Source organism: Talpa occidentalis, unplaced genomic scaffold (genome assembly GCF_014898055.3).
Source record: "Talpa occidentalis isolate TD23 unplaced genomic scaffold, MPIMG_talOcc4v2.1, whole genome shotgun sequence".
In the NCBI taxonomy this organism is placed as follows: domain Eukaryota; kingdom Metazoa; phylum Chordata; class Mammalia; order Eulipotyphla; family Talpidae; genus Talpa; species Talpa occidentalis.
Genome location: NW_026555331.1, coordinates 50,409,486 through 50,553,280, shown reverse-complemented (window position 1 = coordinate 50,553,280; position 143,795 = coordinate 50,409,486). Strand labels below are relative to the sequence as shown.

The 143,795-nt window shown below is 40.1% G+C and overlaps 2 protein-coding genes and 2 pseudogenes across 5 annotated transcripts; all 4 read right to left on the bottom strand.

Moving 5' to 3' along the window:
* Positions 1-15,714: 15,714 nt before the first annotated feature.
* LOC119249663 (ADP-sugar pyrophosphatase-like) lies at positions 15,715-16,644 on the bottom strand (annotated as a pseudogene).
* Positions 16,645-34,115: 17,471 nt separating this feature from the next.
* LOC119249653 (bis(5'-nucleosyl)-tetraphosphatase [asymmetrical]-like) lies at positions 34,116-101,583 on the bottom strand (annotated as a pseudogene).
* A 626-nt stretch (positions 101,584-102,209) lies between these two features.
* CUNH8orf89 (chromosome unknown C8orf89 homolog) lies at positions 102,210-135,375 on the bottom strand. 4 transcript variants are annotated; one of them, XR_008550635.1, is made up of 7 exons: positions 135,169-135,375; positions 119,754-119,917; positions 117,836-117,983; positions 115,162-115,254; positions 103,203-103,353; positions 102,681-102,764; positions 102,210-102,415 (listed from the first exon to the last, which is right to left on the bottom strand). XR_008550635.1 is itself a non-coding variant. In XM_054692182.1 (6 exons), exons 2-5 carry the CDS (start codon positions 119,896-119,898, stop codon positions 103,224-103,226), a joined length of 516 nt encoding a protein of 171 aa, XP_054548157.1. In that variant the 5' UTR covers positions 119,899-119,917; positions 135,169-135,375; the 3' UTR covers positions 102,210-102,415; positions 103,203-103,223. The 4 variants fall into 4 exon arrangements, 3 of the variants coding, with proteins under 3 accessions (XP_054548157.1, XP_054548158.1, XP_054548156.1); XM_054692182.1 differs by lacking the exon at positions 102,681-102,764; XM_054692181.1 differs by lacking the exons at positions 102,210-102,415; positions 102,681-102,764; positions 103,203-103,353 and adding exons at positions 109,927-111,710; positions 113,600-113,657 and having other exon boundaries at positions 115,161-115,254; positions 135,169-135,374.
* Positions 135,376-139,893: 4,518 nt separating this feature from the next.
* On the bottom strand, positions 139,894-143,249 carry RPL7 (ribosomal protein L7). The gene is made up of 7 exons (XM_037505332.2): positions 143,194-143,249; positions 142,287-142,434; positions 141,914-142,080; positions 141,250-141,387; positions 141,022-141,131; positions 140,504-140,713; positions 139,894-140,197 (listed from the first exon to the last, which is right to left on the bottom strand). Exons 1-6 carry the CDS (start codon positions 143,205-143,207, stop codon positions 140,505-140,507), a joined length of 786 nt encoding a protein of 261 aa, XP_037361229.1. The 5' UTR covers positions 143,208-143,249; the 3' UTR covers positions 139,894-140,197; position 140,504.
* Between the last annotated feature and the right edge of the window lie 546 nt (positions 143,250-143,795).

The window sequence follows — 143,795 nt, the reverse complement described above, 5'->3', positions numbered from 1 at the left end:
AGCCCTCTCCTGGCTGCGACCCCGCGAGCGCCCTCCCGGCCCGCGGCCCAGAAGAGTCCTGGCTCCCCAGCAGCCCGGCCTGGGTGGCCACATTCCCTGGCCTCCTAAGGTCTGGGCGCGCGTTAGCTAGTGGGCATTTTTTTCTAGAAAGCCGGGCGACGAATAGCACTTGCTGCGCAGCAAATAATCTCAGCAGCACAATGAGAGGGATCACCCTGACTTCCCTCCCGCCAGGAAAGCCCAGTCTGCCTTTTTTTTTTCCGGGGCAGGCCCCCCAACCTCCAAAACACACCCAACACCAAACCACCACCACGCCCCCAATACACACACACCTGCCTCCCACTCCCCCCCCCTCCCCCCAGCGAGGAGGCAAGAAGAAAGAAGTATCTTTCTGCAGCGTTTTACAAGGGACGTTTCTGCTCCAGGAACATGCCATTTTGCTACAGTGAAGAGGCATTTGATGAATGTGAAGGAAAGGATCAATAAAATATAAATGATTTTCTGCTTTCTATTAAGATTTCCCAAAAGAAGTGTTGCTTAGTGATATTTTAGATATAACTTCCACTTCAATTAAGTGCTGCCTATCCGTTATGTATTTCTTTCTCCCTTTCTCTCCAAATATATTTTCTGCACCTTACTCTATTTATTAACCAAAAATTATCCGGGAAGTCTAATTACATTTTATGTTCTTACGTTGTACTTTTAACTATTACGGGTTTTGTGAGAAATTTGGATTTTCAAGTTTTCTCATAAAAATACTTCTCGCGGCTTTTCTTTACTCTTTAGAGAAAACTAACAAGTTAAAAAAAAAAACTTAACAAAAGTAGTAAAACAATAAAATAATCAAGCAAAAAGAAAACCAAAAAGTTGTGAAATGCAAAGATTTCATACTTTATAAGAATTGCATCTTACAAACTCTAAGTTTGACAAATGAAGACCGCAATCCTTTTCTCATTGTCCAAGGAAAAAACATTTAAAAACAAAGAAAAATTCTTTCTTTGTGGTTATTCATACAAATAAATTTCAGGATTGGAATTTTTTTCCTCTTTAGGTAAGCCTCTCGTTTGTAATTTCACTTAATAATATATACTTTATTTTTTATATCTTTAGTTCTTGGTAATGGTATGAAATAACTTTGTCAGCAAATTATACCCTCTGCCCTTTACCTGTGTTGTAGGTTTTATTAGCAATTTTGTACCAACTCATTCATGCAACTTACCTCCATTTATTCCCCAAGACTGTCTGCTTTATAAAATCCCTCTAGCTAGTGATTTATTCTGTAATGCCACATGAATCTGGAATTGTTCCCCCCAAAATGTAAAGGAAAATGACCCACTAGCAATTGCATTTATAGGAATTAAAAAAAAAATAAAGTGATACAGAAAGTGGAATAAGATAGCTTCCAGCTTAAGTGAATTAAAAATATGCCAAATGCCTGCTCAAATACCATTCCTCCCACTCCTCTTTTCCTTATACTCAAACAAAATAAAAAATCAAAACCAAAGTTGGTAGTCCTCAGGAGGTTTGGGTCTAGTTATTTGTGATCTCTGACAAGTGTCACCTCAGCACAGAATACAGAACCCTCTTGAGATTGCTCTGAGATGCTTACAGAAATGAGGTGATGGGGTAAATGAAGCACAAAGGGGGCACTAAATATCTACTGGTGTCCTAGTATCATCAAACTCTCCTGTCACAATGTAAGTCTAAAATCAAGTAACAAACACCCTGAGCTTTAATAGTATGAAAAATAGGGGAAATTACAAAGTTGAAAAAGGAAAAGAAGGGGGAAAGAGGATGCAAATAAATGAATAAATGATTGCTACTTTAATGCCAAACATAAAAGGAAGCTTTTCTTCCGTGACATCGAAAGAAACTCACTATCTCAAGTTAAAACTTGTACTGTCTTGAAAACACCATGGCTGGGCTAGCAGGCCTAGCAGAGGAAGTAGTTCTTGCAGGACCAGTTAAAACTGGGGGGACACTAACATTTCAGGTAATGAAGTTCACATCCTTACTGGAACTCCGTACAGTCAAATATAATAATCGGTCACTTTGTTTTCCATGTCTTATAGGTGTTTGGAGAACAGATATCATCCCCATGCTTATGTGGGTGAATATAGGAAGCAATCAAATGAATCTTAAAAGACACCCTTTCTTCTGAAGTGTTGTCTTTGGCAACTGTCCAAGACAGTAAAATTACAGAGGGGAAGGAGGCCTCTCTGTTCGTCAGATTTCAGAACGCAGTAATTTTAAAGGATATCCATATACATGATCTCATCCAACCTTGCATAACTGTGAAGAAAATACTGACATCCCCATTTTGCTGATGACAGAGATTAGAGATATAGCTAATTAATGGCAATGGGACTAGAACTGAAGTTATTTTTTCCAAGACACCTCAAAGTTCTTCCCATTACTTAAAGCTTGGTGGTGGTAGTGAGATTGTAATGGAAAATAAAGACAAGTAAGATGAAGTATTATGCTAAATAACATACCAGTACATGTGGAAATCAAAATCCAAATAATTTCCCAGAAGCTTTGGCAACACTTTATAAGTAAGGTGGTTCGGGAGTTATTAAAGGCATCCACGATGCTTTAAGGGATGCAGAGGGAAACTCTTGAGGTCAAAAAATAGAACAGCTGATTCTTAGGCAGATTCTGAGATCCTTATTAGAGGCAAGATATTGATGGATATTGATAACACATGTTGTTGACTACCAGACACTTTTAATTGTAAGTCACCATTATTTTATAAAATATTATGACAGCCCATGAGACAAAAAACACTGAATGAAAATATACTTACACATGGCTTGTAGGAAGGTCTTAGTCTACTCAGGTTGCTATAGCAACATATCATGAATCAGGTGACTTATAAATATCAGAAATTTATTTCTCACAGTTCTAGAGGGTGGAAAGACCAAAGTCAAGGTGTCTGCAGATTTGGTGTCTGGTGAGGGCCTCCTTTCTGGTTCATTGTGCTTTCTAACTGTAAACCTCAAATGGCATGTCACCTTTATAAGAGCACGAAGCTCTACCTTCATAACCTAAGAATCTCCAGAAGACCCCTTTTTATGATACCATAATTTTGGGTACTAGAGTTTAATATATGAATGGGGGGGACAGACATACATTCAGTCCAAGAATGGATCTGTTTCAGAGATGTTAAAGTATGAAAAAAATGTACCTCTTAGAATGAATGAAAATTTGAAAGAGAACATTGTCATCACTTTATTTTTTATAATGCAAATTTTGGATAACCCTACGAGTCAGATTATTGCTGATTTTCTCATCTTGTTGAAGTGGAGATGAGGAGGAGCTAAAGGGCCTCCCTAGTATTCAGTGAGCGAAAGCCAAGCCCTCTCTTCAGAGCCAGTGCCACTCATTTGATTAGTCATTCTTTGCCATTCTTTGCCGGTGGGTGAGCTGCTACGTCAGGCTGAAATCTAAAGACGGGTGAAAGATGGTCCCTTCCTAAGGAGGGTGAGGTTCCTGTGGAGATGCTAGACATCTAACAGCCTCTGATGTCTATTGTGATGAGTATTATTGTAAAAGGATGTGTAGGGCCTCCCTGGTGGCACAGTGGTTGAGCGCCGGGTTGCGAAGCTGCCCGCGGCCTCTGCAGGTTCGATCCCCGGCTGCTCCCCGGCCACCAGAGGAGGGTCCCACATGGCCCGCAGACCTCTCCTGCCGCCTGCTGCTCCCCTCAGCAGTGTACCTCGGTCCTTCTGCCTGCTCTGCTCCCCGCTCTGGCTCTGGTGAATTCTCTCACCCTCCTGCGCTTCTGACTGTACCCAGTGCTTGTATAAATAAATAAATAAATCTTAAAAAAAAATTAAAAAAATAAAAAGGGTGTGTAGAGGATATCTGAGATAATGACACTGGAGCTGGGCAGACAACAAGGAGATTAAATTTGGGTTACAAAAGCCAGGACTGAATCACCATTAGTCCTAATACTATCTCCCAAGAATGCACAGCTCTGGCCACCAAAAAAAAGCTGGCAAGACTTTTGGGAAAGTCCTGCCTCAATAGGCTGATATACCTTCATAGGCTGAACCAGCAAAGATGCTGGTTTAAAACTGTTGCATAATGTACCTTGAGATTTAGCAGTCAAAGACGCCATTATCAAGGTCTATGCTGTCTTTGACCTTATCCATTAAATATCTGGTGTGGATACAGAGGTAGCAAAGTAAATTCATTGGTTATGGATAAAATATTCATTCTTCCCTTCTTTTCCTAATAGCCTTCAGATTTTCTTTTCCAGAGGGAGCACCCCTTTCCTTCATTATGTGATTGCGGTTCATATTTTGGGTGGATTAGCCTCTTAACTCTAGGAGTTAGGATTCATTCTGTTATAGGGCAACCCTGATATAAAATAAAACGGGTTGCCTGGCTGTGGGTCCTCACCCACGCACTTAAAAGGAACTTATTAATACTCCACTACAGGCACACACAAAAGGTTAATAAAAGGTTTAATTACAAGGGAAAGGGAATTAAGGAAATGTACAACTCAGAGAGAAAATAGGGAAATAAATTCTTTAATGCGTCCTACCCGATCCGCTGACCTGGAAACCCAAAGGTACTCTCAGACCTGGCCTAACGCTGCGAGCTGGCAGAGGGCCAAAATGAGGGACCCCTCCAAAGCCCACATGTCTGGCTTTATACCACACCTGGCTGCTTAACCCCACCCTCAGGTCCCAGCCACCTTCCCTTTGGTGGTGATGGGATGTGGAGTTCCCAGTGGCTTTTGGCTTTGGTCTGGAGTGGGGGGTGGAGTCTACAAAGCCTGTATGGAATTAGCTTTAGGACATCCTTCTCCCCCTAACAATTCCATGCTGAATTTAGGGACCAGACCAGGCATTTGTCCAATCAGAGCCCAGAATTTTGTTTTAGGATTCAGTTTCACTTTTGCCCTCACTGGATGTGCGTAAGAGATCTTAGACATCAAGCTGGGGAAGGCATAGCTGTCTTCAAAGGGCTTTGGTTGAATGACAGTTGAAGTTACACCTTCCTCTTTCAATCCCCTGCCTCAATCAATACTTGTAATTTACACTAGTTTCAGTTGCGATTTCTACGGCTTAAGACAAAGTCACCCAACAGAGGTATGTGAAAAGCTCAGGTTTTAAAGAGAAAAGTAGATTTAAGCTGTGGTTGTATCATTTACTAGCTGTGTAACATGAAATAAACTATTGAAAACTCTTCAAATTTTAGTTTCCTGATCTGTAAAATTGTGATAAATAAGGAAAGGAATAAATTATGTACATTATGTGTATCTGGTGTATAATTTTCATAATTCTACATATATAAGCATGAGTATTTTCTCTGGACTTAAAGTCATATTTTAGTTATGAGTAGTTAGTTACCTTTTCATAAACTGTTGTGACTGTTATATGGTAATCTGAGATAACTCTCTAACAGGGATTGCAAAGACCTGGCTTCCAGATCTTGCTAATATGCAATCTTAGGTAATTCATTTAGGCTCTTTGGACCTCAATTGTCCCCAGATAATTTGGATAAGCAAAGAAAATCACTAAGAACCCATTTAGCTCAACAATTCTAGTATTCAGCTTAGATAATATTCTAAATCAGGAAAGGGAGGTGACTCATGTTGACCCTATGAGTAGGCCACAGGTAACTCAGCTGAGAAAGTCAATTTGCAGAGTCTAAGGCTTTCCAAGTTGAGGTCAGAAGAGTTAATTTGGATACAGACATTCCTTCCCATTGATTAATTCCACGTTCATCATCAATATTTGTGTGAACATGTATAAATCACAGAGATTATTGAAGAATTGTTTAAAATAACCTGAGGACTCTGGAGATGGAGACATTCTTTTTTCAGCACTGTCTTCATAGTTCACTAACTGTATGATTTTAAGAAACATAATTTCTCACTCTTCAGAATTTCAGCCATTAGAAAGGGCTTTGAAAAGCCCTAGGAAGTCTCCAGCAGACACAGAAGTGATTCAATGGCTTTAGTCTTCTTGCTCAGGTATAAATAAATTATGCCTGTTTTTGTACAGTCTGTGAGCTAAGGAAAAAATTTAAACATTATTTTGTGTACTATGAAAGTTAGATGAATTTCAAATTTCAGTGTCAATAAATAAACCTTCATTGGAACATAACTGTGCCCATGTTTCTTTGTCTGTGGCTGCATTCATGTTACAAGGGCAGAGGCAAGAAAACTGCAAGCAGATTTAACTGTGCAGCATACAAAGCCTAAAATATTTAGTATCTGGCCCTTATAGAAAATTTCTGGCTGACCCCCATCAATATATTCAACTCAAATTCTGTGAACTGATAAATACTAAACACTTTGTAAACTGCATAGCATTAACCCCATATGTAAGGAGTTCATGTAAAATGGAATTCTGAAATTAAAAAGGCAGAGCCAAAAAACTCATGCCTTACAAAAATTGTGTAGGATGGGTAAAACTATGGATAGTGCCAAGTTCAGCCTGTGCTGCTAAGAAATTGTAAGTTAAGCTTAAAAAAATGAAAAGGAGAAAATCATCTGGATGACATTAAAGAATTCTTGTAATTTGCTCCTTTTACGGTAAAATAACCTTCCCTGATCCACAGCAAGGATCTTTATAGCAAATTGTTCTTTTTTTCCAACATGCAAATCTCCTACTAAGTCAGTGAAGGGCACACAATCCTAAGAAGTGCCTGCCACATAAGCCAGGAAGAAATGTGCCCCTTCAAGGGAGAGGAATGCTCTTATTCCATTTAGTTCTAAGAAGTAAGTGGGAAGTGAGGGTACTTGCTGACGTCCCGGGCAGCCCTGTGTGGGTGTGAAGGCAGTCCATGGCTGCTGCATATTATGACTTTGACCTTGATCCTAAACATTTGCTTGAGAGAAAACATGTTCTTTGCACGCAAAGCTGCCAGATACTTCCTTATTTGCAGGGAATCATGGAACTACCATTTATAAAGAACTTATTTGATCCCAGGAACTACGTTAAATAATGTATCATAAATTTTGTTGAAGTTTATGAGGCAAGTTCCTATTTATTTTGACTGTTAGAGAAATTGAAGTTTGAAAATGTTAAATAATTTGCACAAACTAGAAATAGTCAAACCTATTTTGTTCAATTTCGAGAGTCTGCACTCTTATTCTACTCAGAAAACTAACCACATAATTAACAACTCACTTTTTGTTAAGATTTCACAGGGTTTTTATGATAACAGGGCAGAGTTAGACTATTAAGAAATCAAAGACTTTAAGCCATTGACAATATTTTCTATTAATAGTTCCTTAAATCCTTAAACATTTAATTAACAACAGAGAACATTGAATGGGTCTTGAGTGGGTCGGGGAAGAGCGATGTTAGAACTGGGTTCTGGGCCTCCCCGGTGGCGCAGCGGTTGAGCGCTGGGTTGCGAAGCTGCCCGCAGCCTCTGCAGCGCCGGTTCAATCCCCGGCTGCTCCCCGGCCACCGGAGGAGGGTCCCACATGGCGCGCAGACCTCTCCTGCCGCCCGCTGCTCCCCTCAGCAGTGTACTTCGGTCCTTCTGCCTGCTCTGCTCCCCGCTCTGGCTCTGGTGAATTCTCTCACCCTCCCGCGCTTCTGACTGTACCCAGTGCTTGTATAAATAAATAAATAAAAATAAATAAATCTTTAAAAAAAAAAAAAAGAACTGGGTTCTACTTTTGTTTCTGTTACTCCTACTTGTGCTTAAACTCTATTAGTCTCAGTTTTCCTCATCTGTAAAACAGGGCAGTAGGGTCTACCTTGATAACATCACAGGGCTCTGGTGGAAAAGTGCTTTGTAAACATATTGTGATTTCTTGGACTCTGTTGAATTCATCATATATACATTCACATAAATGTATATATATAATTTTAAAATACATATTGAAGTTTTTTTCCACAAATGTCAGATAATAAAATAGTAAGAAATAGAGAAGCATGCCTCAAATATTTTAGTAGATGTAATTACAGCTTTTGTATATACTATTGGCAGAAAAATATAAATTTTAATTAAAATATTTCCTTTTAGTAAGTTTAAAAGGATAAAATACTATCGCAAAGAAAAATCATTTTCTAACTTTGTGTAAGGCATTATGCAAAGCCACTGTCTAGGAGTTTGCATTTTAGTCAAATGTAGCAAAAGTTTACATTCCATGCCCACATGGTTCATACACCTATCTAGATTATGTCTGTCAGAAATATTTCCCACAAGCCTCTGCAGTCCCCTAAAATGCACAGAGGATGTTGGGCACAGTTTAGCAATAGTCTACATTTCCAGCAATTACCACATCCTGACTACTCCCCTTACAGGTATCCCACAAAGTAGAAAAGACCCACTGGGTTCCTCCTTACCCCAGGGGCTGTTCCCATCAAGATCGCCACCTGCTGGCTAGCTCCTAGAACTGATTCAACATCCTCCCCACCATTTTTCCTTAGAACCTCCTTACATCAGCTGTCTTCATCATACCTCTATATTTCACAGCTGACCATTCTGTTCATTTCATCTCAGGGAAACATTCATTTACCTGTGTACACATTCTCTTTTCTCACTAATTTCCTAGGGCTCCCATAATAAAGTCCCAGAAACTATATGACATAAACAAGAAATTTATTATCTCACAGTTTCAGAGGCTAAAAATTCAAGATCAAGATGTCAACATGTTGGTTCCTTCTCAGGACTGTGAGGGAAAAATCCAATCGAGGCCTCTCTCCTTGGCTTGGAGATGACTGTCTTCGTGCTCACATGGTGTTCTTCCTGAATTGTCTAATTTCCTCTTTTCATGGGGACACCAGGCATATTGGAGTAGAGCCCATCCTAGTGACCTCATTTCAATTAATTGCCTCCACAATGACCTTATTTACAAATAAGGACACATTCTGAGGTTCTGGGCATTAAGAATTCAACATATAATTTTCTGGGGGACACATTTCAATCCATGGTAACTTTCTTTCTCCCTCCTTTAAACTTGCTCAGATGCCTCAAGACAATCTTTTATTCTCCTTTTCTCTTCTACTCTTCTTACTACATACCTTGCCAGCCTGTAAATTATCCAATACATAATGACAACACATAAACATTGACTTGCATAGGAAAAAGATGGCCATGTGATTTGAAATGTAACCTGGATTACCTGTGTGTTCAACCCCTATCATTACTCAGAATGCTCTTCAGCAGCCTCTTACTTACTCATTCTCCTCTATCTAATCTGTTTTCTTTTCCTTAAATATTATCATTCACAGTAAATATTTCCTATGTAACATTTTCCTGCTCATTAGCTAATATACAAACAATATTGTGTTCTGTTCTATTTTCTTTTATCAATGAAATTTTAACTTCCATAAAATAAATTGCAATAAAAGTCATTATGAGATGCAATCTTTCATTTTCTCCCTCTCCCTGTTCCCCACTCCCCAGTCATCACTATAATTCTTGTTCTCTAAATATTTATTGAGTAGATTATGTCTTGGCCACTGTGAGAGTATGGGATGACGCACAAGGTCTGCTACAAAGCTATATCAATATAGAGGGGCAGGCAGACATAATTAATACTCCAAATATCATACAGTGGCATTTATAAGATGACCTGGCAGTGCAGAAGATGTAGTGATTAATTGGAAGTTATCAGCCCCTAACCATCTAATAAAGGATAGTATTCTTAGTGAAGGTAAAATTCCCTAGCAGGCTGAATGATGAGAGAAAAAACTGGCCTGTAGAATAGAAGGACATTCTAGTGCATTGTAGGTGTACTGGTGGTAGACAGGAGTTGTGAGTGAGCTATAAGATGAAAGAGTATTTGAACAGTCTTCTATCCAAAAGTTGCCTTTGGCTACTGCTATGGATTAGTTTGAATTCTTTAAAGGTCCACGGATGATAGAGTGATGGATGCCATCTTTGACCTCAGGGACACACACATGGCCCCGTGGAAATGAATGTATTATTTCTGAGCTTGCTTTTAAAATTGTGATTCAAGCCTCTTCATCAATTTACAAGAGTCATTATAATCATCCAACCAATGAATTGTTGACACACCATTTCATCTACCCTACGGATGACCATTATGAGCGGCATTGTGACCAGTCATCCAGAGAGACTTTTAATTTTCTCTTGGTAGTTAGTTTCACATCATTTCCACTGTACCAATTCTCTCAGTTTGTTTGGGACTGAATTATTTCAGCACTTGCCCTATATTCATCAAATAAAACCTGGACGTACTCATAAAGAAGGCTTTAGCAATTTTCTTTTGAAAGAACAGTCTCAGAACCCCAATTTTCACTTTAACCATTCATGTTTTCAAAAGCCAGAAGGAACATGCTTGATTTTTTTGTTTTGTTTTGTTTTGTTTTGTTTTCCGAGGTCAGGATTCGGTCAGGCCTCACACACAGAGTCTCCCCTAATACTCTTCATTTCTCACTTTTACTTCTCATCAATTAATATGAAGTAAATCTATTCATGACCCAATTTCCTCCAATCAAATCTTCCCCCTACCCCTGGAATTGCTTTGTGTCCCCCAAGTAGTAGTGCAGGCGGAAGAAATCTCAGCATGTGAAAGGAGAGAGATCATATCCACCCACATGCATTTACAATGAGGAACTGAGAAGAGTTACAGGATTGACAAGATTATGAAGGGAGTAAGAGAAACGTGGAAATTGCTTGATTATCATTTAAACCCCAAGGTCAGTTCTGGTATACATTTTGCTGATTCCTTTTCCAGAGCAATGGTTTTCCAAACTTTGTGAAATGGAGCTTAAATGCACCACCGAGAAGGGCAGGGAAGGGAGGGGAAGGGTAGGGGAAGGGAAGGAAAGGAGACCATCAGCACAGGGAAAATCTTTTCTTCTAACAGAGTATTTACTCAATAGTAAAAAACACTTTGTTCCTGTTTCAAGTTTAAATTATAGCTACAGTGATATTGAAAGCTTGATGAAAGGATCGTTCAGGTCAACTTCAAAGGCCAGCGGCGATGCAGGAGCTCTTGGCGGAAAGCATGCCACACCTCACCTCCACCTCCATGGACCCGCCCTGGCACCACAGACATGCCCAGCCTGCCCCGTGCTCTCCAGGGAGCTGAACTGATGGAATCAAGATGCGGACACTTCAAACATGCTGCATTTTTGTATTTTCCCTTTTTCCCATTTGCTTATTTCCTTGTGTTCATTTATTCTTTAAAGACCTCTGCCTCCCTCTCTTTTTTATCCAAGAGCCTAGGATTAAAAGTCCTAAGAACCACTTAGAACCACACTGCCTGGTTGTGTACACACAAGGTGTAATTGTGTCACTCACACATTCTTGTTGGGCCAGCAAGTGGTATGAACCCCATGGATTCTAAACCCTAGTCCAGGCTAATTAAGAGTCACCATTGAATCATTTAAGCTTATGGGAATCCTTTTGTTTTATTTTTAAGACTACTTCAAGGATACCTAAAAGACCCTTAATTTTTTTAAATTTTTGTATAGAACTGGGGTGTAGGCCAGAGGTGCAGAGGTGAGAGAATTCACCAGAGACAGAGTAGGGAGTGGAACAGGTGGATCTACTCAAATACACTGCTAAGAGGAGCAATGGGTGAGGCAGGAGAGGTCTGCTGCGCCATGTGTGGGTCAGTTCTCTGGCAGGGGGTCAAATCAAATGCAGGCCCGTCTTGGCAGCAGTACTGAAACTTAAACCCTAGGCCACCAGGGAGGCCCCTTAAGTTTTTTCTTTAGGAAAATGAATTTATTTTGATACCTTGGATATTAAGAAGCCTAAAATGATACCAAACAAGTCAGATTAAACTAACATTATAATAAACCACAATTTAAATTCTGGGCTTCAGAAGCCAACATTTCTTTTACTATTACTAGTAATTAATCATACCATTTTGTTTTTATTGCATACACAGCATTTTTATGTTACCTTAGGAGCAACTTTGCAGAGGAAACAAGGTATGTGTTGTATTATCTCCAGTTTACAAAGATGAGAAATGGAGAGGAAAGGAAGTTAAGTGACCTTTGAAGTAAGGTAGCTGCCAGGCAGAACTGAGGCCAGGTATTTTGGTCCAACTGAGGCCAGGTATTTGGTCCAGAGGTCTTCTCATGCTAACACCACTCAGCTCCTTTCCCAAAGGAGCAAGGAATTTGCCTTGCCACTAGCAGGCAGCAAAGTTAAGACGATACTGGGGAGGAAGCTGAAATTTCTCTGAAATACAGTTTCATTAAATTTTTATTTTTTTATATTTAACAAAAATTTAAATATGTACATGTTGTTTTGATAAAGCAAATCTTAATGTGATAACTCTAGGATTTTTTTTCACAGTCTTAGAAATATAGCAAATCTAAACACTTAAATTTATATGCATCTATTTATTGCAGAACATCATGATAGGGTGGATCATAAAGATTTCAAGAAAAATAAATACCAGGATAAAATATTATGGAAGAAGTGGGATGGAAATACAAGTTCAAGGAGACAAAAGGAACATGGCAAACCTTCCCACGATTAAAGAAGAATTTTTCTATGAATTACAAATATCTTAGTGATTATTTACCCAAAGAATATGCAATAATGCATTCCTATGTTCATAGCAGCATTATCAACAATAGCAATTCATGGAACCAACCTAAGTGCACAATGACAGAAAACTGAATAAAGAAATTATGGAATACTCAGGTAGTATTGTTACAGGGCAGGGAGAGGGGCACCAAAAAAATTGTGTAGACAAAATTAACAGCAGCAAATCCTTTCAGATTCAGACAAAATCTTTTTAATTTTTCTGATCCAGACTTCGCAAAAATTCAAGTTATCTCCAAGAATCCATCAAGGCTACCAGCAGTTACAAGTTACTGTCCAAGGCTACTTTTTCCTTAACACCCAGGCATACTTTGCTAATTTAATCACCACAGTTCCATTCTTGGCTTGCAAAACTCTTCAGGCAGAGGTCAGGAAGTAGTCAAAGCAAAGTCAAAGCAGCTTATCACTGAAGAACGGTTATTGACTTTAGAAATGCTAATGAGACAGTAGAGATCACAAAAAAGGTCCAAAGTCCTAGCAACATGAACCTCAGTGTTTTACAAGAGCCCACCAAGTGGCCTCAGGTGCCATCTTTGATCTGGCCACATGGTGCAACATATTATCATCTTTTGAGTAAAACTGCTACACAGTAAAACTGCTACACATGAATCTTGAGGGAATCTTCCAATTTCCATAAAATCAAATTTCTTAGCAAGTGACTACAAACAAATTACACACAGACACACAGAATCTCCACAAAGCCTAAGCCAGTTTTCCAACAGCAAATCTACATATGAAACAAACACATTAGAGAAACAAAAATCACATTTGCGCTTATGGTAGTCAGTGCCATGGGGAAGCTAAATTTCTCATGGGGCTAACTAACCACGGATGGCTCTGGCCCTAAATCACGTTGGGTACCAAATCTGTTACAGAGCAGGGAGAGGGGCACCCCAGACCCCACAAACCTACCTGCTCTAAATAGGTTCTGCCATCAGCTGCATCAACACAAAACATATGAGACTTTAATGAAAAGGAGCTTTAATACAATTAGTAAACAATACAGGAAAGGCAAAGAATATAGTTTCTAAATCAAACACCCAAAGTTACCCGTACCCTCGTGGGTAAAAGTCCACCCAAATGGGATTGGCCCAGAACAAGGCCCCAAAGCCTGCCATAAGTCTAAAGCACCTTCGAGTGGGGACCCACAGAAAAGGAGCAGAAACAACCAGGCAAGTCTGGAAGGAAAAGAGCAAAATCAAAATCAAGATAAAAGCTGCCATTGTCACCTCCCCATGGGTCTCTCACCCACATCTGTGTCACTCAGTGCACAATCAAAAGGTAAGCGCTGTTTCTTCACATGTCTCTCGGCTCCATGTGCCTCCTCCAGGTCTCCTTCCGGCTCTCCATCCTGCTCACTTCCTTTCCAGTCTCTTCTGCAGCTTCTTCTTCTCCCTGCTCAGCTCCACCCTCCCTTGGGTGGGGCAGGAAACCTGGAACCTCCCCCTTTCCTGGGGACCACCCTGTTACAGTATTAGTGGAATACAACTCAGGCAGTGAAAACCCTGACAGAGTGCCTTTTGGGACAAATTGCATGGATCTTGAGGGAATCATCCATGTGAAATAAGTCAGAAAGCGAAAGATAATGGATGGTTTCACTTACTTGTGGAATACAAGCAACCAAAGAACACATATTTGCAAAGCAGAGCAAAATAATTTTTAGGTGCTATGAAAAATAAACTGGTTATCAGAAGGGGAGGAGGGGGGAGAAGGAAGAAGGGAATAAGTCACTGGCATGGTGGACGGTGAGTAAAGCATATACACACAGGAGGTGTGACAACACACACCCAAAGTTATATAGATAAGTGAATATCAACAAAATGATTATAAACTTTTTAAAAATTTCTATGGTATTTGTAGTTTAGTGAATATATTTACAAGAATAACATAAAAATGTTATTTTAAGTACCAATATTTATACATTACAATACAAAATGCATCCTTTGTGTCAAATTATATTAGTCATAAAAGATTTTAGATGTTGAAATATTTTTTAAAGTGGATAGCAACATTTTCAACATGTCTAATGGGTGGGCATAAGGAAATACTTGGAAAACCATTGCATTAGAGCGTCTGTGACTTCACCTGAGGCTAGGAGGTGCAAGAAAAGGTGCTTGCTTTTTTTTTTTTTTTTTTGTTGTTGTTGTTGTTGTTGTTGTTGTTGGGACCCTCACCGGCGGCTGGGCATCCAACTGGTGCTGCAGAGGCTGCGGGCAGCCTCGCAACCCAGCGCTCAACCACTGCGCCACCAGGGGAGGCCCCCTTTTTTTTTTAAGATTTATTTATTTATACAAGAACTGGGGTACAGGTCAGAGGCACGGGAGGGTGAGAGAATTCACCAGAGATAGTGAGGAGCAGAACAGGTAGACGGACCCGGAGACAATGCTGAGGCGAACAGCAGGCGAGACAGAAAAAGGTGCTTGTCTTAATGAGCTATTTAGTATGAGAGAGAAATGTCCAATGGAACAAGATATAGTTCATCACCTCTTTGGATGTCAGACTTCATTTTAGATTAAACTGGATCCAATATTTTAAAAAAGCTGAAAGTAACCCAAAACTTGTGGGATAGGAAGAATTGACTATTTGTAAAGGCAAAAATTGGATAAAAAATTGAATTATTTTGCTTTTATAACTAGCGAAGGTCTGACTATTTAATAAACCACTTACATACTATGTCTTCCCCAGAGGTGGAAAACAAAACAAAACAAAACAAAACAAAACAGGCCTTTTATTTTCATTAATTCAGCTGAGCAGTGTGAATTGGCTACGGAGAACTACAGTGGTTGCCTGTAAATTAAGTTAGCTGAGAGCCAGTCTGTACATTCTCAGGAAGGGGAGGGGGTATATAGGCTTCTCCTAAGTCTATAGGAACTGTGAGAAGGGATTCCCAGTAGAAAAGACCACGGGTGTTGTTAGGGGATGGGATGTCCTGAAATTTATCTCTTAATGAGTTTGCTGGGAGTTTAAAAAATGCATTCATGTATCAATGGATAAATATACTTATTTCTATAATGAGGTAGGGTGAGTATAAATTTTAGTCCTTTGTTCACTTGAACACAGAGAAAATTGTTCACATAAATGTCACTTTTATTTTATGAAAAGGTTAATTTCAAATGTACCTGAGACTTAGCTGAATACAAAATCTTAGTGGAGGACTAGAAGTCTTATTTACAAAAACATGGCCCCTGTTATTTTGCCTTACAACTTTAGGGAAGATGCTTCAAGCAATGTCACGTTTGCATGTTGCACTTCCAGAGGGTGGGAGTAAATTCTGGCATCCACTGCTAGGTGGTCTTCAGCCACCAGAGCATCAAGTATCAGCACCACGTCATTCTTTGGTAAAGAAATCATTTCTAGGGCCTCCCTGGTGGCGCAAGGGGTTAAGATGCAGCCTATGAAGCTGTCCGCAGCCACTACAGCCTGAGTTCGATCCCCAGCCAGGGAGTTACCCACATGGTGCAGCAGACCTCTCCTGCCTCACCTGCTGCTCCCCTCAGCAGTGTATTTCAGTCATTCTGCCTATTCTGCTCCCTGCTCTGTCTCTGGTGAATCCTCTCTGGCCTGTACCCCAGATCTTGAATGCATAAATAAATAAATCTTTACAAAAAAACAACAACTACTAATTGAAGAAATCATTTCCACAAATTCTCCTTCTCCTGGTCTTGGCTTAGCTCTTGCCTTTCAGCATCATCTCTGTTACTAGTCACCCACAATGTATATAGTAGAGTTTAACAAACCTGGATCCATACACATACCTGGAGAACATTCAGTAATGTCACCTTTATAACCTGTTTCTTCTTCAAGTTCCCAGAAAGCAGCTGCTTCTGGGCTTTATTATCAGGTAGCTGCTGGGAATTCCAGGCAGCGGCCTCCCTTTCATGGTCAGAACCCTCCCACCACAAGGACACATTCGTCGTGCAGAGTTCTTTGCAGCATTGTGACTTTGGACATACCCTCAGCTGTCTGTTCATTCATGGTTGTATGTTTCAGTTTTCCAAGTTCTAGTTTTACCAGTAGGATCCATATAAGTTGTTTTTCCAAGTTTGACTCATGTTCCTTTGAAATTAACTCTTCCAAAATAACAGACTGGGTATTTTGAGAAGAATTCATTGGTTCTTGGACTTCCATTTGCAAACTAGTTCATCTTTGTGAGTGTCAGGCGAGAGTCATTCATGTGCAAGGTGTGGGGGTGTGGAAGTCACTCTTTGGAAGGGGAACAATCGAGGAAGAACAAGTCTGAGACAGCAGTCCCAGGAGATGCTGATGCTACTTCCTGAGGCAGTCACATCCCAAGGTTGCAAGAGGACATGTGCTCAGCCACAAAGTTATTGTTTGTCATCAGCCTACATCTCGAAAAAGCTATCCTCGAATTTTGTTGAGAGCAAATATTTGGCAATGACATGAGTTGCAAAAAGATGTGGTATTTAGTCATTAGAATCACTCATTTGCTCTACACCAACACCAACACAATCTGTCAGATTGTCCTTTATTAGGCACCCCAGGGCTTTTTTGTGTTTTTTGCCCTCTTATTTTTTTAAGATTTATTTATTTATTTATTTATTTATTTATTTATTTATTTATTTATTTATACAAGCACTGGGTACAGTCAGAACCACAGGAGGGTGAGAGAATTCACCAGAGCCAGAGCGGGGAGCAGAGCAGGCAGAAGGACCGAAGTACACTGCTGAGGGGAACAGCGGGCGGCAGGAGAGGTCTGCGCGCCATGAGGGACCCTCCTCCGGTGGCCGGGGAGCAGCCGGGGATCGAAACTGAGCTGCAGAGGCTGCGGGCAGCTTCGCAACCCGGCACTCAACTGCTGCGCCACCGGGGAAGCCCACCCCAGAGCTTTTCATTCAGGACATTGCAGCATGGAAAGATGAGAGACGGTCGATAGCTTTCTTTTGTACAATGGGAGGAGAATTGTGAAAGGACAGGTGGAACACGAGCATCCTTAGGCCTACCTTACTGGGTAAATACACTCTCAAAATTCTCTATGTGGATGTTGATGCTTGATGTCAATGCCCTTCAAGCTGCACACCTTTCAGAAAGACTGTGTACCCCCAGGCAATGTGTTCCAGCTCAAAGGCTGCTGCCCACTTAGCACGTTCCTGTCCGGTTAGTATTTACTTCTTCCCATGATGACTTCCCTGGCATCTGCCTGCTGCCCAGTCTCCTGTGTGCTCTCTTGCATCCACTGTGCCTTTCTGAGCATCAGTTCCATCCCATCCCTCTTTTCTAGCTAAGTATTTCAGAAGTATAAGTTTACTGAAAAACAGACTAAAAAAAAATAGACATTAGTGTCAAGAATGCATGATTAGCTCAGTACTAATAGGTTAAAATTAAATAAAGAGTTGTAGGAACCAGATCCATTCAAGTACCTCAGCAAGGCTCCTTTCCTATACAAGTCTTTTAAAAGGGGGTAAGAAGAAGAAGTAAAGATTTCTACAGTGTTACTATGATAACAAGAATTTATTTTAAAATTTTTTTTAATTTTATACATTTTTTACATCATTTTACATTTTTGCACAATGTATGCATTTTCATCTTGGTTATAATTCCCATATAATTCCCACCCCCGCTTGTTTTGATCCTACTCCCTCCTCCCCTCTTACCCCCCTAGGGTGTCTCTGGTTTATAGTTGCTTGTTGATTTTGATTTTTACTTTGTTATAATTAGTCTTTTTCCTGGTCCCTTATTTAAGTTTTCTAAATTCCTGCTATGAGTGAGACCATCCTGTATTTTTCTTTTTCTTTCTGGCTTATTTCACTGAGCATGATCCCTTCCAGCTCCATCCATGTTGCTGTCAATTGCATGAGTTTATCTTTTTTGATTGCAAGAATTCATTATTAAATGCTTACTGTGGGGCCTCCCTAGTGGTGCATGGGTTAAAGACAGAGCTATCAAGCCATTGCCAGCCACTGCAGCTCGAGTTCCATCCTGGCCATGGAGCAACCCACATGGCTCGGCAGACCTCTCCTGTCTCACCCACTGCTTCTCTCAGCAGTGTATTTCAGTAGATCTGCCTGTTCTGCTCCCCATTCTCTCTGGTGAGTCCTCTCCCTGCCCCCAGCCTCTGGCTTACACCCCAGTTCTTATATGTATAAATAAATAAATCTTTAAAAAATAAATAAATTGGTGCTTACTGTGTGACAACAGTGCGTTGATTAACTGAAATATTCCTCACAGTAAAGATATTTTATAATCAATTTTATGCTCATTTTTAGGTAAGAAAATCAGATATCTGATGGGGGCTGGAGGTTTGATAGTTCAGTGTACGAGTAACTGGTAGAGTTTGAATAAAAATCCACATTGTTCTGATTCCCAAGTCTGTGGTCTTCATTGCTGTGCCTCCTCCAGGCAAATATATGAAAAATGGACATTTACAACTCATGCTAATACTGAGGCAGATCAGAGGGAATGCTTCAGTCACTGCCTCTATTGCTGAGGCCTTCCTGCAGCTACTCTTCACAAGCATTGACTCTCCTTGATCTTTTTTTTTTGCTCTTCCCAATGTCTTCAGAGTTCTAAAGGGCTCCATGGGCACTGCATCATTCCTTCCAGGGTTAAAAATCACAGCACACCTCAGCAGTGGAAAGGATATTCAGTATTTGGACCTTTTCTAATGTCACATTTCATTTCTGGAAACATTTTCCCCAATAAGGTCTATACAGTAATAAATATCAAATGGTAAGACAAGTTATTCAATAATTAACACCTGGAGAGAAGCCAGTCAACTAGCACAAAAGTCAGTCAATGCAATTGCTTTCATTGAACTGGATAAATAATAAAGAAAGGAACATTTCGTCACTGCTACAACATTCGAACTTTGTTGGAGTAATGAAATCTGGACAACCACCAAATAAAGAAAGGAGATGGGAATCAGAAGCAATATGGAGTTGCAACAGGAGCAAGGGCAGCTAAACTGAAATGACATGTGATTTGAAGAACCGACACAGTGAAAAATATGTGACTCTGACACAGGTCTTCCCCAGGCTTTCTATGGTTAAAACCACAACTCTCTCAGCTTTCATAGGTTCTATGTTGGCAGTGAAATGGAGCATTGGATTAATGAACCAATTGTTCTGAAATTAAGTCTATTCCAGTAGGACTGCTTATACCCTTGGGCATGATGAAATGAGTGGGAAATTAGTGGAACGTCCCACCCTCATCAATGCTGTCCTTTTTATTACTACTCAACTATTGTGCTTCAAATTTCCCCCACAAGTTGCCCTCCTGGATTAAAGTGCTACAGGGTTTATCATACTGTGTATCTTGAGAACATGTTGGAAGATTCTAACAGGAATCTAAAAGTCACTCATTTTCTTTTTACCAAAGGGAAATTTAGTAACCTAACTCTGATTTGATTTCCCTCTTTCACCAAGCAAACTCTTTCAGACATATGCATTACTAGGTGGTAAGTCACACCCAGCTGCTCAGAATTAGCCACCTCAGCCCAGGCTGGCAACTCTAAGAGCAGAAGAGGCCATTTATTCCTAGAATTGCTCTACCCTGGCAAAGAAAATGCAGTTTTACTCTAATCACAATTTAAAGTCGAGTTACTATCAGTTTTAATTTGGATTTTTACTTTTCAAGAAAGCATTACCTCAGAATTTTCTTAGCATTATTGAAAAGCAGTAGAAAAGAACATAGACCTTCCATATCATTGAAGTATAAATACAATAAAACATCACTTTCACAATTTTTTCTTGAGGTAAAATTCACATAACATAAAGTTAACAATTTTAACATGGGCTATTTAGCCAACGGGCATCAAATCCAGACTCAATGTACCAAAGCCAGACTCAATACAATTTGGTCTCATTGAGCTGGGCAGATAATGAAGAAAAAGAACATTTAGTTACCAACAGAGTAGTTGAAGCTGTAGTGGGATAATAAAAATGAAATAGCACTGGTAATTAGCACATTAAAATATGACATGACAATTACCTCTATCCAGTTCTAAAACACTCTATAACTCCATAAGACCCTATACCTATCCAGCAGTTATTCCTAATTCTCCCTCCCATTAGCCTCTGGCAACCACTAATCTGTGTTCTGTCTCTATGGATACTTATTCTGGTTATTTCGTATAAATGGAATCAGACATTATGTGACTTTTTGTACCTGACTCTTTACCTGTTGCTTTTAAGCTTCATCCAGGTCCTGGTATGTGTGAGTACTTCGTATATTTTAGTGGCTGAATAATATTCTATAATTTGGATGTAGCAGGTATTTGTACATTCATCTGGATTATTTCTACTTTCTGGTTATCGTGAGTAGCAGTGCTATGAACACAAAGATAAGTGTTTGTTTAAACCCTATGTTCAATTCTTTTGGCGATATACGTCAGAGTGGAATTATGAGGTCATAAGTAGTTCCATCTTTAACTTTCTTTTTTTTAAAGATTTATTTATTTATGTATACAAGAACTAGGGTACAGGCCAGAGGTGCGGGGGATGAGAGGATTCACCAGAGAGAGAATGGGGAACAAAACAGGCAGACTGACTGAAATACACTGCTGAGAGGAGCAGCGGGCGAGACCGGAGACGTCTGCTGCATCATGTGGGTCACCTCCCTGGCCAAGGATTGAACTCGTGCTTCAGTGGCTGCGGATAGCTTCATAGGTTGAGTCTTAACCCCTTGCGCCACCAGGGAGGCCACCCGTCTTTAACTTTCTAAGGAACTGCCAAACTGGTTTCCACAGAGCGCACCATTTTACATTTCTACCATGTCTTAATTTTTTCTTATCTTCTTTGGTGAAATGTCTATTCAAGTCCTTTGCCCATGTTTTAATTAGGTTGTGAGTAATTGGAAGAAGTGATGTTTATTGCTTCACAAAACCATGCATAGTTGGTGTTTTCTAACTTTGGGGGTTAATGAGGGTTGGCATCCTGATCATTCTTGTTTAGTATCTTACCTAATGCTCTTCTCTGATCACAGTCTCAGATATTAAATTAACACAATTGAATCCTTACTACACACTAGAAACGGTTTTAAATGCTTTCACACATATTACCTAATCTTCATGAAAACTGCAGAAAATACATGTCATAGAGGAAAAAACTGAGACACAAAGGCATTAAGTAACCTGCTCCAGATCACACAATTAGAAATTGGTGGAGCTGGGTTTTGAAACCAGTTCAGGTGGGTATTAGCAGAGGTAAAATTATATGAAATTTACCAAGTGCTTAGTTCAATTTTTGTCCTGTTAATTGTCTCTAACAGCTGGTTTTTAGGTCAGTTTATACTCCAGAGTTCTATTAGCTATTAGGACAAGAAAATGAAGTTATGCGGGGAATGAAAATATTCTCAGCAAATAAACTGGGAGTCTTAAATGTGTGTGTATGAATAGAAGAACTGGGGTGTAAGCCAGAGGTGCAGGTGTGAGAGGATTCACCAGAGACAAAGTGGGGAGCACAACAGGTGGATTGACTGAAATACACTGCTCAGGGAGCAGTGGGCAAGACAGGAGAGGTCTGCTGTGCCATATGTGGATCAGCTCCCTGGATTGGATGGGGCTGTGGAGGTAGTAGTGCTGAGCCTTACCCCTAGGCCCCAGGAAGGCCTGAGAGTTTTAAAATTTTATCTATGCAAATAGAAAAGGTGTTGACAAAAAAAAAAAAAAAATGCATGGTGGCAAAATTGAAACATTTAAAAGAAAACAATTAATTTAGACAAATGAATGGAATCAATAATGAGCATTAAAATGTAGCTTTAGGAGTGCTTAGAACAAGAGCTCACTAAAGAGAACCTGTAGATTGTTCCTTTTTTATTAGGAATATTCCTGATGGCCCATCAACACACCATCATCTGTAACCTCAGTAAAATCAGGATACCAACGGGCCTCCGTGGTGGAATAGTGGTTGAGCGCTGGGTTGCGAAGCTGCCCACAGCCTCTGCAGCGCCGGTTCGATCCCCGGCTACTCCCCGGCCACCAGAGGAGGGTCCTACATGGCGCGCAGACCTCTCCTGCCGCCCGCTGCTCCCCTCAGCAGTGTACTTTGGTCCTTCTGCCTGCTCTGCTCCCTGCTCTGGCTCTGGTGAATTCTCTCACCCTCCTGTGGTTCTGACTGTACCCAGTGCTTGTATAAATAAATAAATAAATCTTAAAAAAAAAATCAGGATACCAACTTTAATGCAACCCAGGAAATTTTTTTAAATATAAAAATTCGGTTCTGTCCATAGTTTAACACAGAAGAAAAAGCTGGTTTAATTATACCAAGTGCTTTTGATAACTGGATACCTTAAGCACAGGATGTGCCCAAACTTCTACCTGAAAGCAAGCTAAGTATGCTTTGAATATGTAACGGGTTCAGTGAGGTGCATTAATAAGCCTAAAAAACTTAATAGGTTTTTACATAAGTGAGTCATGAACATGAGACCTACCCTATTCTCCCTAAATCTTTATTTCCCACCCACTCCCAGCCCTTTATTTACTTCCTTGCTCTGTCTTGCCTTTTTCCTTCATTCAAAAATATTTATAACTTTAAAGCAAGAATTGAGGTCTTGAGAAACTGTTACAAACTGGAGAGTTAAATGCCAGGCAAAAAGGAGTTTGAACAGCAAAATTGATTTGGAGCAAAGCAGGGAGCAAGTTGGAAAAGCGAAAAAAAAAAGCAAAAACAGAGCAGACTGCCCAAGGTATAGGTTACAGGTTGTGGTTCATATAAAAAATTAAATGGATTTTTGTGGTTCATAGTTAATTTTTGAAATATCCATAGATCTAGAATAAGCAGATGCTTCACCAAGACAACAGAGACAACCGTAAAATTCACCACAACTGCTGTGCAAAGCAGCCCAAAAGAGAGGCAGAGAGAAGCCTATGTGACCTTGCATTTCATGAAGTTGCTTGTTGCTCCACAAAGCATCTTATCAAAGGACTGCTCTTTCAGAATCAAGTCCCTTGAACAATGGGTAGATACCACATTGGGAAGCTGCCTGGAGGGAAGGGAGATTGCCAGAGAAAGAGAAAAGATGTCCCTGTGGAATAGGGTTTGGAAAGGGTCCTGTGATGAAGAGACGGGGTTGATGGGGCAGGAAGGATGTGGGAGGCTCTTTCAGCTGTGATGGGGGCAGAGAACAGAGACATCCTGAGGGACAAGAAAGAGAGAGAGGTCAAGAGTGTGTCTGTTTGGGAGAAATGGGAAGAGGAGTCTGGTGAGTGAACAGATGAGAATTATAATGTCACTCTGCACAAGTGCAGAGAAGGGACTGAGGAAGACAGAGCATGTGGCTGCGTCAGAAAGCCAGAGATTGTCCTGGCAGCAGCATCTTGACCTCAAAAAACAACAGTACTGTGCTGCTAAAGAGTGTGAGAGAGAGCCTGCAGATTATGTCAGCAAGGTCTGTCCTTTGAAGCAGGTTTTTGTTTTGACTTGGCAGATGTTTGAAGTCTTTAGTGCAACATTGATCTACATGGGTTCGGAAGGCTGCCATTCCCATCTTCACAATTCATTTGTTTGGCTACTAAAGGAACAAAAGTCCAATGTGTAGATGTGTGTGCCTCAATGGTTAGGGAGGGTGTTATTGTCCCCAGGGAACATTTAGCAATGCCTGAAGATGATTTTGGGTTGTAGCAGTCATGGAGTGGGAGGGTGCAATGATTCTGGGATCTAGTGGGTAAAGGACAGGGATGCTGCTAACCACACTACAATGCGCACAACAACCACCACCCCAAAGAGTCATCCAGTCCAAAATGTCAATGGAACCAAGGTTGAGAAATCTTAGTATAGACTAATTCATCATTTCATTTTCATTTTGCCCCACACTTAAGAAACACACACACTACTCAGGAATCAGTGTGAGCCCCAGGGGTCAAGGTCATTTGGAATGTCATTTGGAAGCTGAAGAGTGATTGAATAACAATAACAATAATAGCTATCAATTTTCAGTACTGTGTGTCAGAAAACTAATCCAGGGAACACAGTCAGCACTTCAGGAGACTTAGCCAGGATTTAGAACCTAGTTCTATAGAATCCAGAATTTGATGGGACGTTACAGCATCTACTGTGAAGCCAGAGCCATCCTGATGTAGAATATTTTGCAGTGGAGAAAAAGGGGCATTAAACTCTCTGTTGTTTTGTTCAACCAGCCACATCTTGTTTCAGTCCAGACCCTCACTTCTTTCTTTGTCTGAATGAGGGTGAAACCGAGTGACACTCAACAATATCTATTCTTTGTGTTTGATGAGATAATGAAAACAAAGTGACATTAAATCAGGTGACCTTTGGCCCTTTTCCCTCTACCACACTACATTTTTTTCCATCAAATATCACCTTTTGCTCACTCTTCTTTGTGGGATAGTGGAGGACCTACATTTGTTTTCATGTGTAACAAAATATTCTTTTCCTAACACTTCTGCTCCTTCTCCACACTCTCTCAGCACATATACATTGTTAGCTCAATGCCATGCCCTTGGCAAGCATTTCGTCAATGTTAGCTGTCATTATAGTTATTTCTTCAGTTCAGTGCACATTACAATGTCAGGCTGTACTGTCCACCTGTAACTTCTCTGGGTCTGATATCTCCTGTAAGACAGCGTTTAAGCCTCCTGGCACATGGTTGAGACAATAAATGTTTGCTGAATGACTACTCTGTTGGAAAGCAGGCTTCAAACAGGGTGTTGGTTATTTAGGAAGTTTGACTGGTGCCTTCACTCAGCACTTCTGTTTCTTAAAAGTGCCCACATAATCCTTCAAAGTCATAAGACACAGAAACATAGGGTTTTGGTTACTTCAACATGGCACTGGACCATTAGTGCCAATAAAGATGAAGAAAGTGTGGTATTTGTCAGAACACAACTTGAGATTCACAGTTTTCTTTGCTTTTTTTGTTATTCATTCAAAACAATAACTTAAAAATTGAAAACAAATTTTTAATTTTTGTGTATTATAATTTTAAAGTAAAAGTCACTTTAAAACCCAATTAAAGAGAGGGAGAAGAGTAGAGAAAAAAGGAAGGTATTGTTCTAACTGTACTATCAATTCCATTGTTTATTGTATATGTGGCTAGAAAGTTGGTCTTGGAGTTAATAACAAACAAAATATGTCCTTGAGGGGCCTCCCTGTTGGTGCAAGGGGTTAAGCAGAACACTATGAAGCTATCCACAGCCTATGCAGCATGAGCTCGAACCCCAGTCAGCCAGGAAGCTACTCACATGGTACAGCAGACCTCTCCTATAGGGCCTGCTGCTCCCCTCAGCAGCGTATTTCAGTCAGTCTGCCTGTTCTGTTCCCCACTCTGTCTCTGGTGAATCCTCTCACTCCCTGCACCTCTGAACTTTACCCCAGTTCTTGTATGCACAAATAAATAAATCTTTAAAAAAAAAAGTCCTTGAATCAGTAAGTAGGAATTTTCTGATGTTTTGTATTGATTCATTGAGTGAAAAGGAAGGAAAATATTTTTTTTAGTTTTTGACTCGATAATCACCCTATAAAATCATCTTGGAATGTTAGTGATTCTAAGAGATTGTTTATTCCATTACTTTCACTCTGACCAAGCCCACATCTTTCTCTAAAATATGTTTTATTTTCGAGTTTATAAATCAAGTGTATTGTAGAGATGGAATGTGGCATGAAATGCACTCACAAACAAAAATTCTGCCTCATTCAGCAGTCCTTACAGCAGAAACAAAAGAGTAGCCACTGACTTTTCTCTGATGAGGGTGTAAGTTTTTGAGATGTTTATCATCTATTATAGTAAAAAAAAAAAAAAAGAAGAGGAAGAAGAAGAAAAGGAAATCTACCTTGAAAGAAGATTTAATTTGAACTACTCTGTACCAGAGGAGATAAAAACTAACACTTAATTCTCACTCATTCTAACAATTGAGAGCACAAGTTTTAAATATTTAAAGCCCCATGGAGATATGAATATTTAAAAGGAGAATAAGCAGAAGAAAACAATTCATTAACATGATTTTCTCCATATCTGAAAGAAACTGGATGCCCATGGAGAATCTCTTACCCTCTCTGCACTCTCTCCTGAGAGTTGAAATCATCAACCCACATTTATTCGAGTCCCATCCTGGTCTCACATGCCACGATTTCCTATTTCTCACTCCCCAGTCTACTAACCACCACACTTTTAGAGCCAGGTCCGGTGGGAATCTTTAAGTCTTCTTAATAATGTCACCAACTTCAGGGGAAGTTGAGCTGTTCAAGAAGGACCAGTTCTGCTGCACTTTACTGTTGAGGAGCTGACGTGAGATACATGAAAGGAAAAACCACATTTGTGCTGATGGCATCCTGATGCCTAAAGACTCTGATCCTTACACCCCTACTGGGGAACCCAGCTACTGGGGACCTTCAGCTGCCATGGCCACCCCACCTTCTCACTTTGCACTTTTGGCTCACCACTGCAAATTTGCTTCTGTGTCATCAGATACATGTCTTGAAACACGTAGTGCTTGATTCCTTGGAAAGTTCTTATGCCTATTAGCTTGCTGGTTGTTTGGAAATGATAGGGCCAACAATTATCTCAGAACATCTGGTTTCTAAACATAGTCCTACTATTAAAAACAAAACCAAACCCTATGTGTTTCATTTTGCCTTAATTTACTCATTTGGAAAAATGGGATTTAGTCACTGCCATCTCTTCCTTATTCAGATATTGTGAGGATAAAATGAGACATCTATATAAAAGAGGTCTGAAAAGTTTTTGCTACATATGATAGCAATATAAAGTAGTATTCCACAATGAAATTAATGTTATAACAATCTCCAAGAAATATTTTTAAATGAATGCAATGCCTCTTTAGGTCAAATGCCTGATAAATTATAGCTTTCAGATCCAAGTTAATAGAGCAGTAGGAAAGAATCCTCCTTCTCCCCACGCCTCCCACCCCCTCTTTTCTCCTTGCCTGGAACATCTGGTGGTCCTTTGTAGTTCTGGATGATTTGATTTAGAATTTATTAGTGATAATTGATGTGCTTTCTGGAAATTGTTTGAATAGTTAATCATGTGGTGAGTTACTAGCCAAAAAAGGTTGTTCAAGAGGAACCTGCCAACCTGGGAGGACTAAGATAGGCAAGAACTGAGGCTTTAGGAAGCACCCGCCCCTCCCTGGACTTGGGTGTCAAGGAGTTTGTCCTCAGGGAAGCTTGGTTTTCTTCTAGTGCAGCTTTTAAGAACTCCCCTTTGGCAGAGTGATGAGAATAGGCAACAAAGACTGTTAACGGCCATAGGCACTGTGGACACACAAATGTGTAGAGCAAGGAATTAGCAATCAAGTGATTTTAAATGGGGGGTGAGGGAAGGTGGGATGTGTCTGCATAGGCAACTCTAAGTGAGCAGAGAGGACTGCTCTAGGATAACCCTGAGACAAGTGTTCTTCAACATTTTTGGGATTGTGGATCTTTACAAGAATCTGATGAAAGCTATTGACATGTGTGGCACATGTGTGAATGTGTGTGTGTTGTGTGTGTGCAGTACCACTTGGCATAAAACTAAAAGGCATGTATAGACCTCCGAAATTGCATCCAAGGCCCCAGGTTAGGAAGTCCTGGACACAGGACACACACGATTCTCTTATAAGTAAGAGAAAACAAATTTTTTTTTTACAAATCCCATTTCAATTTTCAGGTTCAATAGGCATCAAAGTACTATGTTAAATTGTTATAAAATTCCCAAAATATGTCGTCTTTACTTCTATACTTATCTTGCTGAGGATCAGTAACACACTTTGGAGGCTGGCTGGGTTCCTAGGTCACTCTGAGTAGCTGGCCCCTTACTAAATCACAACTCTTCTTGCCTACTTACGGACATGCCTTCAGAAATTCTTCCCCCTTCTCTCCTGAATCATTAATTCTTCCCTTGCCATGAGATAACTATGATCAGCATTGAAACTATTAAGAAAACTGTTCAAACTGACTTATGAAAGGAATTTATTCTCACTATGTTCATACAAAAAAACTGTTGAAGTATTTTAAAGGTGATTTTACCTGAAAAATCATTCAACATAACTTTCTAAAAATGAAGGTCAGTTTCTTATATAACAATTATGTGAACATACTTATGAAAAATGTAACAATAATTCCTTAATGACATCAAGTGTTCTAATTTCCCCTAACTATCCTCCAATGTTTATTTATAGTTGTTTTGTTTTAATCCAAATACAGATGATGTCCATACATTGCATTTGTTTGCTTTGTATCTTTAATCTCTTATAATCTTCAACAGTTTCTCCTCCAGCAACATACAAACCATATTTGCCATATCACTGACTTATTGGAAAGATGGGTTAGGTGTGCTGTGGAAGGCCCCACATTCTGGATTGCTCTATTGACTTCCTCATGACGTTGTTTAACCAGTTCTTATATCCCTTGTATTTCCTCTAAATTGGATGTTACATCTAAAGTTTGATTAAATTTGGGTCCAAATTTTTTTGATAAGAATACTTGATAATGAAACAATGTATCATAACACATGACAACGGAATCATAATGTCCTATTTCTTTTAATGAGATAATTCATCCGTGGGTTTAGGTGATGACAACATATCCCTCTTTTGTAAAGATGCACTTCACTTTTATGATCAGCAAAGTATTGGGTTAATACAAACGGCTATCAAATATCAAAGAAGGCCTTCTGCCAGATTGGCTAGAGCTTAAGTTTATGTAACTTCTTTTGTGGACAGTTATTTCTCTTAACTTCCTACTCCAAACACATGTAACATATTTCTGAGCAGATTCCAACCTCCAGCCCTCAGGGACAATGATAGATACAGGACTTCCTGGATAAGCCTGAATAGTTATTGCTTTGGTGTGAATGAAGTTTCTGCAGTGTTCTAAGAACTCTTATCAAGCCCCCAGGTCTCATGTGCAAGAACATAAAATCTAGCAAATTATGCAAAAATTGATAATATTGGATGTTTGCCCTTTTTTTCCACAAAGCATTAATAGTTGTGGAAAATCAAATACTTCTCAAGTTTTCTTTATATTTCTTAGCTAAGATAGTTTCTCCATTTCATCTTTCTCTTTTCTCACCTGTAGAACTTGAGACTATTTTTCTTCCTTTGCTTATAACCAAATCTTATCACAATAGGAAACTATTCATTAAGCTTTATTGCTCCCTCAGGTCTTACAGCTTGACAGATGACTCAAGTTTTGATCCTTTTTACTACATTCTTTGGGCCAACACAATATATATTTTGCTGGTATATGCTCCATTGAAAGAAGTTAGCTTACTCGGAGAGTTGTAAGAACATGAATTTCAGTTTTATGAAATAATACATGACAACAGCAGCACATCAGAGACTGTGCTTTCCAATTGTGTTACTGAACAGAACTGAAGTAAACAGGAATATAAAACTTTTGGAGCTCCTGTTAGGAAAACAAATGACCAGAAAAAAATTTTATTATCAACCTTTTTTATAAATATCCTTTTATATAAAGATTTTGGCATTTCTGAAGTTCTCCAAGTATATAAAATTATAGAATTTGAGAGTTTTGAAGTATCTTAAAGTCATGGACAAACCATCCATCTCATCAATATTCTTCTGTTCCACCCAATCAAGGGTCAAACAACCTCTGCTCCAGACCTCCCCAGAACAGAAGCTCCCTGTTACCTGCAGTGTGCCAGTTTCTGGCCTGAAGAAACACTTTTGTGGTACAGAGAATAAGATTAAAAATGAGGAATAAGAGCTCCTTGAACAAAGCGAGGTGGTTCTGGATGTTAAGAGTCAAAATAAAACACAGCACATCCCATAACATACAACAGGGATTTCCAGTGCACCTCCACTCACCACCCCCCACCCTGCCCCCAACCCCACCAGACCTGGCCACACTGACAGTAGTTAAAGCATATATAATTGGTCTTTGTGTTCTGAAAAACATCATTTGACCATTCAAGTAGAGGCACACTGACCCATATCCTCGGTGGAAAGGTTTCATGATCTAAATATTACAATATTACAATATTACAATATTACAATCTAAATATTACAGTCCTGGAAATTTTGCCCAATTTCTGTTCTCTCATGTCTCGATCTGATCTTGCTCAAAATAAACAACTCAGTATTTTCTGCAACTCCAACCAAGAGGTGGTCCGAATGCCAACATGTCCTAGTCGCCCTACCCCCAGTAGGGGCCTCAAACAAAACAAGGTAACCTGCAGAAGGAGCTGTGCCATGTCCTGCCATTCAGGGACAGGAGCAGCTGGAGGGGTGGTGCTAATCCCTCCAGGACACTCAGCTTCTCTCATTCTTGGGATAATGATTTTTGTCCCAAGGAAATCAGGCGATTTCCGGTCATTGACGAGGGGGATTTTGGTTCCCAATTGTCCCTTAGGAGTTTCAGGGTCTTATTTCTTTCTCTTTTACTTTCCTATCCTTCCTTGTTTTCTATATCCTTCCCCCTCTTTCACTCCAGATCTCTCTCTCTCTCTCTCTCTCTTTCAATCCCCTCCTCCCTACTCTGTCTCTCTCTGTGTCTGTCTGTGTTGGCTTCTGTCTCTCCCCTTTCTCTGTCTCCATTTCTCTTACTCTCCCTGTCTCTTCCTCTCTGTGTGTCTCTCTTTTGCTTTGTCTCTCCTGTGCATAGGAGAGTTTTCTGGATGTTCATAGAGAGACTGAGTTAAACGTGTTGTTCAGTCTGAAAATGACAGAACGTGGCCCTGAAGTCCAGGAAACCTGGATTCTCTTCCTGGCTTTGCCATTAACATCTGTGACAGACAAGATGAGATGAAAGATGTGAATGTGCTTTGAAAAATAATACAGAGTACAATTGTCTATTCTTCTTCCATGGCTGCTCTCAGGAGGCTGAGCCTGCACCACCACAAGCCCAGCCAGTCTCTGCTGTTGTGCCTGGCATTGGGTCAGAGCCTCCGTCGGCATAGTGAGCCAGTTTTGAGTTTAAAAAGGCCCAAGAACAGCAAGAAAACCCGAAGAATGTGTGCAATACCAGACATGCAGTGAAACCTGAGAACACAGCCATTCCAGTGCTCAGTTTAAAATCAAGATCAACGTTGTCATTCTGCAGTCACTCTTCCGTTCAGCTGCATGCCAAGGATTACTGCCATGCTGAGTGATGGGGCCATTGGATCCAAATTTGTGCCATGAAAACCATAGCGCAGACAGATGTTGGGACCTCTAATTACATTCTCGAATAGGCCACTACTGATCTCTCTGATAGGGGCCTATCCCCAAACACACGCTACGGGGAATAAAGGTGACTTTTACACACTTCTGTGTGCATGCTTAGGGTGAAAATGGCTTCATTACACCCACACAAGTCCTCTTTTCACTTCTGGATTTTTTGAGCCAAAGGATACAAGTAAATGGAGTGGGACACTTTAGAAGTCCAATGACTTGCTGCAGTTTAGGACTTTGATAAGAAAAAGCAGAATTGTCGAAGTGGGGTTACCAGTCCAATAGCATCAGCGTCAACTGGGAACTTGCTAGAAATGCAAATTCTCAGGCCTTGTCCAAGACCTACTGAGTCAGGAACTTTGGGGCATGAAGCCCCCAAACTGCATGTTACTAAGGCTCTCAGATTTTCCAGCTTGCCCTAGATATATTCTTTTTCTATCACTACTGTAACAAGTTCCACAAATTGAATGTCTCACAACACAACCTTGTTGTCTTGCAGTTCTAGAGACCAGATGTCTGGCATGGGTCTCTCTGGGGTCTTCAGGGCTGCCTTTTTTTCTGGAAGCCTTAAGGGTGAAATCATACCCCTTGCCTTGTCTTGCTTCTATAGGCTGCCTGCATCCCTGGGCTCATGGCCTCTTTCCTCCACTTTTAAATCCAGAAACAGTGGGTCCAGATCTTCTCACACTGCCACCTCAGGTTCTCAGGTGCTTCTTCCATTTTTAAAGGTTTGTATCATTGGGTTGGGTCCACCGAGACAATCCAGATTCTCCTCTCATTTCCCAGTCTGCAAATTAACAGCCTTCATCGTGTCTATAACCTGAATTTCCTTCACTATGGCAGATAACATAGTCATTGGTTCCTGAGATTAGAATATGCATGTCTTGGTGGGGAGATTATTTTGCTTACCTCAATCAACCACTACCTCCAAAGATCCATGTCTGTCCCACATGCAGACTGCATTAACCCCATCCCAGGTCCCCCAAAGCCTCAACACATTACAGCATCAATTCCAAGCCCCAAATCTCATCTAAATCACATCAACTTAAAACTCCCAGATCCCATCATCTAAGTTATCTGAATAAGGAAAGAGCAAAACTTGAGGTTTGATTCATCCCGAGGCACAACTCCTTTCCATCTGAAGCTCTGTGAAAAGAAAAAAACAAGTTATTTGCTCCTAAAATACAGGAGTAGAATGTGCATGGAAGAACTGTTATAGACAGTCTCATTCCAAAAGGAGAAAAGGAAGGAAAAGGAAATCACTGATCTCAAGCATTTTCAAAAGCCAGGTAGACCAACACCACTTGGTTTCAAGACCTGAGAATAATGCTCCCTGACTCAACACTCTTTCCTTTTTCATAAAAGGTAGCCTGTGTTTGCAGCTAAGTAGCTTTTCAACCTGTGTCCTGGATTTTGGTGGGCCAATCGGCTTCTTCCATTCTGTAATCTCTCCTTGCTTTCCATCAAAAATGGATAAACGGAGCCTGCAGATCAAAAGTTCACTCTACATGTCAGGGAAAAGTCATAACTAAAAATCAAAATGAGATATATTCTGGGTAAGTTATTGAATCTAAGGAATTTTAAAAATTCCAGCACCCAGGAAGGGAAAATACATCAACTTATAAGGGGAAAAATTCAGATAATTCTCAAATCTTTCTAAAACAACATTCAATAGTACAAGATAAAAGTGTCTATAAAGCTCTGAGCCAAAATATCTTTCAAGAATATTATCTTGAATCCAGTCAGACGATCTTTAGAAGTAAATTTATGTTCCTTCCATACAATGGTAAATGATTCAGGCTTAAAAGAATGAGGCAGCTCTCTCTGTTCTGTTAAACAATCTCCATGATATAAAGTTCACTGAAACAATGAATATAGAGTAGCAGTTTTCACTGAATGTCATAACTTTTGAATTCTTTCCATGTCAAGTATTTTATTAGATACATTAAAATATTTTAAAGAAAGTAAATATATTTTATATGAATATTTTTAAAATTAATTTTTTTAACTGGGCAAGGTCTTTTATTTACTTATTTTCTTTTTTTTTTTTTTTTAAATTTTTTTTTTTAATTTTTTTTTTTTTTTTCTATAGAGGCATGTTTTATTTATTTATTTATTTGCTTGCTTGTTTGTTTTGTTTATACATGCACTGGGTACAGTCAGAAGCGCGGGAGGGTGAGAGAATTCACCAGAGCCAGAGCGGGGAGCAGAGCAGGCAGAAGGACCGAAGCACACTGCTGAGGGGAGCAGCGGGCGGCAGGAGAGGTCTGCGCGCCATGTGGGACCCTCCTCCGGTGGCCTGGGAGCAGCCGGGGATCGAACAGGCGCCGCAGAGGCCTCGGGCAGCTTCGCAACCCAGCACTCAACCTTTTCATTCCTCCTTTGCTTTCCTTCTAACCAGCTGAGATTTTTGTTTGCTCTTACCTGTGACTCCTGAGCTGACCTCACTAAATGCTCTTTGCTGTGATGAGCAAAAAGGCCAGCACAACCTTCCCCAGAGCTAAAGGTGGATTCATCACAGATGGCTCCCAAGGGTCCTACTGAGGCAAATGACTCTAAGATGATCAACTCGAGCCCCTGTGGAGCAGAGAAACTGATGTCCTTCCTGAAGCACTGCTTTTGTCTGCTTGAACTGAGCCAACTGGCAGGCCTCGTCCGGCCTCCACCAGCAGTAAGCTTGTCGCTCATGGGAGAAGCGAGTCTCCTCATTGTAGGCCTTCACCTCTGCCCCTCAGGAGGTGACTGTTTTAGGCTTCTCCCCATCCACATAATGGGTTCCTGTCTGAACCCCTCGTTGATGGTAAGCTGGCCTGCGACTAAGCCTGCTTCTTCCTTGTCTCCCGCAAGGTTGTTTCTAAGTCATTTTCTCCTGGTTCCTCATGGCCTTTGGGAGGGATCCAGTGGTGAATGCCATGGGATGGATGCCTGTAACAACAAAAGCTCAGTTGCACTGTTGCCCACTTCGGAATGAGGCATCTTTGGAAGATGATCAAGTCACATGCTCTGAGGGCTGTGGTCTATCTAGGGACCCAAGCAGCAGAAGGCAGGAGGTGGGCTTTGAATCTAAATTAAAATATTTTAAAAAGGAAATACAGTTTATATTTAATAAAATATTTTATTTATTCAAATCTTAAGAGTTCTCATCACAAAAAATTCTGTAACTCTGCAGTGATGAATATTAATGAGACTTACTTACTGTGGTGCTTCTTTTGCAGTGTATACAGACATTCAATCATTATGTTGAGCTAATACACTGAAATCGTTATATTGAATCCAATATAATGTTATATGTCAATTAAATCTCAATAAAACATATTTAAAGGGAATAAATGTAAGGAACAATTTCAACATAAAATAACTCGGGTAATGTTATTTTATGATCCCTTCTTTAAAAAATCTTTTTGATTAAGTCCAAATATCTGGAAGATGAATTAAAAGAAAGAACACAGAAATTGAGAAACTTTAATGGAGGGACTATTGTTGAACTTTGTTCCATTTATATATAGAAATAAGACTTTATTTGGGGGATATTTTGGCTTGTATAATAGAATATAAATGTTATGGACTCTACCTAATGAAGTAAAAAATAATTTAAGTCACAAAATCTGGAGATGGGATGTGAGAACCTGGAAGACATTTTCATAGTAAAATGTTCATTGACATTGTTGAAAAATTTTAAATGTAATTAAAGCTAAAGATTCAAACTTCTAAGTATTAAGAATGCACTCTGGACTACCTTCAGATGAGGCATAATACGCTTGAAGGCATTAAAGCATCTGAGTAGCCACAGTAAACAAACAGAACAAAATTTCTCAAATTAACCAGACACTTTCCCATATGATGTTTCAGGGAACTGACTTCCAAGAATGTAGCTCCAGTCACAACAGGTAAGAGATAAGAAACATCAGGAATCAATGCAGAAAACTGGGACTGTTTGTTCTTAAAAACAAAAACAGAAATGGAGCCAAGTAGTGTTCAAGAATATGAAGGATTATAGTAAATTAAATAGTATTTGGATGGTCTCTATGTGCACTAATAAAATAGCTATACCATCTAATACAGTGTTTATTGGTCGCGCATTAATCATGTACTCAGAACAATGCAAACCCTGTGGTAGATAAAGAAGTAGAAGACAAAATTCACAGTTCAAATATTTTCACTGGGAGATAAAATAAGCCTGGGGAAAACTCTGCATAGAACTGCATAAACCTGTCAATTAAGCATTATAGTTTGTTGTGAAACAGTGATGGGATAGACCATGAGTGGGGTGAGTGTTGGGGGAGTTTAAGGGGAGTGGGAGGTATGAGGGAAGTTCTTTGGAGGGGGAGAGACCTATGCTGGGTTTTAGAGTCTGGAGATATCAGGACACCCAATGAACAGCTGGCAGACCAGGGTATTAGAAGTAAGAAAAGGATAGGGGGGACATCTTGAGAATGAAGATAAGTCCCTATGTGCAGGGAAAGCTAACCAATAAACCAAAGATAAAGGCAGAAATGTTTGGGATGGATAATAGGGAAACTAGATTCAAATTCTTTAAGAGCAAAACCAAGTCTTATTCACCATTTTTTCTCTAAAAACCAATGATGTTCCTTTCACTGAATAGGCACCCAATAAAAACCAGTGGAATAATTAAAATTTTCTTATATTGAGGGCCTGTTAGTTTTTAAAATGACTGCAAAAAGTCATGAGACATGTGATCTAAGATGACAAGTAGCAACAGCCTGGAGTGGTGTCTTCCTCCACAGGCACAGGGAACTGGCATCACTGAAGGAGCAACTCCACTTTGAAGAGAATTGAGGACTTGATGATTGGCATTTCCAGAAGAAGCTGAGACAGAGACCACCAGAAAGGGTAGAAAATCCTAAGAAATGGTTCCCACCAGGAACAGTATTGAGGCACTGGGAGAGGCCCCTGCTGCTTCCTGCCTATTTCCGGGGCTTCTCTCTCTTCCTAGCCCACTGAAGACAGGTGAGTACAGCCTCTTGGAAAGAACACTGACTGATGGGCATAGACTGCTCATGCTAGCCTAGTGTCTTAAAAGCTACCCAGGACCTCCCTGGTGGCACAGGGATTAAAGTCTCAGCACTAGCAAGCTAGCCACAGCCACTGCAGCATGAGTTCCATCCTGGGCCAGGGAGGTGACCCACATGGTACAGCAGACCTCTCCTGTCTCATCCACTGCTCCCCTCAGCAGTGTTTCAGTCAGTCTCCACTCTGTCTCGATGAATCCTCTCAGCCCCCACCTGCCCCCGTGCCTCTGGCCTATACCCCAGATCTTGTATGCATAAATAAATAAAATAAATCTTAAAAAAAAAAAGCTACCCACTCCTCCCCCATCTCTAGGGCTTCTACCTCACTGCCGACAAGCAACTGCTTCAGATTATAAAGACTACTGACTGCTGGACAAGTGTGGAAATGACACACCTGGGGTGGCAGGCAGCCCCCTCAGCCATCCTGACTTGGTAAGCATCTGACAGCTTACTTGCTACGCAATCTGCACTTTTCTGTGGTGACTGCCAGCTCTCAAACCCATAGCCCCTCTAAACACGCTACAGATGCCTGAGTCTCAGGGGAAAGGTACTGACATAAAAACTTACTGAGATCAAGCTATAGATGAAGGTTCAATTGCTGGGAGAACAATGTGTATAGAATCGACTTTGAACTGTATTGACCAGTGATTGCAGATCCCTCCACTGATTCAATGAAGTTGGACTGTAGCAATGAGGGAGGCTAATGGCCTTGACAACTTACTGCAGCAACCTCCACACCTCCCACATCTCCAACCCTCACCCAATAAACTGGGTTCTTGGACCATCACTCCAAGCTGTCTCTTGAACTCCTAAATCAAGATCAACCCCTTAATGATGTAGATGTGACAACTGTCAAATATACATTTGCTAGCTCAGGTTTGGATGACCATGAAGATATTTTCCAATTTGACTATTTGGTTCTATATTAGTCTCCTACTCAAAACCATCCATTATTCCCCATTGCTTAGAAGCCAATTTTTCTCAATTTGTTCTTCAGTAAATATTCAGTGCTTGAGTGACTAAATGAACTGAACAAGATCATAGAATATGTGAAAACCTAGGACTGGCATCTGAAACTTTTGATTTCTACTACAGTACAACATGCAATGAAGTTGGTCCTCCAGGAAAATTATGGGAATGGGGTCATTGCAGAATTGTTTTGAGAGGAAAGAGAGTGGGGGCCTGTGAAACCAGTTAAGAGACTACCGCTTCTGCTTACTACTCAAATAAATCTCTTTAAGTAGTCAATGAAAATGGCCCTGTAATTTGACTAAATACATTTGAGAATTAGGAAGCTAACAAACTCTTCATATTTATGAGAACCACAACAGCCGTGAGAATTGAAAGGGCAGATTGCACCCCACAGTGGAGGCCAAAATAGTGGGACAGGTCAGAGCACAGTGCCAGCCAAGTTCAAATTCCAGTCTAGCTACTATGGGCAAGTTATATAACATTCTTGTGCTTACCATAGGGAACAAACTCCTCAATAGTCAATGTCCTAAACCAGGAGAGTGAATCAAGAAAATGCGGTATATATACACAATGGAATACTACTTAGTGGTCAAAAAATATACACTTACATCATTTGTGGCAACATGGATGAAACTGGAAGGGATTATGCGAAACAAAATAAGCCAGAAGGACAAAGATAAATATCAGATGATGTGACTTATGTGTGGAATTTAGAGAAACCAAGCAGTCAGGCAAATGCAAACTTTAAAGTCAAAGCTTGAAAGCTGACCATAGATGTGAGACATCCAAGAGAGGAGGGGCAAGAAGCAGGGGAGCACATTGGATTGTGGTGAAGGACTATGGGTGCTCTGGTGGTGGGAGAGCTATGGAGGCCACACCTGAGGGGTAAAAATCCTATATTGTCAAAATATTAACAAGGATATAAAACAATGGCACTTCATTCATAAAAATAAATACAATAAAAATTGCAAAGTCAGGTTTAAAACTTAGATCTCTACTCTTCACGTTCAGCTCTCTTCCCACTGTGGGATTAAACCTGTGGGTCTAAAACAAAACATATGTTGAAGCAGATAATCAGATGTTTCAAAGAAGCCGTAGTGTGACTCTTAGAAACAGGGAAGTTTGACAGAGAACCTTCAAATGTCTACAATTGACAGAATAAATTTGATTCGGCAGCATTTGTGATTGTATCACTTATTTAATGATTAGGTTAAAATTAGTTAAGCTTGGGCCTCCCTCGTGGCGCAAGGGGTTAAGCACCACACTATGAAGCAATCTGCAGCCTCTGCAGAACGAGTTCGATCCCCGGCCGGCCAGAGAGAAACCCACATAGTGAGGCAGACCTCTCCTGTCTCACCTGCTGCTCCCCTCAGCAGTGTATTTCAGTCAGTCTGCCAGTTCTGCTTCCCAATCTGTCTCTGGTGGATCCTCTCACCCCCCCCCGCCCTGCATCTCTGGCCTGTGCCCCAGCTCTTATATGCATAAATAAATAAATCTTTAAAAAAAAAACTATTAAAAAATTAGTCAAGCTTTTTCTGTCCTGCAAGATTTAGACTAAATATTTTAATTTGGATTAAGTTGGCTTGGAATGGCAGTTTCTATGGGTCTGTTTATAACTTGCCTCTGAAGAGCCTTTCGGTTTCCTTTACTTGAAAAAACTTCTGATGGGAAAATGGTATATTGCTTGGAGACAGGAGGAACCCTGAGCTGAGATGACACTAATGTGGGCAAAACTGACTAGAGAGAGAGGAGAAGATGGGGAATAGTGAGTCCTTGTCCATCTTGGCAAGTAAAAAAATTTAAAATATGTATGGTCTTGCATAGAAGAGTCATTTCTGTAATTTGAGTAAAGAGGTTTATCAATAAATTAAAATGGAGGGCCTTCCTGGTGGCGCAGCGGTTGAGTGCTGGCCTGCGAAGCTGCCTGCAGCCTCTGCAGCACGAGTTCAATCCCCGGCCGGCCAGGGAGAAACCCACATGGCGAGGCAGACCTCTCCTGTCTCCCCCGCTGCTCCCCTCAGCAGTGTATTTCAGTCAGTCTGCCTGTTCTGTTCCCCACTCTGGCTCTGGTGAATTCTCTCACCCTCCCGCGCTTCTGACTATACCCAGTGCTTGTATAAATAAATAAATAAATCTTAAAAAAAATTAAAATGGAACACCATATATGATTCAACAACTTCACATTTAGATGTAAACCAAGGTAACAAAAACCACTGTCTCAATGAGGTATCTCCACCCCCTTGTCATGGCAGCACTAGGCAAAATAGGCAAGACAGAGAAACAAATTCAATGTCCATTGATGGATGAGTAGATAAAGATGTGGTATATGTTACACAGCCATAAAAACAAAAAAAGGAAATCTTGCCATTTTTGATAACATGGAAGGACCTGGAGGACATTATAGTAAGTGAAGTCAGACAGAGAAAGGCAGGTACCATATGATTTTACTTATGTGTGGATTCTAAAAAAATCAAAATCATAGAAATAGAACAGATGAGTAGTTGCCAGAGGTAATGGGTTGGAGGTGGGTGAAATGGGAGAAGGTGGTCAAAAGTTACTCCGGTTATAAGAAAAGTAAGCCATGGGGGTGTAATTTACAGCATGGGGACTATAGTTAATAATAAAATATTGTATCTCTAAAAGTTTCTAAGAAAGTAGACTTTATAAGTTCTCATTACAAGAAGAAATTTTAATTGTGTGGCATGATAGATGTTAACTTACTGAAGTGACCATTTTTGGAAAATATATATATATCAAACCACTAGGTCATGCACCTTAAACCACAACAATGTTATACGTCAATCATATCTTAATAAAACTGAGAGGAAGACAAAAAAATAAGATCTTGCATATAAAATCATAATGCTTGGTGCCCTGCACAAATTTATGACCAGGATGTCTTTAAGATATACCTGGTAATAAAATAAGTGAGCTTAACATTTTAATAAATAGTCTAGATCAGCTGTCACTCACCTGATGCCATTGTCACTGAACACCTATTTCCAAGGTGTGTTACTCTGAATCTGGGATCAATAGGTTGTAAACAGCCTAAGAGTAGTCAAATGGGAACAATGTTTTCATCAAAGTTCTAAGTCACTGACAGGATATAGGGCAATGTGGGAAAGCTCTTTTGGAAGAAGTAGTATTTTTGCTTCTATAATGATAGGAACAAGATCTTTTCATCCAGAAATCTACCAGATGTTCAGTACAAAAGGTTGGGAAGTGCTGCCCTAATGGCCACCCAGAGAATATTGTAACTGATCCAAATGATCAGTTCTTAGGCATTTCCTCATTTCTGAAATAGGACATAATACCATAAGTGTTGGATGAAGGCAGAACACCTTTCAAAGTGGCAAATCCCTTTGAAAATACGAATCGGAAAAATGAAAATATCACAAATGCTGAGATTACAGGAAACTGTGGAGATCAATAAGGGTGTAAAAAAGACATTGCAGAAGAAAATGCAAGAATCTTCTCGTGAATGTGGATTTTTGTTCTGTTTTGATTTGATTTTGGATCCAAGCTGTATGCCTTACTGGAGAGGAGATGTTCAGCAGGAATTGGGGATAGTAAGTTCAACCAAGGCTGTCCTTGCTTTGTGGTCAACACATATGGTCAAGACAAATACAAATGCCTTCCCGAGAGTCTTTCCTTTGTGACTGCTCTCTCCAGGTGACATGAAACACAGCCTCCCACCCAGCCAAGCACTGCCTGCCTCTAGGGAGCAGCTCCAGGGTGTTCTGTGATGTGTGGGCTGTTGCATCCAGTCTCCAATAGACAGGAACAATGCCAGAGAGAAGGATGGTGTACTGCATCCAGAGAAGCTGCAATCACAAAGTGTGAGGATTCTTTACATGAAATTCTTTTATCCGTGAACACAATTCAAATGGGAGTCCATCAGACTTCTTTAAAGGACTCCTATAATGTCTATTTACCTGATTTTCCTCAAAGTTTATGCTAAAACTTCCTGACTTTCCTAATTGGTGTTTCTTCCATCTGACTGTTCATGTTACCTTTTGAGTTTCTATGCCTCCTTCAGAAGACAGGTGTGAATACTCTATGAATAGGAACTATAGGGGACCTGGAGTAACCCAGGTGTTTTCTCCTGAGAAGCATTAGAAAAAAAGTGTCTAAAAAGGCCCCTAGAGTGGAAATCCAGGTGAGAGCCTCGGTCCACATCACTGCGGTCCGGTCATCTTGACTCTCTGACTCTCTATCTCCTTACTAAGAAATCCTTCTCAAAAGCAAATTGGATCAGGTCATTGATAAGTCAGAAACTGTGGAGGAGCCCAGATTTTGCACTACTTGTAATTTAACTTGTTAGCAAGCACCAGTTTACATACTTACACAGACAAATGACAAGACCTCAGTAGCAGAGACAAGGGTCATTTAATATGAACAGCAAAAGCAGCAGCTAAGCATTATCTTGTTTAGATTACCCATTGTGATGAGGGTCAGATATTACCTGCACAGGCCAAGGGGCTGGATCAGAGAAAAGGGACTCTGAACTTAGGAAAATATGATCTGGTAACTGCCCATCAGTGTCTTCTAAATAGACAGATCACTCATTATCTTGGAATGTAAGCAAATCTCAGGGGAGGGGAAGAAAATGGTTTTATCTTTACAATCTTGAGATGTCTCTAGAGACATAGAGGCACTTCAAAGTTTTACTACCCATGAATGTCTCCTCTTACAAATATTGATTTTTTTGTTCAAACAAAACAAAAACAAACTCTTAGACGATAAAAACAAAATGGTAACTAGAAGGGAAGGGTGCAGAAGTGGGTGGATAAGTCAGGTAAAAGGGGTCAACTTATGGTAGAGGATGGAAACTAGATTTTGGTGGTGATCACAATGTAGCTTATACAGATGTCAAATTATAATGCTGTACACCTGAAACCTATATAATGTTATAAACAAATGTTATTTCAATAAAACAAACATTTTTAATGTCTGTTCAGAAGACCTGGACTATGCAGGAACATGAAGAATTCATATATAAATGTTCCCAGTAGTCACTTGTTTGCTCAAAACCCTCAATGGTTTTCCTCTCTAATTAGGATAACAGCTATCCCTCCCTTGTCATGGCCTCAGAGTTTCTTCTTGATCTGGGTTCTACCTATCTTTCCAACATCACCTCATTTCCACTGATCACACTAGCCTTATTTGTGTCCTTTGCTCATATCAAGTGCATTTGCACCTCAGAATCCTTGATACTACTTCCACGTTAGTATGAAACACTCTTCCCTGGGATCATCCTGGGATTGATCCTGTCCTTATCTAGGATGCAGCTCAAGCATCACCTCCTAAGAGAAGTCTTTCTTCCTCAAGTTTAGATATTCTCCGTTATATGAACATCTCAAAATCTTCACAGATTATTTCTATTTCCTTCCTTACGATCTCATACCTAATCAATCATTTACACTTGCCAGTTTTACCTTCTAAATACTTCTGGGCTCTCGTCCTTCCTCACCACTCTAGTTTGGGTCCTCCTTGTCTCTTGCCCCTCTTGGATCTGTCTGATAATCTCTTCACTGGTTTTTCTGCCTTTGGTCTTGGACTCACAAGTCTCTTCCTTTCTTATTGAATAAATCCAAACTCTCTTGAGTATGGCATGGAGAATTTTCCCTGGCGCCTAAGAATTCCTTACTTATCTTTGCTCTTCCCTGACTCATACTTCAGATTCTAGATCTATCTTCAGTTTAGTTCTGTTTATTGTGTGCCCCCTGCAAGAATGTTAATCCTGTAAGAGTAGAGAACTTGTTTTTTTATTCAATTTTAATCCAGCAGCCGGAATAGTGTCTGGCTTGTTTCAGTAAATGTCTGATGAGTGAATGCTGAATCTGTAACATAGGGATAATCACAGGTTTTTCATAGATGCACTGATAATTTAATGAATGCAAACATGCTGTGTAAATTTTAGATAAGGGAATATAATAAGAGAAATGTATTAGCATTGATATTGGGTCCAGTTATGTACGGTGAAGTCATGATACAAGAGTTAGTCCTACACTGTACTATAGTCATCTGTCAACTTCAGAACATAGTATCCTCTGACAGAGGACATTTGCCAAGTTCAAATCAATTAAAAAAATCTCTGGGACCCTGATCCTTGTTTATAGGTACATCTTACTTTTGATTTATTTATAAGAAATTACAGAAAAGCATAAATGAATTTGATGCAGCCATAAGACATGTTTTTTTTTTATTTTTAAGAGTTTAGCCCAATACTCAGTAAATGTATATTGAAATGAATTAATTACTCAATAAAAAATTGAATCAATTACTCAATATTGCTGTGCCTCCACCAATGAGGATGAATTTCTGTCTTTAAGGAACTCAATTTATCAAAGAGATGGATGGGGGAAAGAAGTTGCCAAGTCTAAGGTAATAATAAAAGCTGTACAACAGACCAAGGCAGAAATTTCACTTTGTCTTTCTCATTTGGCTCTGACTTACCTTCTCAATGGTTCAGATTCCCCATCTAAAAATGGGTATCCTTGGGCCTCCCCAGTGGAGCAGCAGTTGAGCGCTGGGTTGCAAAGCTGTCCGCAGCCTCTGCAGCACCAGTTTGATCCCTGGCCACCAGTAGAGGGTCCCACACGGCGTGCAGACCTCCTGCCATCCGCTGCTCCCCTCAGCAGTGTACTTCGTCAGTCTGTCTGCTCTACTCTCCCCTCTGGTTCTGGTGGATTCTCTCACCCTCCCGCGCTTCTGACTGTACCCAGTGCTTGTATAAATAAATAAATAAATAAATAAATAAATAAATAAATAAATAAATAAATAAATAAATAAAATCTTTTTAAAAAATAAAAATAAAAAAATAAAAATGGGTATCCTTGCTTATGTTTCATGTGTTGAAGGGCAAGAACACATTGGTCCAAACAGTATTAAGGTCCTCCTCCTAGATCTTCTTTCTTTAACAGGGACACAAGTCTTCCTTCCCAACTGTCAAGAGCTCCATCAATATGTCCAAATGTAGCTCATCATGTTTCCTTCTAAACTAGCTCATTTGCCATTTTTGCCCTCTCAGTAGAATTCCTAAGAAGTTATGAATCACATAAACTAGAAACCCGGCAGATATCTTAGATTATTTCTATTTCCTTCCTTACGATCTCATACCTAATCAATCATTTACACTTGCCAATTTTACCTTCTAAGTATTTCTGGGCTCTCATCCTTCCTCACCACTCTAGTTTGGGTCCTCCTTGTCTCTTGCCCCTCTTGGATCTGTCTGATAATCTCTTCACTGGTTTCTCTGCCTTCGGTCTTGGACCCACAAGTCTATTCCTTTCTTATTGAATAAATCCAAACTCTCTTGAGTATGGCATGGAGAATTTTCCCTTGTGCCTATGAATTCCTTACTTATCTTTGCTCTTCCTTGACTCATACTTCAGACTCTAGACATTTTGACTGGCTTGTATTCTCCAACCTTGCTCTCTACTATTTGAGACTTCTGTTCCTTTGCTCATGCTGTACTCACTGATCAGAAAGGCTTGGGCACCTTTGTCTCCTGCACGCGCGCACGCACACACACACACGCACACACACACACATAATTTCACCTGCTCAGACAGAGCTACACTTTGCCAATCGTAAGTCCCTGCTTGATTTCCAAACTTCATGTATCCTGGAGAAGTGCCTTTCATCTATGCTCCTTGTACAAGTTTCTTTCACTGCATTTACAGAGTTTTATTATTTTCTTTCTCTGTTTGCTTTCCTCACTATACTCAGTTCCTCTGAGAGAAATTGTGTGACTCACCTTTTACTCTCCAACATCTAATATATTATATGGCATAGTGGGTACTCAAATAATATTTTTTGAAGCAAAGAAGGAAGGGAGGGAGGGACAGAAGAATATATAGAAAAAGGAAAAAAAAAGGGAGGAAGGATCATTTTTTAGTAGAAAATATTACTTTCAAATATAACAGTCTGATTAAATAAGGTGAAGAAAAAATAGAGATATAAACATTTTTATTCTTCTGTCTTGGTAAAATTAGAAGAAATTATAGCTCAAAATCAATTTTCTATCTTGGGGTAAAATCCTATGGTAAGTACTCGTCATTAACAGAGGTGTAGGCTGAAAAACACTTTCATTCCAGGAAACTCAATAGCACAAATAAATCAGGCAGAAGTAGAAAATGCCTTATTCATTTAAACTATATGTTCTATGGCTATTGCTGTGTTTCCTAAGAAGCCAGAAGCTTCCCAAGATAATCAGAAATTCTTCATAGGCTTTTCTTTCTGAAATGGTCCTAAAAGTTAAATACAAATTTTCTGGAATGTAAACATCAATCTCAAAGTGTGTAAAACAGTGAACTGCATATTTACGCTATAGAATTTTTTGTTTTAGGGACTGGAATTTGCTCACTTAAACATATATTAACTGTTAATCTGATTCATCATTATATAAACTGTATAGAATTATTTCTTCATTAGAGAAAATTATTCAGGCCTTGGATCCAGTTTATCTCTATACCAGTTTCGTAATGCATAATAAATAAAGCCCTTTAGCCAACTCAAACATAAACACAATGATAAGTCAAGTGTCTTTGAAAACACAAAATCTTTTTTTTTCAACCACACACAATTCTCACAGATCCAGGTTTCTAAAAAACACTGCTGAAGTTTTAATCTTCAAGGCCTCTGGATAGAGATTTCTTTCAAAATCTTGCCAATTCCGTTTATTTTTAATTGAAAAAAATGCATAGATATCTCCTCTGCTTTGACATGACTTGAATTTTCCAAGCATTGGAAATAATTTGAAGTTGTTCTTCTATTATTTTTTCCACTTAGGATATTTTCTCCTTTCCTTTTTTTTTTTTTTTAAAGACTTATTTATTTTTATACAAGAACCGTATAGGCCAGATACGCGGGAGGGTGAGCGGATTCCCCAGAGACAGAGTGGGGAACAGAACAGGCAGATTGACGAAATACACTGCTGAGGGGATCAGCGGGTGAGGCAGGAGAGGTCTGCCGCGCCATGTGGGACCCTCGCCTGCCGGCCGGCCGAAATCAAACCTGCGCTACAGAGGCTGCGGACAGCTTCACAGCGCTGCACTCAACCGCCTGTGCCACCAAGGGAGGTCCTTAAGATTTCTTTTATATATTTTCTGGATTTGGGATTAAGAGTAGTAACTCCACTATTTCAATTTACTGGGCACTTAAGATATGCTACATGCTTCGCATTTTTTTTCTCAATTATTTGACTCCCTTCAGTAATATGAGTGTTACTATTCCTAGGTAAGTTAACACATGAAACAACTGGCAAACACAGGATCTGAACCCCCAATTTGTTGACGCTAAAGCCTTAGCCCTCACCATGACCTCCGACACTGGCCAGATGTCAAACCAAGCAGGAGACAACCACATTTGATGAGGGAGGAGGTCATCAGCCCAAACAACCTTGGGAACAAGCAGTCAAGGTGCCATAGCACATGAAAATGTCCCCAAATGCCTGCCACCAGGCTGCATTTCCACCAGTGGAAAAGCTGATGTGCCCTGGAGACAGCTGTAGCTTGCGGTAAAGTGGGGCTCTGACATTAACTTACTTGGTTTACACAGCACTTGCTCTAGGAAATCTCTTTAAGAGCAGATGCCCAAGGGGCCTCCCCGGTAGCGCAGTGGGTTGAGCATAGTGCTGTGAAGCTGTCCGCAGCCAGCCTCTGCAGGGCAGTTTGATTCCCGGCCGGCCAGGGAGATTTCCACATGACGCAGCAGACCTCTCCTGTCTCTCCCGCTGCTCCCCTCAGCAGTGTATTTTGGTCCTTCTGCCTGTTCTGCTCCTGGCTCTGTCTCTGGTGAATCCTCTTACCCTCCCACGCATCTGGCCTGTACCCCAGCTCTTGTATAAAAATAAATAAATCTTAAAAAAAAAAGAGCAGATGCCCAAGAACAGGTTGGCATCACGTGCAGTCTGTATTCTCTGAGAAACAAACTGTCGTATAGAGTGAGACGTTCAAAAGATTTCTTGGGGGGTAACATTCAGACTGCAATGTAAGGCTCGCAGCTATGAAAGGGGAACAGAAGGAAAGAAAGGTTGATAAGCAAATGTATCCAAGTGCAGCACAATTCTAAAATTGTTGCAGCCAGGCTGACAGGGGTCCCCTCGTCAAAGTCACTACGAAAGGGAGCACCAGGAAGAGTCCACTGGGTCACCAGTCGTCTTCATATTTATTCCTGTCTGCTCCATCATGTAAAAGTGGCCCTACCCCCACCAGCTGTCAGGAGGAATTAAACCTGCCATGATGATATTCCTCTCCTTGACTGCTGGTCCTTGCACATAAGGAATCTGATGTGCCCTGGAGACAGCTGTAGCTTGCGGTGAAGTGGGGCTCTGACAAAAGTGCCTTCCTTCAGGGATGAGAACCTCCATGCAGAACCCAGAGTTGAGAAAATGAATAGCACAACGTGTCCCAGGAGGTTACTGGAAGACACACCCAGTCACTCTTTTTGATTCCCAAATTTACGTACTCTGTTTAAGAGGAAAGAGAGCCATGGAGAAGGTGACTGAGGGTAGTCCATCGTTTCAGAGAATTGTCTCTGAACTGAATCTTTAGCTGCTCATCCAGCAGGTTATTCTAATATTCCATGAAATGGAGCAAATCAAAAGAGAATCAAAAGCCTTTTCTGCAATGTTGTAGGTAGGACTTATTCTATACTACTGAGAAACCCCTAAAATTATTTAAACAGAAGAGTAATATTGCAGAAGACCCCTCTAGTCACAATATGTAAGGTAAATTGAAGGAGAGTTATGATGGTGGCAGTAAGGAGACAGAATTAGTGGGATTTTGTGACTGTGGGTAGGAAGAATATGGAGGAGCCAAAGATGACTCTTCGGTTTCTAATCTGAAAGGGTGAGCAAATGGGGGTAACTTTTGCTGAAATAAGAAATGGAGGGGAAAAAGAAGGCTCATGAAGATGGTTTCGGATTTGGATACATCGGGGTTGAAATGTCTGTATCTTATCTAGGTGAACAGACAGACAGATAGACTTGGAGTTAAGAAGAGAGGAGCACATTTGGAAAGTAGGGATATGTGAGTCATCAACTTATTGTGATATATTGTCAGAAATATGAACCAGATTGTTCTAGGAGAGGATCTGTATAAGAATAGAAGGTCCATCTGTTAGAATAGTAACAATTTGTAAAGGATGAATAGAGGACATGGAACTGAGAAAAGAGATTAACAAGGAAAAATGAGAGAGGGAAACCAAGGTTTATTATTCTAGAAGCCAGAAGAGAAAGTATCAGCAGAACTTGCCCACCAATCTCAAACACTGGAGTTGGGTCAGCAGATGCCTTTTGTGCTTCTCAAACACCTGCCCAAAACTGTACTATGCCAATGCTGTTTGTTTAATCTGTCTTTTCCCCAGGGATTGACCATCAAGTTCAGGGACTGGTTGTCTCTCTAGTCCCAGGATCTGAATGATTTATGCAAACGAAAGCCATTTCAATTAAGTAATAGGGATAGAATTCTGGTTAGAATAGGTTGAAGAATGAATGAATGAGGAGGAAATTGAAATGTTAAATTGCAATAATCCAAGCTGAGGAAACAGAACAGAAATGAAACAAATGAAAACAGACAAAAGAGAACCCCAAAAGTTATATTCACCTTTGAATATAGATGCGATAGAAAATCTGTATTCTTTCATAGATCCAGACAGTTCCTTCTCCAATCCTATCTCCAGCCACATCTTTTGATGTGACCCTAATGTCTGCAGTTGAAACTCTCCCAGAAAGAGGAAAGAAACAATGGACATCTCAAAGGTGGTGAGCCCCTGCTCTGTGATTAAATGAAAACTAATATGAAAAATAAGGTTTCATGTAAGTAGAACTCTGCTGCAGATAATCATAAAGTATATAATCCCTGGTTTTGTGATAAACAGAAGGTCTGAACGTTTGCAAGTCAGTAAAACATTTACAAGTCTTGAAGATTAGTGTTCTTTAAGTTTTTGGATGAATGCCATTCAGAAAGTGTTTCCTTTATGAAGGTGTCATTACAATAATGAATGTTTTGCGTTTGAGAAAGTGGTGTAATATTTGGAATGTTCAGCCAAAGGGGATAAGATTAGTAGCTAGTTCTAATGACTTCTTGGGAACATGAGAATTTTAGTTTCTTGTGTTTTTTTTTTCCCATCCCAACGTCAAATGAAGGGTAGAGTAAGGAAAAATTGAAAAGTGAATCGGTGTGATCATAATAATTACAAAAGTGCTTCATGTACCTATCAGTTGTGTTCTTAAAGTACTTTGATATACACAATCTAATTTGATGTATATTTAAGACTAAACAAATTTGATGTATATATAAGACTAAACAGTCTTACAGCTAAGACTGGTTAGCTGTCATAATCCCCAAGAAAGAAATGATCAAATAGGCTCAGATATAGCTTCATCCTGAGCAGCATCATCCTTTTGAATAAATATCCAAACCTACCCCCCTCCCTTCTCTCTTCCCTCCCTCCCTCCCTCCCTTCCTTCCTTCCAAAAAGTATTGACTAATTTGCCATTGCAATATTATAATAGTAAATATATAGTTTGGTCTTCTCTCCTTCCTAAAACAGTCCCAGAGCAATAGAGGTAAAAGGAGAATGAGGAAATCTTACAAGTTTTGTTATTTTTTTAGTGTTATGGAAAACAATCTGGATCTACCTTAAAAAACTGAAAATAGAAACACTGTATGACCAATCCCTCTCTTGGGCATATATCCAAAACATGAAGGCATCCGCAGCCTCTGTAGCACAAGTTCGATCCCTCGGCCAGCCAGGGAGCAACCCACATGGCGCAGCAGACCTCTCCTGTCTCGCCTGCCGCTCCCCTCAGCAGTGTACTTCGGTTGATCTGCCTGTTCTGTTCCCCACTTTGTCTCTGGTGAATCCTCTCACCCCCCAGCACCTCTGGCCTGTACCCCATTTCTTGCAGGCATAAATAAATAAATCTTTAAAAAATATATATGAAGGCATCAACACAGAAAAACTGTATGCTCCACAATAGTCATAGCAGTATTATTTACAATAGCTAGGATGTGGAAGCAGCCTAAATGTCCATCGATACGTGATTGGATCAAGAAGATGTGACATACACACCCACGTGGAGTATTATATAGCCATAAGAAAGAATGAAATAAGGCCATTTCTACAAAAATGGAAGGAATTTGAGGGAATTGTATGCAACTAAGTAAATAATAAAAACGAATATGGACATTTACATAGCAGACAATTCAATAATGCAAAAGCGCTTTCAAAAAAACCAATGGACATCAATAAATATCCTGAGGGATCTTAGGTGAAAAAGTGAGGGAGGGAAAGGGACAAGGGGAAAGAGAATTGTGACGGGCCAAAAAAATTTTGTGTGTCTTGGTTTTTTCACTAGTAAAATAATACCTCCCTCAGGAGGCTGTTAGGAATATTAAGTGAGTTAGTATTTGTAAAGTCCCTGGCACTCATTAAACATTATTTAAGTGTGTGTTTAATGAATAAATGAGCTGGATTAGCTCAACATTCCTTTGTGCTAGAAGAATTGCTCTTTATTCCTTATTGCTCAGCAACTTGTTCACACAATTCATAACTATCTCCAAATACATGGGAGTGAGACATTTGCTTTATAGCTTCTCTTCTTTCTAGCAGGAGGAAGAAATTCCATATGAAGGAGTTCATGAGAACCAAATACATATCCCCATCTTTTACAGGGCTGGACTCCATGCCTACTTATGGAAGAAAAGACTGCCTCCTTTGTAGGGCGCATCCTTTACTCAAATCCCAGGGGGCATCCATATCTGAAATGTACAAGTGCATGATTCCCAGAGACCAGTTTTTGAGATTATTGAACTGATTTCATAAGTTTATGCCATGTGTGAGCTGATGGGAAGATTTCACAGCCTGTTACCAATTCTTCCCAACTACTGGAACAGAGGAATATTCACTTGTGGTTTCTTCCACCAGGGTCGAGAGGCCAAAGCGTGATTTTTTTCTTTTGTCCTTACAAGGAAATCTTCAAAACTTTCTTCAGACAGGCAACCAAAAATAGTGACAAGGAGAAAGAGTTGCCAAAGATGTGTCTTTTTCCCCACCCCTTTTATTTCATTTATAGTAAAATCTTAAATCTCTGAGAGTGGTTTTGCCTGTTTCTCTCACTAGCACTGTTTATTTCAAGTGGTAATTCATGTCACATTTACTCTATAACTCTCAGGATATCTTATGTTTAATTATCTACAGTGGCTACTACTCCTTTTTGTTCATTTTTACCTAGCAAGAATTTTCCAGAAAGTTACACTCACCTTTCTGCCTCTGGCAAATTTCATGAGATTCCTATTGTTTCAGTGAGGGTAAAGCACAGTGAACTCTGTGGGCAGAGGATATGGGTTCAAGTCATGGATCCCACACTGGCTTTGAAACTTGGGTTCAAAGACTTTTGTCTTTTGTCCTGTTTCCTCTCTTAGAAATGTGAATGATGATACCGATGTCTCCCTTCCCTTCCTAATGGAGTTATTGAAAAGATTCAGCCATAAATAATGATGTGGAAGCATTCCGATGCTCTATTTAAATAAGTCAGTTACTTTTATGCTTTGTTTTTCTATAAAAGTTATACTCCACAATAAATTAGTTAAAATAATGGAATTGGAAAAATAAAACAATAATAATTATAAATAAGAGTTAAATTTGCCAAACTGTTTCTCCTCAAATATTCATCAGTACCCTAACTATTTAAATGAACAAATAAAATATATTTTCTATTATAAATAGTACTCTAGTCTGCATAGTCAGTGCTCTGACTAGAGCCAAACTTCTGAGTTAGCATCTCTGAAGTACTAGAACCTAAGATTTAGAAGGCAAATAGCGTTTTTCCCCCGAGGGTGACATTTTTCATGCTTCTTCCATTCGTTTAGAACACTGCTTTGCTCTCTGAAGAGTGTTGAAGGTAATGATAATGTTACAGGGCAGGGAGAGGGGCACCCCAGACCCCGCAAACCTGCCTGCTCTAAATAGGTTCTGCCATCTGCCGCATCAACACAAAACATATGAGACTTTAATGAAAAGGAACTTGAATACAATTAGTAAACAATACAGAAAAGGCAAAGAATATAGTTTCTAAATCAAGCACCCAAAGTTACTCTTCCCTTCTTGGGTAAAAGTCCACCCAAGCAGGATTGGCCCAGAGCAAGTCCCCAAAGCCTGCGACAAGTCTTAAACACCTTCCAGCGGGGACCCACAGAAAAGGATCGGAAATAACCAGACAAGTCTGGAAGGAAGAGTAAAATCAAAATCAAGATAAAAACCGCCATTGTCACCTCCCCACGGGTCTCATCCACATCTGTGTCACCCAGTCCATGACCAAAAGGCAAGTGCAATTTCTTCACATGTCTCTCGGCTCCATGTGCCACCTCCAGGTCTCCTTCTGGCTCTCCATCCTACCTCCTTCTTCCTCAGTCTCCTCTGCAGCTGTTTTTCCCTGCTCAGCTCCACCCTCCCTTGGGTGGGGCAGGAAACCTGGAACCTCCCCCCTTCCTGGGGACCACCCTGTTACAATAAGTTCAATTAAGTTTGTGGTAAAGATTATTAGTTGTCCATCAAACATGCATCGTTTCCTTCTGTCATATGAACTGAGCCCTAGTTTGTAACTGGGCACTGCCACCAACTCTAGGATAACATTTCCTATTTTCCCTCACAGGTATGACAAGTTCCAGCTAAGGAGTTTAAGTGGAGTGTTACGTGAGATTTCCAGAAATTTCTGTAACAGGGAAAATTGGTATCATCTCTCTTTCCTTCTGCCATCCTGCTGTTTGGAGAGTGACTATGGTGGCTGAATTTGCAGCAGGCATCCTGGACATGAAGAAGCAGGCCACATCCCAGCAGATGATGAAGGCAGGATAAAAAGAGGTTTGTATCTCTGGTGACAAAGGAGTCAACAAAAAAACCCTGGACTATATAGCTTCAGACTTCTTATATGTGAGATGATTTAAACTACTACATTCCTTAACTTTTGAAAGGGGAGGGTCCTCTATTATTCAGCTGAACCTAATTTTAACTGGAAAATGTCACTGTATGACTCATTAATTTCAAGGACAAGTTTGAATCACTTACCTCAAGTAAAATGTTGAGAGGCAAAATATAATGTTCGACGTGATTACTTGGCAATTTATTGACTTTTGTTGTTCATCTCTACAGTTCCCAATTCTTAGTCTTCCAATGAAAGTGTGAGGCATCTTAATCAGAACACAATGGACAGAGTGGTTTTAAAAAAACAATCTGCCTGAGGGAACAGCAGATTAAAGAGGACGATGCCTCAGGGCTTCCTGTCACTTGCTGGTGGAAGCTGATCTAGAGCAGAGCTACCAGTCCCTCATCACGGGTGAGCTGAAGAGTCAAGGTGGGTGTGTGGAGAGAGAGGGGTGAGTATATATGGGTGCACAGGCCTGTAACTTTATGCACAGTACTGAGGAAATCTTGCTAAACAGCTTTTGTACCTGTTTGGAAACTGATGCGTTGATTAGACACTGTTAATATTTATTAGAGAGCATGTTATTCTGGCACTGATAAAATAGTCCCCTTGGGAAGGCAGTGACCCACCAGCTTGTTCTCAGAATGGGCTATTGCTCTGTCTTCATTCGCTCACCAGCGAGTAGTCCTGAGTCCTTACTATGTACCAGGTCACATAGTCAGACACTGGACCACCATTGCTCATAGTTTCCCTCTCTGGGATTAAAGCTTTTATTTCCCCCTCGTTTAAGGGCCACATTTCTCAGAGATCCATTATTTGCTCCAAGACGGCATCCGTGACAAGCGCAGCCATCAGCTATGGTCCTACCTCCCACAGTGCTTTGCAGCATCACAGTCAGTTGGGCACTTAACAAATGGTTCCTTGAATCTCTTTACTGCGGTATGAGTGCTTTGAGTTCAGGGACACGTTATTGATGTTTAGTAAATGCTTGTGCATGATACCATGTTCGTGTAGCATTTTACATTGTCTTTTAGTCAACATCAGTTGTGCATTGCCTGCGTGCCTTGTACAATACTCAAATATCAGTGAGAGATAGTCACTGAGAAAAGGCGAATAAGACTTAGACTCACAGGAACAGAAATGCAAGCAAATCATTATAAGTTAACATTATTTATTCCAGAAAAGAACTTGGAGAAAATGTTAAGAGTAAGAGGTTACAGGTTTATCCCTGGAAAGTTAAAACAGGCTGCACAGAAGAAGCAGCCATCTACTTAGCTCCATTTTTTTTCTTTTATGTAATTTTTACATCATTTTTCATTTTTGCATAATGTATGCATTTTCATCTTGGTTATAGTCCCCATACAATTCCCACCCCCCTTGTTTTGATCCTACTCCCTCCTCTCCTCCTGTGGTGTGTCTCTGGTTTATAGTTGCTTTTTGATTTTGATTTTTACTTTATTATAATTAGTCTTTTTCCTGGTCCCTTATTTAGGTTTTAAAGGAGGAGGAGGAAAGCCGGTGGGTGAGGGAGGCGTTTACACACATCTGTTAGTAGCTCCTCACGACCCTTTGCAAAGCAGGCTAGGCAGTTATAGCTCCACTTTCCATGAAGAATTGGGAGCAAAATGGGTCAGAATCACATCCAGGACTATTAAGAGAAGTGAGGTGGACTCAGAAGCCAAGGTCTGGCTCCTAACCTGGGTCTCTTCCTACTAGCTCAAGGCCCCTGAAGAAATGTCAGTCACAGAACTTCAGCCCTGGAGGAGGGCAGGTGTTTCTTATTTTCTCAGTTAAAATAAGTCAACCAACCCAATTCATTTAATTTATTGCATTTTCCCTTCCAGTTTTCATAATTCTCTCATTTATGAGGCCAGAATTCTCAGTAATTCCCCTTCCAGGAATCTTCCCTAAGGAAATAATCAGAGAGGCAGACATAAATTTATGCACAAAAACTTTCCTTGCAGAGCTATTTATAAGAACAGAAAATAGGAAAAAACCTAAATTTCCAACAAAAACATACTAGTGGTCAAGCCCCAAATATTTTTCAATATATTTTAATGACATTTTTAAAATGCTTATAATTAATGACATTTTTAAAAAAGGATGAAGACTTATGATCCCAATTTTCTTGAGTATATATGCCAATATATGCAAAGAAAAAAAAGAGGTCTCTTAGCACGATGTTTACACAGTCCCATTTTGGTGCTATTTGTATTTTCTGTGTTTTCCACTGTGTGTATTTTGTCATCAGAAAAAAGAATAAAAATGGATTCATAAAATGCAGAAGTCAACAAGGGGACAATAAAACAAGAGACTGGACGCCTATATTAGTCAGGGTTCCCCAGAGAAACAGAAACAATAGTATAATAATACTGGGGGGCAGGGTGGGGAGGGGGAAGACTTATTTTAAGGAATCAGCATATGCATTTGTAAGGGCTGGTGAGTCCAAACTCCTCAGGGTATCCCTGCAGGCTGGAGACCAAGGGAGAGTCCAAAGGCCTTCAACTGATTGGTGAGGCCATTCACATTATGAGAATAATTTGAGTTTCTCAAAGTCTACTGATGTAAATGTTACTCTCATCTAAAATATACCTTCACAAAACATCTACAATGATTCACCAAGTATCTGAATACTGCAGTCTTGTCAACACATTAAATTAACCATCACAATTCCCTAATTGGCTAAGATTTCTTGCCAGTAGGCCCAACATTTGAAGACTTGGGTTCTGCCTCCTTCTCCATCCCTCTTCTGCTCAGCACAGGTCTGGTTCAGGGTAAATGTTGCAATGATTGTGTAGGTGAGTGAGGGAGTGAACTGTTAAGATGATAGTACAAAATTATCGACTCAGAAGGTGACAAATCTGAAATAAGGGCCCCTTAGGCACAGGTCCTGGCCACCACAATCACCCTGAACTCTACCATACACACCCATCAAGACCTACCAAAAACTTGCCCTCAGACTGTAACAGGGTGGTCCCCAGGAAAGGGGGAGGTTCCCTGCCCCTCCCAAGGGAGGGTGGAGCTGAGCAGGAAGAGGAGAAGCGGCAGAAGAGACTGAGGAAGGAAGCAGGATGGAGCCAGGAGACCTGGAGAAGGCACATGGAGCCTAGAGACACGTGAAGAAACTGCGCTTGTCTTTTGGTCGTGGACTACGTGACACAGATGTGGGTGAGACCCGTGGGGAGGTAACAATGGCAGCTTTTATCTTGATGTTGATTTTGCTCTTTTCCTTCCGGGCTTGTCTGGTTGTTTGTGACCCTTTTCTGTGGGTCCCCACTGAAAGATGCTTTAGACTTGTGGCAGGCTTTGGGGCCTTGTTCTGGGCCAATCCCATATGGATGGAGTTTTACCCACGAGGGGATGGGTAACTTTGGGTGCTTCATTTAGAAACTAGACTCTTTGCCTTTCCTGTATTGTTTCCTAGTTTTATTAAAGTTCCTTTTCATTAAAGTCTCCTATGTTTTGTGTTGATGCGGCGGATGGCAGAACCCATTTAGAATAGGCAGGTTTGTGGGGGTCTGGGGTGCCCCTCTCCCTGTCCTATAACAAGACCAGAGATCACTGACAACGCATAGTCCCCCCCCACCCCTTGAAGTTACCCTGCCACTAGCAATGCTCCCTGGGAGGTAAGAGTCTCATAGGAGCAGAGATGTGGACCCTCTAGGGGCAGCCTGAATAAAGGCCCCCACTGGATGGCCTCCCTTGCCGCAGGCCGGGCAGGAGGCTGTGGAAGCAACTCTACAGTTTGAGCTACAGCCTGATAGTAGCCCTCTGCAGCCCCAGGCCTAGCTGAGTTTCTCCAGCCACCGTAGAGTTCCCCCACCTTTGAATGTGTGCTTGACCCCTCTAGGATTCTTGTTTTACTGATTATTCAACCCTGCCTTGGGCGAGAATCTTTCCTGAAGCCACAGAGTCCCTTATCCCCTGGCTGCCCCACCCCATTCTGGAGCCTCAGAAGGCCCCCTCTGGGAACTCTATAATTCAGAACAGCCTGCACTAGTAAAGATATTTCAGTGATTAAAATCACCAAAGCACAAAGGTCAGGAAATTCAGGAGGCCTATAAAGAAGAAACAAGGATTAAGTTTGGTTTCCTTATACTGTAGAAGAAAAGAAAATCTCCTATTCAATGGGGAGATCTTGTTCTAATTATGCAAAAAGCTTTTTTTTTCCATCAAAAAATCTACTCTGAAGAATAAGCTCTAGGATCTTACTTATTTCACGGAGAGTTTCAAACACAAGAGCCCTTATTGAAAGAAGAGTATGTTTCCATTTAAGGATGGAATAGACACAAGCCATGGTTGGTAAACATCTGATCTTATACACCCGTCGCAGGGAGACTGAGGCGGGGTTGAGGAGCTGACCATATATATGTACACAGAGGCACAGTCCTGTTAGGTGAGCTTGTCCCTTTGTGAGCACAGAAGAGTTGGCATGCTATCTGGATAGGCGGGTGCTACCTCTGTGTACAGCAGGTGAGAACCATACCTGGTGGGCAGGAGTCCCAGAAAATCAACAGCCCACAAGTATAAGTTATAGATGTTGTCTGATGTGATAATAATGTTACCTGTTTATAAGGCACTTACCAACCAGGCACTGTTCCAAGTGCCTTGCACAGATAATCTCATTGAAGCTTCACAAGGCCCCAATGAAGCAACTACTAAAATTCTCCTACCTTATAACTCAGGAATCTGACACCTAGAGAAATGACATGATTCGATTTGCCCACTACAACTTGTAAGTGATGGAGTTGGGGCTTGATCCCAGCAGTGTGATTCCATAGCTTTCACCCTAAAACTATATGCTACACACACCCTCAGAGAGAGAGAGAGAGGAGGGACACAAACATGCACAGATTTCTTGGCAATGCTAAAATCAGATACCTTTTCTTTTCTCCTCTTACACAAAAGTGACAAACACACTCATTTTCTTGCCTTCCCAATCCTACCATTAAGTTACCTCACCCCAACATTCTGGTTGCAAATCTAGCCAGCTAAACAGTTCTGGTCAGGGGTCTCCCTGGTGGCCTAGGGGCTAAATCTCAGCACTACCACTACAACAGGCTGAGTTTGATTCGATCCCGGCCACGAAGCTAACCCACATGGCGCAGCAGACCTCTCCTGTTTCACTTGCTGCACTCTTCAGCAGTGGATTTCAGTAGATCCACTTGTTCCACACCCCACTCTGTCTCTGGTGAATCCTCTTACCACCCCCACCCCCACCATCTCTGGCCTATACCCCCGTTCTTCTACACAAAAAAAAAATAAATAAAATCTTTATAAATAAATAAATAAATAAATAAATAAATAAATAAATAAATAGAATAAGCAGTTCTGGTCTGACCTTTCCTTCTTTATGTTCCTTTTCATGAAAGCTCCAAACCAAGACACCACCACAGACTGGGATGAGTAGAATTCTAAGGCCATGTGATGTCCACTTGTGGACAGCTGTTTCTTTGGTCTTGGCAGATGCTGAGTGGTGAGGAGTTGAAGCAGAAGAACTCTGGGTCAGGACCTCATCTCTACTTGCAACCAAGAGAGGGTTCTTAATCTCTAAACTGAAGAAATTGGCCTCAGAGACCTCGAACACTAACAAATTGTGTCTTGAAGGTCTCTTTCCCTGTCACAGGTCAGACTATTCTTCCTTTTGTAACCACCATGCTTTCCCAGGAGCTGTAGGATCTATTTTTAGGTTGGAATAAAACGGGAGATTATTTTAGGAAGCTGGCCACTCATATGCCATCATAATGGTGGCCTTAGTGGGCAAAATTAAAAAAAAGCGAGGTCTATATACTTTGTGCACAGCAAGTGCATCTTTGCCAACTCTTAAGAAGCTTTCAAATTTACAGTTTTAAATTCATTTCTCAATTTAGAACAACTCCTTCTTCTCCCTCTCCATTTGCAGAGGAGAGTGCTAGGACTACTCACCATCATTCTGAGGACATAAAAATGGCCTGAGTCTAAATGACTAACCTTTTAAAATCAATGTTTCCTGGGACTTAGCTCTGAGAAAGGTAAATACTCGCAGTGCATCCATGCTGTGCATTAAACAGTATTCGGAAAACACCAAAGAATAAAAATAGCTTCTGGAAGGCAGGCAGGTACCCAGAGAAAGCTGAGCAGGAGCCAAGGGGCCGAGTGCAGTTAGGGAAACCGCTCTGCACAGACCGAAGGGACAGTTGGTTTCACTTTGATGCACCACCGGCGTCTTCAGGTCTTCTGGTCTTTGGAATTTGCTGATCCTTCCTTGCAGGGCAGGATTGATGCAGCGAGTTTAATCCTCTTTGAGACTTTGCTGGGACCACCCAAATGGAGAATAAAAATAAATATGATTAGTAGTTTGGCAGTCAATGAGGTGGGTGGGGCACTGATCTTCCATCCTTCTTGACTAGCTGGATGTTTGCTTGATGAAGCCCCTGTTCCAAGGTAGAAACCTCCAAAACTACATTTCCGAGCTTCCCTGTACCTAAGTGTAGGCATGCAAGCAGGCTCAGCTATACAATTTGTGGGACCCAGTGGAAATTGAGAATATGGAGTTCCTTACTCAAAAAGTAGGGGTGAGGGCCTCCCTGGTGGTGCAAGGAGTTAAGCACAGCACTGTGAATCTATCCTCAGCCTCTGCAGCACAAGTTCGATCGCCGAAGGGCCAGGAAGCTGCCCACATAGTGCAGCAGACCTCTCCTGTCTCCTCCACTTCCCTCAGCAGTGTATTTCAGTCAGTCTGCCTGTTCTGCTCCCCACTCTGTCTCTGGTGAATCCTCTCACCCCCCGCACCTCTGGCCTGTACCCCAGTTCTTGTATGCATAAATAAATAAATCTTTTTTAAAAAGTAGGGGTGAGGTTCTCCCCAGTGGCGCAGCAGTTGAGCACTGGGTTGCAAAGCTGCCCGCAGCCTCTGCAGCACGAGTTCAATCCCTGGTCCCCGGTGGGGTCCCACATGGCGCTACAAACCTCTTCTGCCATGCCTGCTGCTCCCCTCAGCAGTGTATTTCGCTGCCAGTTCTGTTCCAGACCGCTGCCTGTTCTGTTCCCTGCTCTGGCTCTGGTGAATTCTCTCACCCTCCCACACTTCTGACTATACCCAGTGCTTGTATAAATAAATAAATCTTAAAAAAAAAAAAAAGAAAGAAAGAATTGGTTCACCCAAAGCTTCATACAAAAATCGTGTTCCCTTCCATTAAATGTGGCAATCTTAAAATTTAACTTCTACTTCTAACCCTGACAATATTTGCTTTGCAATGATGTAGAGGTTTTCAAAACTGGAGATTCTGAGCTTTTGGAAGAATTCTAATAATTTCATCCTATACTTTAATGCAATATCCATTTGTACACTTTCGTTTCCTAATGATTTCCTAAGCACCAGCCATTTCTACCCTGACTCTGGGACTGGACAATCTAGACTCGACTAGATCTACTGCATTAATATTTGTGCAGATGTTGCAAGAATGTGCAGAAGAACTGACTGCCCACCACAGTCCCTGTCCTGCCCCAAAGAAGCCCTGTCCCTCTTCCAAGAGGGCAGCCCCTGCCACCACAATTGCTACATTTTTACAGGTGCTTGCTGCACCCCCATCACCAATCTGCATTCAGGAGCCTGCCCAACCATGACCAAGGAAATTCACAGGGCCCTGGCTGTGCCACATGAGGACATGGACACTGGACATCTGGTGCTACTAGATATGGCATTGACAGAATTAAATTGGTTTTGAATAGCCTACATTTAAAGGGAAGATCCTTGTCTCTGATAAGAGTTGAGAATGCCTTTTCACAGGAGACTCAGGCATGGCTAGAGAGAGAAAGGGTAAAGAAAAGGAAGGATGCATGTGTTATGTGTAGAGTGGGTGGTTATAGCAGTAATTCCTGCTCGGTGTGTCTTCCATTGTAAACAGAAATAGAAAATAAATAATGGGAGAAAGATGATTCCTGCTGAAGAGCTATTTGGGTCAGAGCAGCAGAAATCTTCACAAGCAGTGGCAGAGGCAGGCAACAGCTGGTGACCCAGAAGTATGACTCAAATCTGCAGTCCTTTCTGCCAGGTGAAGTGTTTGTTTTTTGTTTTTTTTTAATGTTTAGAGACAGAAAAGTAACTCAAGCTAGCAGAGTTTAAAAAATAGGAAGAGTTTATTGGCTTATTGGGCTGCAGGAATGTCTAGATTCAGGAGTCCATGTGACATCATTACAAGTATCTCTCAGGATCAGTCTTTTCTATGTAAGCTTCTTACTCAAATATTTAGGTATTTATTTTATATATTTAGAAATTTTCTATTTAGACAGAAAAAGGGCCCCTATTAACTTACGTGATGGGTACAATCTCAGAAGAGACCCTCTTTGCCAGCATGAGTTCTGTGGCCATGGACAAGATGTCTCCAAGTTTCGAATAGTACAGCCAGGATTTAGACCCCAGGCTTGGGCTCCGAGTCAATTCTTCAGACTGCATCAGTAAACTCACCAAATCATCCTCTACACTGCATCTTAACTTTGTATCAAACGTTTTAGTTTTACTTCAGCAACATCTTTTCTTTGGGAGAACTGCCCAGTACCTGGTGGATTTCTATTACCAGCCTTGACTCCCCAGTGAGTGGAAGGTGATAGAGGTGTGCGGAGTATCCCTTCTTCCTAACACAATGATGGGCCCACAGCAGGCTTTTGACTCAAGCAAAGTCATCCAGAGTCCACGTCGAAGGACGAGTATGCATGCTGGCAAAGAGGGTCTCTTCTGAGATTGTACCCATCACGTAAGTTAATAGGGGCCCTTTTTCTGTCTAAATAGAAAATTTCTAAATATATAAAATAAATACCTAAATATTTGAGTAAGAAGCTTACATAGAAAAGACTGATCCTGAGAGATACTTGTAATGATGTCACATGGACTCCTGAATCTAGACATTCCTGCAGCCCAATAAGCCAATAAACTCTTCCTATTTTTTAAACTCTGCTAGCTTGAGTTACTTTCCTGTCTCTAAACATTAAAAAAAAAAAAACACTTCACCTGGCAGAGAGGACTGCAGATTTGAGTCATACTTCTGGGTCACCAGCTGTTGCCTGCCTCTGCCACTGCTTGTGAAGATTTCTGCTGCTCTGACCCAAATAGCTCTTCAGCAGGAATCATCTTTCTCCCATTATTTATTTTCTATTTCTGTTTACAATGGAAGACACACCGAGCAGGAATTACTGCTATAACCACCCACTCTACACATAACACATGCATCCTTCCTTTTCTTTACCCTTTCTCTCTCTAGCCATGCCTGAGTCTCCTGTGAAAAGGCATTCTCAACTCTTATCAGAGACAAGGATCTTCCCTTTAAATGTAGGCTATTCAAAACCAATTTAATTCTGTCAATGCCATATCTAGTAGCACCAGAAACAACACAAAATTCTGCAGATGATGTGACTTCTTATAGATAATGTTGCTTAACATCAATGCTTAATACCATTGCTTAATACCAATGCCTATCTTTCTTTAGAAATATGAACTAAAAGCTACTAAAAGGAATCATGGAGATGATCTTCCAATGTCAGTCAAGTGTGGGTGGTTCTCAATATTATACAAGAGACAGTTTCATAGAAACATGGACATGGCATTAAATAGCACCAAATCAGAAACATTCCAGTCTTCTGAATCCAATCAAGAGAAAAAGTCAGGCAAAACCAGAAATTGTGGGTCTGTCCATAAAGTAACCAGCTCACAGTCTTCAAGGCTAGAGCTGTGAAATACAAAAGCTGAAGAACTGTTTCAGATTCAAGAAGACTAAAGTGACATGAGCACTAAATGCAATTTGCGATCAGAACTAGTTCTTGTGCTGAGAAAAAAATTGTTACAAGTGACATTATTGGGTCAACGGATAAAATTGAATCACAGCCTATAGTGAGAAGCATTGCCATCAATGTTAAATTGTCTGAATGTATTATACTGTGTTTTAAAAGAGAGTATCCCTATTCTGAGGCCATACTTACTGGGGCACTAAGGACATGGTGTATGTGAGGTGTATGTGATCTACTTAGTGGTTCCAGGAAAAATTAGAAGTATATTAAAGAAAGAGGGTGATTGATAAGGCAAATGTGGCTAATTGTTAAAACTGGTAAATCTGGATAAAAGATGTACTGGAGTTCTTTTGTACTACTCTTACAACTTTTCTGTAAACTTGAAATTATTTCACAAGAAAGTTTTCTTACAAAAGAGTAAGCCAGTCTTTCAAGTTTCTTTCAACACTCATGATTATGTCAAAGAGAAACTATCAGTTTGGGGCTAATATATCTTTAATATTTTTTCACACTTGTTAATCTCCCTTTTTAATAAAGAGAGTGAAAGCCACAGACTCAGTCTGTGGCAAGCAGCCGTTACTAGTGGAATTTAATAGCATGGTTTTGTTTTCATTGTACTTATTTTTGTATTTTGCAATATGGTAATTTATAACAAGAAGTATATATTTGGTCTTTGTCCCCATTTCTGCCACATAACTCCTAAAGCTCATGGAATTTCCTAAGTGATGGAGGGGTGTCTTTTGTTATGTTAATGAAGTGACTTTTGGATGACACATAAAAAATGGAGGTGGTTGCCAGGGGAACTACCAAGTGACTAGAGGTGAAACTTTCAGTCCTGCCCCTTGTTCCTCCCCTACCTTCTTGGGAGAAGAGAGAGGTTGGAGGTTGAATCAGTGATTAAAAACAGTTATGTCAATGTATAAAAATCCAAAGGACAAAGTTGAGAAAGCTTTTGGGTTAGGAACTTGTGGAGATTTGGGGAGTGGTGACCCAGAGAGGTCATGGCAGCTTTGTGCCCTTCCCCACACCTTGCCCTATGCGTCCTGTGCCTGTCTGTTCCTGAATTATATCTCTTTATAATAAACAGGTTATCTAGTTAGTAAAATGTTTACTCAAGTTGTATGAGCCACTCTGGCAAATTAATCAACCCCAAGATGGGATAGTGGGAACCTCTGGTCTATAATCTGTCCAGGTGACAAACTGGACTTGTGGCTGGTGTTTGAAGCAGGAGGGCAGTCTTGTGGGGCTGAGCCCATAACCTGTGGGCTCTGACACTGTCTCCTGATAGAAAGTGTCAGAATTGAGTTGACTTGGTGGACATTAGCAGGTGTTGCAGAATTGTTGGTGTGTGTGGGTTCTCCTACACACACACACACACACACACACACTAGAATTATGTACCAGACAATTTTATGTTTACTTTCTATTTTTGGCAAGTGGGGTAAGATATAAAATTATCTTTAAAATAAATTAAATTTTTTTTAATTTTAAATAAGTTAATATAAAAAAAATTAATATAAAAGTGCAGGCAGCATTTGGAGGGTAAAGATGTGATGTTTAATCACAAATTGCCTGACATTTAAGAAACCCTGGTCTATCTTAGGGCTTCACGTCACAGGAAGGGGAATCAGAATTCTGACAGGTGACTTGTCTGCGATCACAGGGTCCCTAGTGATGAGGATGGGGCAGGGGCCAAGATGAGCGGCTCTCCCAGCAATTGCCCTGGCAGCTCATTCCTGTGTGACTCATGACACAGGGTGCCTATAATAAAAAACAGAGGCTCAAAGTGTCATCTACTTTTTTACACACATGTTTGCTTACAAACTCATTGTCCATTTTTCAAATCAGGCAAATCAGAGCAAAAGGATTCTCCCTGTTGCCTCAGACCTTTGGCATTTAAAGAAGAAATATTATTTCTTTTTTCTTCATTTCCCAAGTGACAAATAGAATAGAGTGTGAGTTGTTGTTCCTATAGAGTTTTTAGACAAATCCAAAACCTTTTTAAAAAGCACTAATGCAATCCCAGGATCCTGGAAGCTTCAAGAACAGCCAGTTCAATCTTGTAGTTTCAGTGATAGTTGAGGAAAGCGAAGCTGGGCGTTCAGAGCACTGGTTCTCTGTCCCACATCCCTGTTCTCATGCTTATAATTCCTGGAGTTGACAGCTTAAAACTTTCCTTTTTTTTTCTGACTTTCTTGCTCTCAATGCTGTTTCCCATAAACCTGGAGGTGGATTTGAGGTGGACTTCAGTGAATAATCAGAGCTTCCAAGGTAGGTACTAATAATGTATGTGTCTGATCTCATCCTACTTGTAATTTAGCCTCAGTAGCAAGACACATGCCTCTGCTTACAAGGGTGCTGGCTTCTCTGACTCATTCCAGGTTTGCCCCCTGTGACAGCAGGACCCCTTTCCTCCCACTGACTGAATGCACCCAAGCACACATGTGCACCTGCATCTCCCTGTTCCCTCCTCTGGGAAGAACAAATAGCCATCAGCCCTTGTAAAGTAATTGTTACTTGTTTGAAGGTAACCATCCACTCTCCCTTGCCAAGCTGAACTCACCCAGTTTTTCCATCTTCATGTATAAGAACACTTTTCAGTCTTTTCTCCTCTTCAGGACTCATCTCTCAGTTTTCATGTTGGTTCTTCCATTTTGAGGATGAGAGCAGTCAGTGCAAAAATGCACAAAAACAAACTTCTTCCTGTGGAGAGAGCCCAGACACACACACACCCTCCCCAGGGTTATGCCATTACTTGCTGGATCTTCAAGCCTGAGCAAATCTTTTCTGGGTCCTGGGAGTCCAAAGATGCCTTTGGTTGTTTGGGTTCCAAGCATATATTTTTTGTAAGAGGTGGTCTGGGAGGGAGTTCAGAGAGGTGCACTACAACTTCTTAAGTGGGAAGTCCAGCTTGGTCACTTGGTGAGGCAGGGCACTGAAAAAGATTGACTAGGTCCTAAAGACCTCCTAGAGGACCATATTAACCATTAGGGGAAATCAGGCATAGAGATCATTCTAGAACTTGTCAAACTTATCCTACCAAAGTAACCTACATATCTGAAGCTGCCATGACAATGATTTTAGGAAAACTAAGATTTACAGAGTGATGCCCCTCTCCCTAGTGCTGTGGGAGAAATTCTATGCTGTGCCCTGAAGTATTATTTACTTAAGACATTTGAGCTTCATTTAGCAACCTTCTGTGAAAATTTTTCCTTGCCCACCCACCAGAAGTGTGAGTATGCAATTACAAATGGTGACACTCTTTGAAAACTGGAAAAGTAGAGCAAGGACAGAGCAGGGTAGAAGTAAAACAAGTTTTTACACAGTTCTGTATCTGAGGCTGTCTCAGAAGTGTCCCAGCTTCTGACTGTCATGAGATCAATTTAGGGTCTGATGGGTTTAAGGAGTCAAGTTCTCAGATTCCCTCAGGGACTAAAAGAGGACAAGGAAGTGGTTACATATTGGACAATCCACTCAAATAGAAAAATTGCTCTCTGAGCAGAGTTTTATACCAATAATTGGATGCCAATGAGTCTAGACTTTATGCCTGGGGAACCTGAGGCCCATAGGCAGTGACTGGTCCAAGACCAAGCACTCACAAGAACCAGGGCTCAAATGGACTTCTTTTTCCTTGGCTGTTTAGCTCTTTAAAAGTACTCGAGCATCAAGACACTAAATTGAATGGAGAAATTCCTATATCGCTCTCTCTCTAGACATTTGTGATAAATGGGAGCATGTCAACTACCATTTTCTGGTTCAGCTCAGTTGGCAAATGCAGGTGAGTAAGTGGGAGGCAAGGTTGAACAGTGTGTGTGTGTGTGTGTGTACATTTCAACTTCTTTCTTTGCATTTTGGTTACATTTAACAATGTGTTACCTCTTCACAGAGTAGTTTATATCATTACAGGATGCCAAGAATGACATCAACATCTATTAAAACCTAATGTTTCACATTCTCAACTGTAAACATTCTCATTGCTTAGTTTCCAGATATAAACTCAAAGTCATTCTCAAGTTGGATGGTTTCTTTCCAAGAAAATTGGTGTTACTGTAATGAAATTTACCTAATTAATCTCCTTAAGATCCAATGATGACTGTTAATAAAGACCTCAGCATTCTTCTTATAATCAGAGCAAAGCAATCTATGGATTCATTTTGGGAGAGACCATAACTTTCCAAATAAATCTCAGCAAAGCTTTGCAGACGGGGCACTTGAGCTATTTCCCCACTTGGCTGGCTTACTTTTAGTCTTAACTAGCCCTGTATAAACTTCTGTAGAACCTCTGGTTGTATTTATATTCACCTGTGGCCTTGTACCTCAAGGGTCAGGATCACTGGCCTTTATTACCAAGACAAGATAAATTTGAGTAAGTCATTGATCAAAACTCATCCTCTGCCTACCATATTTCAAATTCATCCCCTCCCTAGTCTTCATTTGCATGATGGACCCATCCCTTGATGCCTGCACAACAGTTTGGTTGTGCCAAGAAGTGAGTATAGAGAATAGTCGCAGTCACCCCTTGCCAGGACCTTCCATGAAGCCCAACAGAATTGTCCCCATATATGTAACCCAGAGTTTCTCCTATCATGGTGTGTCACACTGGGGTATAGGTAGCCACATGGGAAGTAAGGAAAATATGGTCTTGGTCTTGAGTTCAAGAGGCCTGGAGAAGTAGCACCCACAAAGGAATCTTCTGAGAGAAAGCCTTTTGTGAAGATGTCAAAGGAGTGGGGGAGTGTGTTAACCACTGGAGGGCCCAGCAGGTATGAAGGGAATCCTTGGATGGGACAGAAGGCTGGGCCAGGGCAGCATTGGTATAAAGGTATGGAAGAGTTTGGAAGGTTATAGAGAAAAATGAGGAATGTGATAGGAATCTAATTGTCAAAAATAGGGCAGTTAGTCATAGAGAGACAATAGCTAAGTATAACTTGATTCACAGCCTCCAAATACAGAAACAGAGTTTTTAATCCTTATTGATTCAGGACATGACTAGATTGGGAAGAGAGGTGGGATTGAATTTGCAAGTGGCAGGTGGGACAAAGAATGTCAAGACAGGTCATTTGTTAAGCCTGACACTATCTCAGCAACATAGGCTATAAGGCATCTAGGTGAGGAAAATCATGGGTAGGATTTTTTTTATTGTTATTGTTCCACAACTATGGAAAGCTGTGTGGAGACCCTCAAATTATAAAATATGAAGCTACCATATGATCCAGCAATTTCACTCCCAGGAATCTACCCAAAGGACACAAAAATATTAACTCAAAAGGAAACCCACACTCCTGTGTTTATTGCAGCATCATTTACAATAGGTAAGATATGGAAACAACTGCCCAAAAACATATGAGTGGATCAAGAAAATGCATATATAAATGATGGAATACTACTCAGCAATCAAAAAGATAAATTCATGCCATTTACAGCAACATGAATGAAGTTGGAAGGGATTATTCTCAGTGAAATAAGTCAGAAGGAAAAATAAAAATATCAGATGGTCTCACTCATAGGTGAAATATAAGGAAACCAAACAAAGGGTCAGGCAAAAGGCAAAACTTGCAAGCTGGCCACACATGTAGGATTTTCAAGAACAGACTCTCCACCAACCTTAACCCCAACCAAAGAAAAATACTGTTTAGGCTTTGATATGGTAACATTCTGAAGTAATTCATCCCCCAACGTTCATCCTAAAGGAGGTCAACCTACGCCCTCCCCTTGGGAGGGATCTGAAATCTGGGACCTGGCTCAGCCTTTACTGTAATTGCTGGTTTCATCATTTATGTCTCATGCTGGGTTGTCAACGCTCCTTGAGGTGAAGGAACAGATTTTTCCTATAAATCAATTTCCACCACAATATTGATGTGAGGAATGAATGAATAATGGTGGCAGACAGTATTGCTATGATCCTTGTAAACGTAGTCACCTTCCCCACCCCTGTAACACACCCTTTGGGCTCCACCGTGTGGCTGGCTTTGTCCAAAAGAACACCAGTGGACAAGACACAAGCCATTTCAGAGAAGCCCAAGTGAGATGGCCTGGCTTGATGCAGCCCCTGTGCTCCTGCCCTCTGTCTGTTGCAGGTGGGGGTTGCCCTGCAGGATGACTCCCAGAACAAGAAAATGGAGGAGCCAACCCAGAGTCAGCCCCCAGCCCAGACTTGAACTGTGGTCAGTGCTGCACTCATGTGACACTATGAAGAAATGAATGTTCATGTGTATAAGCCACTTAGATTTAGGAATTTTTACAATGGCAAAGGTCCTGAGATTAGAAGAATAAAACTCTCCTATTTAATTTTATTCAAGAGCTGGCACAGGGGCCTCCCTGGTGGTGCAGGGGCTTGGGTCTCAGCACTATGAAGCAACCCAAAGCCACTGCAGCACTAGTTCTATCCCAGTTCTATCCCCAGCCAGGGAGCATGGCACCCCAGACATCTCCTATCTCGCCCGCTGCTCCCCTCAGCAGTATATTTCGGTAGGATCTGCCTGTTCTGCTTCCCGCTCTGTCTCTGGTGAATCCTCTCACCTCCCACACCTCTGGCCTATACCCCAACTCTTGTATGCACAAATAAATAAGTCTTAAAAAAAAAAAAAAGAGCTGGCACAGCTGCCTTCATTTCCTCCCGTCTATCCAAGCTGAGGGCAGACCCAGTCTCCTTGCCCCTGTCCCATCTCGCAGGTGGCCTCTCACCTCGACCCTCTCCAAAATAACACACAGAGCTTGCTCCACACCAGAGAACCTAGTGGTTAACTGTCAAGGCTGCTTACAGTGAAAAGTGGCCTGAAAGCAAGTTTACATATCATATTTTAAACATTTACACAGTTTTTAAATAAATACAAGCCCGAGGCAGGCTCCAGGCCTCTCCCTTTCTTCACCTGCCAGTGAAGCATGTTCTCTCCAGTTCTTCAAAAAAGCCAGAAAGTTGCTCAGGCTAGACAATGCTGAGGTGTTGTCTAGGATCTGCAAATGATCAGATGAAATCTCAAGGTCTTCTCCCTTCACACCAATCTTTGATTGCTCTTGGATAAACCTTGAATACAAAGTTAGTTGGGCACTAGAAAAGGCAGACTAAAAGAAATTCTGGAAACACTATTTTTGGTTCAATTCTGTTATTACTCTCTGGCACTATCTATGTGATATTTAAACTTCTGATGGGGCCTCCCTGGTGGCGCAGGGGTTGAAGACAATGCTGTCGAGCTATTGCCAGCCACTGCAGCATGAGTTCAATCCCCAGCCAGTCAGGGAGCAACCCACATGGCGCAGCAGACCTCTCCTTTCTCATCCGCTGCTCCCCTCAGCAGTGTGTTTCAGTACATCTGCCTTTTCTGCTCCCCACTCTGTCTAGTGAATCCTCTCACCCCCTGCATCTCTGGCTTACACCCTAGTTCTTGTATGCATAAATAAATCTTTAAAATAAATAAATAAATAAACTGCTGATGGAAAGTGGGAAGAATTCAGACATATCTGTAAGATGCCATGCAGCCAAACATTTGAAAATAATTAAATGGATCATGCTTTTATCAGAGTCTGTAGTGGCATTCACCCTCGCCAACTCAACCTCCACCAATATGCTCATATTTCCAAATCTACATTTCCAATCCCAACTTTTCTCACAAGGTACAGATCCTAAGAGGAATTTGATCACCCGCAACACTACAAATGCAGCATGTTAAAAGTTAAATGTTGGGTATCCCCGTGAGCAGTGTCTCCTCTCTCCCTTCTTTTCTCATAGTCGTCAACGACACCCCAGCCACCCAGTCCTCCAGTTTTGTTGCTGGATACTTTCCTTTTCCTCAACCCCTACATTCCTCTGATTATCAGTCCTGCATTACTACCTCAAATCCTCTGTGGAGAAAACTGGCTATCAATAGTTTATATTCAAGGTGAGGTCCCACAGAAGGGGAAGTTAGGAAACACTAACAGGGAGTCAGAATGAGAGGAGCCCATGTCCATTGATCAATATGAAAAAGGAATAATCGGTGGGAGCTGGGAAGGTGGCCCCCAGGCCCAGGTGTCCTAATCCCATCTATCAAACTGAATGAGAAATATTGAATGGGAGTCAGGGTGCCCCCCACCCCCAAAGAATGGAATGTTCAGAACATTAACAATAACACAATGCAAAAGCAATGGCCCAAAGCTGGTTTCGGGAGGGCACGTCAGGTAATGTGGGCAAATGCAGTGGGCCTCAGTAACCTAGGGGACCCCACGAGCCTAACCAATCAGCAAGAGACACAAAGCTGAGTCCCCACTCCTTGCCTACTCTACCCATATAAACTCCTGCTTCTTGCCCTCTCCACAGCTACGCGTTCAGGACCCCTCTCTGTTCAGAGAGCTTTCCTGTCTTTCCACTTATCTATCAATAATCTCTTGCTTTTCTATAACTTCAGTCTTGAAGTTAAATTATTTCTCTGCAGAAGACAAGAAACAAGAGAGAGCGGCCACCTTGGGGTCCTTGGGTTCCAGGCCTGCTCTCAACCATGATGATTCACTACTATAGAATCTCTGAAATTTCCCTAAAACTCCTTCCCTCCATCCCACTCAGCATTCCCCATCCTCACAGTTTCAGATCATCTCAAGTATCGCAAAGCCCTCCTGAGCGGGCTTAGCACCCGGTTCAGTCATTGTTCTTGCCCCACCTTCGGACAGTCCTCTTCCTGGAAAACCACCATGGGCTACAGAAAAAAAGCTCCAATTTTGGTTATTGGAGAACTATGTGACTGACCTCTGGGATTTTTCAGGCTCATCCACCACTGTGTCCTAACTGAGCACTGTGTTTACCTAGGGGACCACACTTATTCTTCACGATTCAGCCCAAGGACCCTGTCCTTTATCAAGGCTTTTGAGTTCTTAGACCCTGACTATTCTCCTAGCCCTCAACTGTCCAAATCTCTGTTACAGCCCCAACAGCACTGCTTTTCATGGTGCATTCACATGTTTGTCCCCTTAAATACCAAACTGTGGGTGATAAAGGTGGCGGCTCTGCCTAACTTCAGGACCAGGCACCTTGCAAGTGTCCTGTCAGCATCATTGAAAAGATGGAAGAATGAGCATCAGAACAAATTTTCCCATCATAGCTTAAGCATCCTCTAGAGAATAAACAAGTAGGCAGATAAATTTTTCTATCTGTAAATAAAAATCAGAGTGACTATCAACATGGTATTTTTTTAAATATTTTTTCTAAAAAAGACAAAAATTATGCTATCCTACATATATTTTTGTAGGGATTTGCTGTAGATGGAGAAAATGAGAATACTGACGCAATAGCATCTGAAGCAGCAGTGTTAAAGGGGAATATAGAAAAAGGTGTTGGGGGGCCTCCCTGGTGGCACAAGGAGTTAAGCACAGCACTGTGAAGCTATCCGCAGCCTCTGCAGCACCAGTTCGACCCCCTGCCAGCCAGGGAGCTACCCACATGGCACAGCAGACCTCTCCTGTCTCTCCAACTGCTTCCCCTCAGCAGTGTATTTCAGTTGATTCACCTATTCTGCTCCCCACTCTGTCTCTGGTGAATCCTCTCCCTGCCCTGACACCTGGCCTACATCCCAGCTCTTGTATGCATAAATAAATAAATCTTTTCTTAAAAAAGAAAAGTGTTAAGAACTGAAGCTTTTCCCCTTGTAATGAGAAAGCAGAAAAGCTTATTGCGCAGGATCCCCCAGATTTCTACTTTGTGGAAACCATAGTCACTGAAAGCATGAACTTTGGTGCCAAAATACTTAAGGTTTAAATCTCAGCTTCAATATTTACCAGCTCTGTGAATTTAGACCAATAACTTAAGCATTCTGGACCTCAGTTTTCCTGTCTGCAAAATTGATATGTTAATAGTACCTACCTTATAGGTTATTTATTATAACGATTAAATTCACCCAGATAAAGCACCAAAGACAATACATGGCATGAGATAAGCACTACTTAAGTCATATGTCCTCCCAAATATTAGGATCCACTTCTAAGAATCAGAGGTGGTTAGATAAACATTAAATGGTATTTCTCCTACATAATCAAGGATTCTTGAATTTCTGTGGTTGTTGTCTGGGGTTTTACAAAATCCACATAATTGTCATGAAATTTATATGAAGATTCAGACAAACAGGCCCAAGATAGCGTCAGGGAGTTTAACACCAACTCCTTGCTCTAACAATGGTTCAGTTTTTGTTCAGGAACAACGAAACCAGAAACAGTGCACCCTGTGTGTGCCCAGTGTCACTGCGCCATCTAGTGGACACAGAGCTCGGCCGCTGTCTTAGCCTTTTCAGGTGCGGATTCTAGGAAGGCTTAGCGGTCACTGTTCTGGGCCGTCAGGCCAGCTGCCAGGACCTCATAATACCAGCTTTTTGAGGTGAATTATCAGCATTATGGTCTTGGGCACTGAGAATCCTTTCTGTAAACTGACATCACTATCACTCAAGTCAGCCTGTCCAGCCTCTGTAATAGCCATCTTTGCAAAAGCAAGCAAAGAAGAAAGGTATGAATATGGACATGTCAGTATTTGTAAATGCAAGAAAGAAGCTAGCCAGCATTCACCTATGTTCTAATAAAGATGTACCAAACAAGCTGGTCAGCAAATCATGCCAACACCTAGTGACTTTTTGACCTCTGTTTCTGGCTTCACTGCATCTTGGCACAGGGGAGCCCGGGGCTGACAAGGGCTGAGCTGACTGAGGGCTGAATCCCACTTTATTGAAGTGTTTTCAACGCAGGCCAACTGCTCTTGGTAGGTGATTAAAAGCTTACCCCCAGAAGGCGAGTAAACAGTCCACCGCCAATAACTCAGCTCTGGCACGCAGGAAAGGGGTATTGAACACCATAATGGGGCAAAAGTATCCACATAAAAACCCAATCAAAGGCAAGGTTTGCATTTGAGGGGCACTTGGAGACCAGTAATCCACCTTGCTTTATTTTCTATTCCAAGTTCTTGATCACAGCCATCAGGAGGACCAATATTAAACTTGAAAGACAATGGGTTTGGAATCAACAACTGACTGAAATCACTTGCTTGGGCCCAGTTCAGCATATTCTGGCAACAGCTATGTAAACCGGTGAGAGGGCAGAGGGTGACTTTCGCTGTGTTTTGTACAGAATGCAGTTTCTTTAGGTGATCAGTTTATTTCACCATTCTTTGAAAACATCATCCTATTCCTAGAAAGAATTAGGTCTCCAAGACACTATTTATCTCAGAACACTTCATTTATGATAAAAAAAAAAATTCCAAATCAAGACAAGGATTCAAGTAGGAAAGATCTAAAAATATCTCAAAATAAATGTTAAAAAGTAAAAGAAGTAAAAAGCAAGTGTTAAAATTCATATTCTTGACTTCATTTCATTGCTTCTGCAATAGAAACCCACTTCAGGAGACCTTCACTTATTCATTCATTTATTCTTTCATTTATTCATTCAAAAAAATGTTTGAATGCCACACCATGTGAGGGTACTACTGTGAGTAAAATGTAGACCATGCCCCCAAGGAGTCTACCATCCAGTAGAGAAACTTAACAAGCAGTATATCAACAGTTACAAAGCTGTGTGGTGAGTGGCTTTGGGTGATGTCATGGAGCTGTGGATGCAGGACAGAGGATATTCAAGCCATCTCTAGAGGGTAGAGGAAGTTTTCATTAAGAGACTTGACACTGAATCCCAAAGACTATATAGGAGTTAATCAGGAGAGAGAGAGAAAAGTATTCTAGAAAGGCCTCCACACGAGGAGAATATAAAAAATTCAGGGGAATACAAAGGTTGGACATGGTTAGAGCATATGTGTCTATATGTACAATATGTATGTGTATACATTGTGTGTGTGTGTGTGTGTGTGTGTGTGTACTGTGTGTGTTTGTGTATGTACTGGGGGAATGAATGGCAGGAGGAAAGTGCAATGGAAGGAAGGAGATGAGGCCAGTGAGAAATGGAGCAACCAGATCATAAGGCTCTTGAATGTCAAGGTAATAGAAGGCCACTGATAGGTTTTATTGTGGTGCAACTTAATAATTATTTACAAAGAGTACCCCAGCAGTAATGTGGAATGTGAGTTGAAGGAAGAAGGAGTAAAATTCAGAATGATTTCAAGAAATAATTGTTTCCCCAACTGCAATTGTTTCTGTAAATATTGACTGGTATAAGACATCTTTAATGGGAAATGGAAGAAACATGGTGTAATAAGTCAGCAAATTCTCCTGAGACCTACAAATCCTCGGTGGTGCCAAAGGTCCCTAACTGTGACCTTTCCACCCTGGCCACCACTGTTGGGTCACAGTGGGCACCTGATCTGAGGCAGCCTAAGCAGGACCTAAGGTGTTGCCTGTGGTGTGGTTTGGGGCAAAACTGCCCATCAGCACTGACAATGACTTTGTAGATTAACCAAATCGTGTTCTGTTGAGTTTGAACAAGGGACATAGAGGGTTGAGCAGTGGTGGAAGAAGCAGAAGTCATGAAAGCTATTTGGAAAACAAAGACAGAGACTATCTGGACATCTAGGCAGCTAAGGATGTGTCAGAATAACCTAGATAACCTAACCACTAGAACTTTCCATTCCAAAGTCACATCTCTTCTGAGTGAGCCCAGTTCTTCATGGGCGCCCACGAGTCTGGGCCCTCTGATGGAGATTCCTTTGTCCTTATTCCTATGGTTCCCTGAAAACAATACCCTGTTAGTCAAGTATGTACATGTCTGCTCTTGGTAACAAAGGGTCTCTAGGGAGCCAGACCATGGTTGAGATTTGTTGATGCAAATTCAGGCTTGTCAGAGTTTACTGACTGTTACTTAATCTCCCACTGTACAGGGGCAGGGGCACGGTAGGAGGCAGGGCATGGTAGAAGGCAGGTTGAATTGTCTGCCTCAGCACGGCCCCTTCTCTACCTCCACCCAGAGCCTCTGCTGAAGAGAGAAGCTGAGTTGGTCACGTGTGTGCATGACTACATCTCCAACAGACACATTTTTGATGAGGAATGGCTGTCTCATCCACTCACCAGCAACTTGTTAACTCTCCCTCAAGGCTGAAGTACAATATAGTGAGACTGTAATCAGAAACAGAGTATTCCTGGCTCCTAACATGCGGTGTGCTTATTATACTTTGGATCTTGGTGTCCCAGCAATTCTCTGCTAGACACTTATACACAATGACCTTCTACGTGAGCTTAGTTTGAGTGGAACTCTGGTCTTTACAAGCAACTGCTCCCTAAGAGAGAGATACACTCTAGGCAGCCTGCAGGATGGCCCGCAGAGGGCAGGTCACACTGTGTTTACGTGGGCCCACACAGTGCTGCTCAAGTGTTCATTTGTATTTGGCTTGTTAGCCTGCCTCCTTCCACTGACCTTCTATAGTCCACTGTATCACCAGACTACCTGGCACTCCTCACTCATTTGACATTACCTATTTCACCCTCGTAGTTATTTGAGTTTAAATGTTTGGTCTAGACCTGGTATGTAGTGTGTGTGTGTGTGTGTGTGTGTGTGTGTGTGTGTGTGTATGTGTGTGTAAAACAGAAAACACTGGCTAGGAACAGAGTTCCTTTCCAGTTGCTCAAAAGCAAACATATTTTGTTTTTATTTATTTATTTGTTTGTTTGTTTGTTTGTTTTTTTATTTACTTATATATTTTTGTGTGTATATATTTTGTGTGTATATATATTTTGTGCGGGACCCTCACCGGCGGCCGGGGAACGAACCGGCGCTGCAGAGGCTGCGGGCAGCCTCGCAGTCCAGCGCTCAACAGCTGCCCCACCAGGGGAGGCCCTGTTGTTTGTTTTTTTTAAAGATTTATTTATTTATGCAAGAACCCGGGTACGGGGCAGAAGTGCAGGAGGGTGAGAGGATTCACCAGAGACAGAGCGGGGAACAGAGCAGGAAGACTGATGAAATACACTGCTGAGGGGAGCAGCAGGCGAATCAGGAGAGGTCTGCTCACCACGTTCGGCGGGGATCGAACTGGCACTGCAGAGGCTGTGGACAGCTTCACAACACTTTGCTCAACTGCCTGCGCCACCAGGGAGACCCTAAACATATTTTGTGAGGGGAAAAAAAAAACCTTTGGAAAAGAGGGAAAGGACAGTGTCATCAAATATAAGGTACAGCCAAATGCCCCTAAAATTGTGCAGGGGACATCATCAAACTCAGTGAATGATACAACTGCTGCTTTAGTCAGGGTGATTTTGGTCGCAAAAGACAAAAGCCTAACCAAAACTAGATTTTAGGAAGTTGGGATGGGACATACCTCATTATATCAAAGGAAGTGTTCCTGTAGACAGAGGACCTGGCACTACCAAGCTTTCTGTTTCTCATCTCTGCCTCTTTCCTTCTGTCTCTCTATTCTTGCCTTTATTCCCAAGAAAGTTTTCTCCGGAGGGAGGCGGGGGGGGGGGGGGGGGTTGCGGAAAAGAAGATGGTGCTGGCATCATTTGCAAAATCCAAACACAGCAGCCCCTCTGAAAGGAGAACATCTCTTCCACTGGCCTGATTCTGAAGGGTGATGTTGATGAGCCCCAGATGGACCAGGGTCCAAGAAGCTGGAATTCTCCAACTGATTTGCCCTAAGCTATGTGCCCACACCTCAGTCAACACACTGAATTAGCTAGAAGACAATAGCTACACAATCAGCTACCACGAGGTAAAAAAAATGTAAGCTAAATGACTTTATTAAGTATTTCTTTGCCCCGAAAGCCAGCATTTCTGCACTGAAATAGTGGGCTTGGGCACACAGCTCCCAAGTTTCCCCTAAATATTCCACTACCAAGCCAAGATGTGCCACTCATGTGGCAGAGATTTCTAGGGCTTGAGCATGGCCCCAAACCAAAGTCTTCCTTTATCTCTCCTCTACAGACTCTTCCCCAAAGCACCAACGGAAAGGAAAATTTCTATGCGGGCAAAGGTTCATTCACCAGAAAACTTTTGCTGGGGCTATGTAGGTTGGTAGCAGATAAGAAAAGGAATGCAGGCCATGTTTGGCGTTTCTGTGAAAGGTAAGGAAACACCACTTGTAGGTAGCAGGTGAGATGGTGTCAGAGGCAAACTTCACCTTTTTGAGATGACCCCTAGAGAAGACCAAATGCTATTGGCTGAGGCTTCCTGGGCCTCTGCGATGGGGCAAACTGAGGGAAGCCAGCCCCACAGTCCTCGTTGCCCACGGATAGATCCAGGGCAGCTGGGCTGAGATGTGCCTGCAGTCTGTACCTAAAAGGTCACACACAGTGAAGGTGAGCCCAGAAAGCAGGAACACGATGGCCCGATAAGAGCAGGACGGAGAAGAATAAACTTGAAATGACCACAACTAGCCAGCTGAGAAAATGGAGAGCATGGCCACAGGAAAAACTCACGGAGGAGACTTAGCAACACCTGGTCCAGCTGACCTGAAAGCACAACTGAAGTTAATTGTGTTGTAAGCCCGTCTGAAGAAAGAATGTGACCACAGATAAAGACTGGGGACGCCACCTGGAGCCCAGATGGGGGAGGAGGAGAGGAGAACCAGCAGGGCTGTCTGAGATCCCCGAGAGGGAGTGGTCCTGACCTGCCCAGGGGTGTCAGGTGAGCAAACAGTCTCATTCAGGGTGCCTGCTGAGCTCATGCACCGGCACGCTTTCTTCTTGCCTCTGAACCTCCAACTGCCTAAAATGTTGCATCATGAGAGACGCATTGTTTGTTTTATGTTCTGCAGAGAAAAAACAAACACGCCAAGTCCATTATAACGATGTTTTCTTATCACTTTGACTTTTTCATCACTTAGATGATTCTGGACTGACTTAGAGATAGATTTTTATGATACATCCAGTCTTGTGCATACGTGGAACAAAAAATGGAGGGAAATAAGATAAAGTAATTTCTGAAATTTCTTCATATTTGGAGTCTGAGTCTTCGGAATCGCTTTTAGACTTAGTGTCTTTGATGTCTGTGGTTTTTCCTACACACATACCATTCAAAGATGTTATTGATACAGCCTTTCTTAAAGGAAAATAAAACTGATTATATAGTGTATATATGGTCAGTAATATTTAGTCAGTTTTGTTATTTCTATCATTAAGTAGTATTTATTAAAGTATTGTTTATTTATGTTTTCTTTAAAGATTTATTTTTTATTTATGCAAGAGCTGGGGTACAGGCCAGAGGTGTGGGAGGGTGAGCGGATTCACCAGAGACAGAACGGGGAGCAGAACAGGCAGATGACTGAAATATACTGCTGAGGGGAGCAGTAGGCAAGTCAGGAGAGGTCTGCTGCGTTATGTGGGTTGCTCCCTGGCTGGCCAGAAATCGAACCTGCGCTAAAGAGGCTGCGGACAGCCTCACAGCACTGCGCTCAACCCGCTATGCCATCGGGGAGGCCCTATTTATGTTTCTTTAAACATATTCATTCTACTAGAAATTTGAATTGGGCTATGTATCAGATAATATTAGGATATCAATGTAAAATTTCTTGGGTGTAATAATAGTTATCAGAAGAATGTCCATGCTCTTAACATGTGAATGAAGTATTTTAGGAATGTAGTGCCATGTTATTTACACACCACTTTCAAAGTGATCCAACAAATAAAAATGAAAAAAAAAAAAATACTACAGGGAGAGGGGTTGAGGCAAATGTCCCAAAATGATATTAACAGGAAAATCTAGGGGAAGAATATCCAGGTATTCATTGAACTATTTTTTTTTTAAAGATTTATTTATTCATTTATTTATTTATTTTTTATTTATACAAGCACTGGGTACAGTCAGAAACGCAGGAGGGTGAGAGAATTCACCAGAGCCAGAGCGGGGAGCAGAGCAGGGAGAAGGACCGAAGTACACTGCTGAGGGGAGCAGCGGGCGGCAGGAGAGGTCTGCGCGCCATGTGGGACCCTCCTAAGGTGGCCGGGGAGCAGCCGGGGATCAAACCAGCACTGCAGAGGCTGCGGGCAGCTTCGCAACCCAGCGCTCAACCGCTGCGCCACCAGGGAGGCCCTCATTGAACTATTTTTAACTGCTTTGAAAATTATAATTTTTTGAAACTGTGTTTTTCTAAATAGAATGCTATGAAAAAGAAAAAAAAAAAAGCATGTGTTCTACTAAGAAATCCACTTTGATTTTCTTTCCTTTCAAGTTTTCTCAAGCTGCCAACACCAATTCTGAGGGTTTGATTCCAGTGCTTTCTTTATCTTACCAGATGGACGTTGATAGAAATTTTCAGACAAAACTCATGACTCACATTCCTTCCTCCAAATGGTCCCCAATGACTGTTGACTGAAGCATCCATGGCTGCCGTTCTCCACATCACATTTGGACCTTCTCTTGGACCTCAGGGCCTTTCCACAGCACCAGAGTGTGAGACCCTGCCTGCGCTCAGCTGTCCTTTTCTCCCGTTGACATCTCCGCCCGCCTGCTGTCTGCGAGCACAGCCGCAATAGCACAGTCCAGACAGAGAGGGATTCTCTTTGCTAAGAAGAATAAAGAGGAATAGGAGGTCTCATCTCATTTCTGGCTATACCATTAACTTATGTGATCTCTGAGAATAATAACATCTGTGTTGCCTCCTCTCGTCTTTGATAAATATTAAGTTGCTGTGTTGCCTTGTGGGATGATTATAAACAGTCAAAAGGAGACCCCACCCCCAATATATAAAGTGCTATTATTATAAAAACAAAGGTCTTTGAAAGGACAGATAGAAATAATGATCCCCAAATATAGTTGAGGACACTTTCTTCTCTAATGAAGTTATTTACTCTCGTTCTTTTGGTTCTTGAAGGAAAGATAATCTCAGTAGCTTGTTTTCCTAGCCTTTCCTTTTATTTGCCCCTTTGGATATAAAACGTCTGTTCCAAATTACTCAAATATGCCTAGACCTCAAACGCATGCTTGTGATTATGCCCTTTTTACACATTTAATGTGGAAAAACCTTACTAACAAGAAAGTAGGAGCACTCAGAGATAATGAGCTTCTTTCCTCCAGTGGCTTGAGGTATCCATTTCACTAAAGCCCAACTCTTCTGTGGCCCCTTAGAGGTGCCCACCCCGCAGGCAAGCAGCCTGCCCTGGCAGGGGTCTCCCAACTCTGGCAGAGTAAACCCTGAAAGGGAAGCCCTGGACTTGTTGACATTCACTTACAAAGGGAGGATGTGTCAGTAAATCAAGCAAACAGCAATGACTCAACCAGCTCCAACAGCTTCTATTTCATGACTTAGGCTAGACCAAGAGGAAGATACAGGCGAAGAAGCACTTTACCCAAGGCCACAGGCTCCTGGGATGGGCAAGACTCTCCCTGCTGACCTGGCACTCCACCCTGTTTTGATAGCCTCCTCTTCACTTCATTAGAGAAGGAAGGAGTCCCTCCCCAGGGATTGGGGGATGTCCAAACACTCAACAGTGATGCTGGACAGATGAGATCGGCAGCAACTTATTAGTCACATATTTTCACAGCCCGGGGGAGCAGGACACTGCAGGACACACAGCACCCCGGAACAGTGAACCAGCAGGGCCAGTGTGGGCAGGTTTAATAGTATCCAGAGCGCAGGGTGGGTCCCCAGGGAGGATGCAAAGGGCTGGTTTGAGTGGTTCCAGGGGCTGGCAGGGAACCCAAGCCTGATGCTCAGGGAGAAGCGAGCACTGGGCTGGTCTCTATGATGTGGAGGGTTGTTTGGCTAAGGCAGCTCAACCTTCAGAGAAGAGTGGGGAGGAGAACTTGTGGTTAGGTCACTCGAGGTCCTTCGGGTTTCAGATGTCAAAGCCGCACGTAATATCAAGTTTAATTTTTAGCCCATACCACACACCTTTCACCACATCTGCTTCCTCCTCAACTTCTGTGTTCAGGATATGGGTTTCTCTTAAATTGTTTTCTATACTCCCTTATTTTTGCTATCTCTTTCTTCTTTGGAAGTACTGGTCTCTTTTGTATAAAGACTTTCCTACACTTTTTTTTAAAGATTTATTTATATATGCATAGAAGAACTGGGGTACAGGCCAGAGGTTTGGGGAATGAGAGGATTCACCAGAGACAAAGTGGGAGCAGAGCAGGCAGATCTACTGAAATACACTGCTGAGGGAAGCAGCGGGCGAGACAGGAGAGGTCTGCTGCGCCATGTGGGTAGCTCCCTGGCTGGCAGGGGATCGAACTCATGCTGTAGTGGCTGGTGATAGTTTCACAGTGCTGTGTTCAACCCCTGCACCACCAGGGACGCCTCTATTTCCTACTCTAAATGGCAAGTTTTTGAAGCCCTCAGTGCAAGGGTGTTTTCTAGGGGAGTTGTATAGATAGTGTACCCAGAGAAAAATAGGGGCGGAAAGGCAGACTTCGATAAAGGAACTGCTTATGTGGCTTTGTCCATTTGAAGCAACACAATTCTTACCCATATCAGGTGGGGTCCTCCCAGTGCAGAGCTGTAAGTAGCTCTGCATGGAGAAATTGTGGAAACTTTATAAAAATGCAAAACATGAGAATGGCTTACTCTCACTCTGTGCTTAGCTCTCTTCAATTTATTGAGCTTTGTTAATTACAACATATTATACAGACACATGCAAATAACCAAAGATGCATGCTGCACTATCAGTGCTGGTGATCTCTGTGGGGCGGATTTATGGGATTTCCTCCTTCTTTTACTTTCATTTTGAAATAATTATAGATTCAGAGGAAGTAGTAAAAATGGGAGAGACATCCCCTGTGCCCTTCACCCAGTTCCCAACAAATGTCCCCTTTTGTTTTTGCTTTTGCCTGCCTGCTTCCTTCCTTCCTTTCTTCCTTCCTTCCTCCCTCCTTCCTCGCTCTCTCTCTCCTTTCTTCTCCCCTTCCTCTTTTATTTCTTCCTTCTATCCTTTACAATCACTGAATATTACTTGGATACCAAGGCAAAGAAATGATTAAGAGCAATTTTAGCAATGTAAATGTCATGCACAGGCCCTCAGCCTCCCTCATGAATGTCTGCATGGAGGAGGGAGTGAGTGTGGTCCAGTGGAGCCCTCAAGGCTTCATGCCACCCTTAAGCAGGGGTGTCTGCTGCAGCACCAGGAAGGCAACAGCGTTCTTGGAGCCTGCTTGAACTTCGTCAGCGTCTCCTAAGCCTCCCTAACTGTCTGCTTCTTGGCAGGATTCAGTATCACACTGCAGCCGCAGCCTCAGGCGCTGCCACTTCTCAAGCCTACATGTGCAGGTCCCTACTCCCATGGTGGCCAATGTTCTGTCACCAGAGCAGTGGAAGGATGATTGCAACCCCTTTTGCTGAGATCATTCATTCCAGACTAGATATTTTCTGTGCAACTCACTAAACATACCTCTTGGTCTCCTGACAGTGCAGGAGTTTGCTCCCTGGTTTTCCACTTGAATCTTGTGTATCCCTTGCTGCAGTGGAAGCATGAGAGATAACAGGAGACAAGACTCATTCTCATACTCCATAGACATTATGGTTATTATCATCAGTCCAGCCTGGTGTCCAGTACAGAATGTTCTTCTTGTGTGCTGTCTTCATTTTTCCATTCTTTCTGACTTTGATAGTCCTAACATTTAGAATAACTTCTCAGAGAGATGTCCGAGAATTCTTTTTCATAAAGGTCACTCAGAATTACTCCAAACACACACATGCACACACACACACACACACACACACACACACACACACATACGCATCAGATTAGGAGAAATGCACCTAGTTCTTTGCCATATAACAAAACAAAGTTGATGCCCAACATTGGCTCCAGATCGTCCAACTGAGGAATATCCAGAATTTTGCTCTGGGTGAAAAACTCTGCAGATCAGAACCTTCAGATACTGAGGGCCTCCAGGGACATCCTTCCACACATTAAAAATTCATTTACCAGGAAGACTTGAGGAAAAAAAAGAGTTCCTAATCTACTGCATAAGACTACTAACTGGCTAAGTACATAATACGATTGGATCATATGCTTAGACATGCTAGCATGTCAGCTGAATTGCTAGTTTGGAGTCAGAGGCTCTTGGATGTATATCCCAGCTTCAGGATCAAAGACTGTATGATCTTGTAAATAGTAGCCAAGTCTTCATCTCCTTGTCTATAAATAAGATGCCAATTAGTGTACCTAATAAGAATAATTTGGGGCCTCCCTGGTGGTGAAGGGGTTAAGTCACAGCACTATGAAGATATCCACAGCCACTGCAGCTCCAGTTCTATCCCTGGCCAGGGAGCTAAACCCACATGGCACAGCAGACCTTTCCTGACTCGCTACTGCACCCCTCATCAGTGTGTTTCAGTAGATCTGACTGTTCCTCTCCCCACTCTGTCTCTGGTGAATCCTCTCACCCCCGGCACCTCTAGCCTGTACCCCAGCTCTTAGGTGCATAAATAAATAAATCTTTTTTGACTGGATTATTTTCTTTGTTTTGGTTGAGTCTCATCAGCTCTTTGTAGATTTTTGTGATCAGTCCTTTATCATTAGTGTTGTGTGCAAAAATTTTCTCCCAGTTGGTGGGGTTTCTCTTTGTTTTGGTTATTGTCTCTTTTGCTGTGCAGATCTCTTTAATTTGATGTAGTCCCAGCTGTAGATCTTTGCCTTCACTATCACTGCTTTGGGTGATGTGTCTGTAAAGATGTCTTTGAGGCAAAGGGCACCTGCACCCCTATGTTTATAGCAGCAATATTTACAATAGCTAAACTATGGAAGCAACCCAAATGCCCAAAAATAGATGACTGGATCAAGAAGATGTGGTACATATACACCATGGAATATTACTCAGCAATCAAAAAAGATAAACACATACAGTTTGCAGCAACATGGATGGAGCTAGAAGGGATCATGCTCAGTGAAATAAGTCAGAAAGAAAAAAAAAAAAATACCAGATGGTCTCACTCATAGCAGGAATTTAGAAAACCTAAATAAGAGACCAGGAAAAAGACTAATCAATACAAAGTAAAAATCAAAATCAACAAGCAACTATAAACCAGAGACACACTACGGGGGGAGTCGGGGAGGGAGAGGCAGGGAAAGAAAGAACTAGAGTCAAAATAAGGGGGGGGTGCAATTGTATGGAGAACATAACAAAAATGAAAATGCATACATTGTGCAAAGATGAAAAAAGATGTAAGAATTATATAAAACAAAATATTTAAATAATAAATAAATAAATAAATCTTATTTTAAAAAAAGAATAAATAGTAAAGATAAGGGAGGAAGGGGCATAAACTCTTCTTAATATAGAGCCGTGGCACACAGTGACCACTCAAACACATTAGGAGTAATCATCTTACTAAACAAATGCTAATAATAATAATAATAATAATAATAATAAAAACTCATAGAAAAAACTTTCTCTGCCTCTAAGAAGTTGCTGTTCTGGACCACTCTAATGCAGACAGGGAGAGAGGTATTTTTAGCTGTGGGCATGAGGCAGAACTGATTTAGAAGCCAAGTACGATCAGGCATTCCAACTTGCCAAGCTGCACATGATGAGCTCTCATTTGACAAAAGGCAAACGTTAGTGTTCCTGCTTTTTCATGAGCAATGAGTACTAGAAAATTGCAAGGAAATGAAACTGTGTACATAATCATATTTTAAATGCACAAAGGAATTTCCTCTTAAAATAGACTCGTTATAATTAGTACTTTTATGATAGACATTATTATAATTTTATTGAAGGTCAGTGATTGTTTATTCAGTTTCTTTAAAACAGGACACCCTAAAAGAATTTTAAATTCATATATATATAAAATAATCATAATAGAACAAAAATATATATTAGGTTACATGTGTATGTATATTCCATTTTTTAAATCCATTATTAATAAATACATGTCACACAAATGTGAAGAGTGAGGACTGCACATTAAAACTTCCAGTCTGCAAACTGCATATGCCTTGTTCAAGCAAACGTGTGTTGCAGTGTTGCTGTCCTGCATGGTGTGTTTCCATCTATGAGCCTTAATGACTTGTACTCTCAGAGAAGCAGGTTTTGGAGACAGAAGACACCATGGAAAGATTTCTTTTGCCTCCTCAGGAGTTTGGGGGAGCAATAGCCTTACAAAGAGGGCTCCCCTGTGTATTGAGCACAGTGTGAAGCTCATATTATTACTTCTCCTTCTCACTGCACAGCTGTAAGTTTTCAGTATTGTTCTGTTCCACTCTTACTGAAAAGTCCAAGCATCTAAGTGGCTGTTTATAAAATAAAAGTATCTTTTAGTGAGTGCCAAGATCAACTTATGCCTATAATTTTGTATTTAAGATATGAGATCATTCATTCTAGCATGATATGTTTACAGTTGCACAGGCATTTGTATTTACTATTACATGGGAAGACAATTCCAAAATGTTTCTAAAAAAGAATACTTTATCTTCAAAATATCCATATATTAACTATAAAAGCCACTTGTCTTTGAATCCTTGCATCAATACTGTAAAATGTCAAAAGCATAGAACTATTGGTATTGCCTCAGTGTGTAAACATGTGTATTCCTGTCATAATTTTCTTCATTTCTTAGATGAGAAGAATCCCTTACTCTTGTAATGTGAAACTGGCCAGGCGAGAGGGCCTCGTTCTCACATAGTAATATTCCATTTTTATGGAAAATCCTTACTAATAAAGCCAAGATCTTTCACATCAAATGTGAAGGTGTACTATAGTGAGGAGTATCTCCACCCCACTTTCTTGAAAACTTCCAGTCTGCAATCTGCTCATATGCCTTGTTCAAGCGGTTCTGTGTGTATTTGTGTGTGTGCATGTGTGTGTGTGTGTGTGCATGTGTGTGAACCAAAAGAAAGGGCTAAGTTCCATGTCTGAATTGTCACAAGACCTAATAAAAATAACACTTGACAGATGACAAGACAACCCTCAATCTGGACTAGTTCAAGAGAAGCAGGAACATGGAGACAGAAGACACCATGGAAAGAGTCTTTCTTTTGCCTCCTCAGGAGTTTGGGGGAGCAATAGGTATCCACAATATTCAAAGCAGGGCCTCCCCTGGTGGCACAGGTGGTTGAGCACAGCACTGTGAAGCTGTCCGCAGTTCGATGCTGGCCTAGGGCGAGGGTCCCACGTGGTGCGGCAGACCTCTCCTGTCTCACCCGCTGCTCCCCTCAGCAGTATTTCAGTCAGTCTGCCTGTTCTGTTCACTACTCTGTCTCTGGTGAATCCTCTCACCCTCCCACGCATCTGGCCGGTACCCTGGTTCTTGTATAAATAAATAAATAAATTTAAAAAATATTCAAAGCAAACTCAAGGAACTCTTACAAGATGCAGCAGGGAAATTGCCACACTCTGTATCTCCCAACACCCACCAATGTGAGTTTCATAAATACCAAACCATTTTTATTCTTTTACATTCATAGATTCCCTTCATAGTAAACATCTTCAGATAACACACTAAGGAGTGAGCCAGGTGATAAAACATTGCAAGTGATGACAGCTTGCTTCTAATTATTTATATGCCTCTCTGAGATTAAGAAAGAAAAGAAAACTCACCAAAACAAGTAAAAGTAGACACTAAGAGACTATGCACAAAGCGAACGAGTGTAACATCCAGGTTCTGTAGAAGAGGAAAAATGGAAAATGTTTCCTGGGAGGTCCCAGGTGCCCCACTGTCTATATTGCTTTGCTGCTGGAGGCTCAGCACCTCCCCCTCATGGACAGAGATGGAAAGATGGGGGAGGAGAGGGGCCATCTTGGAATATTGAGGTTGTAGGGGGCACCCACCTGTACACTGTCAACATGGCCTATTCCCTGGATTTGACAGAGAACCAAGTTGCTTAAGCTGACAGTGATGTCCAAACTAAAAATAATTATCATGAAAAAATGACATTCCAGGAGTGGGGTAAAATCAAGATAGATTTCAAATTTATGTGTCTTAGGAAAGGAAAAAAATGATCGTTTGGGTACAGAATAATGCTCTCCAGTCCAAATGAATTCCTTTCTAAAGTGTTTCTTGACAGGTGCTTGGATCAGATGTTGGTGTGCTAGGTGCAGGTTGAAATAGTGGCCTTTTATAGTTACTAAGAAACAGAAGCAAAATTATTGCATTTGGTGCTCTCAGATTAAAAACTCACCCTCCTCCACACAGCTTGTCTCATCATTCTCTTAATCAGAACATTTGAGAAGGAATAATATTGTCTTAACTACTTGGGGAAAAAATCTAAACTCACACTAATGTTTTTTTTTTTCTTTCTAAACCCTATTACATTGTGTAAGCCCATATGTGATTCAGAGGCCAAATGAAAGAAATGTGAGGTTTATGATTTATTTTTAAAACCAAAAACAACACATTTGCAGAGTTAAATAGAAAGGTCACCACCAATAAAAGTATCTAATCAGCCTCATTAGTGTGTTCCTTTAGCCACATTTCTCTTACTCAATAGAGCATGTCTCCTCTGAGGAATCAGTAGATTTCACAATAACACATGCAAAGACCAAAGAAAGAATCTGTGAGACAGCCAGGACCCAACTGACCAGGAGCATCTGTCTCCGAGAGGAGAACAAGAAGCAGCAAATATTTACAGAGAAGCATGTGCACATGTCTGCAAAGCTTCAGTGCAGTGAGATACTCCTGCAGGCAACTGCAAGAAACTTTGTCATGAGCCCCAAGTGAAGGGCTCATTCTGATTCTGTGGGCTTTGGAGCAGGGTTTCTTTCAAGAACCTACTAGGCTTTTTCTGCTGGTCTTTTTCTGCTTCAGTTGATCTAGAAAAGAGAAACGGCCTTGCTCCTGGCACCAGCACTGGCAGACCTCTGCTTGGAATTGATGAAAGACCCTGGCCTGAGATTCTAGCAGCAATTGACAATCTTACTCACCAAATAATCAGAGTTTTATTATCAAAAGAATTTTATTATCTCAAGTTTCTCTTGAATTAAATGTACAGTTTTTGTAATGTATGAATTCCTACCAAATCGAGATTAAAAGTTTCCTTCAGGGGGCCTCCTTGGTAGTACAAAGGGTTAAGTCTCAGCACTATGAAACTATCTGCAGCCACTGCAGCAGGAGTTCGATCCTCAGCCAGGGAGCTACCCACATGGCATAGCAGACAGACCTCTCCTATGTTGCCCGCTGCTCCCCTCAGCAGTGTATTTCAGTTGATCTGTCTGTTCTGCTCCCTACTCTGTCTCTAGTGAATCCTCCCACCACACTGCACCCTGCACCCCAGTTCTTGTATGCAAAAATAAATATATCTTTAAACAAACAAACAAAAAGTTTCCTTCAAGGAATCATTAAAGTCTTTTCTCTTTATCCTTGACCATTGTTTTTCTGCCTCCTTTATGTTCCCTCATCTTCCATACTATGTCAAACTAGCAAATTTTTCTACCTATATCCTCTCCCCAGGTAACCCCATTCATTCCCAAAGCTTTATAGATCATCTCTACTTGTTAAGTCTCAGGGGTAAATTGTCAGACCAAAGTCTCCTATGAGCTCTGAACTTGAGTGTCCATCTGCTGAATGGATGCCTCTACTTGATCGGGAATTTCACGTGTCCATGGAATTCTAAATCTCCTCCCACCACCCAAGCCTGTTTTCAAATCAGTAAATGACACCAACATTCATCCTATTGCTCAAATTGAGCCTAAGCGTCATCCTTGAATTCTCCTTTCCCCTCATCATCCTCCTTCAATCCATCCTCGGGTCCTCCACGTTCACGGTTAAAATATGTCCCAAGTCCCTCCTTTTCCCCTGATACCACCACAATCCAGCCACCATTCTCTCGTGACTAAACTGCCTCGCTAACCACTTCAGTGGTCTCCCCATTTCCATTCTTACCCTCTTCAGATGCATTTTCTGCAAAGCAGCCAGCAGGAGCTCTTAAAAATATAAATCAGATAATATCATTCTTTTCTTAAACCCTCCAGGAAGCTTCTGCTTCCACTTAGGCTGTAGAAAGCCACAACAGAACATAGTTCCCCTAACAAAGAGAACATGGCAGAAAATTTCAAAATCATAATTTTTCTTGAGCTCACCAAGGAACTGAAGTTACAAGGCAACCAAGTACACTGAAGTCCAAGGAGAGACAAGCCCTGTGAGGAAACTTGGGACCCAAATACTGCCTCATCTTTCACAGAGCAAGGAAGGCAGAGGTGACTGCCATACAAGTGGATACAAATAAGCTGCCTAAAAGTCTGACATGTTCTTAAAAGCCAGTGTGGACTGGCATGGAAGTATGAAATTGGTAGAATCAACAGACACAAGGGAAAGAAGTTTGCATACACTTGTAAGCTCTTTACCACTGGCTACTAATGAGTGCTCTAGAGAGAGGTTGAAGAAAGGGCAAAAGAGATCAGAGAGAAATACTTGGTGGCAAAGGTGTAGCGGAAATCCTACTAAAGGGCCAAGATTGTCAGATTTAATTGCAAAAACAAGACCCAACTCTGCTAGCTATTAGAGACTCTGTTTTAACATATGGAAACTCCCTTCCTTCCTTCCTTCCTTCCTTCGTTGCTTCCTTCCTTTCTTCCTTCCTTCCTTGCTTCCTTCCTTCCTTCCTTCCTTCATGAATGCATGATGTTGATAACGGGGAAAATTATGCAAGCATAATAGCAGGAGTAATAGGGAGAATTTACAAAAAAATATATAATAATGTAGATGAAAAGTAAAATAGAGCAACACAAACTGTTTTAAAAGTAAAAGAATGAACAAGACAGATACACCATGAAATTTTTCCTCAAGATAAAACTGAAGTGGTTACTATCAGGCCAAGTAGATTTCAGGGCAAAAAGGAGTATTACCAAAGATAAATGGAAACATTATATAATCACAAAGCAATAGATTCATCAAAAAGATGTAACAACCCCACATGTGCATGCACTTAACAGAGTTTCAAAATAACATGAAGTATGAACTGACTGAAAAAAATGCATAAATATACAATTATAATTACAGATTTTGACACTCCTCTTTCAATAATTGATAGAACAAATAGACAACGTGACCAACACTATTAAACAAATTGAGCTAATTGACATTTAGAGGACAGTTTAACCAACAACAGCTGGATACACATTTACTTGATGTGCTTATGAAACATTTGCCAAAAGAGACCACATTCTGAGTCATAAAAGAAGCCTCAACAATTTTTTAAAAATTAATATCATATAAAAGTCTATTTTCTGACCACAACAGATTAAAACTAAAAATTAATAACAGAAATGGATCTAGAAAAATCTCTAAACAGCCCCCTTCTAAATAATCTTTGGTTCAAGGAAGAATTCAAAGAGATAACAGAAAATACTTTAAGAAGATGAAAAAGAAAATGTAACATGAAAATTTGAGAGACACAACCAAAGCTGAGAGGGATTTATAACATTAAATGTTTATATTGGAAAATTAAAAAACATCTCAAATCACTAATCTAAATTTTAACCTTAAGAAAGTAGACAAAGGAGAGGAAATCAAACTCAGGCAAGCAGGAGGAAGGAAACAATAATAATGAGAACATTAATCAAGCAAACTGAAAATCATAGAGATAATCTATGAAACTAATAGCTAGCTGTTTGAGATCAATAAAATTGATAAATCTCGAGAAAGTCTAATTAAAATAAAAGAGAAAACACAAACTACCAATATCAGGAAGTAAAGAAGGCAATCTCTATAGATCTTACAGATATTAAAAAAATAAAAATAGACTGTTATTAGCTACAGACCCAAAAGCTTCATAACTGGAAATGCTTGAAATCTCTCATTGTGTGAACTTATCAATATCATATTTATACTTATTTCATTGGGCTGGTGAAAAATTAAATTAGATGATGAAATTAAAACACTTAGCATCCTTCTAAAATAAGGGTTTAGGGAAAAGAGCTATTATTAAAGCTTAATGAAGGGAACATTTGAATGGTGGAAATTTTATCACAGATAATTTTAAAATATATTTAGCAACTAAAGCATGTATAATGACTAATTTATCAACATAATTCTGAAGACCTACTTAATTTAGGGCACTCAGTGTCAAAGCTAGAGGGGAATAAAAGGAGTAAATAATTCTTTAGCTGAAGAAATAAGTTGTTTTCGGTTTTGTTTTGTTGTTTTTGTGTGTGTGTGTGTGTGTGTGTGTGTGTGTGTGTGTGTGTGTGTGTGACCCTCGCCAGTGGCCGGGGATCGAACTGGTGCTGCAGAGGCTGCGGGCAGCCTCACAACCCAGCGCTCAAGCACTGCGCCATCAGGGGAGGCCCAAAATAAGTATTTTTTTTTATTGAGGTAATATTTGTTTATAAAAGTGTGTATGATTTAGAGGTATAGGATCACACCTCTTCAGATGTATGTTTCCACACCACACCCAAAACCGGGGCACACACAGGCCCCCACCATAGTACATGGACCTCCCTATACTCTTTCCTGTCTGGTCATATAAATTCTACAATCAGATTTTTTGGGTTCATTTTTGGTTTGATTTTGTCTGAATCTTTGCTTTGTTTCTCTGTATTCCACGTGTGAGTAAAACTATCCAGTATTTGTCTTTTTCCTTCTGACTCATTTTATTTAGCATAATACTTACTCTAGTTTCATCCATGTTGTCACAAATGGCAAGAGTTCATGGCAAGAGTTCATCTTTTTTCTATAGCTGAAGAGTATTCCATTGTGTATATATGCCACATCTTCGTAAGCTACTCATTTGTTTTTGGGAATTCAGGTTGTTTCCATCATTTGGCTATTATAAATAGGCCTGCAACAAACATAGGCATACATGTATACCTTTGGATGAGTGTTTTAGCGTTTGGGGGGTGGATACTTAGAAGTGGAATTACTGTGTTATATAGTGCATCTATTTTTAAAGTCTTTTTTTTTAAGATTTATTTATTTATGCATACAAGAATGGGGGCACAGGCCAGAGGTGTGGAGGGTGAGAGGATTCACCAGAGACAGAGAGGGGAGCAGAACAGGCAGAGCGACTGAAATACACTGCAAAGGGGAGCAGCAGACCAGACAGGAGAGGTCTGCTGCGCCATGTGTGTAGCAACCTGGCTGGGGATCGATCTTGTACTGCAATGGCTGCAATAAACCTGATAAGCTGTGTCTCAACCCCTTGCGCCACCAGGGAGGCCCTATTTTTAATGTCTTGCGAAACCTCCATACTGCTTTTCACAGGGACCACACCAGTCCACATTCCCACCAACAGTGTAGGAGGGCTCTTTTTTCTCCACATCTTCACCAGCACTTGTTTCTGGTCTTTTTGAATTGGGCCATTCTTACTGCTGTGAGGTGGTATCTCATTGTGGTTTTGATTTGCATTTTCCTGATGATAAGTGATGATGGACATGTTTTCATGTGCCTGTTGGCCATCTATGTTTTCTTTAGAGAAGTGTCTATTTAGCTCTCTGCCTATTTTTTGATTGGGTTATTTGTTTTTGTTGAGTTGTGCAGTCCTTTGTAGCTTTTGGCTATCATCCCTGTGGATATCACATCCAACATATGATGTGAAAATATTTTATCTTTTTCAGTAGGGTGTCTTTTTGTTTTAATAATAGTTTCTTTTGTTGTGCGGAAGCTTTTTAGTTTGATATAGTCCCAATTGTTTATTTTTTGTTTTTATTTCCCTTGCTGTTGGAGTCGAGTCCCAATGACATCACTGAAGCCAATGTTGTGGAGTGTTTTGTCTATATTTTCTTCTATGTAGTTTTTTGGTTTCGGGTCTTACATCCAAGTCTTCAATCCATTCTGAGTAAATTTTTGTATGTGGTGTGTAGCGTGGTGGTCCACTTCATTTTTTTTGCATATCCCTATGCACTTTTCCCAGCACCATTTGTTAAAAGAGACTCTCCTTGAAGAAACAATTCTTAATAGAACCTTATAGAGGTCCTAAAAAGATCCCCTGAAATGACTCTGAAAAATGACTTGAATTGCATTTCAGTTATTTGCATGTCAGCTAGAGCTTATAAGTGCTTGGAAAAAATATTCTGATCTTTATGCTACTAAAGGTCTGTGAAAACTCATTTTCTTACAGGCAGTGCTAAATTAAGTTCTACCCAGTATCTGTGTGAGTAGCACAAAATTTAAAATTACAGAGACTGAATGAATGTGGGCTTTCTCCTTAGGTGCATTTGCAGATGTGCAACATGGCATTTGGTATAGGGCACACACACAGGCATGAACAGACCACTCATGGGAGATCCAAGTATCTTGGCACCTGTCAAGATATAAACAACACAGCAAAATCTTCTCAGTAGAGACATGTACCAAAGCCTGTGGGCTACTCAGATTAGAAACATCCATCATTCTGGGCCTCCCCTGGTGGCGCAGCAGTTGAGTGCTGGGCTGCAAAGCTGCCCGCAGCCTCTGCAGCACCGGTTCAATCCCGGCTGCCAGCGAGGGTCCCACATGGCACGCAGACCTCTCCTGCTGCGCCCGCTGCTCCCCTCAGCAGTGTAATTCATCAGTCTGCCTGTTCTGTTCCCCGCTCTGGCTCTGGTGAATTCTCTCGCCCTCCTGCGCTTCTGACTATACCCAATGCTTGTATAAATAAATAAATAAATAAATAAATCCTTTTTTTAAAAAAAAAAGAAACATGCATCATCCATTTTACAATTTCTAAATGTATAATCATATAAATGTAGTTTTATACATCCCTTCTGGAAGTACCTCTGGCAAATGGACTGATTCTCACATAGTTTTTTCTGGTTGACAAGTTGGAGTATAGTCCTCAAGTCTTGTCTCTTATTTAAGACTAGAAAAAAGGGATTTTTTTTTTTAATTCTGGGTTATCAATGACTACGGACTTTCATGGAATGAATGATATGGTTCTGGGTATGATGCAACTTATGTTGTCAATTCCTTGGCATTAGCCCTCCTTTGGAAGAAGTCAGTGATTAAGAATCCAAGTCAATGCAGATTTGGGTATTCATGAGGATTTGAGGGGACCACAGTATAGTGCTCAGTGATTTCAGTTTATTCTCAAGACTGAGACACTGTAAGGAAGCTTGAATGACTAACAGCACAGCCTTGACCTTTCAGCCTTACACATTCAAATGTAATTTGTCATCCAATGTAAGATGAATTTGTTCAGATATAACTCTACATGTTGGAGAGAACTTTTCCAGGAAACTCAAGAACATGAAAGAGAGTCATTGAAAACTAAAATCCACAAGAGTTGAAACACATATAGATATGCTAATAACACATTCCTTTCCCAAAATAATGGAATGCCCCATGATTCTTTGGGCAATACAGACTCCATGAACACAAAGTTCTAAGTGGGAAACTGCTACCAGTTTTTCTCTCTCCTTGGAATTTTAAATATGTTTTCATATTCATTTTTCACTCTCTCCATTTACAATTTAAAAATATAAGTCATTCTTTTATGATTATTGTGTTCTTACTTTCATGACCACCAAAGAAGATAGAATTTCAATTGCTGATTTGCAACTGTTTCAGAAACTTCTTTCTCACAGGACCTTTCTGAATGAGTAAAGAGTCAGGACTGGACAAACATATCCTCTGAGAGAGGTTCAGATAACCAAACCTGAAATTAAGCAAACAAATTACTCAAATTCTCTTGGGAGGTGGCTTGAGAGTTTCAGGACCTCCCTTCTTTTCTCCATTTGAGGATTTTTTTGACTGCCTTAGAATTATCCCACATAGTATTATTAATGTAAATCTCTTTTTTTCATTTTAGTTTCTAAGTTGCTCAATTGTTATTATTAATTGGGTAGCAAAATGGAAAGTTAATCTTTGACAAAGGTGCCATGATCATACACGGGAGGAAAGAAAGCCTTTACAAATTATGTTGGGAAACCTATACAACCATATGCCAAAAAAATGAAAATAGATCCTTACTTAACTCCAGACACAAACAGTAATTCAAAATGGATTAAAGACTTGGAAATAAGACCCAAAACCATAAAATACATGAAAGAAAGCTTAGGTAATATATTCTTGGACATCCACTCCACAGGTGCATTTGTAGATACACTCTTATGGCAAGGGAAACAAAAATAAACAACTGGAACTACATCAAACAAAAACTTTAGTATCATCATAGAAGCCATTATAAAAACTAAAAGGCAACCTCTGGACTGGGAGAAGATATTTGCCCATCACGCAACTGACAAGAGGTTAATTTACAAAATATATAAAGAACTAATAAAACAAACACCTCAGTGAAAAAAAAAAAAATGGGTAAATAGTTAAGTACAAGGTACTTCTCCAGATGGCTTACTAGCACACGAAAAAAATTCTCAGGATCATTTCTTTTCTTTTTTTTTTTTTTAAGATTTATTTATTTATCTATACAAGCACTGGGTACAGTCAGAAGCGCAGGAGGGTGAGAGAATTCACCAGAGCCAGAGCAGGGAGCAGAGCAGGCAGAAGGACCGAAGCACACTGCTGAGGGGAGCAGTGGGCAGCAGGAGAGGTCTGCGCGCCATGTGGGACCCTCCTCCGGTGGCCGGGGAGCAGCTGGGGATCAAACCGGCGCTGCAGAGGCTGCGGGCAGCTTCGCAACCCAGCGCTCAACCGCTGCACCACCAGGGAGGCCCAGGATCACTTATTTTCTAAGTGCAAATAAAAGCCACAATAAAAGAACCCTTCACCCTCGTGAGAATGACCTATATCAAAAAGAATGGAGACCACAAATGTTGGTGAAGATGTAGATGGGAATGTTATCTGGTACAGCACAGCTCCTATGGAAAATGGTATAGAGATTGCACATAAAAAAATATTTTTTTTAACAATGCATTTTTATTTGGTGAACATAGTATTTGCAATTGGACAGTCATACACCCTCCAATTTTACTAACTATTCACTTTACAACAAAATATCAATATATACAGGATATTTCTTCATGCAAGTCATGGAAGTATATAGACTGAATAACAGACAGTCCAGAATCAGTGTATATATAATATTTACATATTAACTATTTACTGTAAATAGAAATGTTTTCTAAGAAAACATGAGAGAAATCACGACGTGTGGTTTCTGGTCTACAACAGACCTAACCTCAGCAAAGCACAACTCGTAGATACATGCATTTTACCTTTAAAAATATGCATTGCTTTATATGAAGCATCAAGTACTGCTTCATGTATAAATAGCTCCTATCATGACTCTGTCTGGTACCACAGTAACTGCTCAGAGGTGTCCTGTGGCACTGAAGACAGTCTTTGGGTCCAATCAAACCTCAAAGTCACCAAGGCTTGGGGGGCTGTGGAAGCTGGCACCTCTTGTCTGGAAGAAAGCTTGTCTTTTCCCAGAGTTGAGACTGATGATTCAAGCACTGAGTGTAGATGGAGGTGGAAGGATGAACATGAGAATGTTGAAGTTCAGACAACAAAACCAGCCCTGCCCGCATAGTTCCTGACCCTACAGGCTTTCCCGACCAGGCCTACCTGGGCTGAGTGGAAGCGATGGCTGTGTGCCTGCCATGTTAATACTGTCGCAACAAAGCCTGGAGTTGGATTAATTCCTTGCCATAGTGGCTGATCTGGGGGTGGGCTCTTCCCCATAGAACCTCCTCTCCCTGCCCCATCTGCATAGACACCCTACATTTGCACCCTGTATAGGTCATTAAATACGCCAGTGCAAAGTCAAGTCCAAGACAGAAAACTTCAGGTGGGACGTACTGTGTAGATTTAAATAGCAGAAGTGAGTCTTCCTGAGTGGCCCTGATGCCAAGGGCTCTTTGCCTCTGTGCAGCTGACCTTGACGTAGCTTTAAATCACACTAGACTGCAAAGGAGTCTGAGCCATGACTCTCCAAAATGCATCAGATTTTTGGTTTGTTCCCAAACTATTAGGCTTTATTACTGTACTGATACCTCAAAATAGAAACTTTATTTTTTGAGCAAGGCAATTCAGCATTGTTGAGATGCCTGACTGGTATATACGCAACTCTGGCCTCCAGTCTTCCACGGAAACACAATGCCTGGGCCACCAGACCAAACACTGCTGAAGATGACCCGCAGTGCCACCCCTCAGGCGGGTCCCCCATCGGGGATGGTCGGCACCTCGATGAGTATTTCAAGGGTGAAAAGCCTTCTTTTATCAGACCCAGGTAGGCCCCTAGGGATACAGGGCTTTCTCTCTTTTGGGTTCGGCCTCAGATTGGGGTTAGGAGAATGGACCGTGTAGGAAATGTTTGCCAGATAAGAAATGTTTCTTTGGTTATCTGTGATCGAGCCTCCCTGATGGCGGTTTTCTCAGAAATGACACAGATGGCCGTGGTGCTTAGACTCTATGTAACTTGCCATCATAGTGTTGCGCATAAAAATATAAATGAAAATGTCATGATCCTGTTTTCAAAATGAAGAACACAGTAAGTGATTGATGATGTCAAGTGCAATATTCATATGTGTCTTTCCTGTGTCAGTGCTAAGCATTAAACTGCATAAATGTTAAGCCATGAATAAAAAAGTCACTGGAAGGGAGTAAAAAATCACCATGGCAAAATATGGGGCATGTGAGAGGGAATCCTAGGTTTTGTGATGCTTTCGTGAATCAAAATAAAAAGTACAAGAGTTGGAAAATAAATCAAGATGTAATGTACCACTTGGGAATATGGAATTGCAAATTTGAAAGTTGCTAAGAAAAGATAAGTAGACTCATTATGATAATATTGCAATGTACCCGAATATCTCATCATAGGTTGTCCATCTGAAATAAAAATAATGTTGTATGTCAACTATACTATTTTTTTTTAATATAAACAAAGAGTTGGACATTATGTCCTTTATTTGGAAAGTGAAGTGGGAAAAGCGGCCAAAGTAGAAGTCCATTTGAGATAATACGTATCAACATTTAAACACGGATATGAGAACTTATTATTTTCCAAAAGCAGAGCTAGGGAAGAACTTCTTTTTCTTAAGTTAAATTGTAAACTGTCACCAGGTGACTTAGGAAGTCAGCACCACTGCCCCGTGGGAGAGGGATCAGCAATGCTCAGAAAAGTCCTTCTAACACTTAACCCCGCCCCTACCCCATCTTAACTTCAGCAATTGTGGCCAAAGTACTGGAGTTGGGTTCCTCCCCCCACCCCCACCCGCCTGCCCCCACAGGAGAAGCAAGGCCTGAGGGGAGCGGGCCAGTGTCTTCCTGCCCTCTGTATTCCTTAATCCGGATTCCTGAAAATGATCCAGAGAAATGCGGACACACACCTGAGGCCTGTGATTTTCTTTGTTATCCAGAGCCCGCAAGCCTCCTTTCATCTTATTAAAATTATACCCTTTCTGCTAAGATTGAAAAGAAACCCAGGAATTGGTAATTGTATCCCACCCAACCTTCTCCAAATTGGGGGAAGGAGGCTGATCAGTCCTTCTAGGGTTTCAGGGCTATTCATGTGGCACTTCTATTTCCCCTGCCACCCCGACACTGAATGCCTTGCTCAGCCCCTGAGAGGTGGGAATCATCCTGAAGGATTAAAATAACAAACTTAAATACCATGTGGCAGACACTGTGAAGACCTTTACATACATTATTTTACTTAATTCACTTTTATCCTGAGAAGTAGGTGTTGTTATTTTGGTACTTTTAAAATCTCCATTTTCCAGATGACATGGGAAAGCAAACCTGACCACAGTTACCAACTTGCAAGTTTCCTTTTTTTTTTTTACTTTTAAAATTTAACTTTTTAAATTTAATTTTTTATCACAGTAGGATGGTTTTATGAAACTATTTAAGTTGCAGTTGTCCAGTTTTCTCATCCAACATCTGTACATGCTAATTCATGATCTCCCCCCCAAAAGTCTAGTTTCCATCCATCATCACACAACTGACCTCTTTTAATGGTTTCGCTCATTCTCCAGCCCCTTTCCTTCTGGTTGGTGGGAGTGCAAATCGCTTTCCTGTGTTAAATATTTACTATCTAGACATTAAAAAAAAAGATTTCCCAATCCTGGGATATAGAATTAGAGAAATAATATGGAAAACAGTCTGGAGAGTTCTCAAAAAAATTCAGAAGTGCTAACAAGTCCCAAAGTAAAGTTTAACTCCAGGCAACCTGGCATCAGAGCCTGTTGTGACAGGAACTTTATTGCCACTTTGCAGCAAGGAAGGTGATGAGGCACACTGCAGTGGTGGAGCAGGTTTGCAAGGCAAGACTCTGCTACGTGAGCAGAAGTTCTTGTGCCATTTATTGAAAGCAGACAGGCTAGGAAAGCTGATCATGTGTCAACGGTATGAGGAGTAAAGTCCGGAGGGTGGGATTGGAATGGGGGACAAAGTTTTATGAGGGACAGGGAAGGGGACACGGTGACCACACGTCAAGAGACATTTACATCAGCAAAGTATTTGATGTTATCACAGGCTGAGTTATCCCAAGACCACCATGGAGATAGTCATGTAATCAGGTCAACAGCGGCCTAGGTATCCCAGTCAATGCCAAATAAATACCCAAAAGCTTAAGACTGTAGGTAAGAGTATCCTTAGTAGCACTAAATGGAACAAATGGGTACAGTGGTAAATTACCACTTACCAAAAATGGTTAAAGTGGTAAATTTTATGTTCCACGTATTTTACACACACACACACACACACACAAATATTGTACCATTGAGACCAGCAGTGGATAGAAGAGCTAACTGCCAGTAATTGCTCAGCAAGGTGCCAGATGTGTGCATCAATCTGTGAATATACTTTCTCTGTTAAAATACAACGCATTGGATGAAACTGGCTTGTTGTGAGCCTGAGGTATTTTTTCTGTTCGTTTGTTATTGTTGTTGTTAACAAACATCAGTTTTATTTCACCAGCTGCAGTTTTGGGAAGATGGGTTTTCTCTTCATGCACACATTATCTCAGATTATACTCAAGTTTATCAAGTTGTAGAAAAATTACAAACTGGTACCTCTTTCCTTCCAGATAAAAACATGGGCATGGGCAAAATACTCTCAATGGATTGAAAACATTCCTCTCCTCACATGTGCATTTAATGTCGATATAAATTTGTAGGGCAAGGAAAGTAAATTGTGCCTGTAACTGCGAACTTGTACAATTTCTGTGTTTAGCTGAATGCTTTGGTGGGATCTGGTGGCAATTTCTATATATCTTTAAACATAAGCATCAGTCAAGGTACAGACTATATGTATGTTGAAAAAGCCATACATTAAGTAGCAAGAACTGCTCAAGAAATCACAAATATTTATTCTAAAGCAGGTCTGAGTTCAGCTTTCCTCTGACTCCAGCCTGTGCACAGATATCAGTCATTTGTCCAACACCACACTCCTGCTTGGATAGGAGTTAGCTCTCCATGACTACAGAGGGTGGCCCTCTCTTATTTCCAAAGGTGAATAATCCAGAGGAAAAACAAGTAATGTTTAGCACTTGCAATTGGGAGGCTGGTTATATGAGACTATGAGGAACCTAAAGGAGTTTTATACAGTGATCCTGAAGCCAGGGTGCTGTAGGGAGCTGCTTCTCAGTTACCTTGTGGAATCGAGGAAGCCCATTGACGTAGGAAGTGCTGATGTCCTCACCCACAAATTCATCCATATGTTATATGCCTGTGTAACCCCACTTTCCTAGGCTCCAATGAAATGGTGCGAGTGAACAGGTCTTGTAATCCATATTTCACGGTATACATGCTAGTTCTTACTAAAAATTTAAACTATTATTAGGGCTCTACAATATTCCTACTGATTTTCTCCGATGGGAAGCTAGATTATTTCTTCCTTGAAGTTTCAGGTCCCAAATAGGGTAAGGAAAGAGGGACTGGTTACCATCCACTTAGTATCCACAACCCTAACTATTGATCAGTAAAATAGGTCATCAGTTAAATGCTGCTGGTGGGTGACCTGAGTGGGACAAACAGGAAACCACAGGACAGGAACACAAAGGAAGCAGTTTTTGAACTGGAAGGACATTGGACATAACATAGTCAATAAGGATTGTACTGCGATGGAAAAAAACAGGTACTCAAAATTCAGTAACCCCAGATTCAAATCCTGACACTGACACTAGAGAGGACTTGGTAAATTACTAATCACAATTTCTTTAGCTATAAAATGGGAAAATAATGCCTTACATGCCAGTCACAGTGGGGATTAGAAATGATGCACACAATGCATTTGTTAAATTCCTAGAGTCACTCAAACAAATTACCACAAACTGGGTGGCTTAAAGCAGCAGGAATTTATTCTCTCACAGTTCCAGAGACCAGAAGACTGCATCACAGTGTCAGCAGGACTTCCTCCTGCCAAAGGCTCTAGGGGGATCACTCTTTGCCTCTTCCAACTTCTGGTAGCTCCAGGCCACCCGTGGCTTATGGTGCACAGCTGCCACCTCTGCTCCTGTCTTCACAGGTCGTCTCTCCTCCTAGGTCTCTCTGTGTGAATTTTATAAGGATACTTAACTTTATATCTAGGGTCCACCTGAATAACCCAAGAAGATCTTCTCTGGTGATCTTTAACTTAACATCTGCAAAGATCCTTTTTCCCAATAAGGTCACATTCACAGGTTCTAGAGGCTAGGACATGAGCCCACCTCCATTCATTCCTCCACAGTATCTAACAGGTATCTGACATAGCTCAGCCTCTCAAATTATGAGCCACTTCTCAATAATTAGCTACTAAAATAATAGTTATTATTACACTTGTCTGTGTGGAAAGCCATGGATTTTCATCTCCCTGATGACTTGCATCCTTCCTAGTCTTCAGGTCAGAAGGGAGCTTTACCTGAAAAAACATGAGCTACTGCAGTGATCACGTTCACCAACAGGGGGCGGTGTTTGTCATGCAGGTGCTCCACCGAAAAATCTGGAGGACTGAGCCGGCCTCTAAAGAGGGGCACTGTTGTCCAGCTGCCACCTTTTCACATTCTCAAGGAAAACCATCCCCAGAACTTTGACTTTCCATTACCAGGAGGAAGCCAAGACAGGGAAGCAGTGGAGGTAGTCTAGAGGGCTTATAAACAAGGAGGGAGGCGAGTTGAAAAAGGAAACAGAGATTCCTGGATGCCTAATTCAGGCTGACTGAATAGGAAGAGCAAAAAAAATATTTCTCTCCATCATTTTGACACCATGTAAGTTCATTATCAGATACTGGTGTTTTATAGTAATGAACTACAACCACACATGTTGCACCCTCCTCACCCAGTCCAGCTCCCTTACTTACTGTAAAGGTTTCCTGCTCTTCTCAGGCCCACTCCCAATATCTCACAGACTTCTCAGACTGCCTGTCATATTCAAACTTCATCCTCGGGTTCTCTTGTTCAAATGGCATTGGAAAGAAGACCTGGTCCTCCATCTGAACCCGATCTCGCCTGAAATGAGCAAAAACAGAGGGATTTGGTGAGAGTGGAGGCAAGTCAAGTGGTCTCTGAATTCTGTGAGACTTTATTGGTTTCCTTCTTTCTCAGACTTTATTTTACCCTCCTTGCATCCTTCCTACAGAGTCCCTCCAATCTGTCCAACTGGGACTATTTGGCTCCATCTGTTGCCCAACTTTGCCCACAACCTTTGGGTGCAATCCTAATATCAATAACCTATCCCAATCTCAGTCCCATGCCACGGCTCTACAGCAGTCTGTTTCCAACAGTAGAAAATTCTGGAAAACAGTTCAGGACCAAGCAGTATTTCACCCTTGCCCATAGTTCTAAATGTTCGATCATTTTCTTTCTTTCTTTTTCCTTTCTTTTTTTTTTTTTTTTTTTGTGGGACCCTCGCCAGTGGCTGGGGATCGAACTGGCGCTGCAGAGGCTGTGGGCAGCCTCGCAACCCAGAGCTCAACAGCTGTGCCACCAGGGGAGGCCCCTCTAAATGTTGGATCATTTTCTCAGAGAAATAAGAAGAAAGGTCATAAACTAAGAGAGGTTTGGGAAATGAGAAAGTGCTTAAGTCACCCAGGGGAATAGAATGAGAGAATAATTTGACTTGGGACTATAAAATTGAGTTTTTTGGGTGATTCAATAAGACAGTAGATGAAAAGCATGTGGTACAGTGTCCTGTATCTAGAGGGCATGTAAAAATATGTTATTATTAAACCCATCCGATGATGACCATGATGTGCCTATAAATAAAATGCTTTGAAAGCATAGAAAAACCACCCCCTTCCATGAAAACTGGGGAACTGACCCCAGAAGCATTAAGAGCTGATCTTAAGGACAGCAGGAAGAATAATGTAAGTATTACTAAAAGATCATTCTGCACTGCGTAAACGTAGTACTGCAACTGAGAATGAACTAGATGGTGGCCTGTTTTTTGAACATAAAATATTATTGGAACACAGTGATGCTCATTTATTTAGAGATTATCTGTAACTGTTTTCATGCTACAACTTCAGAACTAAGTACTTGCGATAGAAATTGTGTGGCCTGAAAATTTTTAAATATTTACTATCTAGACATTAAAAAAAAGATTTCCCAATCCTGGGATATAGAATTAGAGAAATAATAATCGTAGACTTAAAATAATTTGGAGTTATAGATAATATCATTATAGAATGCATAAATTAGAAACAGCAATGAAGAAATGGCATAGTTGAAAACAAAACTGCTGACCTAGGGGAGGAAAAAAAGTTACCACAAATTAAAGCAATCAGAGAGAAAATAGAAAAATATTGACAAATGTTATTCTCTAACTCCAGATATTTAGAACAAGTGAAGATAATCTCAAGGATATTTGGCACTCTTGAAGTAGAGAATTAGAAAGTATTCAAGTAGGTTATAAAAGAAAATTTCCCCCAAATGCAAAATTGAATCTGCAGCCTTCAAAAAACATACTGTTTCAGGAAATTTTGATCTAGGGTAACCCACAGTGAACCATATTCTGAGTTAGTTTCAAAATTACAAAGAATTTTATTGTGTTATTTTTCATGGAGAGAACATTGGTTTACAAGGCTGTCTATGAGCTGGGGTATAGGTTCACACTTTTTCAGATGTATGTTACCAAACCACACCCAGCACCAAGGCACCCATAGTTCCCTATCATAGTCCATTAGGCCCCCTTATCCCTTTGCTCCCTATGCCACACCCTTCCTCTTTCATAGCCTTGATCCTGGAGCCAGATTTCCAGGGTTTGTTTAGGTTTGGTCTGGTTAGGAATCCTGAAAATCCTCAGATGACCATGCAGAAATTGCAAAATATCTACAAGGAATAAAAAGTTGTGAAGAATCAGATTTGTCTAAGGCAACAATTAATGCCAGGACACAATGTAATAATTTCCATGAAGGTCTGAAGGGAAGAAAAATGGCCATTTTCATCTCTTGATATTTTTCATAATCTGTCAACTTTAGAATAGTAGCTCTCAGAACTAGCTACAGGCACATTACGATCACTGTGAAGTTTTTAAAAATTACTCATGTTTAGAAGGGTCAGACAGAAGACAAAACTTGCAAGCTGACCGTAGATCAAAGGCATACAGCAGGGAGGGGGTGGGAAAGGAGTCAAAACAGGGGAGAGAAGAACACAAGGGACTGTGATGATGGATCATGGGTGCTGTGGTTGTGGGAGAACTACAGGGATTGTACCTGAATGGAGAAATCAAATACTGTCCAAAATGAACAATGATGTAAGAAAATAAATATTAAAAAAGAAAATTAAAAAAAAAGAAAAATGCAAAAATATCTAAAATGAAAAAAAAAAAAAAAACCCATGTTCAGAGACCACCCCAAACCAATTAGATCAGAATCTTCCTGAGTAGAGCCTGGACAATGGCCTGTCTCAAAAATTTTCCAGGAGACTCTAAGTGTAGATAATTCTAAAGAAAGCTACTCAAAGAGTGGTGCATGGATCAGAGGTTTCAGTATCACTTGGGAGCTTTTTGAGAGTAGATTCTTGAACACATCAGATCTATGGAAATCTACATTTTAACAAGCTCTTCTAGGGATTTGGATGCATGGTTACATTTGAAAACCTTTGCAGAAGATTCTCTCTCTCTCTCTCTCTCTGTCTCTCTCTCTCTCTGTATGTGTGTGTGTGTGTGTGTGTGTTTCAACATTTTGTCCCCTTGTTGTTATAAAGGCTTAAACTGGTTTTGCAAAAGAGTTAATTAGCTCTTGGTGTGGTGACTTATTGTCCCTCAGTAGACATAGAAATAACCCTATTTAAGTATGAGTGAAGAAGTGAAACTGAGGCCAGCTATAGAGAATTCCATCCAAGTCCCGAGGTTTCTGTCTTCTACTAATGCTTAAATTTCCCCTGCAACAAAGATAGTATCCAGGGCCTCCCCGGTGGCGCAGCGGTTGAGCGCTGGGTTGCGAAGCTGCCCGCGGCCTCTGCAGCGCCGGTTCGATCCCCGGCTGCTCCCCGGCCACCACAGGAGGGTCCCACATGGCGCGCAGACCTCTCCTGCCACCCGCTGCTCCCCTCAGCAGTGTACTTCGGTCCTTCTGCCTGCTCTGCTCCCCGCTCTGGCTCTGGTGAATTCTCTCACCCTCCCGCGCTTCTGACTGTACCCAGTGCATGTATAAACAAAAAACAAACAAACAAATAAATAAATAAAGCATGCCTCTATAAAAAAAAAAAAAATTAAAAAAAAAAAAAAAAAAGATAGTATCCAGAAGTTTTTTGGTTGACTCACCTTCAGAGTCAGTTAACTCATCTTTACGTAGGTTTTTCTAAGTTGACAAACGTCTTAGATTAAAGCCAGAAGTTTGTTATAGAAGAATTTTTTTTTAAAAGATTTATTTATTTATGCATACAAGAGCTGGGATACAGCCAGAGGTGTTGGGGAGTAAGAGGAGTCACCAGAGACAGAGTGGGGAGCAGAACAGGCAGATCAACTGAAATACGCTGCTGAGGGGAGCAGTGGGCAAGTCAGGAGAGGTCTGCTACACCATGTGGGTAGCTCCCTGGCTGGGGATTGAACTCATTCTACAGTGGCTGTGGATAGCCTCATGGGTTGCATCTTAACCCCTTGCACCACCAGGGAGGCCCTGTTGTAGAAGAATCATTTAGGGGAAAAGGTCCGGATACAGTGACAAATCTAAAAACATCTCTAAATACAGATTACAAAGCATAATACAATATTTTAAATAACATTTGGGCTTTAGCAATGTGTTCAGTTTACTTGCTTATTTTTCTTATATCAGTAAAATTAAGTTGAATAATTTTATTTAAATATATCATGCATAAAATGACTTCATCTTAATAGGAGTTTTTAGTATTTGTATATATGCAGAAAAAGATGTTCAACTGATGTTATTTGTGAAGTGCAATTTGAGGTATTTTTTAAACATTATTCTGCTTTTCTACATTGCTGAAACTCCTGAAAATTGTGTTTTTCAAAAAATACTAAAGTAATTTTTCTAGTAAAAAAGGACCCTCAATTCATTGATTTGACCAGCATGATCTGGATTTTTGTGCCAATTCACACTGACCAAATCCACAGACTATGAATCAGAATCACTGTACATTATCATTCCCTGTTCTAGAGCTAAAAATGAAACATGTGCTTTTAGTGACTATATTTTCTCAGGAGTCTAAATTATATATTAGAAAAAAGTGGCTTGATGGGTGTGGAATTAGAGAAAAGGCAGTGAGTCTTAAGAAATTTCTTTGAAGCTATAATTGACTAGTGATTTTTCCTTCACTGAAGTGGTTATTCTTTGTAAAGAACTGGTTTCTCATCCTCATACCAGGACTCTGTCTTCCCAACCTAAACATTTATCATAAGGTACAGTTTCCCAAGGTCATGATTAACACTGCTTCCACTGGAAAAATACCCAAATCACAAATGTAAATCGGTTGTTTCTGGCAAGATTGTCTTCAATCCCAAAAATAGATCTAAATAAAATATCAAAAGTTGGTATCTCATCCTTATTTCTAAATCGTGAAATCATGAGTTTATCTTGGACAGGAGTAATTTGAGTCTCTGGGTACTAAATACACGTTGGTTTTTCTAAAAAGTTCATGAGGAGTAAATACAATGTAAGGAATGCTTATAACCTGTTTTTTTTTTTTTTTTAAGATTTAATTAAAAAGTATAAGTTAAATTCAACCTAAAGCTAAAAAGGTGTCATTATTGGCAGCATGGTGGACCCAATTGGCAGTTTCTCCCTTGTCTCCTGCTGGCTTTATCAGCCCCCAGGCAGTATCTTGCCTTTACCTTTCTTCCTTTACAGCTCAATTCAGGAAGGGCAGGGGCTTGTATCCTGATACCACCAAAGTCTTAATAGCTTTGTATCTTCTTTTGAAGCTGGTTGATTCAAAGGTTGAAAATTTGTATTCCTTGTCAAATTTGCATACCTTGTCAAAAGCTTAATTGGCATAATGCTTTTTTTTTTTTTAATAGAGGCATGCTTTATTTATTTGTTTGCTGGTTTGTTTGTTTGTTTTGTTTATACATGCACTGGGTACAGTCAGAAGTGCGGGAGGGTGAGAGAATTCACCAGAGCCAGAGCGGGGAACAGAACAGGCAGAAGGACCGAAGTACACTGCTGAGTGGAGCAGCGGGCGGCAGGAGAGGTCTGCGCACCATGTGGGACCCGCCTCCGGTGGCCGGGGAGCAGCCGGGGATCGAACCGGCGCCGCAGAGGCTGCGGGCAGCCTCGTAACCCAGCGCTCAACCGCTGCGCCACCGGGGAGGCCCGCATAATGCTTTCATGAGAATGTTTCTTTTCATTCGTAAATAAATTTGTTGAGTTTTTTCCATTGTCAAAATGTTACTGCCAACCTATCTCATTTTTTAAAAAAATAAACATTCCGTTCCTTTCTCGAATTGGCTTAAGTAAGACTTTCATGAGGGAGATGAAGGGGCTCTTTCTACTCTGGTAATGTCACTTTTCGTGTCATAACTCAGAAACTCCATTCAATATTAGGAGATATTTCTCTCTGTGCAAATACTAGCTTCCCCTAAATTTTAAGTAATTAAACCATAATATCGCAACAAAGTTGAAGTTTTTTAATTATCATTTCATCAAGTTTTTATATATTATCTTGGAATCATAATAGACTAGAATTCTAGTTCTCCTGCTTTCTAGCTAAAGATTCTGTATAAAACAAAGATCTGTGATTTTACTTCATTTATAAATCAATAATGTTAGCAGGCAGAATGTGGGGCACCCTGGGGTCCCCATATTAACATGCTCTAAATGGGTTCTGCTCTCCACTGCTTAAAGACAAATATTATTCTTAATATACAGGACCTTCAGTAGAAAAGAACTTTAATAAAATTAGTGTGCAATAGAGAAGAAAGGATAGTTTCCAATAAAATACCCAAAGTCACCCATCCCCTCATGGATAAATGCCCAGCCAAACAGGGTTGGCCCAAAGCAGGGACACTGAGGTCTGAAAACTTGCCACAAGTCTAAGGAACCTTCTGGTGGGGATCTATAGGAAAGTGGCAGAAGGAGCTGGGCAAGGAAAGGAGCAAAATCGAAGTACAAGTCAAGATAAATATCACCCACCCATATCTCTTCTAAGCATCTCCTTCCATGTTCCCTAAGTCCCTGTGTCAAGTTCAAGGCTGATAAGAAAGCACAGCTTCTTCTTCACATGTCTCTGCTCCAAGTGCCTCCTCCAAGTCTTCTAGTCCTCTCTACAAGATTCTTCTCCCAATTTTTTCTAGGTTCTTCTCACCTGCTAAGCTCCATCCTTCATTAGAGGGGGCAGGGAATATGGAACCTTTCTTCTTAGATCACACTGTTATGGTAATAATATCACTTACCTAGTTTTCAGGGTTTTATAAGGTTTATAAATAATATTAAATGCTTAATGTACATGTTAGAAGCTCAAGAAATAAAATTCATTTGACAATCAAAGGTATTCATAAGCGCTCATCCAAAAAATAATTCATCAAATTTTCATTAGAGAATACTTTCCTCCTGCATCCACTAAAGCTGTTGACTCATTGGAAGAGGTGATCAGAAGATAGAAAAGGTACAGATACTGTCTAAATCATCCTCAAACAAATTTAGATGTAACCACAAATATATCTATTTAAGTTTATTTAATTACCCTTCTAAGAACTAATGCATTATGATAATGCATAAAACACATATTAACAGTGCGTTCACACATTCATATGAAGCATGCAAGGACATGGAATATGACCAGTCTCACACATCTGTGATGATTTTTTTCCTTCTATTTTTGTTTTCTTCCTATTCCCTCCTATCCTAATGAATTTCTGCTCTCTTCACTCTCTACTTTTTACCTGGGGAAATGCAGTCTTTGTTATGCAAACATTTCTCAAAGTTCTAACTAGTCAATATCTTTTTCCAGAAGTACAGACTTACTTTTCAACTGCCTGCTTGGCATCTGTACCTGGACATCCTGATGACCACTGAAACTGAATATTCCCAAAGCTGTGTTCACCCTCTTAGTCCACAAAACTAGCATATCCTTCTGAGATTCTTGTTTCTAAATTTTGAAATGAGCTAATTTTGATGCTTCCTCTTTAGCTATCTTAAAGTCTAACCAGTTAGTTAATCTTAAGGCTTTTGCCTCCATGTCCTAATTATCTGGTACCTCCTTCACCCTCCTGTTTCTACCTTTCTACTGAGAGATTGTTATCTTGATTTTTGTAAAAATCTCCTAACTGGTTTCCAACTTCTGATCTCATTACATCTAGCCTACAAATTATATCTACATGAATCTTCATCATTAAACAAGTATTCTCCAAATCTTTCATTCTCTAAATCTCCACTGTGAAACAGAGAAATGTAACTACATGCTTGGCATTTAATGTTCTCTATCAGATATTATCAAGTTATCATTTGAGTCATATACCCTCTACTCTTTTGACACCAAGGTTGCATAAAGGAATGGTGTACTTACTGACAAATACATCCCCCCTACTCCTCAAGTTTGGAGGAGGGGCTGTCTTGACCTACACCCTCCTCTTCTCCACAGAGCTGGAGTGTCTCTCCTACCTCCTTTTTCCCCTCAGGGATTTGCCTGTCTACACAGTGGAGATACCCTGTTCTACTTGGCAGTAAAGACCCAGATTCAGCAGGCAAGCCTGGGGGTGTCATATTACTTGCGTGTGTACATTTGTCCAGTTCTGCTGGTCAGGTTTAGGAGGCCCATTGTTTAGGAAAATCCCACCTAAGCTAGGATTCTTCCTCCAGGTACTTCAGCAGAGTTAATATTTTCATCTTCATCTGCTTGAATACTTACCTCACAACTGTTTTCAAACTCAGAGAAAAGAAGACATTCTAACTGAACAAGTTTTAACCCTAACATTCTTTCTTGACCTCTCCATACCTTCTAGCAAAGGTGATTGATTGTACAGATAGGCACTAAAAAACATTCATGCAGTTGAATCAAAAGACATAATCAATATGCATAAAATTGATGGGATATAATTTTTTTCTTCTGCATATGACCCCATAAGCCATCACTGAAATGCCTTTTTATGGATATTAACAAGATACAAATTTTTCTATACATTAGTATAAAATATTTTTTCCTATTTTCATTTCCATTTTTATATAAATCATTGCACATTATATCACATATCAGAAAAAGAAAAAAGGGGAAAAACATAAGCCTTAACAATCAGTGAAGAATCATTATGCTGTCTGATGGTTATCAGCAATCTTGCAGCTCTCGTTTCTTGCCCTTTTTTGGTTTTCTGGTTGTTTCTTGACGAATAGTGTCATACTCCAATATGGCCATTTTTGACAGTCTCTTTAAGTATTGGGATGATGCTCCAGAGAGAGGATCTCTGAAACAAGAACCTGTGAAGAAAAAGTCAGCTATTAAATTTAAATTAAATACACATGAATGATGTTCTCTAAAACATAGTACAAGAAAATGTCTGCTCCTTGAATGACTGTTAAACACAACTAGCTTTCCTATAACACATTCTTTGAAGTAAAAATGCCACTACTTATTATCAGTGCCTGTGATAACAAGTCATCTCAAAAAATATTTAACTAAAATAAAAATACCTGTAATGCTTATTTTTAATTATATAAAATTAATTGACATTCATATTTTAATTTTATGTTGCCTGCTGATTATAGAACTTGTTTAAAGTATATGGAAATTTAGAAAAAGGATATACCCAAAAAGAAGTTCATGAACATTTAATCTTATGAATTTCCATAGACCGAATTTGGAAAGCTACTAAGTCAATTCTGACTGCTAGCAACAATGTTAATAAAGATACTACTTAGTGATTTTGGGGGGATTTTGTTTGTTTGTTTGGAGGTACTCTATTAACTTCTTTATTTTTTAAATGCAAAATCATGGAAGTGATGAATTCATTAGAAAAAGACAATTATAATTGTGATTAAAAAATAATTCTGTAAAAATAATCTTAACCTGATAAGGAAATCATTGTTGCTCATAGATAAAAGATGAATCATTTGACAGTCTGAAGAATAAGTAACATAATGCTAAAGCTGTTATGCTTACACCAGCAATTCTTTACTGGGGGTGATTTTGCCACCCTAAGTACGTTTGACAATATCTGGAGAAATTTTTGATTGCCACATTTGGAGAGTATTGGTGGCATCTACTGAGTAAAGGCCATGGATGACACTAAACATCCTATAAGCCACAGGACAGAGACCCCAAAGAATTTTCTAAAAGATTAATACTGTTGCCATTGAAAAACTCTGGTTTAGATCATAATCATCAAAAGATAATAAAGACAAAATGGAAAAGTTTTAATAACTATATGGCTCAAGAATCTTTGCAACTAAACTTTAGGTAAAATTGTTTCAAGAAATGGCTAAGAGTTTATTGGAGAATTTAAATGCTAGACCTATGCAATATATTAATGCCCTATATGGTTCCCCTAGTATAATGTTCCCATGAATCTATAACACATAAAAGTAAGGAATGAAGCAGTACATATACAGATACCAGTACTGCTAGGAAGTTCTATATAGGCTTATAGACATCATTAAGAAGTGTAATTGCCTAGATCAACAGGACTTTCGGTATCTATTTTTGAAAAACATAATTCTGATCAAACATATAAAAAATGTGGAAATAGGAATGTCCAATTTTAAAGGGTCAAATGACAAATCTGTTGTCCAGATATGGTGGAAATACACCGTGGTACTCCTTAGTCACCATGGACTTAGGAATAAATAATTATTAAGAGCAGTTTTTACAACTCAAACTGTTTGCTTATAAATGAGTCTGTAGTTGGATGTTACAGGATATGGGATTCTAAAAGTGTAATTAGAAAATAAGGTTGGAAAGAAAGATTAGAAGATGGTAAAGGGTTAAATACCAAGATAGAGAGTTTGTACTTTAATCTGTAGGTCATGAGGTATCATTGATTATGAAGAAGAGAGTGATTTGAGTACAGGCCAAAGTTTTAAGCTTTTCTTACCATGTTGAATGATTTTAAAGGCAAGAGACCCAAAACAAGAAAACCAGTTTGCAAGCTACTGCAATGGCCACATTAGAAATGATGAAGGATATCCCAGGATCTTGAGATAATAAAGGTATGTATACAGTGAACATACATCCACTAATCTTATAAAATAAACACAGCTGAAACAAAACAAAAACAACTGAGTCCGTAGAAATAAAGCAAGTTAAAAAAAAAAAAGATATGTGACACCCTAATAAAACATATGGTAGGGATAAAGGGTGTACCACTTACCTTTTGATTTTTCTTGAAGTGATACAACAGTACATGTCTTCTTAGTCTTCTTTATCCTAAAAATGATATATTATCATAAAGCAATTTTATATAAATGCAAGGGACATTAATTTTTAAAAATACAAATACAGACAAGGAGCATACTTTCCATGAAAGTTTTTGAAGGGCATCACAGGGAAATTAAAGAAAGGAAACTCCTTCCACCATAATCCAATCAGACAGAATTATGAACCAACTCAATATCTTGGTTTTGTTAACAAATCTTACTCATGGATGAGTGCTATAGTTAACCATTATCAATGTTATCTTAATTTTTCTTTATCTTAAATCACTAATCATGATTCAGGCAGTGCTAAGAGGAAGAAAATCAAGATTAGATTAAAAGGGATTCTGGGTGTACTAAATACTAACAATCACTTATTTGTGTACTTTTTTTACCTACTAATCACCCCAATCTGAATTTTGTCACAATTAATACTTTTTCTTAGACAAAGTAGACCTGGACTATAAGTAGATTATTAGAGGAAATATATCATAACTACATCTGCAGTAGGTTACATAATCCATAGCAAATACATATTTATTGTAACAATATTAAACTTTAGAAGTTAGCCAAAATTTTTAATGTTCTTCACCTCTAGGATTACTATTTTCAACTAGGTAATAATGTGTTACCAAAGTATGCCTGAAAAATGTTGATCACTTACAAAAATTGAAAAAACATCATTTTATCAGTTTTTAAAATAAAATATGAGTATTTTATTTTACACATTTTAGGTATACACAGGTACACCTCTGTGATGGAGAGGTGCCATTTTCCTCACCCCTATTTACATGCAGCTGCTTGGATTACAAATTCCAGTATGCCATGAATCTGACTTCCTGCATGGGGACTGCTAGGTTAGGGGCAGAGTTAAGCAGCCATGCTTAGCTTAACACTGAGCACATGTGTGTTCTTGCTCTCTTGCTTTTCCAGCTTCAGTTTGCACCATGGAACTTGGAGGACACGCATGGAGGAGAGACATGTAGAGACACTTGGGAGAGACATGTAGATGAGAGACATATGGGTGGCTGCTCCTGGTTGTAAGCAGAGACAATGGCACCCATTACCTTGACTTCATGTTGGATTACATGGTACGTTTTGAATTTTGAGTCTCTCCTTCTGGTCCAGCTCTTTAGGACCTCCCTAACTCCTTTCTTGTGTTTTTTGCATAATGTAGCCTAGCCTTGTAGCAAGTTTTATGCCTCAGTGTAGCCCCACTTTGGGTCAAGTCTGTTTGTCTGGGCATTTGCCCATGAGGGGATGGGTAATTTTCAAAGCTTTATTGGGAAATTACTATTTCTTTTTTCTCTATGCACACCAATTCTATTAAAAATCATTCACACAAAGAGACTACTTCCTTTGCCTTTCTATAGTGAATGACTTGATTGATCCCTTTTAGAGTATGCACCCCTTAACAGTTTAGGATGTGTGTACCCCCTCAGTTGCATGCTAACAATATAAGGAGAAAAAACAGAGTAAGGGCTTGTACACAAAGTGAATAAAAATGAGTACTTCCCTGCTTTGCCAAGAGTGGTCTTTTATAGGATGCTGTGCAATATGCAGAGGAGAATAAAATACTTGTTGGCAACTTGACATGTTCTCCCTAGAATGGCTAAAATAAAGACATTAGATTCAAAGACAGAGAAGAACTAACATTTATTTATCTTTGCCAAGCACTTCATAATGCACTTATGGTACATTATGGCACTTAACTGCAACTCTTCCATTATGAAGAACACTTGTCATAATATGAATATAATGTATTTAAATTATCCTTCACTGACTTAAGGAAATTCACAGTCAAGTCAAAGTAAAACGCTGAAGAATCATTTCCTACATAACCAAATTTAAAACTGAAAGAGTAGGAAGCAAAATGAAGACAAATTTAGGAGTTTCAGTAGGTTGATTTTTTTTTTAAAGATTTATTTATTTATTTATTTATACAAGAACCAGGGTACAGACCAGATGTGCGGGAGGGCGAGAGGATTCACCAGAGACAGAGCGGGGAACAGAGCAGGCAGACTGACGAAATACACTGCTGAGGGGAGCAGCAGGTGACACAGGAGAGGTCTGCCTCACTATGTGGGTCAGACCCTCACGGGCCAGCTGGCCGGTATGAAACCGGCGCTGCAGAGGCTGCCCACAGCTTCATAGTGCGGTGCTCAATCGCCTGCGTCAACCGTGGGAGGCCCTCAGTAGGTTAATTTAGAAGGTACTTTGCAGGTTTCCAGGCTCTTTCCAGGTGATCATATGCATTGAAAGAAGGGAACAAGACTAGGGCTTCCCCGCTGGCGCAGTGGTTGAGCGCTGGGCTGCGATGCTGCCCGCTGCCTCTGCAGCGCCAGTTCCATCCCCTGCCGAGCCCGCTGCTCCCCTCAGCAGTGTACTTCTGTCCTTCTGCCTGTTATGCTCCCCGGATCTCTGGCTCTGGTGAATTCTCTCACCCTCCTGCGCTTTTCACTGTACCCAGTACTTGTACAAATAAATAAATAAAATCTTTTTAAAAAAATTAGTTTAATTTAAAAAAAGAAGGGAACAAGACTAGTCTATACTGATAACAAAATCCACTGCTGAGGCAGCCCTACCTATTCTTACCCACCTCCTTCTCAGAAGATACTGTAACTCTCCCCGTGAAAATGGTACAGAGTATCCAGGATATGGGTCTTGGTAATGATGGAGAGCCATTGTTCTTAGTAAGTTGTTTTATACTTACACTCACAATGGTCCCTCCTGTTTCTGCTTTCCTACCTTTTCTCCTCTTTACTGCTACTATTTACTCTACTAGAAACCGACTATTTCTCTTCCACTATCTCTGATTTTGCCTTATTTCATTATCATCTCACTGCAGAAAGAGCAATTTTGCCTTTCATAAATAAATAGCTTGGCAATCTGTTCTCAGATAACATTTTTTAAATGTAGGGAAAGGCTTTACTTATGCTGCTGTTGTTGCAGTGTTATTTATAAAAAATAAGTCAAAGAAACTAAAAAATTCAGCACTAAAGAATGGCTAAATAAACTATGGCTAGGTCATTGAAAAATAACAGTAAAGACTGATTCAAGATTATGTAATGATATGAAAAATGTATGTGTGATGTTAACAAAAGGTAAAATAAAAAATTATAACTACACTAAAATCACAACTCAAAATCCATGAAAATGAAGCATAGAATGGAAGACCCAACAATAAAAAATGTATGTTAGATCCATATCTTTACTAAGTAATCGTTTTTCTCTTTTCCTCCAAATTTTCTGCAAAGTTCTTATTTTAATAATTTAGTTAAAATTTGTCTGCAACTTTTTCAGTTTCAGTATGTTTTGTTCTCTTTATTACCAGAATCTATTTCAAGTATTTAACATGAACAATACTAGTGGAAAACTCAAGAAATATATTCTGAATTCTAATACTGTATGCTACATATAACTGGACAACTTTAAGCTATTATGGCAGAAGACAATAAGAAAATATAAATCCTCCCTAAAGAGAGTTGCAACTCAGACTAGTATAAATGCTTCATTTTTCTATTTTTTATAATGGCAGACTGAACAAGTACATTCAATTAAGTAACTGATGATACATAAACCAAAGCAGAAACCAAATAGAATATGAAACAATCTTATTGATTTATATATCATTTTGGAGAAGGGGGTTTTCTTTTAATGGCTTGTCAATCAGTTGGATTGACAAGGATGAAAGTTCTTTATAATAATGTTATTAATTTCCAGTATTCAAAGTCAGTGGGACTTCTCTGGCTGATGAATTCATTCCAATGGTCACTTCAGTGTCTTCGTTAGGCTGACATCTCATCCAGAATCTCCCCCACACTACTTCAATTTAACTACAAATGAAATACAAGTATCTGTATTCAGGGTTTGGAAGCCTGTTAATATTGCTGAGATTTCATTTAGTTTTCTTGCTAAAAATTCCATTATTCTCATGGGCCATCTGCACAAGGGGAATAAAGATGTTTTTAAAGGAAATCCTAAATCCATTTAATAATGTCGCTTGAAAACAGAAAAAAGCATCTACTTGTCAAACTGAATATCCTAAATTTAGATTTTAAAAAGTTAAATCCTTTCTGAAAAACAAATTAGGAAAGAAGTAATTAAATTTACTAATCAGAAAAGCCTCTACATTCAGTGATATTACTACAAATCAATATTCAGCAAAAGAAAATTGAATAGAAATGATATACCTGAGTGGAGTCATCTCAGGATCAGCATGCCTCTTATGAACCCTCAGTGGAGCTGAACTTGCACTTTTTTGGTAATTTTGTAATCCAGGTAAATATGGCATTTTGATACGTTCTTTGAACTCCTCTAGACCAAGGGTTGCAGTGTAGTCTAATTTAAAATATTATCATAATAATCTTTATTATTTCTTGATTAAATGTATACCACTTCTTTTACTACCTACTAAATACATAATAGCATATACTGAGCCAGTCGTTTAGTCAAGAAAATTAACTACTCTCATTTACCGAGACTTTCCCCCAAAATACCTTTCAATTCCTAGTATAGGGACTTTAGGAAAGACTTGATTAAAGGATTGGTTAATAATTAGAATGAGGGATAGGACATCTTCACAGATCTCCTGCAGTCATCACTGTTTTCTGCCTTCATTATTTTATTTAATTAGAATTCCCAGAATATTAGATACTTTCACATTAAAACCATTAAAAAGCACTTTTAAGAGTTTTATGTTATCTGCCACTTTATAAATTTTTTACCTCCCCACTTTTATGTAGATAATCAAGAGGTTTATACACATATCCATCTGAGCCACAATAAGAAATGAAAGAATTCTATTTCAGGCATTGACTTAAATTTTCTTTCTATCTGTAAAAGTTCACACCAAATCCAGAAATAGCAATACTGAAGCATCAAGATTGCATCTTCTGCTGAACTTACATATCTCTGGACAAAGAAATTGTCAAGTTATAAAACACACACACACACACACACACACACCCCAAGAAAGCCAAGACTTTCAAAACAAAGGCAGTAAAGGGAAAAAGAAAATTAAAAGATTAAATATTTCAGTAATCTTTACACTAAACATAAATAATTGTTTTTACAAAACAAATCCTAAAAATCTGACTGCAAAACTGAGGCTAACTGAGAAGGAAGTCAAAAGGATGGAAGCAAAATGGGGAGGGAGCCCAATGGACTTTGTAGAGGGATGAATTTATACCCCTAAATCATATAAAGTGTTATAATCCAATGTTACCTCAATAAGCATAATTTTTTAAAAGAACCATTTTAAACTTTTCTACTAATTCAAACAGAAATAAAAATAGTATTTAATGGGACTGGAGTTATAGTAAATGCTTACAATGTTATTTTGTGACCTTTGCTTTTCATCCTTTGGAAAAAAATAGTTTCTCTTAATGAAAAAAAAAATATAGGTTCTCTCAGCAATTATATTTGGGAGTTGTAGGACAAATTAGTGTCTTGTGAGTATCTTTAATTGAAATTGAGTGAAAAGTGAAAAAATATATATAGCAACAGACTTAAAACCAGGTATGATAAAATGGTTGAGTGGCTTAAATTTTGCTATTTTAAAGAATTGTAGCTCCATTAATTAAGCTAAAGACAGAATTCAGAATACATAAGAAACACAATTATAACTAGAAATTAAGGGGGAAATCTATTAATACACTCATCTACCTGTGTCAAAAGTTCTCAAACTAGTCTTTATTGAGCAACTATAGAATATAAGATACTTTCCACATAATTCACTCAAAAAATAAAGTTTTGTTTAGAATCATTAAAACAAAAAGATGCTCTTAATTAAGATTCTTTAAATGTAAAAACCAACTGGAGGTATTTAAAAACAAATACTATTTATGAATAGTACCATGATCCAACAAAGATAATACTATACTGAAATCAAAAGAAGTTGTATTTAAATTTTATTTATATTATGCATTATAGAGCCACATTAATTAAATTAAATTTAATTTGCTTCCATTTTTCTTCTCTATAAACTTACGACATTATCTTTATATAAACTTTGTAGAAATTACAAAATTTCTCTTCACTGCTTTAAAAATATAGGTAAATTCAAGGCATTGTTTCTATGTTTTCTGAATAAAATAAAAATGAAGTTACCTTTCTCCATCTTTTGTGTTCCTAAAACTGCTTTCCTCCAACTACTCTCGAAAAGAAAACAATTCTCAAACGCATTTCGGGTGATGTCAGGAATCTCAAATCTGATTTCAGGAGATAGCACTGACATTTTTTCTTCTTTCAACATTGTTGTTGAGAGTGGGATACTGCTCCATATTCAGAACACAAAATACAAAAAAAAAAAAAATACACACACAAGATATTTCAGAGATGAGTAATTTTAATGTGTTTTTCATCATACAGATTAAAAACTAACATAGATTTAAATAAAAACTTTACTTAAACACATAAATTCATATTCTTTGAATTTTAAAACAAGTGGTCTTTAAGAATATAACCAAAATACATAGTAAGGATGCTTTTCTTTCAAATATTTTTTGGATTCTTTCAAATTTCAGGTTACCGATATTTGGATATTAAAAACAAAACAAAGCCTTGAGGTCCAATCTCAAGTTATGTTGCAAGTAATAGAATGCTTACAAATCTCTCAAAAATATTACCATTATACACTATGATGAAGTGGGATTTATTTCTAGGATGCAAGGATGATTCAACATGTAAAAATCAATGTGTTGCAGCATGTTAAAAAAAATGCAGGATTAAAAAAATCACATGATCATTTCAATAGATGCAGAAAAAGTATTTGATAAAATTCGATACTTTCATGATAAAAGCTTTCAATAAAACAGGAATACAGAAAAAATATCCCTATATAATAAAGACTACATATGAAAAACCCACAGCTAATATCATTCTCAATAGTGAAAAATTGAAAGCCTTTCTCTAAGATCAAGAACAAGGCAAAGATGGCCCCTCTTGCCACTTCTATTCAACATAGTATGGATGTCCTAACAAGAGCAATTATGAAAGAAAGAGAGAAATTCATCTAGAGCAGAAAGAAATAAAGCTGTTTACAGGTGACATGATCTTATATGGAGAAAAACCCAAAAAACTCCAAAAAATACTTATTAGAACTAATAAAGGAACTCATTAAGTTACCAGATATAAAATCAACATACAAAAATCACTTGAATTTCAGTGAGCAATCAACTATCTGCAAAGGAAATTAGGAAAACAATTCAAATTACAGTGGTTTTACACAGCAGGCGAGTCAGGAGAGGTCTGCTGTGCCATGTGGGTAGCTCCCTGGCAGGCCGGGATCGAACTTGTGCTGCAGTGGCTGCAGATAACTTCACAGTGCTGTGTTTACCATCTTGGGCCACCAGGGAGGCCCAGAAAGATAAATACTTGATGGTATCACTTAAAGAAACAAACGAAGGATCAGACAAAGACAAACTTTAAAACCAATCCTTGAAAGCTGACCATAGATCTGAGGCATCCAAGAAGCTAAGGAGACCCTTAGGGAAGGAGAGCGAGGGGAGTGAGAGGAGTGAGTGAGCACAGCAGACTATGCTGGAAGACTATGGGTACTGTGGTGGTGGGAAAGCTATGGTTACCCCACCTGAGGGGAGAAATCCTATATTGTCAAAATATTAACAATGATGTAAAACAATGGTACTTCATTAATTTAAAAAGATTTTTTAAAAAATAAATTTTTATTAAATTTATTATTAAATTTATTAGCATTTGTGCCTGAAAAAAATTTCTGTATTCCATTAAAAAATAAATATGTTCTCAAGAACATATAGTCACTACTTTTATTCTAAACATGTACACAAAGGAATAATTAATCTTGTATCTGACTAATTTACTATATATTCAATCAATCATATGTACTAAGTGTCTATTATGTACAAGGCAATACTAAATTCTAAATAGAGCCCAACTCTGAGCAAGACCAGACCTCTACTCTCAGAAAGATGATAATAACCACTACAGTTACAATTAACAGAATATCCATTATTTTATGATCCTTGTTGGGCACTCTATAATCCTTTTCTCTAATCTTCACATCTGATCCCCATTGCAAGCCATATAGTGTCATTTTAAATTTTCTAAAAGTTACATTGAAACAGTACAAAGAGATTAACAGAAGGAGATCCTTTACCTCTGCCACCACTTCTTAGCATCAGTGCAGTTCATACAATGTTGATTATTCAAATTTTCCTGTTGTGTTTGGAAAAATTCTCTATTATAACAGACTATTGTTATAATGTGATTTCTTGTAGTGGTTGTAAATATAGCAGGTATCAGATTATTTTAGGGACTTTATACAACATAATAAAAAGTTTGGATTTTATTCTAAGTGCATTGAAAAATCCATCAGAAGGTTTTGAATAGGGAAGAAACAGTTGGGTTTAAAGTAAATCTCAAGGGAACAGGGGGCATACAACAGCACTCTGGAAGCACAGAGAATTTTTGATTCTCAGGAAAAGTTTCAAAGTGATAAGTCTTGAGCTAAGTCTTATGCTAAGTCCATGTCAGGCCACTCTATGGAATGTCATTACCAGGCAATGACTCCCAGTATCAGAGTCCTGTTTGAAGGAATGGAAGCAGTTAAGTAAGGCTAAAATGATGATCTCTTCTATAACCTTCTTTAAAGAACCCTAAATCTGGGGCCTCCCCGGCGGCTCAGCGGTTGAGCGCTGGGTTGCGAAGCTGCCCGCAGCCTCTGCAGCGCCGGTTCGATCCCCGGCTGCTCCCCGGCTGCTCCCCGGCTGCTCCCCGGCTGCTCCCCGGCTGCTCCCCGGCTACTGGAGGAGGGTCCCACATGGCGTGCAGACCCCTCCTGCCTCCCGCTGCTCCCCTCAGCAGTGTACTTTGGTCCTTCTGCCTGCTCTGCTCCCCGCTCTGGCTCTGGTGAATTCTCTCACCCTCCCACGCTTCTGACTATACCCAGTGCTTGCATAAATAAAATAAATAAATCTTTAAAAAAAATAAAAAATAAAACAATACTTAAAAAAAGGGCCTCCCAGGTGGCGCAGCGATTGAGCGCTGGGTTGCAAAGGTGCCCGCAGTCCGCAGCGCCGGTTCAATCCCCAGCTGCAACCCGGCCACCGGAGGAGGGTCCCACATGGCGCACAGACCTCTCCTGCCGCCCGCTGCTCCCCTCAGCAGTGTGCTTCGGTCCTTCTGCCTGCTCTGCTCCCCGCTCTGGCTCTGGTGAATTCTCTCACTCTCCGGTGCTTCTGACTGTACCCAGTACTTGTATAAATAAATAAAAATAAATCTTAAAAAAAAAATACTTAAAAAAAAATCCTAAATCTGTATTTTGAGATCTCTCTTCTGAGCAATAGGCACATATAAATAACAGTTCATTTGATAGCTTTATTTGGATATATCATGCCTCCCCATCAAGCATATTCCTTTCAATATTCCATAATACAATACATGACTTAGCCATCCTCTGGTTGTAGAAGGTTGAAACCTTGTAGCCCATACTGATACCTCGCTTTTCTTCTAAATCTAGTCATTAGCTAAACCTGTTGTTCTTACTTCCTAAGTATCTCTTAATCAGTCCACCTCTCTGCATTCCCACCCCAGACCAAGTTCCTCTCTACTTCCCTCCTGGATTAAGTTCTTAACTTCTTTCTATCCACTCAAATTCCCCCAGCCTAAAATGTGTGTTCAAAACTTTAACGAAGTTTTCTTCACTTTTTTCATAATTTTTACCTCTTCTCTTATCTCCCTACACATGGAGAGAAAAAGGGAAATAGAGCGATAAGGAAACAGAAGAGACAATACATTTCAACCACCTCTTGGTTCTTCTAGCATCACCTTAAGGAGCTGGCCAGCATTTGTCCAGGCTTTTCAGCGGTTAATGGATATGCTACATGATTTCTCACAGAATTCTGAGATGGAAGCAATCCAGGAAGATCTTCTATCTTAAGGTAGCTTGCTAAAATGTTTTTCCCCATTCATTTGGGGAATCATCATGACATAGAAAATGATAACCAGAATGCTAGTTTTTATTCCAGTTGTAGAACCCTTAGCCCAGGATAGGGAATCTGCCTTCCTCTTGGTCCTCACCAATGTATACTCTGTCATAACTGAGAGTCCCAAATATGTTCTGAGTCCTGTGGATGTTCTTACTTAGATGATAATTTGGACGCTATTCACTATACTTACAATGTTATGCCTAACATTCAAATCTGATGTCATCCTGCAACAGTCACTATGGTGGTTTACAGGGGTGAATTTATGGCAGATACGTGGTTTTAATGAAGACTGATATTATCCAACATGATGTCGCACATAACAAAACATACTCATATAAGAAATTTCTTCAGCACTCCTGAACCAGTGAGGGAAATTCAGCCCTCTCTTCCCTTTTAATTAATCCATTATCCACACAGTAGTGATCTTTCATGTCACTCAATTGCTCAAAACCCTCAATAGCTTTTCAAGTGTTCTTGAGCTAAAGAAATGCCTGGTTAGCCTTTTGCCTGGCTCTCTACCTTCTTCTCATTCCAGTCTCCCCTTCCTTTATAATAACCACACAAGCATTCTTCAATATCATGTGGGAGTTGGGAGGAAAGGCAAGCATTTTTCTACTTCAGGGACTCTGGACACACAGAATATCTTCTTTTATACCTTGCATAAATAACTCCTTATCATCTTTCAGATATCAGCTCAAATGACATTTCTTCAGGGGAACTTTTTCCAATTTGGGGGATTTTCAAGATTAGAAAAAGACTTTCTGTCTTGTTAATAGCATCCTATCATTTTCTTCAGCACATTTTTCTTGGTATATAATCATATATTTATTTGTGATTATTTAATATCTGTCTCTGACACTAGTCTTTGGAAAAAAACTCTGAACTCTATTTGACAAATTATTTAGTTTTGCATACAGCAACTGTTCCCAACCCACCATCTGCAGTCTTGTCACTAGACAGTGCCCCTCCCCTGTACTTTAATCCCAGGGTCTGCAAATTGCAGTCCTCAGGTCGAATCTAGCCCACCATCTATTTTAGTAACTAAGTTTACATTGAAAAGCAGAGCAAATACCCTGGAAACACAAAGGAGAAAACTAAGCATTTTCTTGGGGCAATGGAAGAGGATCAAGAACAACTGCTTTTTAAAATCAAAAAGATAGGGTATTAAGTGTATATTCAAATAGTAGTGAAGGGAATAAGAAAAAAGCACATAAAAGCATGTATTCGTTTTGTAAGGCTGACATAACAAAGTATGGCACAGGCCAGGAGGCTCAAACAATAGGAATCTATGTCTCACAGTTCTGGAGGCTAGAAGTTCATAATCGACGTGTTGACAGGATTGGTTCCTTACAAGGGTTCTATGTGAAGGATCTATTCCAGGCCTCTCTTCTTGACTTGTAGATGGCTGTCTTTTTCTTTGTCTTCTCATTGTCTTCCCTCTTTGTGTCCAAATTTCCCCTTTTTATAAGTGCTCTGGTCATATTAGTAATGTCACACTAACTCAATTACATTAATTCAAATAAGGTCACATTCTGAGGTTGGGATTAGGACTTTGACATATGAGTTTGGGATAACAATGTCATAGCCAATATAAAATATGGGTTGGAGACATTGTTTTTAAATGCCACAAACAAGCAGACATAAAAAAAAATTTATTCACTCCCTCGAAACCAACTCCTAAAATACCAAAAGGATATTATAGCTAAAGTTGAGAACTTCACAGTTCTGTAGTAAAATAATAACTCTTGATGTTCATATTAATATTTGATGGAGAAAATTCTGAAAAGCCATCTAAAACAAAGACAGTGCTAAATTCAGTAAGATTTTAGTATTAAAAGCATAGCAAACAAGTATTAAAAGTATTTACTATATACTAAAACTTTCAATATTGGTAACACCTGGTAGCTCCCTATATTATTTTGACTGTGCAGAGACAAAAATTTCAAAACAAGTGGCTTCACCAAGTGGGTTTTTCTCTGAAATAAAAGCCTGGCCAGATGCCACCAAGACTCATGCCAAATAACCACCATATATATACGTAAGTAGATATTATATACTCACATGCATACACACACATATATACATATATAATAATTAAAAACCAAAATTCACATATTTGGAAATCTAATTTATTAAATGATTTATGAATCAGCAGCATCTAGTATTACAAGGGGTATACAAAATGGAGGACATTTCTAGACAGGAGAGAGAGACAAGATTATTAACAAAGGAAAAGATTGTTTCAGGTAAAACCATCTTCCTTCAAGGGAAGGTGGGAGAGGGGCTTATCATGTAATGACCTCATTGGTTTTGATTAGAAAATTCAAGGCTACTTTAGGGTGACACTTTTGGGAGAGGCTGAAACTGTACTGAGATTAGGTATTAAGTCTAGATGGGAGCCTGGCATGAAGGACTCCATTTTGGGCCTCTTCTTTGTAAGTTTTTAAGCATTCTGATGAAGCTTTTAGACCTAGCTACTGATTTGGAGGAAATACAGGGGACAAAAGGATATCTTAAAAGGCATCCCTGGAATGCGATCAGCAAAAACAGATTGTATCATTTTGGCTTGGGACAAATAATCTGATTCTTTTAGTCAATACACTGTTATAAACAAAATGAAGGGAGAGGGAAAAATCTATAGATTAAAGGATTATAATCTATAGATTATAGTTAAGAGACACAAAATAGTTGCAATATATGGACTTCATTAGGATAAATTGTAAAAACAAGATAACTTAAACAAGCAGAAAAATTAGAGCACTCATGATATTTGGTAGGGAATTATGATTAATCTTTTAAGTATAGTCATGTTTTGTTTTTCAAACAGTGGTTTGTGTTTACAAGCATTCTTATCTTTAGAGCTGCATACTGAATTATTAATGGATAAAATTATACCACATTTTAGATTTGCTTCAATATAATGGGCATAAGAGGAAGACAGTTGTGGGAATATTTATGAAACAAGATCAGACAGTTTCTAATTGTTATGACTGGTACATTGGATTTAATTATATAATTTTTTCTACTTTTGGATATGTAAAGTATTTTCCATAATTGAAAATAAATAAACAACCAAACAAACAAACTAGACTCAAGTGTACAGGAAGAAGTAAGGGGAAAGAGATAAGCATTCTCCCTCTCTTTAAGGTCACGCATACAATTCTCCTATTATCCTATTGGTCAGAATGTAGCTGCAGAGCCATCCCAAACTGTAAAAAATGAAATCTATTCTGGGCATTAGGTACCCAGCTAAAAATCGCAGTCCTTTCTGAGAAAGAGGAAGGAATAGGCACTGTGAGAAAACTAGCTGTCCTGCCACACTTAGTCTGGCTAAGGCAATATGTCTTTTTGAAATTTAGTCAGAACATGTCATTCCCTCACTCCACATCAGATAATGTAATACAGGAAATTATTAATCATGGTCCATTGGAATTTGAACAAAAGGAGTGATGAGTATCACAGATTTTTTCAATATGATTACACAAATCTTCCTGAAAAAACTGGCAATTAGTTTCTCTCCTAAAATTTCAAGCAATATGAAAACCTGTCAGTTAACTATAGGTCAAAAACCACTATAATAAATCACATTGCAACAATAGTCTCTGTTATAATAGAGAAACTTTCCAAACCCCTACAACAGGAAAATTTGAATTATCAGGAGTATGAGCTGAAATGATAGTAAGAAGTGGCGGCAGAGATATTGTGCCAGAGAGCCTTCTATTAATCTGAGCTACAATTCCCCTCAAAGACACTCATCTGTCACATGGCAAATTCATCCATCAAACTACTCAGAACACTGACTATATGTGGGTAGATTTAAAATCATCTATTGTTTATCTAGACTTAGGTACTGCTGTCTTCTGCAATGATGCAAATTTAAAACCCAGCTAATTTAGAGAATCACATGATATAATAACTCAATATAAGATTGGAAACAGATTATAAAAAAGTTATAGCTTTGATCATATTGCTCTTTTAAGATTAGCACTTCTTAACACTGTGAGCATATTGCTTTAAAAGCAAAATTCTAAAATCATTTTATTGTAATAAAATGTGGCTTCAAAATAGCGATCTGGTTAAATTTGCCTATACTTTGAAGGTGTTAAGAAGGTAGGAGGTGTCTATTAACAGAGATGAAAAACACTGAAGTAACACTAATATGTTCATGGAAAGCTGTTCAACTTAATTAAGGACCTTTATTATGAACCTATAGTATGAAAAAAACGCCTTTAAATTTCTTAGTGATGGGGAACAGAAGCATCCAGTGAAATGAAAACTATTTTAAAATGTTCATTTTAAAAACAACCTTAGCCATTGTAACACAATCTATTCTTAAAGAATTTAGGATTAGAATTATCAATACTCCCTCATCTCTTAGCCAAATCTAAAAATAAGCAAGGCGAAAAGTGAAAGTTACTGAAAATTTATTAGAGTAATAATTACTTTTCAAAGTCAAGTCTATATGTATAAAAAGAATACCTTACTGCTGTCTGAATTGAAATTATTACCTGAAAATAGAAGAACTGCTTGAATATAAATCACTGAGTCATAGATCTGCAAGAGACTTACTCAGTGTTTTAATTAAGTAACTGAAGTTGGGGTGGGGGTTAAATGGTTTGTCTCTAATGTTATACAACAGGGGGAAAAAAGAGCATTTTTTAAGTTTTCTCTGTGTCAAGGTCCTTGGGGCAGGTTGTATTTTCAAGGACGGCTACACTAAGTATATGTACTCTCACTTGTTTTTTCTCCAATGAGATGTTGACTCTACTCCATCAAGAGATGAAGTCTGTGTTTTCTTCTCTGAAACTGACTTCCTCAGTCAATAAAATGCAGTCAAAGTGACAAGGTTATCAAAGATGACACGAATTGCACTGTTTCAACAACTTCCACTGGTTCATTCACTTGGGACACTTACCTTTGACTCCAGGCCACCATCATGTGAGGAAGCCAGGGACAGAAAGAGGTCATATAAATCTCCTAGCTGACAGTTAAAGTTCGGGTCGCAGTCTATGACCAGCCTCAAGCACCAGATAAGGGAGTGAGTGATCCCTCAAGGTGATTTCCACCCCAGGGCTTCAAAACATCCCTCCGAGGCCCCAGATGTTGTAAAGCAGAGCCAGGTTATCCCTGCTGTTCATTGTCCAAATTCCAGACCCACAGAATCCATGAGCACAATAAATCTTTGGCACAACTAAGTTTGGGAGAAATGAGTGATAGAGTCATAGTAACTGAAAGCTGTAAATTCCAGCTTTCAGCAGATGCTCAACAGTGACTTCCTTATGAACATTCCTTCATTTATGGCACCTGGAATCTTCTTCTTTTGGTTCCTGGCTTAGTCACACAAATTAAATTATCTTATTCTAGCCTGGTCTGCATTTGAAATATATTGAAGCAGAAAGGAGTCCCTTCTATGTAAGCTCATGTCACACTTCAAAAAATGATAAAAGAACTGAGATTCTTTTATATAAAGTATACTTTTATGTAAAGTATCTTTATATAAGAAGATACTTACAAATCAAAAAGAACACAAACCCTGTAGAGTATATTAATTAAAAGCCAGAATACTCATTACAGAAAAAATAAAAATGATCAATAAAAGCTTATCCTCTCTAGTATTATTATGAGGTATTATTTTTTTCCCCAATCAAAATGGCAAGGATTTTTTCTTTAACACTAGACAGTGTAAGATGGGGTTCAAAGAAACAGGCACTCAATGTATGTAACAGTGTAATATTGCAGGGCAGAATCAAGCTCTCATATACTCTTGACCCAGCAATTCTACTTCCGGGAATATTATCCTAAAAGAATAATGATGGATGGGTATAAATATTTGTCTTCAAAGATTCCAAATCTTTATAATAGAAGAGAAAGAAGGCTAAAAATAATCCAAACACCAAAAAAAAATAATAATAATCCAAACACCAACAGCAGATGGTTAAGATTATCTTAGGTTTAACTTTGTTTAAACCAAAGTAATTATCAAGTGAACATAAAGATGAGTTGTATATTCAATGAAAGCTAGTTATTCATTCACAATGCCAGTTACTTTTTAAGAAGTTACAATACAAAAATGATTAAGATACAAAAGCATACAGTCTATTGGGGGAACAAGGTAAGCAATAACAGTTCGTTATGATAAATACTAAAGATAAACCTATGTTCAAATTCTGAGGTATAACTAAGACTTTGCTAACCTAACCTGACTGGGCAAGTAGAATTTTCCTTTTGTTTTTGAGCAAGGGAATTCAAGTTAAGTCCCACAGGTTTTGATAAGTAAAAATTAATGTTGCATACAAGGCTGAATGTCCACAAAAATTCTTCTCTCAGAATAGAGTTGTTCCTGTAAAGGGCTACTTCCCTGTGATTGAAATATAAGTGAAAGTCATATTTAGCACTTTCTGCAAGAAGCTTTTAAGGAACAGGTCCGCTTTCTCCACAAATTCTCCTTCCCCTTCTGCTGGCTTCCATTAGACTAAGGTGAAGACTTATGAGTGGCACAGCCTGAGTCCTATTACCAAATGGAAGACTTCTGACCAGGAACAACTGCCTGGAACTGTAATGTGAGCCAGAAACAGATTTCTGAATGTTAAATCACTAAAATATTGAGATCTGTTTGTTATTAAAGCCAGTGAAATGCACTTTTGTATTCCCAAGTATGAATGTAATAGCTTACTTTCTCAAATATATTTACTATGCTTGTACTATGCTTGTACAAGTTGATGTGAATGTGCCATGGCCTAACAAATACAAATTAGAGATTCTGAAAAACAAGTCACTTACACAACTATCCTATAAGGCAAAATACAAATTGTAGCCTTACGGGGGATAAACACACACACACCACCATCATCATCATATGAGAGGATTTAAAGGCAGGAGATGTTATTTTCACATGGAAATTAAAAAAACAATTGGAAGAAACTAGGAAATTATATATAAATAGAATTTAGACAGAAATGTGGATAGACATATATCCAAGAAGATATATATATATATATATAGCTATATCTACATCTATATCTATATCTATATGGATAGATACAGATATATGAAAGATGTGATGGAGAATAGAATATGAATTTTTGACTTGTCTGGAAAGAGGGATTCAGATAAGGGTACTGGAAAAAATAATAAAATGTAGACTGGGGTGAAATCACAGACAAATTTGAATGCTGGGGCCTCCCCAGTGGCGCAGCGGTTGAGTGATGGGTTGCGAAGCTGCCCGCAGCCTCTGAAGTGCTGGTTCGATACCTGGCCACCGGGTGAGGGTCCCACATGGCACACAGACCTCTCCTGCCGCCCGCTGCTCCCCTCAGCAGTGTACTTTGTCGATCTGCTTGCTCTGCTCTCCGCTCTGACTCTGGTGAATTCTCTCGCCCTCCCGCGCTTCTTACTGTACCCAGTGCTTGTATAAATAAATAAATAAATAAATAAATAAATCTTTAAAAAAAAAATTTGAATGCTGGCCAAAGAGGTTTGTGCTTTCTTCTTTGAGTGATGAGAAGTCACTGAAGACTTTTAAACAAAGGTGTGGCATATTCACAGCTAAGCTTTAGGAAGATTAATCTGGTAGAAACTGGAGCCAAGAGACTCCAGTAACAGCCCAGAGTGCTTAGAGTAGGAGCAGTGGGACTGCAAGACTGACAAATGATTTAAGGGTTGAGCAAAAAAAAAGCAATCAACTATGGCTGGGGATGTGAACTAGGCTGACTATGTAAGAGAATTATGGAACCATGAATTAAATTCAGTGTTAGTCTGGGGGAGGAGGAATTCAGTTTTAGATAACATAGGACATCAAAGCGGAGATATATAACCTGAATCTCTGTATTAAGACTTGAACAGTATAGTGTTGATTGGGCAATGAAAATGTTAAGAGTTATCTATTTAACTGGAAAGAATTGAGTTTGGAGACTGGGTTAAAGGTGCCAAAGGAGATTTGAGAGAAAGAAGAAAACCAGGGCTTTCCTTGAAATAAACACAAGGAAGATAAAGAAAAGGCAGAGAAGTGATTGGAGAGGCAATCTAGAAGAACCAAATCATAGGAAGCATTAGAACAAGTCCAATTCTACAGGTGTTAGCAAAGAAAGGGACTACTAATAATACTATAATATAAATACATAACCTCAATTCTCTAACAACCCAAATGAAACACATTCCTCAGTCAACAACCGGGCAAAAATTCAAATCCTAAAAAGAACACAAGATTGGAATAAAATGAACCTGGATTCCAATCTTGATTCTGTCCTTCAATAACCATAGGGTCATGAAGAAAATAATGTATCTCTGTCTCTCTTAGAGTTAGTGAAGATCAAATTTTTAAATGCATGTTAAAAAAAAAAAGACATCCTACTGAATGGGAAATAATATTCACATAATATACAACTGACAAGGAACTAATTTCCATGCTACATATATATATAAAACTATATCATTCAATAACAGAAAAACAAACAACCCCAGTTAACAAATGGGCAGAAGATATGAATAGACAATTCACCAAAAATGCTATCTAGAAGGCCAATAGAGACATGGAAAAATGTTCATCATCACATCAAATAAGAGAGGTGCAGCTTTAAACCACAATGAGAAACCATCTCACACCTGTAAGAATGGCTCAAATTAAAAAGATCCCCAACAAGTGATCGAGATGATGTGGAGAAAGAAAAACCCTATTACCCTGTTGATGGGAATGTAAACTGTTGCAACTGTTAAAAAAAACAATTTGGATTCATCTTAAAAAACTAAAAATGGAGGGGCCTCCCTGGTGGCGCAAGGGGTTAAGATGCAACCTATGAAGCTATCCGCAGCCTCTGCAGCACAAGTTTGATCCCCGGCCAGGGAGCTACCCACATGGCACTGCAGAACTCTCCTGATTCGCCCGCTGCTCCCCTCAGCAGTGTATTTCAGTACATCTGCCTGTTCTGCTCCCCACTCTGTCTCTGGTGAATCCTCACCCCCACCCCCCACCTCTGGCTTGTACTTCAGTTCTTGTATGCATAAATAAATAAATCTTTAAAAAAAAAAAACTGAAAATGGAAATATTGTATCACCCAGCAATCCCACTCTAGGGCATGATCAATGAAAAAAACTAAATGGTCTATAATGCTTATTACAACACTATTTACATTTGCTGGGACATGGGAACAGCCTAAATGTCTATCAATAAACAATCAGATCAATAAGATGTGATATACCCCTGCTATAGAATAATAGTCATAAGGAAAGGTAAAATGCAGTCATTTACAGCAAAAATGGAGGGAGTTCAAGGGAATTATACAGTAAAGCAAGTCAGAATGAAAAAAAAAAATCCTGGACATTTACATAACAGATGATTTGACAAAAATACTTGCAAAAACTAGCAGACATTAATAAACAAAGTGAGGGCTCTGAGGATAAGATGAAGGCAGAGGGAGAAAGATCAAGGTCATATAAGGGATGGTGGTGGGAAAAAAAAGAAAATGCATATAGCTTGTTCAGCACAATGCTGGGCATACAGTAAACAATAAATGGAAATTATTATTAACATTATTTTAAAGTAAGAGTAAACAGTTTTTTCTCACCACAGTCTATGCTTGGAAAAGTAAATTAGTAAAGACTTTTTAGAAGGCAAGCTTTTACCAAAATGTTTTAATGTACATATCTTACCCAACAATTTTGCTCTAAGAAATTTATCTTACAGAACTGTTCCCATATAACAGTATTATTTCACTGCTGTACTGTTTGTAGTAAGGAGCAACTAGAACCGATCTCAAGGAGGAATGGTTATATAAGTTACGATACATTTATGTATATACCATATTATCATTCATCACTATGGTATATATGTGAGATTTTCAGTGCCAAGCTAAGTAAATTGATATGAAAGGTATTCAACATATCTTAAGTGAAAAAGACAAATTCTCAAAAAAAATATATATGATTCCATTGGTGATTAAAAAACAAATGAACAATGAATGCAAGGATAAACATTAAATTAATGCCAAGAAAGTGTTATAAAGAAAGGAGTGGGAAATAAAGAGGTATTTCACCTCTAACTATATCCTCTGTGCTATATAAATGAAAAATAGCAATGTTTTAAGTGTATTTAAATTTTCAAAATCTAAGAACTTTCTATCAGAAGTATTTTTTTTAAAGAAAATCCATTGTAGGGCCTCCCTGATGGTGCAAGGGGTTAAGTGTCAGCACTATGAAGCAATCTGCAGTCACTACAGCACCAGTTTGATCCCTGGCCAGGGAGGTAACCCACATGGAGCAGCAGACCTCTCCTCTTTCACCTGCTACTCCCCTCAGCAGTGTATTTCAGTCACTCTGCCTGTTCTGCTCTCCATTCTGTCTCTGGTGAATCCTCTGACACCCTGCTCCCCCCACCATTCACCTCTGGCCTATACCCCAGCTCTTGTATGCATAAATAAATAAATCTTGGAAAAAAAGGAAAAAAGAGGAAAATCCATTGTAATGGGAGATATAAACTCATGAGCAAGGTAGATAAGCAATCAAAGACAAAGAGCAGGTCCTCCCTGGTGGCCCAAGGGGTTAAGCACAGCACTATGAAGCTATCCATAGCCTCTGCACCACAAGTTCAATTCCTGGCCAGGGAACTACTTACATAACGCAGCAGACCTCTCCTGTCTGGCCCATTGCTCCCCTCAGCAGTGTATTTCAGTACATCACCCTGTTCTGCTCCCCACTGTCTCTGGTAAATCCTCTCACCGCCCCCCACCCCACCGTGCCCCCCACCCCACACCGCTTGCCTGCATAAATAAATAAATTACAAAAAAACAAAAAACAAAGACAAAGAGCAGGGTTTCTTGAGCTTCAGAACACAATCTGCTGAATTGGTAGCAGAATTGCACTTGTCTGGAGAGACTCCACAATTTCATATCTTTATCCCGAAAAGATTGAAGGAGAAAATGATAGTATAATAGGTTAGGCTACCCACATTACACAAATCTCTTCTAGTGTTTTAATCCCTCATGAAAACAGTAATAAACATATCATAGGTAAGTCAGAAATGGTACAAAGTGAAGTGGGCAATGAAAACCGGGTCAGGACCATCTAATTAATAAGATCAGTATCCCAAGTCCTAGACAACATGGCTGGGTACAAGTGTGGGTAAAAGAGACAGCTGCAAAGGAAGGAAGTAAGCACATTCTCCCATCTCTTCAGTTTGAGCCCTGGGAGGAATGGAGGGTGAACCTTTAAGACTAATGTGTGTGTACAGGAGGAAAGAAGAAAGATCTGGCAAGCAGGCCCTCTTCCCAAGGTTTCGCTCCATTCTCCTTCACCCAACTCCCAACCGACCCCACCTGGCAACCTTGGTCAGATCCTCAGCGGCGGTCTTCCCCTGCCCCTCTCAAAAAGCCTCTAGAGATTCCTTGGTGGGACCCATGTGCCTCACAAGGCTAGTTTCTCTTCTTCGGAGAAGCCAGGACTAATGGACCTCCAGGTCCGACCTCCCCTTTCAACTCTGGCCCTGCGAGGTCCCCTGGCCCTTCTGGGCCCCTCTGGATCCCCTCCGCCCCGCCTCCCCTGGAGACCAGCTGACAGCCCACACTCACTGTCCAGGCAATTCCACTGAGGAAGAGAGAAGCTTCTTCGAGCGCCTGGGCTGCGGTGGCGGCCCCCAGATGTGAGTCTCCGGCAGTGGGGTCAGAGAGGGAAGCTGGGGCAGCGAACAGCGCGGAAGCCAGGGTTGGCCAGCCACCGAGACCAGTTCCCGGGTCAGCCCGGCACTATTGCGGTACTGGCTGCGGCGGCGGGGCAGGACCGACCGCCCGGCGCTGGCGCTAGCACTGGCGCCAGCCCTGGCGCCGCTCTCAGGGTGAGCATGCTCGGCTGCCGGCAGCCCCGCGATGCTCACGAGCGCTGCGCGCCCGCGGCTCAGCCCGGTCAGTCCCGGAGATCAGCTCGGCAACCGTAGCTCCAGCAGCTGCAACCCCACCCGCCAGACGCGCGCTGGTTGCTAGGCACCGGGAGCTTCCGCAGAAGGGGACAAGTATTAGGGTGCAGTGCCAGGAAGGTACTTGGATGACTTAGGAGGCCTCTAGGACTCACTCAACAAGTACTGTAAATCCTGCAGCCTGCTGGGTCACCGCTACAAAATGGGTGGGAGGAGGGCGCTGAAACAGGGCTGGGTTAATAGAGATGAGTCTTGACAAGAGAGTCGGGCACCAAAATCAAGCCACGCACCACAGGTTGGGTAGCGGGCAGTCGAACAAGTTTGATGTCCAGTTCTCCGGGTTGCATTTTTACAATTCAAACTAAGAAGGCTTTCCAGAGTACTGATGTGACGGCACCTTCCAAATAATAGTCCAGCAATACCCGATTAGCCCAATCTTAGGTAAGTGACATGGTCACTCGAGTTCTCTCACCCAGCCTAGCCAAATTCCATGTTCTTTGACTCCTTAGGGTTCTTCGGTGAAATGTTAGGTGAGTGGCTCCCGAGCTAGGAAGCCTAACATCCTGACGTACACTTTGTGATCTTAACATCTATACTCATGCCAAATTATATTCTAAATCCTTTACCTCCATTTCTTGACCCCCTGTAAAGATGCAATCTCATACCTCATAATAATGGTTTTAGGGTTCGGCAAAACTTAACTGCTTTTAAGATACCACTTTTCTGTTTTCAGTATATTTGATACTAATCTTTCCTAGCTCTTCTGATTAAAATCAATTCAAATTAGACCTGCAACCTAATACTGCACAACTTACTTGTGTGATCCTTACTTGTGGTATACTTATATAAAGAAAGGTACTGGCACGCTAGAATAGGCTGAGCATGAAAAGATTACTTGGAGAACCCAGAAGAAAAAAGTCTGGAGTGTAGCCCAAAAATCAATATAGGATTTAGGCCTGGGGTTGAGATCAAAGTGGAAAACCACCCACCTAGAGTAACTTTGGACTAAGCTATACACTAGCACTCCACTCCATTTTTAAGTGGTTTTCAAGTTTTGCTATCACATCCTCTTGGCTATCACACTGACATGCTTTCTCAACTCCATGCCCATCAGTAGGCATCCAGATTCTACCTCCTTTGTGAAACTTCCCAATCCTCAGAAGAGGAATCACCCATGTTTTCCTAAATGTTCTAGCAGATTCTCTCTACATAATACTCAACTCTGAGTCTGAGTTCTCCAGTGTAAAATATATATATACCCACAAGCCCAATTTTCAACTCTCACTCCTCTCACCAGTTCATCACCAGCCACAAGGACCACATGTACTAAAGGATGGGTAGTGAGCAGAGCAACACCTGGAGACTCAAATTTTTAAATGGCTATTAACCTTAGGAGTCACTCAATTAAAAAAAAAGGGGGGGAGGGGAGAAGGTTGGTGTGCAGAGCACCAGGCATTCTTCTAAGTAGTAAAATAGATAAGGCCCAAACTCAAAACTTGCATTGAGGAGTGACTGAGAAAAAAAGTAAACAGAAAAAGTATTACAGAGATGCTCTTAAGTGTTCTGTAAAGCGGTATCAGGCTTTTCCAGAGTAAAAAAAGCCAAGCTGCTTTTAGGTAAGAGGGCCAGCACCCTACTTTAGATGCTTACCCTTTTTTTGAGGCACAAAAAAAATGCAGAGCTGGGAGATAGAAACTAAAAATCAAAAAATGGTCCTCCCAAATAATTCCCTGCTGTAATTCCTGGAAACTGGCAATATATTCCTTATGTAGAGATTTTGTAGATGTACCTGAAGGGACTTGAGGTGGGAAGATGAACCTAGATTAACTGCACTGCCCAATGGAGCTGCATATAAGAGGGAGGCAGTTGTTGTCAGAGCTGGAGAAACGTTAAATATGGAAGCAGACTGGTCTGTGAGGATGGAGGGAAGGACCACTGCCCAAGAAATGCAAGTGGCTTCTAGAAAGTGAGAAAGGAGATGGGTTGTCCCCTAGAACCTTTAGAAGGCAGACAGGCCTATCAATAACCAGATTTAGGCCCAGTGAAACGGATTTCGGACTTCAATACTCCCTAACTCTACAATAAATGTGTCCAGCCACTTAAGTGTGTGGTAAATTTCACAGCAATGGGACACAAAATATTTAATGTTCATTATGTCAGGTACTGGGTAGCATTAAAAAAAAAAAAAAAAAAAAAAACCTGACCTTGTAAAATTTACTACTCATGAGTAGGTACCTATGTGACAGCAGTATTCTGGCAGGTTTGGTAAGTTGTCTCTTTCCCTGGAGGTGGTCCCCAGACACCGTAAGAGGTTGTCATTAGAGACAGCCCTCTAGCCTTCTCTCATATTGATGCTGTCTATCTTGCCCATTAGACTGACACATGGAAACAGAAGCTATTTCATCTGTGCACCCCCATGCTATGCTAAGTGCTCGTTACCTTATCACAGTTAAGTAGCATTTATTTACTTAGCACTTCAACCATGTACCTAAGCATGTTACATGACCTGGCATTTAGTTTTCATGAAACCCCCCATTTTTTTCACCCTTTTGCTAACTATGGGATTATTGACCCAATTTAGAAAGTTTGGTTCCAGCGCCAGCACTACTAATCCACACTCACAATCCACACAAAGGAATCTTCAAAGATAAATAGGTAGCATTGGCTAAGGACCAGTGAATGCAACAGCTAAACTTGAGAAGACTAGGATGCTAGGGAAACACCTAATAAAGCTGGAACTCTGAAGGGTACAAACAGAAATACTACTTGTGAGAGGAATTTTGTAACAACCTATTAGGTGGCCCATAGATTGTTAGCCTTCTAGTGGTGGCCCCTTTTAGGCAGTGATACCATTTTCAAGGAATGAGTTCTCTAAGTAAAATAAGGTGTTAAAACATGTATTTCAGTAGGTTGTAACAGCTCTCAAAATCATTTTGAGCACATTATACCACTCTCTAGAAACCTAACAGCTCCAATTACCATCTGACAGCATGTTTTTTTAAATTTTTCTACGGAACCCCACGATGAAAGCACCTGTTTCTCAAGTCTGAAGCAAGTGCTTCAGCATTTTCTATGGCAATCCTAAACCTCTGCAATTTCTTTCTTCCAATCTCTTATTTATATTTCTCCATCCTCTGGTCTTACTTGGAAAGTAATTTGTGTATTTCCAGGAAGAAAAACAGGAGGGTGTCTACAGAAATACGCTCTCCATTTCTTTATCCTAAATCTCTCCACACCATTACCAGTTCAAAAAGCTTTGCTATTTTGGGGAACCATTTGTTAATGCAGGTTCATGGATCATTAACATGTACCACTGAACACTGGGGGAAACTGGGTGTTTGGGGGCAGGGTATATGGTTAGTCTGTCCATTCCACTCAATTTTGGTGTGAGTCTAAAACTATAATTTTTTTAAAGTTTGGTTAATACCACTAACTCCATATAAAGTGTCTCTTTTTTCATCCCAATTAGGATGCTCTATATTTAACTTTTCCCCACCCCCTCATGCCTAGGTAGTTAGCAACATGCTGTTTGTACAACTTGATTATAATTTGACATTCCTTCTTCTAAGTCACCTCTGCCTTTCAGGACAACAGATGTATAAAGATTCAGGACTATATGATTTTGACCAAAATAGGTCATTTAAAAATGTACTCTTAGGTTCCATCTAGAGATTACTGCACTATTTCTCATATATTGACTCAACAGTTAACTAAGGCACTAAATTTCTTGCAAAACACTGGTACATGCAAACATGTAACAATGATTCTTAACGACAGTATTTCAATTTCTATCCAGGATTCACTGACTTTAAATTCACTAATCTGGACAAATAGCTTTTAAAACCAAACATGAAAAAAATTTTAAACATCTTTACTTAGTAACTTTCAAATACTTCAGAGTGATTCTGGGGCAGTGGCATAGAAAGAATCACTACAGGCACCTGTTTCATCCTGTTCTCACTGGGGTCAATGAGAACCAGAGAACTTTCTGACTTTTATCATGTGTCTGTTGTAAGTACACACTCCACATTGAGAACTTTCACTAGATTTGGTGGATAATACATAAAACAAACAGGGCTTACAAAATGCCAAAGCTTTCCATTCAAGTCACTAGTCTCATGAGTGCTTCAGCTGCTCCTAAGTATCGTGCAACCAAGAACACACATTTCATTTCTTCCTTCGTAGTACAAACTACTTGAGAATTACTAAAAATGTGCCTAAACCAGGGCAGAAAATGCAATGTAAGACAAGCAAAGGAATGCAAAAGAAAAATATATCTACATCATACTTATAGACAAACTAAAAACTGAGAAAATGCAATTTCAGCAAAAAATTTTTATTTGTAAACTAAACTTTTAAAACCTTTCCTACACAAATAGGCTTCCTTAGAATAGACCGTCCTTAGACCTTTCGCTAACTCAACAGCACAATTCAGTGAAAATCTAAGTTTTCTCTTTTGAACATAAGTCTTTTAACAAATATTAAAGGGAGTGTTTTTCACAAGATTCAACCTGAAACCCTGATTGGCAAGCAACTAGGTTGATTTAATTTCATCGCAGATTTGCCTTAAGGAATAGCAAAGAAAAACAAAAGTCACCAAGACAACATTCCATTTCAATTTGAAAGCAGTCACTGTTTATTAATAAACATTAACTGACCAGATTACAAAAACAATCAATGGCAGACACCTGAAAGAAAAAACAAAACTTATTAAAGAAGCCAACTCAATAATTAAAAATTAACATAAATCACTCAAGTTGTAAGGAAATACCAACTATTTTTCATTTTTAAGTAGAAAAAAAGGTAGGTTTCCTTCCCTCATGTTGTCAAAAAAAGGAACCAAATCAACCATTGTCATATTAAATGGTTGGTATCTTTCCCCACTAAAAAAATGGATCATAACAACCAAATTACTATCAATAAAGGAAGCAGTTGAGCTTATCACTACTTTTTTGCTAGCACTAAGTAAATTTTTGTCAGGATGCTGTGCTCACCTTAGTTCATCCTTCTAATAAGCCTGTTGATCTGGTCTTCCCTGTTCCCAGCATCTCCACCTTCTACAAAATGGGTGGTTTTCTTCTTCATTCCACCTCGTGGAGAAGATAATTTGAAGGGCCAGAGGAAGTTGTTTGCCTCTTTGAAGCGTTTTCCAACAGTGTAGATCTCATGAATCAGATCTTCCATGCAGATGATGCCATATTTACCTAAACATTTTATAAAGTTATTAAAATTTAATGGTTTTAAAGATAATGAAATCTAATGCAGTCAGCAAGCAAATACAGGTTGGGACAGTTAGAAAACAAATCAAGAGTAAAGAAACAAAGTGAAATAAATGGCTTTACTTAAAGGTCAAGTTCAAACCAGTAAAAACCATGTCTTAGTCTTAAGCACTGAAGTGATTATGGAAAGGGGCACAGTAGTAGGAAAAGCAGGGTGACAAGTTTTGAGAAGTACAACCTTTGATTTGAATGCTTCTAATATGGAAATTTTTCTTCAACTACGGAGCACTTACCAAGAGATCGTGCAATCAACGCGTTATCTGTTAGGGCAATTCTCTTCTTGTTGATTTTGCCATAACCACGCTTATAGATCAATTCATTTACTGACTTAAGGTTTGGATACCTGAAGTATAAAAAACATGCGAATGATCTAACAGTTTATCATCTTCAAACCCCCTAAAATTCATCTGGCTAATATAGCCAACCTACCAAACAGAAAGCAAAGGAAATATTAAACTTACCCCCATGCAATATATGGCTCCACAATCCTCAGCATGTTAATTGAAGCTTTGTTGAGCTTAACAAAGGTACCATTGAAGATCTGACGAAGGCGAAGAAGCTGTAACACCTTTCTGACCTTTGGGCTCACACCATTGATACTGCAGTAAAGACAAAAAGTTCATTTGGCTTTAGTCAGAATTTTCACTAGTAAAGGACAGGAAACTATTATAAAAACCATCATAATTTTGGACAACACAAGATTCACCTAATAAAAGGAATCCTCTCATGTTACAAGAGTATTTTCCTTAGTCAGCTAGAACATTTTTTACCTCCAATACCTTGCCTCATCCAAGTATGACAACCACACACATTTGACATTTAAGATTCCCCTAGCCCCTTCAAGACTTCCTAGTTTTAACATCCTTGTGGTAGTACTTATACAGACATTTTAGCTACTTTTGAAATTAATCCCCAGGATGGAGGGCAAGTGTTCAACTAGAAAATGAATAGGGCATTTGGGCATAGTCTGCAACTTAACTATTAATATAAACCCCTCTTTCTAGCTTCCCCCAAAATATTGTCTTACAGTGTTTCAGCATCAAACCACCCAGAAGTAATGTGAAGTTTTGCTGGAATCCCACAGCTTTCCCTTTAAAATCAACATGCAATAAACACTGAACTTACCCTCTGATCCTGATGACAAATGCCAGTTTGGGTTCCGCGGGTACGTAGAAGTTCCCAGCTTTTCTTGCCATCCTGGCCATTCGAATCTCAGTTCTGTACATCTGCCTATATTCCTTGTGATAGTGCTTAGCTCTTTCATAGATAAGCTTCCTCCTTGCCTTTCGAAGCTGAAAAACCAAGGATCAATTACTCATCTGATTTTTTAATTCATAATTACAATCAGCAGTATCAGTTCTATTAGCAACATCGTGGGAGGCTAGGGTTAGGTGTGGATTGTACAGCAGGTGAAGATATCTTACTAAGAACATCCATCCTATTTTTAATGTGCACCAGCTTCTCACAAGCCAAATGTTTTTTAAAAAAGTTTACTTACCATCTTTTGGGCAAACTTCTTTCGCAGGCGCTTGATCTTCAGCTCCGCAAAATTCCTTCGCTTTTTCTTAAGGGTTTCCGGCACAGAAGGAACCTTCTTTTTCTTCTCTCGAGTTTGTGGCTTAGCAGCCACCTTCTTCTTCTTCTCCCTGTCATGAGCAAACAGATAACCTTAGTAACAGCTCAGAGATCTTTATCACTCCCATTCTGTACTTAACAAAACAGTCGCTGGCCCTGACCACTAGTATCAACTGCTCTAGCATGCTGCGGTGAGATACAGATTCTAGGAGAATCTCCATGTCAACGTCTTCACCGACCACTTTGCTTACACGGCAGTCACAAGAACAATCCACACCTAACCACGACGAGCCCTAGCCTCCCACGATAAAAAACATGCACGGTAAAGTAACAAAGTGTATACTGAGATTTCTGCAGGACACCGATACCGAGACTTTTAACGAATATAAACGTAGGCTTAGTATGCTTAAAAGAAACAAAACAAAAACCAAACCATCACCCTGATCCAGGTTCAAGTCTCAAACTCCACATGCTGAGCCCAAAGGCCTGATGGCGGGGACAAGGGTGAGGGGGGTTTACTGCCAGCCAAAGACGAACTCAGTTCAGATTTTGCGCCTCTCAAAAGACGGTAATGTGCACTTCAACTCAAGCGGCCGATACCACACGTAGCCAGCCCTCAATACCTCATTCCGCGTATCTCCAAAACCCCCGCCCTAAGACTACAGGCATACCATCTTCTCTTGGGGCCACCGCTCATGTCACAGAGCGTCACAAACACACAAATAAGTGGGCAAGTGTACACGCTACAGTTGGATCGGGGGGGATTGAGACTAAGGGTCTCTGGTTTCGGGGATGGAGAAAGATTCTCCACAGGCCGAGAAGCAACTTACTCTGCACCCTCCATGGTTCCAGCCGGAAAAAGAGGAAGTTAGCGCATGCGCACTGTCCACTTAAAGAGGGCGAGAGCGAAGCCCCGCGACTCATAGGTGTCCCAGGATAAGCCAGAAAAGAATGCAGAACTGAGAACTCGCTTTACAGACGCGAAGTTAAGAATCGCCTGATTCTGCCTCTTAAGATTAAGTTTTGGGTAAAATGTGTACGGATAATGCATGCATCGATTAGACTCTTTAATCAATATGACATGAGTTAAGAACGCTGACACCTTGACTACTAGGGGTCCTAGTGCCTAGGCTGCCTTGACAGGATACGACTGGAATGCCACCCAGTAATGTATGCAAATGCACGCCTCACGGCTGCGAACTACAAATCCCAGCATGCATCATTTCCCCTGCCCGCCCTCTTCCCCCTTCCCCCTCGGTGGGAAGGCAACCCTTTACCGGGACTGTAGGCTATCATCGCGCTGTAGATGCCAGCCAGGAAAAAGCGTCTTTTGACCTACGTCCCAAAGAGCTAGCTGTGATTCTAAGTCGCTCCCGAGACCCGGCTTTTGACCGCCTTCTCGGCTCGCTGCCAACCCTAGTCAGACTGGCGC

Excerpts from the sequence above, each read along its gene's own strand:
- CUNH8orf89 (XM_054692181.1), bottom strand. The coding sequence starts at position 119,898 with ATGTTGAAAGAAGAAAAAATGTCAGTGCTATCTCCTGAAATCAGATTT. Across the intron at positions 117,984-119,753 it reads AACACAAAAGATGGAGAAAG|ACTACACTGCAACCCTTGGT; the intron begins GTAACTTCATTT and ends ATTTTAAATTAG. Across the intron at positions 115,255-117,835 it reads CCTGAGATGACTCCACTCAG|CCATTCTAGGGAGAACATGT; the intron begins GTATATCATTTC and ends TCTTTATTTTAG.
- RPL7 (XM_037505332.2), bottom strand. Across the intron at positions 141,132-141,249 it reads GAGCCATATATTGCATGGGG|GTATCCAAACCTTAAGTCAG; the intron begins GTAAGTTTAATA and ends TTTATACTTCAG. Across the intron at positions 140,714-141,021 it reads GTTGATTGCACGATCTCTTG|GTAAATATGGCATCATCTGC; the intron begins GTAAGTGCTCCG and ends TAAAATGTTTAG.